At 36.2% G+C, this 144,179-nt stretch overlaps 2 protein-coding genes across 2 annotated transcripts; both read right to left on the bottom strand.

Annotated features, from left to right (window-relative positions):
• Nucleotides 1-5,033: 5,033 nt before the first annotated feature.
• On the bottom strand, nt 5,034-10,000 carry Start1 (Steroidogenic acute regulatory protein-like). Its single transcript, XM_090162757.1, has 13 exons — nt 9,814-10,000; nt 9,498-9,748; nt 9,350-9,430; nt 9,207-9,284; nt 9,091-9,144; nt 7,520-7,646; nt 7,059-7,151; nt 6,912-6,997; nt 6,699-6,848; nt 6,536-6,631; nt 6,394-6,473; nt 5,885-6,083; nt 5,034-5,418 (listed from the first exon to the last, which is right to left on the bottom strand). The coding sequence occupies exons 2-13, from the start codon at nt 9,741-9,743 to the stop codon at nt 5,314-5,316; spliced, it is 1,395 nt and encodes a 464-aa protein (XP_090018883.1). The 5' UTR covers nt 9,744-9,748; nt 9,814-10,000; the 3' UTR covers nt 5,034-5,313.
• A 31,107-nt stretch (nt 10,001-41,107) lies between these two features.
• On the bottom strand, nt 41,108-118,363 carry LOC149921410 (52 kDa repressor of the inhibitor of the protein kinase-like). The gene is made up of 4 exons (XM_090162171.1): nt 118,339-118,363; nt 118,121-118,261; nt 42,558-43,032; nt 41,108-41,552 (listed from the first exon to the last, which is right to left on the bottom strand). Exons 1-4 carry the CDS (start codon nt 118,361-118,363, stop codon nt 41,108-41,110), a joined length of 1,086 nt encoding a protein of 361 aa, XP_090018297.1.
• Nucleotides 118,364-144,179: the final 25,816 nt, after the last annotated feature.

Below are 144,179 nucleotides of genomic sequence, written 5' to 3'. Positions count from 1 at the left end.
TGATAGGAGAAGCGGGACAATTTTAACGCAAAAGCGCGAGAATTTGATGCTAAAGACCGTAACTTTGATAGGAGAAGCGGGACAATTTTAACGCAAAAGCGCGAGAATTTGATGCTAAAGACCGTAACTTTGATAGGAGAAGCGGGACAATTTTAACGCAAAAGCGCGAGAATTTGATGCTAAAGACCGTAACTTTGATAGGAGAAGCGAGACAATTTTAACGTAAAAGCGCGAGAACTTGATGCTAAAGACCGTAACTTTGATAGGAGAACCGCTTAATTTGAATGCTAAAGACCGTAACTTTGATAGGAGAAGCGGGACAATTTTAACGCAAAAGCGCGAGAATTTGATGCTAAAGACCGTAACTTTGATAGGAGAAGCGGGACAATTTTAACGCAAAAGCGCGAGAATTTGATGCTAAAGACCGTAACTTTGATAGGAGAACCGCTTAATTTGAATGCTAAAGACCGTAACTTTGATAGGAGAAGCGGGACAATTTTAACGTAAAAGCGCGAGAACTTGATGCTAAAGACCGTAACTTTGATAGGAGAACCGCTTAATTTGAATGCTAAAGACCGTAACTTTGATAGGAGAAGCGGGACAATTTTAACGCAAAAGCGCGAGAATTTGATGCTAAAGGCCGTAACTTTGATAGGAGAAGCGGGACAATTTTAACGCAAAAGCGCGAGAATTTGATGCTAAAGACCGTAACTTTGATAGGAGAAGCGGGACAATTTTAACGCAAAAGCGCGAGAATTTGATGCTAAAGACCGTAACTTTGATAGGAGAAGCGGGACAATTTTAACGCAAAAGCGCGAGAATTTGATGCTAGAGACCGTAACTTTGATAGGAGAAGCGGGACAATTTTAACGCAAAAGCGCGAGAATTTGATGCTAAAGGCCGTAACTTTGATAGGAGAAGCGGGACAATTTTAACGCAAAAGCGCGAGAATTTGATGCTAAAGACCGTAACTTTGATAGGAGAAGCGGGACAATTTTAACGCAAAAGCGCGAGAATTTGATGCTAAAGACCGTAACTTTGATAGGAGAAGCGGGACAATTTTAACGCAAAAGCGCGAGAATTTGATGCTAAAGACCGTAACTTTGATAGGAGAAGCGGGACAATTTTAACGCAAAAGCGCAAGAATTTGATGCTAAAGACCGTAACTTTGATAGGAGAAGCGGGACAATTTTAACGCAAAAGCGCGAGAATTTGATGCTAAAGACCGTAACTTTGATAGGAGAAGCGGGACAATTTTAACGCAAAAGCGCGAGAATTTGATGCTAAAGACCGTAACTTTGATAGGAGAAGCGGGACAATTTTAACGCAAAAGCGCGAGAATTTGAATGTTAAAGACCTTAACAAATTGCACGATTAACTTTGCAAAGTTAAATGGATATCCATTCAATTTTGAAAACATTTCAAGGTCAGTAAATTTGAACGACGATAGAGTATTCAAAATTTAATGTATATGCATCGTTAGTGAATTCGTATTTTCGCTTCCCCAGGAACATTCAGCCTCAGCACCTTGGCTTAAGGAAGAAGCAAAGACTTAGTTGACCAGCATGAAGGGTTGCCCCTCCACCAGTTACTACCTTCCACCACGTAGAGGTTCAAGGTTGCAGGTTATGAAAGTTAGTGTAAGGAGCTGTTGGCTCGAGTGGCATGAAGGGCTTGCCCAAGGACGTATATAAGGGAGGGGGGGTTTAGGGGGTTCAAACACCCCCCTTAGGACTCTATTCCTTTCTTACGAAACGAGCGCAATATTAAGAAATAAACAGTAAGACGTAAAAATGAATTGAAATATCCGCAACGCAGCACAGTAAAATATATTAATACATTAAATATATTAATAGGATCATTAACTAAATATGTTTTAGGACTAACTTGTACATGTTATAACTAAATAAAGAACAGAGAACCACTGTTGTACAATAAACTTTAAAACTTTATTAAAAAGCTATGCTACGGCCGTTTCGGCGCTAAAACTGGCGACGTCGTCAGGCAAAACTAATCTAGATACAATTTTTGGCCGAGAGTTATTGAGAGAAACAGAGTAAACACGGTTCGAGTGTAGGCACAAGAATAACAACAATACATTTTATACCAAAGCAATATTCCCCTGGTTAAGTAACTGTACATAGTGCATAGCAATCTCCTGGGCGGGGACATCAATGTTGTTAATAAGTCGATTAGCAATTTTTAATTTCACAATTTCTATAGACTCTCTAATGTTCAATTTTATTGGGTTGTTTTCTTTGGAGATTAGTTTTGCATTATTGGTGTCTATAGTGTGTGAAACCCCCCGAACATGTTCAACAATGGCTTTGTTCCTTTTTAGTCTAAGATCCGCATTGTGTTCCTTTAATCTGGCTGATAGGCAACGTTTCGTTTGGCCTACGTAGCCCATTGAGCAACTGCATGATAGTAAATAGATTCCACTCTGGTCAGCCTTATCTACTGTGTCTTTTCTAGTTGGCAAATAATTTCCAATCTTGTTAATGGGTTTGAAAATCGGTTTAACGTGATTATTTTTACACAGGTGGCCTATTTTTTCTGGGAGTTTGCTATAGGGTAATATTATGAAGTTGTCCTTCTTATCAAACGGTTTGAGCTTGGTGTGGTTCAAGGTTTCGGCTTTATTTTGTACAAAATAAATGATCTTATTGACGAAATTTAAATCAAAACCCCTATTGTCTGCTTTACATATTATAATTGACTTATCATTTTTCAGAGACTTGAGAGCTGGAAAAACACAGATCGAACCAAAATAGCCCAAACTTAACACCAGGTGAATTTGCAGCTCTCAAGTCTCTGATAAGTCAATTATAATCTGTAAAGCAGACAAAGGGGGGTGTACAGTCATTTTGGATAAAGGTGAATATGAAAAAGCGGTTGACGAAATTCTAAATGACGATACGTATAGCAAGCTAAAGAGCAACCCTATAAATAGTTTTCACAACAAAGTTAAGAGTACGGTGGAAAGTTGCCTACACCTAAACAATAAGGAACAGAAAGCGCTAATACCCTCCAAGTTTATAGCCCCCAGATTCTACCTATCGCCAAAAATACACAAAGAAATACTAAAGTTTAGACCGATTGTCCCGAACATCAACTCTTCATCGGAACGCATCGCAAAATGCATCGTCAAATGCTTCGGATATTTAGTAAATAAACATAAACATACTGTAAAAAATTCTAAAGAACTTATACAAGATCTAAAGAAATCGGGTTCTAGCTAAATGGAAACATAGTGTAAGCGATTTAAATATATTCCTCGACTACTTAAACCAACAAAACCTTAATATAAAATTCACAGTAGAAGTGGAGTTAGGGGGTAAAATTCCATTCTTAGATACCCTAATTCAGAAGAACGACACAAACATCGTTTACCACGACCGTCTTTAGAAAACCTTTTGCAATAGTAGCACCACCACACTACAAATCCACACATCCCTTCTCTCAGAAAAATCTGCGTTTCTCTCATACGTTGAAAGAGCGTTTAACATTTGTAGCGAAAAATTGGAATATAACCACGAAATTAATTTCATTAGAATGGTAGCACTTAATAGGGGTTTTGATTTAAATTTCGTCAATAAGATCATTTATTTTGTACAAAATAAAGCCGAAACCTTGAACCACACCAAGCTCAAACCGTTTGATAAGAAGGACAACTTCATAATATTACCCTATAGCAAACTCCCAGAAAAAATAGGCCACCTGTGTAAAAATAATCACGTTAAACCGATTTTCAAACCCATTAACAAGATTGGAAATTATTTGCCAACTAGAAAAGACACAGTAGATAAGGCTGACCAGAGTGGAATCTATTTACTATCATGCAGTTGCTCAATGGGCTACGTAGGCCAAACGAAACGTTGCCTATCAGCCAGATTAAAGGAACACAATGCGGATCTTAGACTAAAAAGGAACAAAGCCATTGTTGAACATGTTCGGGGGGTTTCACACACTATAGACACCAATAATGCAAAACTAATCTCCAAAGAAAACAACCCAATAAAATTGAACATTAGAGAGTCTATAGAAATTGTGAAATTAAAAATTGCTAATCGACTTATTAACAACATTGATGTCCCCGCCCAGGAGATTGCTATGCACTATGTACAGTTACTTAACCAGGGGAATATTGCTTTGGTATAAAATGTATTGTTGTTATTCTTGTGCCTACACTCGAACCGTGTTTACTCTGTTTCTCTCAATAACTCTCGGCCAAAAATTGTATCTAGATTAGTTTTGCCTGACAACGTCGCCAGTTTTAGCGCCGAAACGGCCGTAGCATAGCTTTTTAATGAAGTTTTAAAGTTTATTGTACAACAGTGGTTCTCTGTTCTTTATTTAGGATCATTAATATTATAATTTTCACGCAAATGTATTAAAAAACTTCGTTTGATACACATGCGGAAATGTCATTGTCACTCGTCCCAAGTCTAGCCAGTACTTTAAATATGCGTTATTGAACTTACTGCTAACGAAAAATTTCGCGCTCGCTACGCTCGCGATTTCATCTGCTTGTGTAATAACTCGTCCCCCCCTTTAGACTTTCTATATCTATGTGCTTGGGCTTGCCAACACCCTCCTACGCATTGTAACCCCGCCACCTGAATTAATGGCTTTGAAACAGTGAGTTGCTTGATGACTTAGGCCTAAGGTGGTGCCTTGGGTATTAGCCTAGCTGATTATTATTATTACAATTTATAATAATTTATTATAATTTTACTACTAAGCAATTTCCTTGAAGATGTTTTTTTGAAGACCTATTGCATATTCCCTGTGAAACAATGTTTCACTAAATATTTTGGAAGAATGTTGTAGAGGCTTTTAGGAGGCCAGTATATGATTGGTCGAATCTGCTACCACAATGAGGTACAGATAATAAATGAAGAGCTACTTGAATTTTTAAATGAATGAGATTAGAAAAACCAAATTATATTATTTGGGGTTAACCAAAATTTTTTTTTATTAAATGGCATAATTAAGCCAGAATTTGCAGATAAGTATTTACATCTAAATATCACACATTGTATCTATAAAAAACGTACAAATATGGTACAAAAAATTATTTTAAAATATAAAATAAAATTTAAAAAGCGAAGCATTGGGATATCATTATCAGTCAAAAATAGTCAAAATACCCATTTGCATACAAAGAAGTTAAGAGATAATTCAAAAATTAAATAATTTCAGAAATAGAAAGTAATGTCAACTGTGTGGTATAAAAATTTAAACAACTGAACATTGTTTAATTTTAAAAAACTTAGCTAAAATTTACAGGCTTAACAAAGTTATTAAGAATCACGTAATTTGCTCTAAATTTGAAGTATAACTTCTAAGGGCAGTTACGTAATCTAACATAACTTTAGAAATAGATTGATCAATAAGGTACTGAGGAATCCAACCCTGAAATTGAAAAATAAATATCAATTTTTCGGATAAAAATGCATTAGGTCATGTGTTTATTAGGTTATTTGCATAGAATAGAATTTATTCATATATTATTTATTATATTACTATATATCTCACATGAGGAAACTCTAAAGGATGTAAAAATGACACAAGCGCCATGCGTTGGCTTGAGGCAATTTTAATAGAGCATGATTTTCATGTTAATTGCGCATGTGTACACCAAATCATAGCAAAAAAATTACGGTGTGTATTACTTCCCCAATCAATGTACAATGTGCAAATTATGCTCAATTTTCTAGTGTCCTTTAAAATAAGAGGTTCCTAGCAAATTCAATGTGCACTTTAATCTTTATAATAAGCTATAGCTAGTGACAAAAAAATCTTAACACATAAGAAGTACTGTTTATGGAAAGCTCCATTCAGTATTTTAAACAGCTTCTTGTGATTAACAAATATTTACCTTTAGATTTGTATTTAGCAACCACTGCATTTGGCACTGGCTGGGGCTGTGGGATAACGGAGTGAGGACGTGTGCACTTGGACCCTGTTCACCTCGGACATATGGCTTTTGAGGCGGCATTGTATCATGGGTTGCACTGATCAACGCTAATATATGAGTGTCTTCCCTTTTCTGACAAAATCTCACATTCACAAAATCCCTGAATTGAAACAAAAATTGGTAAGGAACATTTTAACTGTTCTTTTCATTTACAGAACACACTAAAACAAAATGCTTGTTTGGATAGCACTCTTAACTTCAAAGATTTTCAATTAAGGTATTAATAATTACTTAATTGACCATCTGACATACACACATATCAACATCTATAGTTAAGAGTTAATTAAAATTGGTACATTAATTATTTAATGTATTATTATTTCTTCTGTAGCATTGTCCAATACACAATACACGCATTGGCATTGGGTTATGTTTTCAACAAAGTCAAAAATAAAAGAGACCATGAATACCTGCTCTTAACTATTCCACCACCACCTTCGGCAGCTATAATATACATAACATCTGTCATATCGTCAATTTGTTGAAGTAACTAAATTGAAAGCAAACTTATATTATTAAAATAATCAATAAGCAATAGAAATTATTACTTACTTTCATTTTCTTAACAGTGGGATTCCAGGAGCATATTGATTGATAATTCCTAAATAACTCTTCCATTAACATACAACACGATAAATTAATAATGCCCTACGTAAGAAGTAATTAATTACAAAGAGAGTTTTTAATTGAAATATTATAAAAAATAGATACGAACTACAAATTTGAAGACTTTACCATAGACTGGGATAACTTTACTTTGTACTATGTCATTACCATCAACCTTCTCAGTTCGCCAATTATCAGAGGCTAGTATTGTTAGAGCATTCTCCAAAGCCATTTCACCTTGAATTTTGTACTCCAATTCCTATAATTAATATAAAATATTTAATTTAACTTAGATTTGGAGCATTAAACATTTTAAACAAACCTCATTAGTTAAGGTAACAGGAGAATTTTCTCTAAGAGGATAATTGGGTGGTTTATAATCTTCATCATCACTATTGTTTTCAGAACCTAGAAAATTTCCAGATCAAATTTATTAAATTTATAGTGAAGGTTTAGAGAAATAACCAACCTTGTGGTGAGTAAAAGCATTCTTCTTCTGGTGGCTCTGGACTAGATACAGGTGCATTCGGTATATGCGCAGTCCCTTCATTAACTTGCCTGGCTAATCAGTCATATTTCACAAAATTTTATAAAGATTGTCAATAAAAAACTTAAATTTTGAAAAAATACCAATGAACTTTCTGAAGCTAAAAAGAACCTTGGACATTTTCTTTTAAAATAATTTAAGACTACTTAGAATTTACGTAGTTAAGTGTAGATTAAAAATATTATTTTACAATTCAGAATCTTTAATAATCTTTCAACTACTTTTACACTAAATTATAAGCCTGACTATTCCTATAAGATAACTGAAGGTCAGACTCAGACACCAATACCCTATCTTCAGATCCTCAAAACCCTTATCACTCATCCATCAGTAGGCAAGCCTTCAAACTTTATCAATTGTGTAATAAAAATTTTATTTCATACCTAAAAGTAATGAAGCTTTATCTTCATAAGGCACAACTCGGAAGTCAAGAAACCAGGCTTCTCCCCAAGATATTACAAAGGAACAGAGAAATAAGACAATCGAAACGTATTGATTCGCGTGCAACCACTGGGAAAAATATATTTTTATTTATTATTATAATAATATTATGATAAACTAGAATGTATTTTAGTCTTTCATATAACAATTGACGGATTTTGAAATGACGTTTTAGCGCGCGACACTACAGGTACATGTCTTGGGCACACAGCCTTCTTTGCGTGCTTTTTTGACCATAACATGTAGAGGTATTTTCACGCGCAAAATGAATTTTAAAAGTCGTCAATTGGGCGAAGCGAGTATGCTTAGGAAATATAGCGCCATCTGCCTTAATAATCGTCAACTAAATATGTTAAGAAATAGCAGACGACTTTTGAATTTCTAGGTTTTTCGGTTGAACTTTCAGTTGTTTCACAGAGAATTTTGAAGGAGGAGACATCTTCCATATTTTCAATTCAAAAATCAGTGGGTAGGCCGCAATACTTATGACCAAAATTTGAACTATGCACGAAGCCATAAGTAACATAATAATGATAAGTATGACAATTAACGAGATTTACAACCAAACTGATTTTCATAGTTATTGCCTAATCAAGATGTTTTCTTGGCACAGAGCCCTCTAGTGTTTAAAATATGCGAGACTTCCGCTAAGCCGAAATATTGGGTTTCCAATAGATAGGCGGATTATTAGGCTAAAATGATAAAAATTAAAAAAGTTTTTCTCCGCACCATGAACTCATGTTTTTATTTATCACACATGATTCGCATGCGGACTTCTAAACAAAGCCAAAGCCCCTCGCAACTTCAGAATGTGCTCTCAGATATTAGGCTTAAATTTTTATCAAATCGTAGTCATCCCAAACGTAAAGTCGAGAGTCCAAGTCTCAGCTTGAACAGAGTATCAGTGCCGAAGAAAGGTTCGGTTAGAAAATTAGCATTAAAGCAATAGGAAGTGGCATACTTATTGTTATTAGGTTACTTATGACGAAGCCTATAGACCAAAAATACATTTAGAGAGAAAGCATCAACTTTCAAAATCGCAAGTATACCATTTAGTTTAAAAAACTTTCATGACTTTATTGCCACCTGATTTAAATTATAAAAAAATCAATTCTTATTTAATTATTGCAATTTTTGGTATATTACAGTTATTTTGGTTTTATTATAAATATATCTCTTTAAAATAAATTTGAAATAATTCTAAAATTTGGAATCGGTTTCTTTTCATATAACTCATACATGTCTAAAAGCTTCAGATTTTATTCCATTTATTAATTTTTTTTAAATGATATACCATTATGAACCAAGATAATTGAAACCCCTTTAATTTTAAAAACTTAAGGAAAAAAACCACACTCCATACAGAAAACTGAGATTTATCCACTGATCTATAGTTAAAATTTGAAGCATCTCAAACAAATCTACCATTAGTTATTGTTTTCTCAAAATCTATTACATAAACAGATACACTCGCAGAAGTTTTGTAGTAAAACCAATAAAAAATAATACTCACATCAAACAAGAAAATTTTAGCGATTAAAAAAGCTCCACTACCAGCTGTTGTAAACTAAAATAATTTGACTGTCACAAAATTGAATTATTTCATTTTATAATAACAGTTCTACTTACAGCAACAACCCACCAATGAGCCAGCCGGAACAGAGCATAGGCAAGGATTATTAAAGTGAATCTGATAACAGATACCATCTGAATAAAAATATCAATCAAATAGAGGCTAAGTAGTTCAACGTATATTTAATCAATTTCATTACCACAACATCAAAAAGTGAGCTTCCAATAGAATACATCAACACTTCTTTTTTAAAGGCATCTCTAACTGAAGCACTAGCAAGCTATGGTGATAGATATAAATATAATACGTATATAACAGTTGAGGTCTGCTTATTAGCGATATATTACCATAGCAGCCATGAACCAGATGAGAAGAGTGAAACATAGATCAAAAGTTGTAAGAAGGCAGAAGAATCTTCTAACTGCTGACATTTTACCTCCTAATGAAGTTCCAACAACTAATGCTTCATACGAAGGCGCATCACCTTCATAGCGATCATGTCCACCTCCGTTAATTGAGCCATAGTTAAATGTAACGACAACAGGCTCATAACGGGGTTGACTGCTTGATACTTTAGTTTGAGAGACACCCATGGTAACTAAAACAGACAATCGAGTTTCTATGGTTACATAGAATCAGAAATGTATGTCAAACATTCAATACCCTTGCTCAAGTTCTGAACTTCATGACTTCACTTCACATATACTGACAATTCTTCACAGACTTATAGATAACCTCCTACAAATTGAAGTTGATAAAAAAATTATTTTCATAGATTCATTTAGCAGATAACTTATCACTATCAACTGTAGTCTATTTTAATACACTTAGCTTAGGCTTAATTTAACAATAGAAAACAGAGAAAAGTATCGTCTGCACAGTAAAAGATAAAACAAGCTTATGGTGTCCGCATAGGACCTTAGACACCAAACCAACAAATTAAAAGTAACAGCATGAATCAGTAGTATGAAATGAATCGAGGGGTCCGCCACTTAAGAAAAAAGCGTACAAGATTCGGAATCAAGGAATCGTGAGTTAATCGTTAATTCCAAAAAGTCTAACACCTAGTAGGGCTGTGCGAATAGTTTTTTTTTTAGGTATTTGGAGAATACCAAATACGTCGGTTTTTGCCATAGAAATCTCATAGGTAACTAGAATGCTGCCGTGTAACTGGCAAATGGACCCAACGCCGTGGCAGACGATAGCCAGATCTCAGCCAATCAGAGCTCAAAGAGTGGTTCTGCCCAGCCTTGGAAATAACGGTGGTCAGGTGGTCAAAGACCAATTAATTAATTGTTCAGACCAGTTTATTTATTCAAAATTTGGTGGGTCACTGGTCACCGTGTCCAGTTTATTAATTCGAAATAATATCAAAAAAAACAGAAGGTGACCAGTTTAATAATTCCAAATAATATTAGATTAATTAAAGGTTTATATCAATTTGGATTTCCCGAATCCTCTTACTACCGCCGGGGCCGCACGTCTAGGTTTTATGTAGAGTCCCTTCGCTCGCATCCCTTGAACGAGTCGAACTGTCTAACCCCCCTCTGGCCTCAAACCCTCAATCCTCTAGTCTCGCGTTCCCCCCCCCCCCCCGGGCCGGGGACTCTGGAGTTACGGGGCCTAGAGAAAGAGAGGTAATACGGTAAATTACGAGGGTCTTCTAGGCTCTGGTAGTAGTCTTAAGTGAGATAGTACTATATTGTACTATTCTGGTGGTACTCGTAAAATAAAGTTAACTATTTTGAATTCGTGCAAAGTTAATGTTACCAACATAATCTAACTTCTAAACATGTAGTATATGTTTTTTAAGGCATATAAATGACATTGGCACATTTTATATAAGACCAGTTTAATAATTCATAAGTTAGGGGGTCACTGGTCATAAGGACCAGTTTAATAGTTCATATGCTAGGGGGTCACTGGTCATAAGGACCAGTAAAAAAAAACCTTATTTCCAAGGCTGGTTCTGCCAAGAGTTTAATGGCACCAGAGAGAATGACGTCACCCATCTCCCACTATAGTAGCAGAATCAAGAAGGATTATTATCCTCCTTGGCGGAACCACTCTACGGCCTCTCATTGGCTGAAGGTTCAAAATGAACTGGCTTCAAGCTCGGCCGTAGGCGGCAGCATTCTAGTTACCTATGAGATTTCTATGGTTTTTGCGAACCATCTGTCGAATCCGAGGGGTCCGTCATTGCGAGGAATCGTGTACGAGATTCCGAATCAAGGAATCTGGAATCAAGATTCTTGATTCTGCTAAGATTCTAGATTCTAGCCAGATTCCATGATTCCTTAATATTCCGTGATTCCACCATGATTCCTTAATATTCCGTGATTCCACTCTTGATTCTTTGATTCTTATTTGATTCCGTGATTCTTGTTCGATTCCGTGATTCTTGTTCGGCTACACACTTGTACAAGGTTACTTGATTCATCTATTCGCAACCAAAACCAATCTAGCTGTTCGAATATTATAGAAAAGGCAGTGTGACTAGGCAAATGACCAGTTAAAAATTGTCTAGGTCAGTTTAAAAAATAAATCGAAGGTGGTCAGTTGAGGGGTCAGTGGTTCACTAGCCCACTTAATAAAAGGGTCCCACTGGTGTTTGAAAAATCCAGCCCGAAGATCGAGTAGCAGGTGACATTTCATTCCCTATGTCATAATTTCGCACCGGAAATTGTAACAATTCGAAGGCCAGTGTGGCCTTTAATTCAACTTGGTTTACGGATACATATTATGGATTAGCTAAGGTATTTCAGGGCACGGGGTCGAAGGCTAAGTCGATGGTCACTGCCACTCACTGGTTCACTTTAAAAAGTTCCTTATTTCCCACCCTGAAAAATGGCTCACTTTATTTTCCATCTGCTTGAGATTCAAACCTCACTTTTCAAAGTTCCAAATTCGAGCCAACGCCGGGAGTATAGTGGCTCACTCCTGTAATCCCAAGCGTCCGGGAGGCATAGTTTGTGGATGGCCGTGTGAGGCCGACCACCAATCCCCCAACGGGTGGTCGGCATACTTCCGCCACTGGTATCCCCACCCTTGTTTCCACGTATCCCCCGTTGGCGTGGCCGTTACACATATCTCGCCCTGTTTAATCAAAGACGTGAGGACTGAACTGTCCCACACGTTACAATCGAAAAAAAAATTCGAGCCAACCAAATGATAATCGATTGTAATACGCCCGAGAATATGACGAGCTAATACCGAGGCTAATACGCTCGGTAATACGAATACGATTCACCTATAGTCACGTTCACACATACGCGATACGTCTAAAAAGGTTTCAAAGCTCTTCAAATCGATTTCGGCCATAAGTGTGAACCTAGTTTCAAATCACTAAAAAACCGTTTTCGGGCCTTAAAGCAAGTGTCGGCTCGACATCAAGTGGCTCTTTTTTCAACAGATGTCGCTATCGTAGACACCAAAACCAGATAGTTAAAGGGGCTCCAAAGTTCAGTGGCAAAATGTGTGTAAAGTCAGTAAAGTGCGAAATTTACGGTTGACTCTGCCCGCCTCTGCCAAGGCCGAGTGAGGGATTTAGGGGAATGAAAAGCATGCTCAATTTTCTTTTTTTTTGCCACCGAACTTTGGAGCCCCTTTAAGTCACATTTTGACCCAAAAGGCGATAATTATAGGTACACCTTGCGTTAATTGGATCCAGGCCCGTCTATCCAGGCATGGGCTAAAAGGGCTACAGCCAGTTTTGGGGATAAGGGTTTAGTTGGTTAAATATTATTTATGCTCATTTAATATTATGTATCTTTTAGTTACGTCTAAAGTAATTTGACTCATAGCCACATCGTGTATCATACGGTAAGTACAATATCTAAAACCTAACAGCGAGTCACTGTCAGTAAAAATCTTATTTCCAGTAGGCCTATGTTATACTTTTAAATTAAAAGTTTTGGTTGGTTAGTGGATAGTTGAATTTAGACAACGTACATACAAAGGCTGACCGTTGGGGATCGCAAAGGTCTTAAGAAATAATTTAGCCCAGGGCCACAAAAGGTCTTAAGACGGGCCTGATTGGATCGTTTGTAAATTGGTGAATAACATAAATTACAGCAATTATAAACAATATTTTAACATGGGATATATAATTTAGGTTAATTATAATACTCGGTTCTCTGACGACAAGGTCTTAATCCGGCCCTGTTGAAGAGCCAGCTCAGGTTGTGGGCCTGTGCCAAACGCCAAGCCCTGAAGAGGAATGGTAAACGTCCCAACGGGAAGCTATGTTCCAAAGTCTCGAGAGGAGACAATCCTTCTCTCAAAAAGGAGTTGTAGTAAGCAGTGTGTCAGAATTTATAGCCCGGTGTACCTAGTAACAGAGTCCATCATCATAGTGCCTTACGCCAGCGTCCACCTAGCCCGGACAGATGACAAACCTAGCATGGGTAGTAGTACACTACTACTGATGGTCGCACATTTGACGCAAGCCACTCAAGCCGAAATCGCCCTCATAAGATTGAGACGCTCCAGAGAAGTCGAGATCTGGGGGATGCGATTCTGTAAAAATTCGAATGGGAATTCGATCTCGATACCCTATACCATGTCGAGATCGACTTCGACAATTTGCATTGATTTATGCTTATTCGAAATCTTTACCGAATACCATTCGTCGAGATCTTGAAGTTCGAAATGTAGTTTTCGATCGAAAATTGGATTTCGAATATTTACAGAATAGACCCGCAGCCCATGAGAGACTGTCGTCTATAGTAACCCCTAGATATCTGTATGACGTCACCCTTGACAGGATATTGCGTCCTAGCTGAAGTTGAAGAAAGTCTGGAATCTGTTTGATCTTGGATAGAACCATGTATTTGCATTTCAGCGGCTGGAAGTTTAGGCCCCATCTTACGCCATAGGAAGACCGTATATCCAGGCGGCGATATCATCTGTGTGTTCACCTTGGTTGACCGCCCTGGGACATAGCAAGGAAATCCCATTCAGCATGATTCTGAAGAGGAGGCCTGGAGGGGAATTACCGAGCTGCCCTGATGGACGCCCTGCTTAACCGTAAAAGGTGCCGATATTTTTCCGTGGACTCGCACTTGGGAGGTACGATCTGTTAAGAAGATTTCCACCCAGCTGAGAAGGTTGCCCTCGAGGCCGCAACGTTGGAGCTAATAGAGGAGCGCTTGGTGATGAACACCGCCGAAGGCGTCCTTTAGATCCAGGAACACCGCTAGACAAAATTGGTTGGTTGCTAGGGCGCACTTTGCCGCCGTAGTCAACCGGAAAGCATTATCCGTCACCCGCCGACCCTTCCGGAAACCCGATCGGTCTTGGGGAGAAAATGATTTTTCTCCTGGAACCAAACCAGATGGCCCAGTACCAGTTTCTCTTTCTCATTACGTTTTCCCAGGTTCAGGAGGAGAGAGATATCTCTGTATGAATCAGCAGAAGTGGGGGACTTGTCCGGCTTTAAGATCGGATGGAGGATGGCTTGCTTCCACCTCGAAGGCATGATGCGTGTGTGCATATAGCCTGTAGCAATAGGCATTACAACTAGCACGCTTCGTGTCACTAATCAGTCGTTTATAGACAGCCTTCTGCCTTATGTAAGCAACCTGGTCCAACAGGATGCCCGACCGCTGGGCCCTGCGACGGGTCTGGCGGACTTCCTTGGCCTTGTTAGAACAGCGTTCATCCCACCATGGAGGCTGACGAGGAGACGGGCCTCCCCCACCCTTTTTTTAGGAATCGCAGCCAGGGCTGTCTGGCGAAGAAGATTTTCTGCAGAGTATCCAGATAACGGAGCGTCCCCCAGTGTGTCATCCAAAAGGATTCTAAAACGTTTCCAGTCCACCGCTGGATAGTGCCAATGCATACCACTTGCCGTAGAACTTATAGTGTGTGCTGGGTCACCTATAAAAATAGGGAGATGATCATTTGTTCCTCGGTTAAAGACTGTCCAGGGGAGGGAGTGAGCCAATGTGGAGCTTACGAAAGTCAGATCTAGGGCAGCCTCTGGCCCCCGAGTTGTGCGGTGGGTGGCGTCTCCAGTGTTGAGGAGGACCAGACGGTCCTGGGCCAACTCTGGATGAAGCGGCCTTGCTGATCCGTATGAATACTACCCCAGAGTGTGTTGTGGGCACTGAAAGCGCCTAGGATAATAGCTGGTGTGTAAACTCCTAGGAGAAGATCGTCGAAAAATTGTCTGGAGGCTACGCCACCCGAGTCCTAGATGTTAAAAAGCGTAATCCAGCCAGTGGTAAAGCGGATCTTAAGAGCCAGCACTTCCATCCCGACACATCCTGGGGAAGGAAGCTGTACCGTTGGAAGAGACCTAGCAACCAGAATCGCAACGCCACCCCTGGCGCCTTTCGCCGGGGGTGGGAGAGAAACGCGGTCCGCGCGAACACATCATAAAATCCAAAGTGGACGTTAAAATTTAACTTCATTTTTCATTAATAGATGGCACCGCGCTCCACTCAAGTCGGTTTTTTTTAAAGAATAAGATAGATTTATGGCCATCTCTAATAACAAGGGCCTTTTCAAAATACAGGTGGTAATGATAGAGCCGACAGTTGCTGTAAGTGTGACCGAGGCTTATGACTGTGATTCCTTAAATCAATTTTAGATTCCGTGAGTAATCTTTGATTCCGTGATTCGCACGAGATTCCGTGATTCACACGAGATTCCGTGATTCACACGAGATTCCGTGATTCGTATGTGATTCATCGATTCGAGTAAGATTCCAAGATTCCGAAGATTCAAATATTCTAGAGATTCCTGATTAGATTCTTGAGATTCGGAATCACGGAATCAAGGTCCGTACGAGATTCCTCGAAGTGACGGACCCCTCGGTCGAATCGAATTTCGAAAATGACCAAATAGCGCGACGTTTAATTTGAACCAAATTATTTTTTTTATAAAATTATTATATCAGAAATACATGAACCTAAATTATCAGCTACCTATTCCTCTAACGCTAGACCCAATTCCAAATTCTCTGTTTTCCCCTTTTTAAACGCAGTATGTCATCCCAAGGACAGTAGATACTGTCAATGGTCATCCCGCCCTCCTCAACAAACGAGAATCTCCTTCTTCCGGGGCACGGCCAACTTTGATCTCTCGCGCTACAGCGGCCATCTCATTCGTTGACGTTTCTGTGTTAACCTATGAGCAAAAGATGTGTATGACGGATTATTATTTTTAGAATAGTTTTTACATTGAAGACAATATAAAAACCGAGCGTGGCGCTGAACTCCTACACGTTAAAGTACAGTTTATATGGGGAAAATCCTTGCTCGCGGAATTTTGACGAATGTGTTGGCCGCTGTAGTGCGAACAGCGCGTGATCACAGTTGGCCGTGTCCGGGGTTAGCGTTTGAATACGCCACCTGGTGTTGCCTACTGCCCAGGTAAACTTTTGTGTTAACACAAACTAAAAAATTGTTTCGCGTGCATAATATTTAGTCTGTGTAAAAAATTAAAACCACGATAATTTTTATTTTATAATTTAATACGGAAACCTTCAAAATGTCGAGTATAGAATATAGATGCTTTAACACAGTGCAATTTTTTTCTACAAAAGCAGCCGAAGTTAGGAGATAAATCGGTACTTTGCAATATAATTAAACGACTAGAAATGTCAACGGCATTGAGTATACTTCAGAAGCTCTAAGAGATATTTACATATAAATAAACGGATGCGTAAAGTTTCCCAAATAACGAATAATTTATCTACCTTTTTCATTATTATTAACTAACAGACGTTTAGCTAACATACACTAAGCCTCGGTTGACAGACGACGTTTCTCGGTTTTTTTTTCTAAGAAAAACGAAACATTTTACCTCACTAGATGGCAAACTAGTTACCCGTTATGCACTCGGATATTTTCCCTGCGGTCGGGCGGAACGAAATAAACGACGGTAAATTTTCCACCCTCCCCCTGGCGTAAAAAGAAAACGTTTCCCCCGAAAAAAAGCGCTTTCTGATAATTTCGGTTCATGTATTTCTGATTCTATCAAATACAAAATTTTAGTTTGAAAAAAGTTTTTAGTGTATTAAAGGATTTAATTATTACCGTTGCGTATGATTTAGTAGGTTTTACCAAGCTTAGAAAATACGTCGCTTCTGCCTTTCACTAATATCGCTAATGAGTAAAATGATTACAAAACAGCTTCCGAAAATAAGACTCGATTTTTCCCCACAAACAACCACACGCCAGTAGCAGCTTACCTAGTACTCTAGTATCTACCCATTACATGTACCTAGTAGTGCTGCTGTTTGACCTTTCTTGTCAAAATAGAACATTTACATCCATATATCCAGTAAAGAAAGAGGCTCACTTAGAGTTCCAACTACAGGTGTACAGGTTTTTATTGCCGTAGTTGAACTACACCGTCTACACTCTTTTGAACAGAGTGGCTCCTTGCGGAGCTCAGCGATATTAAAATACAGGAACAATAAAATTACATTTGAATAAAATAACTTTGAAAAAAATTAAAAAAATCACAGATGTATCAAGGTACTGACTAGCATTTCAAGTTTGTCTTTCGCCAAGCTATTTTTAGTTTGTTCCTGGAGCATAGTATGTGGGAGACTACACCATGGTCCCAAGGGTCCTCATTTAAACCAAGTAGAGATTCCAGGGGTTTTCCTTTATTAGTGGCCCTCCAGATACGAATATCTTCAATTCTTCATCTACTTCGGTCTGGGGACATTCTACTAACACGTGGCATATATTTTCTCTGTCTGCCCCACACAGTTTGCATTCCGGACTATATGGGCCAAGTTCAGTCTGCCTTACTCCAGTCAGCAGTGACCCTGTCCTAGCTTGGAAAAGCAGCCCACTGCTATATAGCTGTTAAATATTAAAAGATTTTAATCTATCCATGGAAATTGTTTAACTAAATTTTTTTACTATTAACAGAGAGACGCGCATGGATTTTTCAAAAATATTATTTAATCAATAATTGGGGTGTAAAGAGCCCACAATTTTACCGAAAACAACTGAGCTTTCGACCCGCGGGTCTAAGTCAGAGTGAAATTTAAATTTCAGTTTACAACTCTATATATATACAACCATAATTAAAAAAAATAAAAAAGTACTTTATACAAAACCAAATCCCGACAAACAATCAATAATTATTTTTTTAAATATTTTTTATCTATAACACCCCAATTTTTGGCTTGTTCATAACCATAATTTAAATTAATCAATTTATTTTTGTATTACTAATAAACAAAGCCTCGGCAAACCTACGTTTAAAAATATTACCTTCCCTATATAATACATCCGGTTCATCGAAATTAACTACACAGTCCTTATTTGACGACCAAATATGGACTGCCGGTCCATTTTCAATATCCCCTCTTTTTATACTGTCTTTATGTCCATAAAATATCTCGCGAAGAGGGCGTTTGGTTTCACCAATATAGTATACACCTCACTTGCAATTTACATTATAGACGGCAGCCCTAGTATTCAAAATATCTGATGTATACGTGTTTTATTAAAAATTCTTTTCAAATTTCGGCCCCCTTTATTTATTAAATTAACATCGACTTTTTCAGTAACCGATACACCTTTTCACTAGTATCCTTGAAGTACGGTAAGACCAACCCAGGTCTATTTTGATCTATTTTACTACTTTGGTTTCTAATTATATTTTCTTGAAAAACACCATCTACTACTTTTTGGGGGTACCCCGATTGCAATAGCTGTTCCCTTATATAGCTGTTGTTATAGCAGTTCTCTATACGGGGTTTGCTTTTAGTCATATACGTTTTTAAACTGGATTTAGTTTTGACGTGGCCCCTCCAAAATACCTCCGCTGCTTCTATCGTTTCAGTCTCAGTACACTATAACCACTCCCTATAGTTTGAGCATGTGCCCCTACTAGGGGACCATCACTATAAATCCTATCTAACTGAGCCACTCTTTTATATAGTCCATTCGGTGTCGTGACCCTTATTTATAAAAAAGTCATATACTTGTTTTACTAAAAGGTTTGGGTCCAACAACTTTAGACGTCCCAGGTATTTGACTTTACTTCTACACTCCCGGAAGGCCATGGACGACCAGCCCATTTCCCCATGTATAGCCGCATTGGTGGCGAAAGGGCCTATGGTGGTGCCTTGGGTATTAGCCTAGCTGATTATTATTATTATTATTATTTAACAGCGCCTTACCCACATCTTTCTGAGCCCTCTCTAGACATGCATTCGTACCCCCTGTATAGCAAAGTACCTCATTAGAATACGTGAGGGCAAGTACAGCCACAGCCTTCCTTAGCGCCCGACCCACCGAGTATCTATTGTAGGAAAACGAGGCAATATTGCTGACCGCCCATCGAAGCCTACTTCTCTTTCCCTTAGCTATTCTCCCCATTCCACTGAGAAAGTGCTCCCCTTCAGATGTTATAACAATTCCTAAATAAGGGTACTTATCAACAAAAGACATGACAGGTTAAAGGCAGTCAGAGGTAGTTGGGTTCCTGGTAAACTGGCACCTAGGTGTAGCTTTTCAATATCTCAAAAGGTATAGGGGACAGAGGGCAGCCTTGGCGAAGGCCAACTCTACTACGTGATAGTCCAACTATTAAAATAAACAGATTGTCCGCGATATGCCGATTGTCTGCGATATTTTGTAGCTTACTTGTAATAAGCGCTACAGCAGCGAAAAAATAGTTTCATTAGAGACTCATTGCAGTTCAGTTACAGAAAAATGAAGTAAAGAAACAGACTTGTATTAGTGATATTTCAGGGCAAATGCAGTCCCGTTACAGTTATTCTGTAGTCAAATTGCAGTCGCAATTCAGCACCACTACAGTTAAAATGTAGTAGAATTGCAGCTCTTGAATACAATAAATTTTTAGTACCATTACACTTAATTAAATTTTGACTATTGAATATTTCATCTCAATTTGATTATTATTTCATTTTAAAATAAGCTTTTATTGTCAATATTGTTTGAAAATGTGATTTTTAAGAAATAAAATCAAATGAAATATACACTATTTAATTTAATGCTGGCAGTTTTATAATCAGCGAATGCAGCTTCATTAAAGTCGTTTGTGAGCCATCAAAATCTTTTAATAATATTAAAGATAATAATAATTAATACCGCAGCTGCTCATACAAAGACTACATTTGTAGGCTATTTACAGTCCAGTTGCAGAATTCATCATAGCAATTTTTAACTTTTTTAAGCCAATTACAGTCATATTACAGACTTTTGGTCATTGCAGTCAAAAATCTGAAATTGTAGCTCGATTACAGTCTCAATATTTTTTGGAAATCTCAACTGTAATTCCAGACAATTCCATCTAATTTGCAGTTTACGTTTTGAACTGGAATTATATTGTACTCCATTGCAGTTCATTGCAGACCAACTGCAGCTAAATTTCAGACCAGCAGCCATTTAAAAGCCCAACTGCAGCAAATATACAGCCATACATTTTTGTAAGGGAGAAGTTCGACTTGACTTAGATTTATTGGAAGTAAAAGTTTGCGTATTGACGAGGATGGGAGCTCTCTGGGAGAAATTAACGGATGACCTTGAAGAGCTGATACCTTTAGCTGATTACCATCAACAAACCAGGGACAATCTGGAATTTTTATCTAAGATGGAAGATAGTAAAGCCGGAGCGACCAAACGGATCAAACAAGTGGACGGAGTTAGAAATGTCAACAATGGGCGTAGTAATCGAGAATCAGTGGTATAACGAGTCAATCTTCCAGTCATGAGAATTGAGAAATTCGACAGAAGTCCTGAACGATCGCAAGACTTTTGGGGGTCCTTCACGAAGCAGTGGTGTCCTAGATTAACAAGTTCAGTTACTTAAAGACGCTGCTTGAAGGGAAGGTGGCAAGAGCCATTTATATGGTCTAGGGCTCACAGAGGTAAATTACGATGCAGCTCTCAAAACCCTCAACGATAGATTTGGTTGCACGGAATCGATCATCAATGGGCATTATGAAAAGCTACTGGATCTACGACCAGTTTCGTCAATATCCGATCTGGTGGAACTGCGTAAACTTAACGACTTCGTTGAAATTCATGTAAGAAGTTTGGAGGCTTTGGGCTAGGATGCTCTTTCGTATGCCACCCTATTTTACCGAGTACTGATGAGAATTCTTCCGACGTCACTAGGAGAACGGGCTGCAAAATTCCTGATGTTAAAGACCTGTTGAAATATGTGGGAAAAGAGGTGGAAGGCCGTGAAAGGGCTCAGTCAATCTGCCCCCTGAAAGATTACGGAAATGATAGACCACATCGTCAATACCGAGACGCCCGATCAAGATTCGGCAGAGCGCCAAGATATATAGCATCAGCCGCGTCTTTGACGATATATGGTAAAGGAAAAGAAAATGCAGATTGTTGTTTTTGTGTCATCAAATCACAAACCAGAAGAATTTTATCGTTCAACGGTACCAGAAAGACGTCAACTACTGAGAATACGAGGCAGATGTTTTATCTGTTTGGAGAAGAGACATGTCGCACGCAATTGTGGGAAGAAGAAGGAATGTATACGATGTCAGCGCTATCGTCACCTCTCCGTATGCGAAGTAGAAGAAAAATACGATGTCAATCCTGGAACAGAAACTAAATAGGTGACTAATACCTCGGTCCATCTCTCTTGCGTTACCAACCAACTAGGAAGAGTCTATTTACAAACCGCCACGGCGAAGATTGCAGCAGATACTAAAGAACCTGTTTATCAAGTGCGATGTATTTTGGACAGTGGGAGCACCAGAACGTACATACGGGAAGATATCGCAGAGAGACTCAAGCTGGAAGTTGTTGGAACAGAAACCTTATCAGTCCATAAATTTGGGACAGAAGGTCAAGTACATACAGTTAAGAAGGTTCAATTTGTACTTGAGAATTTAAGATACCCCAAGCCTTAGTAGTACCGTCTATTTGTACAGCGTCGATCTCGCTGTGAACTGGTTCTCTACTGGAATTACAACATTCGTTATCTTACTGCTGGCCGTACGTCTTCAAGTAGCTCTGGTCAAGTGTCTTGTAGAAAGGTTAAGTACGACTCACTAGTTAGTTTTGGTGGTATAAAATAAAGTTAAATTAAATGGTCGCCAACAATTCCGCGCCAGACGTTGAGACTAAACTGCACTTAATGTAACGGTAGTCGCGTGCGGACTTTCTTGATGCCCCTCATGGCGATTATGTAAATTAAAGATTCCGTCACGGGAAAAATTAGTCTCGACAGAAAATAGGAGAGCACTTAACCAATTGACGTCGTTAGTCTGCTCCTGAGATCACTGACCAAATTCGACTCGTCTTGGATAATCGGCCTCACTTAAAGATTGAACCTATTGTAAATGGAATGGGTTTTACTGGTGTCCTCCAGGATACGCCAGACAAGTACATGAAGAGATCTACTTGGCCGTTAGTGAGATATGACGCGAAATTACGTAACAAAGATTAATCAATTTTCAAGACGATATTTCTCTAGAAATATAAGAGTTACCAGGCTAATTTATCTTTCAATCGAACGGTTTAATAGCGTAGAGTAGCATATATTTATATGGAAGAGATCTACTTGGCCGTTAGCGAGATATGACGCGAAATTACGTAACAAAGATTAGTCAATTTTCAAGACGATATTTCTCTAGAAATATAAGAGTTACCAGGCTAATTTATCTTTTAATCGAACGGTTTAATAGCGTAGAGTAGCATATATTAATATGGAAGAGATCTACTTGGCCGTTAGCGAGATATGACGCTAAATTACGTAACAAAGATTAGTCAATTTTCAAGACGATATTTCTCTAGAAATATAAGAGTTACCAGGCTAATTTATCTTTTAATCGAACGGTTTAATAGCGTAGAGTAGCATATATTAATATGGAAGAGATCTACTTGGCCGTTAGCGAGATATGACGCGAAATTACGTAACCAATTTGTATGAAAAACAAAGATAAGTCGTTTTTCTCCCCGATTTTCAGGACGAGAACTTGGGTGTAATTAATGTTAATTCGTTAATATTATCTTTTGATTATATTGTTCATTTCCCTTTTTTTGGTATTATTCAGTTTTTAATTTGATCAATTTCTGTCAGGTTTCGTGATATTTAAATATTTGTAAAGTTTGTTTATCATTATTTTGTTAATTTCATAGTTCTTTGCGTTATTCAGGCTTAGATTTAATATTTTTGTTTTATATGAAGCTAGTCTAGTTCTAATTGCTTTTGAATAGTGAAACTGGCGCCATCTATGAAAGTTATACGAGGTTTAGTATCGTCTAACATTCGAATAAATTTTCTTTTGACTTTCGTGAGTTCTACTGTATTCAAAAATATCTTTCCTGAAGCCTTTTTCGGCGAATTGACGGCGGTTTTTATTTAGCTGAATAATTTGAATACATATTCAATATTATTTTTATATAGCTGAATAATTTCAATATTCAATATTATTATTGAAATACTACAAGACGTGCCAGGTAAGAAATTGTAAAATGGTTAGCGTACTTTTAGAATCTAAAATCATACAATTTCCCCTACACGTTTGTTTAGAAGGGGGCGGGCAGTGGCGGCGCCAGGAATTTTCGCGAGGGTAGGCAAACCAAATAAATGGGCCCCCGACCCGGAACCCCCCTTTTATCAACGAAATCCTTCAATAAAATAAAGAAGTGATGTACATGACGAACAAAAAAGTTCTAACAACAGTAAAACGAGTCCAAATATAACAGAACTGGTTTTATTTACTAGGAGATACCTCAAAAATGTCTAAATACATTATCGACATTTGTTTCATTGTTATTTATAAATAATTTTATCTCTTGGGACAATTTTGAGACCCTTTCTAGATCAATTTGGGGCCCCTTATAGGGTGATTTTGGGGCCCTTTCGAAATTTTAAGGTAGGCAGTGGCCTACCTGGCCTACCCCCTAGCGCCGCCACTGGGGGCGGGGGTTAGCTTAAACTCTCTATTGTCTCAAAATTATTTTATTTGGGATGTGAAAGTTTTAGGATCAGGTTTCCAAACCGCAAAGAAAATTCTCTCGCGATGTCTAATTATTTCCTAGAGGTGCCAATTAAGTATTAGAGAGGTGTAGGTCCCAATTTCTCAAAGTGTCGGGATGATCGTTTGTAGTTTCTTATGGGAATTTGTGTTTTTTACAACTAAATTTCCCCTACACAAATCGGCATTTGATCGGCCCAGTCATTTTTCTCAAAAACTATACCTTCTAGAAATTTGAAATTTTCAGGATGTACTTGTACTCTCTCTGTGGAGACCGTTGATATTTGTGAATTTTAGAAATATCGTGAAATTTTTCACGGTTTTAGAATTTGTAGTTTTTGAACGCTAGGTTGTACACGAAAAGTTTCAAGGAGTAAGTTGTAGAGCATAATTGAAAACCTCTAATGGAGTTGGTATGGTCAAAATCGTACATTTTGTCACTGAAATAATAGGTCATGAAAATAACAAGTTGGTACTACCCAAATGTTTTTACGCCTCATGTTATTGCAATGATTGTCTGTGAAAAATGGACAGGTTTTGAGCAAAAATCAAAGTGCAATTTTATAAGGAATTACAGTAGGACGCCGCACACGTTTGTTTTCTATGGACAAAAAGGTGGTGTTTTTACCTCTCCGAGGGGACAAAGTCCCCTAGGAGGGGTTATACAACGACCGTGTCTGTCTGTGGGTCTGTGGGTGGGTCTGTGGGTGTGTCTGTCTGTCAGGACTGCGAACGCGTTCGCATTTTCGGTGCAAAGTGTAATCACTGCGTACGCAGTTTCTCAAAGGGTTGGCAAAACCACCGTGTGACGGTGAGCGTTAACGGATGCATTTGCGGTTTGGTTTGGATGGTGTTTGTTCGCTCACCGTCGTGACGGTTTGGTGTATTACGTTTTTGTAATGTGTATGCGTAGGTTGTGAGTGTTGAATTTGCTGTGTTTGTGTTCTGATGGTTGTGCATGTTGAGTCTGTTGTGTTTATATGGGCGTTTTCTCTCCAACTTCTTCTTAATGACTTTGGGACGGACCGAGTGCTGAGTGTAATGCTACCTCTCAACGTCCAATGGCAGGGTTTCCACCAGTTGTACACGGTATTCGTCTTAGTATCAATTTGCGATCGCATCGGGCGGGATTTGAACCCGAGACCTCCTGATTGACAGGCGGACGTTCTACCACAGAACCACCGACACTTGTTACGCCTTATTGAAAATTAGACCTTCAGCTTTATCGGAAGCGTATTTAATAGAGTACGAAATTTTGGTTTCATTGAAATAGAATTGAAATTGAAATTATTGCATCGAAGAAATTCTAATTTAGCGTTTCTCTATTGATTAAAAACAAATGCGCCACCCAGGTTTCGAACCCAGACCATTCGGCTTGGCAGTCGAGCGCTCTACCACAGAACCACCGATAGCGGCTTAGATTCACTGAAATTAAGACAGGCATCGTAAGCATAATAGGTAATAAAGTCTTTTTTTATTAATGAATTTATGAAGGCCTAATCTGGTATTTTTTAAAGGTTAAATCTTGTTTTAGCGCAGTCAGCCGAGATTAGAGGGTTAAAGGGTAGACCCTGTGGGTGGTCCACTTTCTTAACGACCTATATATAGTTCTGTTAATTCAAAGGAGATAATTTAACGTTAATTGCTTTAAGAGGTGGCGGTTAGTCAAGTGGCTCTCTGTGCTTTGTTGATGGTAAGGTTTTTGCTTCTTGTAAATACATTTGGTGTGGATATTTGGATATCTACGATTTCTAACGCAGTCAATGATTTCCTGGGTGTGCGAGTCATTATATGATATTGGAAATTGGACGGCATTGGTCTTTTTCATGTGGTATGCGTCACAACGTCAACAGGAAGTGAACGAGTCGTCCACTACCAGATATCTACGGTATCTTCATCAAGGGCGAGTGTTGAAATAAAATGAGCGTTAAAGATGCGGCAAGTATTTCGTAAGCGAGTAATTCCAAAAAGCCTCTGTAGATATTTCTTTCATTAAAATTTGCTTCGTATTATATTTAACTGATAAACTTGTTCTGTAAAAGGGTTTAATTCAATTGTGCATTGTTATAGTACGTCTAACTTACTGTTGTAACTACTTAACTTATGATATTCTGAATAAATTAAAATTGGTCGTTCGTCTCAATTATTTTAATTATAATTAAAATTTTATACCGGGCGGGATAGAAATGGGTTAATATTTTTAACAAATAACTCTAAATTGCGGAGATATATCTTTAAGGGTTATCTCGAGAAATTAATACCACTAGGGACAATTCTACCGAGGAGAGGTATATTTTGGCTTGCCAACTTGTTTATTAAACAAGAAAAAGTAGGCTTTAGGGTCTTCAAAATTTCTAATTTATGCCAACTGAATTTCCGAAAGCTTTTTTTTGCACTTCTGATTCGTTTAAAATGTGGATCCGTTTTAGTATTTAAAGTGCCACCGCTTTGTTTGAAAAACATTATCTCTACGTAGTCCGGTAAAAAAAGTATGCAGCGTTATACTCGTGAACAGCGGTCATCGAAACGCACGTTTAACAAGACGGTTGTTTCAAATGTTAAATCCTGACAGTCAATCAAATCACCACACTATTCTCCGAACTGTTGCTGACTTCGAAGGAGACGGCAATATGAATCCCAGATTCCGTGGACCTGGACGTCATAACGCTAATATGGAAGACACAGTCATCGCCTACTTTGCAGTGGCGGCGCCAGGAATTTTAGCGAGGGTAGGCAAACCAAATAAATGAGCCTCCGTTTGATCCTGGCGTTCGACGAGTGTTCCTTTGGAAGGGACTGCCCATTTAACCGCCAGAATAACCATATGTGGAGCGATGTAAATCCGCACTGGGGATTTCCACATCACAATCAAGTATAATTCCGCTTGAACGTCTGGGCAGGTCTACTAGGAGATCGCGTCATTGGGCCATTTTTTCTTCCGAATCGGCTTAATGGGGTGAGCTACTTGGCGTTTCTACGAAATGAAGTAGCAGAAGCATTGGAAGATATCACTTTAGTCAACCTGTGACGCCTTTGGTTCTTGCATGACGGTGCACCTCCTCACCAGGAACGACATGTCATGCAATACATCAACACCGAGTTGCCTGAGCGTTGGATTGGGAAGAATGGTCCAGTGCTATGGCCTCCTAGGTCCCCAGATTTGACACCGCTGGACTTTTACCTGTGGGGATTCGTCAAGGAGGAAGTATACAAGACGCCAGTCACTAGCGAAGACGACTTGCGCCAGAGAATCATTGCACGCCCGTACAAACGCAACAAACACAAACACAACAGACTCAACACCCACAACCGTTAAAACACAAACACCCACAACCGTCATAATACAAACTCAACAATCACACCCTACACATAAACATTACAATAACGAAATATTCAATCAAACTGAGTTAAATCTCTCGCGACGGTGAGCGTTAACGAAAAAACACCATCCAAACCAAACCCAACCGTAAATTAATCCGTTAACGCTCACCGTCATACGGTGGTTTTGCCAACCCTTCGACAGTCCTAGCAACTGTGAACGCAGAGATTTCGAGAAACTGCGTACGCAATGATTAACCTTTGCACGGAAAATGCGAACGCGTTCGCAGGACATACACACAGACACACAGACAGACAGACCGACACGATGATTGTATAACCCCTCCTAGGGGACTTTGTCCCCTCGGAGAGGTAAAACCAACGATATTCGATTTGTTATAGAAAATATGTATCACGTAAAATGAAAAGAAACATATTCGGATATGCTCTTGTAAACGTTTTTTCATGAAAAATTATAAAAAAAATGGTATGACAGTGTACTGAACCGTTTTTACAATGATTTTATCATATATACTACTGTTATGATAGATAACTATGTTAATATCGGCGATACCCATATCGGTGCATCCCTACTTAAAACATCTAGCTTTCGAACAGAGGTTCCTCTTTTCAGAGACCAGTTGGTGACCTTGAGTTCTATTATGATTCATAGCTCATATTTTACTGTAATTTAGTATAAAAATACCACTGTTCGTGACCAAAATGAATTTATGTAACGCGTTTAACTATAGCGTCATAATTAGACTTTGCAGTTTACATATGGCCGCTACGCCAACACGAGAAGTTAATAAACTGCTGGATTTCCTTTCTAGAACACTCGAAAATACAGTTTATGCGCTTTTCGCCTTTTCCATGATGTGGCTCTATGTAAAACGGAAACACTAATTGTTCTGTGTTACCGAAGAGGAAACACAAAACAGTGTAAAATTATTAAAAAATGCAAATATTAACCTTTATAACCTTCCATTTCATACATTATAACCCTCTATTTAATCTATTACGCGTAATTGCTTGCCTTAAAACGTTCTTAAGCCGGGTTTTCATGGAAGCTTTTAGCGTGTAAAAATTTGGCGTGAGCTAGAAATAGTTCCAAATACACGTTAGCCCTACTAGTTTTCAGTTTTCATCCACGCTTACATCTTGTGCTAGTTGGGTGTGCTTGCGAAACTAGATCGGGACTCGCTTTTAGCGTCGATCAAATCCTACTAGATATTTTCACGCACAATATAAAATAATAAGCCCACGCCAAATTAAATTACTAAATCTTTTTGTTTACACGTTTACACCATACTTGCTGCCAAACGCTAGTACGCCTACCATCCGCTAATACGCTAGCTATCTAGTTTTCGACGGAAAACAAAAGAGGGCGTAGCGATAGCTTTCAGCGGCGAAGTTCGAAAACGGAACAGATATTATAGGAAAAGCTCAGTTACGCAAAGAACAAACTGATATGTAGCCCAAGGTGCATCGACTTTCAAAACGACATCGAGTAGTGGTTCGTCGTAAAATCGTCCGATCAATTGTGCACGGTATTGTCGTCATCGTACCAGTCTTTAGACAAAACTAAGAATAGTGCTCGGAAATAATTAAATATGCGTACCATAATAATGTCAAAGGTTAATTGTAGCATAAATATTGAACTTGAATTGGCTAGCGCTAAAAGGTATTTGATGCGTAAAAGCTTAAAACGAAATTTAGCTTCCATCTCAATTCCTGTTAACAAGAATTTTATCAAAAATTGTACTCTACCAGGTTAAAAGTAGTTTTTCGCGCAGCTTAATTGTTTCTAATAACAACTAATCAAAATTATAATAATTTTATATTTTGTCATGATTAAAACCGTACTCAAATTCTTCCCATAACCGTCTAAAGATCGCGTTTCTATTGGTCATTCGAGTTACGTGTTCTGCAGCTCATTAAAAACATGTCAACCACAGTATTAAGTAGAATAGGTGGTTCCTCTTTCTCTCCTATTCACTTTAGCCAATAGCTATGTTCTTATTTCTTTATTGTTAACGTAAGGCCCCTTAAAAGAGTCGTCTGTTTTATAGCTTAAAGGGTTGTAATAGAGACAAAATACTAACAACTGCAATTTCAGTGTATCTAGGCCAACTGAGGCCAACTTCGTCGTTACCAGCCATAATTTTCCCAATTTTCTTTATTGAGTTCTTCTAAAAGCACTTATAGGGTACTCGAAAACTGTTACAAGCGGGTAATGGCATCACCCGTAAGGTCTTATTTCATTTTGCTTTCTCCAAGTTCTCGGTTCACTCGATAGAAGGCAGCACGCGAGGAAGAAACGGAAGAATTCCACTCAATATTTAACCGTCTAAAGCACAACAGTTAGGCTTAGTTCAAATTGGAAAATATAAAAATATGCGTCTCATAAAGGATTAAGGTCAATTAAGGGAAAAAACTTCCATGGTAAAATTTTGTACAAAACTATCTTGGCAAATTCAAAGGTTGAATAAAGTACTTAGTTGTTGAAGAAATGGAAAAATATGAATGCATCAATAACAAAAATTTACTCATTTTTTAATCTTTATTCCAATACTGCCATCTCGCGATGCAAATGACAAATATGTAATTTTTTTAACTTACCTCATTTTTACGAGAAGAAATTATTTAAAGCAGTATTTTCAATTAATTCCTTGACAGTAACAAAGTGAGGTACAAAACCTTCAGTTCAGAAAAACATCCCTAATGAAGTAGTTTTTTTATTCCTTCGGCTGTAAATCAATAACTAGGCAATTTTTTAGCCAAACTTTTCGGCGTTTCTTAAAAGCGTGCGCCCGGAAGAGGCTAGAGAACAAAGTCGCCTAGTCCAAGACCTTTCTTCTAAAAGGGTCATCGGCTGGTCAATTCTTTTCCTTTTGTATCCGGACGCGTCGAACCAAAGAGATAGCTTCTATTGTTTGGTTCCAACACCCCTCAATTCTTTATTTTTAACAAGCGTAGTTTCTATTTAGCGTCTCACCATCGCTAATGAAGGCCATCTGCCAGGGCCTTATTTTCGATTTTTATTTGTTCATTTTTTACACCGCTTTTTCTAAACCCTCAACTTGCACCACCGGCTTCAAAAAATAAAAAAATAAAAACTTTCGAGCGCGTCTATCCCCGGTGGCTTTAGAGACAATCTCTTTTGCCACACTGCGACGGCTTACCCTGAATAGAGGCGAATTTAATTAAGAGCCAAAGCGTTATAGTCGCCTGCCCAGAAAATTGATAAGTAAACCGTAAATCTCCCTTCTTGTTAATTAAAATGAGAAGTTCTCTCTCACTTCTCTCTCTCTCTCTCTCTCTCTCTCTCTCTCTCTCTCTCTCTCTCTCTCTCTCTCTCTCTCTCTCTCTCTCTCTCTCTCTCTCTCTCTCTCTCTCTCTCTCTCGCACCTTGACTAGTCTCGCGAACTTTTCGCGTTCGCACTTATTAAAGGCTACTGAATTTTCTATTCAATTCTTGTCTCATAAATTAAAGTAACTTGTATTGTCGGACTCTGAGAGTTCGAATTCGTTGTAGTAGTTTTGGGACCTTATTCCGTAAGCAATCGAATGGGATATCGATTTCGATATCCCGTATCGCCCAGTTCAACTTCGACATTTTGTTCTGATTTAGGCGCTCACTCTAAAATTGTTTTACGGAATTGCATTTACGGAGTTCTCGAATTTCGAAATAGAAGTCTCTAAGTTTTCTATCGAAAACTGGATATCGAATCTTGCTTACGGAATAGGGCCCGTGATCACTACCTACTTTAATGAAAATATTTTTTGAAATTTCAATGAAACACATTAAAATGTTTTGACGATTTTGTTTTACGATGACTTTCTGTCGATAATTTGAAACGATAATTTTCTGTCGATAATTTATAACGATAACTTTCAGTCGATAATTTGTAATGATAACTTTCTGTCGATAATTTATAACGATAACTTTCAGTCGATAATTTGTAATGATAACTTTCTGTCGATAATTTATAACGATAACTTTCAGTCGATAATTTGTAACGATAACTTTCAGTCGATAATTTGTAACGATAACTTTCTGTCGATAATTAGTAACTCTAACTTTCTGTCGATAATTAGTAACGAAAAAATGTTGGCTATATTTATTAGCCCTACTTAACTAGTGTTAATTCTTAAACTTAATTTTTTCACGTTAACTTTTAACGATAAATTTAATTCGTTATCTTTTAACGATAAATTTAATTCGTTATCTTGTAACGATAAATTTATTTTATTAACTTTTTATGAAAAGTTATTTTAGAAAAAAGCTAAATTTTATTTATGAAAAATTATTTTAGAAAAAAGCTAAATTTTTTATTATTATTTTACCGATAAATTAGCTCAATTCGTTTTATTGGAATCCATTATAAGTTGTTATCTAGGACTAATAGATCGCCTATAAATTGAAAAATTTGTCATATTGTTTTGTCAATTTCTGGTGAATTTGTACAGTTTTGTACGTGCGTAAATTAAGGTATCTTCCCATTGCGCCGAATCCCATTAGACCGAATTCCGCCAATGTTTTTGATGAAATTAGCCCAAAGGCGGGTTTTATATTTTTCTAATCGACCGAGGCAATATTCACAATTGAGCGACCGCAAAAAAAATTTCGTTCTACTCCTTTTGATTTTTTATGGAAGCGTTTTAATATATTTTAAAGTCTGTTAGGTTAGGTTAGGTTAGGTTAGGTGAGGTTAGGTTAGGTTACGTTAGGTAACACTGCATGCTGTTCTGACAGATGCTGAAACGGATAAAACCGAATCCTAAACCCGGAGAAGTGCGGGTTTTTCGGTCGAATGGGATTCGGCTCAATGGAACAGATTCTAAATTAATCGTAACTAGGGTCATCAAACTTGTAGAATCGAGATTCCATTCTCTGGGCAGATGGATAATGAACGAGAGTCCTACCGTGCATGTCCAAAATATGTGTACACAATTTCTTAGGCGACTCTCCCCAGTATCAGAGCTACCTTTAGCATTCCTAAGTATATAAATAAATTCCTGGTGAGATCAGCATGTAACTAACTAGTGAAAAGTACGCGTTTCCCAAATCCGTTGGGAACGCGCGACAAATTAACAGAAACGTGTTCGAGAGGAAGAAGTACGTAAGGCGAGAAAACGTGGCAGCTATGGAACTTGGAGCGAGACTCGGAAAACTTATTCGCTTGGGTAGGTTGGCTAGAGTCTTACGATGTATCCCCTCGGAAGCTGCCTTTTGGTATGCAGATTGAATTAAAGTTACTTTTGCAGGGGAAAAAGGGGGCACTAAAATCTTTTTGGCGCCTGTCTATTTCGGACGGGATTAAAGCTTCATTAGCCACTTAGCTGCCTTTTCAAGCTCGGACGAACAACGAATTTGCAACGCCTTCCGCGAAACGCGTTCGCACGGCTCTTTATTTAAATAGTCCTTGGCGAGTTTCGAAAGGATGACGCCAAGGTTGAAAATAATTTAGCAAAGGTACATCGTTCCTAAAAATTCCTGAAAAAAATAAACTAGTCTTAGCTTGTGGTTTTATATTGCAATTTTAACATTGGCCGTTGCTATTTGCACCCGATTTTCGGTGGTAAATAGCCTGTATCTATTTACCACCGAAAATCGGGGGTAAATAGTCTCGATCGCGCGGCGCTTGCTAAATGCCACCGAAATTCCCGAGCCACGACTTTCGGTGGCAAATAGCCGTGGCCGCGCGATCGAGACTATTTACCCCCGACTTTCGGTGGCAAATAGACATGGAGTTTAACATTTGAAGGAATGTTTTCGATGAACTTTACGATATTAACGCTAATATTTACTTAAATGTTAATAATTATTTCATAAATAAACCAAACATTCGATTATGAATTGTACCGTCATAACATATGCAGTGTCGGTGCCAGCTAGGAGCAACAAACACAAGGAGAACGCAGCTAACCTTAAAACACGCTAACGCAGTGTTGCGTACAAATTTCATTGGACGAGCCTTTACACTGAACGTTTTACGGAAAGGGGGAAGACAATTTCCGAATATTCCCCTTTTGACGGCAGGAGACGCTAAAGCGTCTAACCAATGAAAATTGTACACAAGAAAATATACGGCTTCGGATGGGTTGCGTTCTCCTTGTGTGGGATGCTCTGTTATTTGCTCCTAGCTGCCAGGATATTTTGGTTGAAATAATTTTTGGGTGGTTTTTATTAGTTCCTACTTAAAATTGGAATTTCTATGCTCCGTGTAATAAATTTCAGTAGAATTTTAATAAATTTTAACGTTTATTTTATTATAATTTTTTTAAATCGTGTATATTTGTTTCATTCTTTCATAGATGGCGCCAATTGTAAGTAGCCCCGATTTCAAGGGCCGGGCTTCGGCGACTCTTAAACCGCAGGTACAATGAATGAATCCAAGGTTGGTAAAACTAGTACTAGAATGAATTCTGGTACCAGAAAATTAATATTAAACTAATCTATATTTAAAACTAATATTTCAACAAACTCATTAAATTTCGAAAAATGTTTATATTAAAATTAATTTTCAATATGAATTTATATAAAGCTTGTATGAACTTCCATGTTTAGGGTAGATCAACGAAATTGACATTTCTGCGTTTAGTTAGTAAGTTATCTCCCTGCTTAGATGGGTTTTCACCCGAGTTATTCGGTTTCCCCTTCTATAAATACTTGTTGAGGTTAACGATAATAGTACGTGTAAGGACCGCCACCCTCTTACGCAATTTAACCCTGCCACCTGAATTTAAAGGCAATAAAAAGTCGCTTGATAACTTGGGCCTATGATGTTAAATTAGGTATTATATTAATAATAATAATAATAATAATAATTATTATTATTATTTAAAAGGTAAAAACAAATCGTAACGAGTGTAAGCAGACGATTTCTTATTAATTTCATACTCCCTTTAAAATTAAATATATTTCTGGTGAACATTATAGAACAATAATTTTTTTCACAAGCAACACTAAATTTAAATGGCTTCGAGGGAACTCTTGTTTCATTCGGAAAACTATGATTTTTAATATCGATTTGAAACTTTTACTTGTTAAAAATGTATCAAGCCATTACAGTCAATATTCCCAATTCGGAACGCACCGCGGGCAATATCCGAAAACTGACAAAGACGTTTTCTTTGGCGAAACAAGTGTCTCGTAGGAATATCAATTTTAAAAGAGACTTTCGCTTTTAAGCAATTCCATTTCCGATGGCCGGAAAAACATGTTGGCTTTGCCCGTAAAACGCTTTCCGTCCTTTCATTGAGCCAAAATTAATGACATTCGAAATTTCTATTCCTATAGGACCAAGAAAGTACCAAGAATATGGAAAGGCAACCGCACTCTGACATACTCTGTAGCGAAAGTTCGTCTAATTTCCATTTTACGTTTTGTTAATAAAAAGCAGACTAACTTACTCTACGAAATGTGCGAGGTCGTAGTAGAGGCTAATGCTAAACTCGTATATTCTTAGGTGCCTGAATGTATTGTTACTAGTTGAATATGCTATGTATCTATAAAGCGTTCTGATAACATTTATGAACGGTGAACGACTTGAAAGACCTGAAGGAGGAAATACACCAACGTTTTGAAGAGAAAAACGAGGAAAGAGACCCACATGGAAAAACACCTACGTGAAAAGACTCCTACGTGGGAAAAGGCACCAACGTAGGAAAAGGCACCATCGTGGGAAAAGAACAACATGGAAATTGACAACTTGCAAATACACCATTGTGGGAAGACACCAACGTTTAGAGACAAAAATGTGGAAAGACACCAACGTTTAGAGACAACAATGTGGGAAGACACCAACGTTCAGAGACAAAAATGTGGAAAGACACCAAAGTGGAAAAACACCAACGTTTAAAAACACCGAAGTCGAAAGACACCAATGTTTAAAGACATCCAAGTGGAAAGACAACAACGTTTAAAAACACCCAAGTGAAAAGACACCGACGTTTAAAGACACCAACGTTTAAAGACACCAATGTTTAGAGACACCAACGTGGAAAGACACCAACGCGGAAAAACACCAACGTGGAAAGATACCAATGTTTAAAGACAACAACGTGGAAATACACCAATGTTTAGAGACACCAACGTGGAAAGACACCAATGTTTAGAGACACCAACGCGGGAAAACACCATTGTGGAAAGATTCCAACGCGGAAAAACACCAACGTGGAAATATTCCAACGTGGAAAGACACCAACGTGGAAATATTCCAACGTGGAAAGACACCAACGTGGAAAAACCAACGTGGAAAAAACCAACGTGGAAAAAACCAACGTGGAAAAAACCAACGTGGAAATACACCAACGTTTAAAGACAACAAAGTGAACAAAAGTTTAAAAAGTTCAGCGCATAGGTCCGCAGACAACCTGAGTTTTATCCGGTTCAAAATAAAAAGCAGACGATTTTTTCCTACGATACGCCTTTCATAATCGGAAAGGGACATTTGTTCTGCACCCACCGCCTCTCGAGACCGTGGCGTCATCTACGGAGAGAAGCGAGAATAACACGTCGATTTTCATCGGATCCGAGCGGGACTGCACCTTCTTCCGCGAGCGATCCCGCCCCTATATTGCATCATTAAAGAAAAATGAAGTTGGCGGTTGGAAAACTCTGGGCTGAAGTCTCTTTTTAGAAACAACAGCTGTCCCGGGCGCCACCGACGAAATCGCGCGCTTCTTGCCAGTTTCAGGATTTTTGATGGCTCAACTGTATGAGGTAACCCCTTCCTTTCGACGATATAAGATCGGATTTTTGGCCGGGAGGCGCCGGTTTCCAGAAACGAACCATAGGTGGCGTTGCGGGCCGAAATATCATTAAGCTAATGGCGTCACCACCTGCCACACGCGTTTCCCGCCCCTCCTCACGATGCCTTCGAAATAGCGAGTGCCTACGACGAAAGGAGGTTAGAACAACATCCCATAAAAATAACGTCTAATGACTATTAATCGCGGTAAATCCCTCGGCACGCAACCGTGTTCGACGGATTAAAAGACGTCAGTGGCTCCCTCTTTTGCCGCGTTCGTCTACAGTGTTGCCTTATTAAAAACGGCAATTAATTTCCCTCCATCTATCGGCAGCGGAGGGAATGGAAATTTTCTCTAAATTCGACGGAAACGTTCCTACTTTTTTATGGATGTACTATACCTAATTGATTACCTTTGTAATTACAATGGTAAATTGATTACCGTTGTTATTACAATGGCGAATATGTTGCGCGGGGGAAAGTTTTAGTTCTTCAAGATCAATCACCGAGATAAATTTTCCGCGTTCCAAAATTCATTATACCGTTATTTGAATAGATACGACGATTTTTCCCATATTAAACCTATGAGGTAGAATAAATAGAGATCCAAACAAATCTGGGATTCGCGGGACACGTTTATTTGAGTCGGAGAATTAGGCTTAAATTTAAACTTTATCCAATCGTGTTGGCGCTATCTGTTTCTATAAGCAGACACTTTTGCAACATATATTAAGGTTTAGTTTTCCAATAACACGATAGATGGCGCCAAAACGATTTGATTTAGTTTATTTACTAGGCCTAACTCTCCAACTCAACAAATACTGTCCCGCGAAACGGTAGGTCCTGGAAGGCGGATTTGGATCTCTATTATTCTACCTCATTGTATTAAACCTTCACCCATAAGCTTAAAATATCGTTTCATATAAGTCAGCTATCATACGTTAAATTTTGACGGATAACATATTTTCAGTGGACAGTGGACTTCAGACAAGTTATTAGGCCTAATACGCGCTTATTCTTGCGGCTATAACGTAAATCAATACCGCCGGGTGGTTTTCGTTAAACACCGCCACCAACCCAAATGAAATCGGCGCTATGCTCTAAGCAATACCCTAATGTGGGGTAGCGCCATCTTCATCATAGTCGCTTTAAATATCTTCCTCGTTGGCCTATGTTGTTTTGGTCCGAATAATAAAGTATTTCATATTTTGCTCGAGATTTTGCTTGGAGTCAGTAGCGGCCTTAGCAAGTTTTTCAGATGGTTCGAGACCTCACTGTGGCGCTTATTCTTGCAACGCGAGGTCAGGTATTTCGGTCTTGTGGTTCCAAACTATGGTGCTGAAGGCCAAGAGGTCCAACTTTTAAAACACATAATTTTCGTATACCCGAAGACTGATTTATATATGGTCTCTGATAAATGAAATAGTTTAAATAGTAAATGTTTTGGACTACAAACCAATTATTATATGTTAAACCCGTGTGGTTGGCTTCAAAACTTACCAAATATTTTATTTATTAATAATTTTACCTAAAATAAGCCAATCATTGCTTTATAAGCATAGAAACAAGCGAGCAAAATTTTATTCGGATCCGTCTCACCTATGATGGCCTGACTAGGTGAATCCATATGGAATGACCCACGTAATAAATGGGTTCTCAGAAATGAATATTTATTCACTTATAGTTTTGGGCGCTTTTTGGTACATCCTTTAAAAAATAAAGGGTGGCATAACGGGAAAGACGGTCCAATCCACTATAGTAACTTGTGTTTGCACGCTCTATCATAAAGGTTTGACAGAGAAGAAACAAAAGCTGCAGTGACAATATGTCACCGTCTTTTGGATTGGCGGCAAAAGTAATGGCGCGCGCTAGCTCGCGGGCAGGAACGCCGCCGCCAGAGCTCGCCAGCGTCGCGTCACGTTCACTGGAACGAGAATTGGCCAACCACGTCGCCCCCCCCCCCCCTTCAACGTTTTTGACAACGAGAGACGCTCGCCGAGAGTCGAAAGCGAAAGAGCATAGCCCAAAAAAGCAAAGTCCAGATACGCTTTCTAAAACGCAAAAGTGAATAAATTGGTTCGACAAATAGACAGGTGCAAACCTATTCTCTTAGTAAATTATGTATTACTTCAAGACAAAATAAGAAACTGCGTTTGACTGTTTTTAGGCGGCTTTCAAAAGGCGATAGCATAAATTGTTTTCGTCTTAGCTAACTTGTTAAAATGTTCCCTGAAATTCGTCACACCACTGCCAACGTCTATAACGCGCTTCCGCGATCGGGGTTGGCCGTGGTCAAAACACAGGGGCTGCTTCACTAACGAGGAGACGACCCGAAGTGTAACACACCTATTTTATTTAAACTCGGGTGTTTGATTCATGTAACTTGAAAAAACCCAAAGGGAAATGTCTCCATAGGCAACCGTTTTACCATGGCAACCAAAAAGTTTTTGCAACACTAAATGGAATTTTTCCTATGGAAAATAACTTTGAACTAAGGGCCGCAGTAGCCTGACTGTGGTAAGGTAGCATAATCATTTAGTTTTAATCGATTGCCCTCTGAGGTTATTTATATTGCATTTACTTTCACTGGCATTAAATATTGGATTGTACTTAAGATTAAAATCTTATTCCAAGAATTTTTAAGACAAAGTTATTTAATATCTGTCCCTTCTTAGTCTACCCTTTGGTCTGTTTTATTAACTTTTAGGTTTTTTTAGTGTCTGTTATTAGTCTTAGACTATCCACCATTGAACAAGCAATTGGAGCTTTTGAAGGTATATTTTGCACTCAAGCTCAAGAAAGTAATTATTATTGCCAATTAAACATTTTCAGCAAAACATTAGGTATCGATCGGTTGCTAATTAATGAGAAAATTATTTTTCATTGCCCTCGACAACAGCAATTCCAACTATATACGTGGAAACGAGCAAATTCAACAATTAGATTTATAACCTTAACAAAGAACTAATTTCCGCAAAATAAAGCCGTCACTATTTGAAATAATTTATTTTTTCTTCGTTTCATAAGATAATTGCTGCGCATCACCCACGACAACAGTAAGATGAACTGCATACGTTACAGAGATCAGACTGTAATCGTTCGTGTCCCAACCTTAACGACGAACTCATTTGTTAAAACTATAAGCCGTCACTAATTAAAATAGTTCGATTTTTCTCAGGGATCCCCAATCTTATTAAAGAGCCCATTTCTTAAAAAGAAAACGCATTAAATAATTTAAATTTTTCAGGGTTCAAAAGAAAAATATTTTGAAAACATAAACATGAATTGCATACATTACGGGAATAAAATTTAAGAGTCGGCGTCCTAACCTATTTCAGCAACTTCCACTTCATTCGCTAAAACGAGACAATTCAGCGAGCTAACCTTATCAAAGAAACCGTTTCTTAGAAACCAAAGCCTCACTTCTGAAAGTTAGCAAAAAATTGTATTTAGTGCTGCAAAGAAGAGCCAATTTGTCCGTATATAGCTGATTTTTCGTTTCGCGGTTCAAATTCAAAGCAAAACTAAAATCATTTGCTTTTAGTTTTGGTTTGTCAAGGTCTACCGTCACGTGAATTACACCTAGTCGTTAGGCTTTTATTAGTCGGCAAAACTGTATAGGCGACAATTTCCCCACTTTCGTTTATTCAAGAGAAATAGGTTTCGTCACGGTTGTAGAGTGTTCACTTAATTGGATTTTCATTATCGATTCCTCAAAAAAGAAATCTCCCATATGGAAATACATGTATTTTACTGCTTGTGAATATAGATCCAAATTTGTGCAATGTAAATTGCGTGAAACAAGGAAAGAACGCAACAACATCAGGAATGCACAATCACGTAAAAAATAAACATGAAGTGGAGTTTCACCAGATGCAGACTTCATCCTCATCCTCTGGTCAAGATGGCCCACCATCTTCAGATCAAGATGGCCCAATATCCTCCAATAAAGGTGCGTCATCCATATTTCCAACACCAAGAAATGAAATCTTACTGCAAATGACAAAAATCAATGCAACGAGAAATTGAAAATGTGGGACATTTATGATGTAAGGGCCAGTGCGTACCACTATTTAGTCGGTGAAATGCAAGCGTTAGACAACGAGGCTATAAGGATGGTAATGAGTCCAGGTTTTGTTCGATTTATGAAAAAGGTTGTACCGTGTTTTAGAACACAAGTTGACCCTACTTCTTTACCATCGACAGAATAAAACATAAAGGCTATAACAATTACATCCACTGGCGGATACAGAAAAACTCCAGGGGGGGGGGGAGGGGTGCTAAAAGACATTTTCACAAATCATCAAGTCACATGCAAAGCTTAAGAAAATTTTATTCCAAGAAAAGAACACAATCAACCGAATAAAAACACACATACCAGATAAAAATAAAATTTTGTGTTCTCTTCTTTAAACGATGAATTCCATGCGCCTATTTTCATGGCAAATTGGTTAATTACATCGTCGATAGAGCAATCAATATCAAGGTGAGTGTTAATTAGAGCTAAGCCATTAAGTCGATCCTCTTTCATTGTCGACCTCAACCATGTCTTTGTACGCCGCAATGTTGAAAATCTTATCTCTACTGTAGCAATAGATACAGGTAGACAATCAAATATTTTGTACAGGATGTGCAAAGTAGGATAGCACTTCTGGGACAAACAGCCAACGCTTACAGAACAGAATCAATATCATTAAGGGCGTTTATGCTCGCTTGCTTGTATTGCAGAATCTCTCCCATTTGTCTATTTTTAATCACAAAGGGTGATTCTTCGAAGAACGAGATTTCATTTTATGTGCCAGATCATGTTATAATAGTTGTGAGGGCAAAAAAGTATGTTGAATTTCAAATGATAAATAATTTCTTCAGCAAAACGTTATCTCATGTCAGCGGTAACATGGTCCAGTGTTGGAATAAAAACAGATCTTTTTCAATATATGATAGCATCGTCATTATGATCGCGGTTTGCCCTGTGGCTTTGCCTGCCTGTAAGACGAGGAACACTCATCTCCACGTCTAACTCTTCCATAACTATCTTCCTTTCCTGAACAATACGGGCATAGTGGCTATCAGCATTAGCTCTCATATCGTCGTACACCTTGAGCGACAAAACTAATTTCACTTTTGCCATCGCGACGTCCAAGCTAGGGTCTTGTAAGATTTTGCTGACTGGATATGTTATACTCATAATCTCACTCAGTGAAAACCGCGTGATAATAAACTCGCAATTAGAGAAAATATTATCTTTGGCAGCCGTTGTTCTGTCCCTCCAATGATGTATTTCTTTAAGAACTTTACATTCTGTTCCGAGATCAGCTGCGAATTGAACAACAGCATCATGTCGCTCAACCCATCTCGTTTTTGCAGTGAGTCCCCTGTAGCACATGAAGTCGTTTTAGGGTCGGGGTACGGTCGAAAAGTCGCTTTATAGTCGACGACCAAATGCCGACCTAAAAACGTCCGAACGTTTTTCGACACTAATACCGTAAATCCCTTTTTGGGACTATTTATGGTCGGTATGTCGACCATTATCCGACTTAAAATAGACCTTGCATTTAATTATTACCCCTGTAGCACAAAGAGTCGATTTAAGGTCGCGCTTTGCCAATTAATCGCTCAAAACTGTGAAACTTTGGCGATTTAATAAAACAAATTGAAATATTTTAAAATAACTTCTTTTCTGTATTATATTTTTTTGAAAAAGATTATATATTCCATCTGAGAATGTTTCCTTATTAAAAATCTCTCAGCTCAAGTAAGTTACATTCGTATAGCTAAATATGTTAGGCTAAGATTTTATAAATGAAGATTTAATCGTTACTTTTACTAAGCCCCAAGAAACTCTAGAACTCTGTACTCTATATTCAAGAGCTTTCCGATTGACGGAAATAAACTCATTGTTTCACTCCCGTTCATGCTATTTATATAGCTATGTTTACGGTTTTATGTGGTCATTTTCATAAAATATCAAAAAGTAAGTCGTTTCGACGTAATGATACAGTACATTCTAAGTCGGGCCGACGTCGTTTCGGAATCGGTTCTTAGGTCTATTAAAAGGCGTTAAAGAGTCGACGTTTTGTAGTTGGCTGAGCCTTTTACCCCTAGGACATTTCGACCCTAAATCCAAAGGCCGGCCGACCGTCAGCCGACTTCAGTCTTTAGCACCTTTTGCCGACGTCGGCCCGACTCTAATTTGCTACAGGGAGTGTTTTAGGTGACTCTTCAATGTTGCAAACCGCTTGCTAGACGCTGTGAAGAACGCTACTACTTAGTTGTCCTCCAATAGTACCAAGTGCGTTTCTTGATGACTTCGACACGGTGCTACTTGCGCGTTGATAGCTTTCTTTTCTATTGTAGTTATAGCGCCTTTTAATTCTTACCTATTAACTGAGCAACCATCACAGCCTATACCCACACAGTTCTCCAGTGACAGAGAAAGGCTTTCCATTATCCTTAGAATCGTGGTACTCAATAGCTCACGAGTAATACAGCGCTCTTCAGGTTCATCGTCAATGTTGCTACTACAATCATTGTCTTTATGGATGTCAACGAAACTGAAAAACTTTTTGTGTAATTGGCCACCATCATCGACATATCTGGCAGCTAAACTCAGTTGGGCGAAATGCGCTATGTCCATAGTTTCATCGGAGATGATGCTGTAATAACGACATTCTTTAATTTCCTCCAGTATTCTTGATAACACCACTGCTTCACGGCATGTAATAAGTTCATTACACGTTGTTTTACTTGTGTAAGTGGCGTTCGCTTTAGTGGTCTCGAGGTGCTGTTTTAGTTGCAAGTCTCCAGCGTCGATTCTAAATCTTAGAAGGTCTCTAAAGTTTCCCTCGTTACTCACTATATTTTCACGATCATTTCGTTTTCTAATAGTCTCCCATCATCTCTTTGCCCCCGCAAAGGAATTTTTTTTGCTTTCCATGAAATATGATTGTTTTTATTATAGGTACATGTTGACATTTGCCTTGAGTTCAAATTCATGGTTGTCTCGTGTCGTTAAAAAAAATTAGCATCTGTTGAGGCTTCAACGTGGTACATGAGATGAGAATGGGTCTCGGGATCACCATCTTTTTCAGTAAGTTTGGCAATCTTTGTTAGTGGTTCAGTCACAAGTTTCTTGGCGATATTGGATTTCTCTCCTCCAATCATTTTATTATTCACAAAAATTGAACAGTTAATGCAAAAAAAATCCCCTTTTAAACCAGCCAAGGATACTGTTCAAAGTGGTTATCGCGCACCGGTCTGCGTTCAACCTTGTGGTGCTCGGAAGTAGGAAAGATATTAAATTTTTCGGGTTTCTTTGGAACTGTGAGAAGCATGTATATTATATTATGATTAAGTTTTCCCGACAGTAATATATCTATATAATTTCCAATATCCGTGGGGTTACAGGAATCAGTACAAATAATCGATGAACTCTGTGGCAGACGTTTTGACGAAGTGCTGGGTTCTGCCTGTACATCTGGGTCATCTGGTGGTGTTTTTGCGGCTAAAACGTGACCGGGATCCTCAGATATTTCCACTTTTCGTTTCCTTATTTTAAAACGGCCCATTTCAAGTTATCTCTAAAACTTTACTTTCATTATGTGTAGGCGGTGACTGCATGATATAATTATTTAAACTTAATTCTGAATAAAACGTTGTCAGAGTTTGCTTGTGAATTGTGGAACTGTCGACTCTATTACTTGGCACTATTATATTATTACTGAGAAATTAGTATGTCTTAATTAACACTATTGTACTTGAAATAAAATAAATAAATAAAATAACTTAATGAGGTTAACGGTAATAGTTAGTGTAGGGAGCTGTTGGCTCGCGTGGCATGAAGGGCTTGCCACCACCCTCCTACGCATTGTAACCCGGCCACCTGAATTACTGGCTTCAAAAGTCGCTTTATGACTTAGGTCTAAGGTGGTGCCTTGGGTATTAGCCTAGCTGATTATTAATATTATTATTAGAATGACGTACCGAAATCACTAGAAAGAATGTTCGCGACTTTTCTCGAATATGTGCCAGACAGAATGACGTATAAAATACAATGACGCGGGCTTACATGCTACCTAATAGGTATCATTTTATCCCACGTCATCATAGGCAGTATCTATGCAAGTACAACTACTCGACTGACGAATAAATTGCGTGTAGATGGATACGCGGGTGGGCGGTGCGGGCGCGCCCTGCCCTGGCCCGCGACCCCCATATGTATGCTCATTGGCTGACTGACCAGTTTGAATTAAAACACGTAGTTCTCAATATGAAGTATTTAATCGGACAACACACCAGCCAAAATATCACCTGAGCTGTTACGATGAAGTTGCAGGATAAACAGTTTCTTCGAGACGGAAACGCAGGAAATCAGAAGAACTTATTTTAAACTGAACTTGATAAATATATAAAATTGGCACGTATTTCAAGAAACACAAACCACTACTCACGGTGGGCAGTGAATAAAAATCAATTACCGCATTTAGCGAAGTTCGCTGAAATATAATTTTGCGCCCCCAGGAAGCGGATAACGTAAATGAAGAAAAGCAAAATCGATTATTACCATAGAATGCTGAAAAATTGGTTTTTCTTTATCACAATTGGCCGCTATTAAATTTTGATTAGTGTTTAAAAAGATATAAACTTATATATTTATGATGTTTATTTTACTTTCAATAAAGAAAGATTTTATCTTTAGATTCCTAACTTATGTTTATATCATTACACACGTTCGAACGGTTATTATAATAGGAAATTGTGTATAGATAGTTTTAGAAGTTACTCGGCCGAATAGTCAAAACATGGTCGAATAGTTGCCGGATATTCCTTGCAAGACTATATATATTGCATCACTCACGACATCAGCAACCTCAACTTCATTCGCTACAGCGTGAAAGTTCAACCACCAACGAGCAAACCTTAACAAAAGAACCCATTTGTTAGAAACAAAAGTCTCACTAATTGAAATAATTTAGCTTTTTTCTCAAAGTTGGCCAAAATACAATTTTTCATCACCGATGACAACAGCAACCTCAACTTCATTCGCTACAGCGTGAAAGTTCAACCATCAACGAGCCAACCTTAACAAAGAACCCATTTCTTAAAAATAAAAGGCAAAAATAAAGAAGGCAAAAGAAAATGGGGGTCTGAAAGGAAATAGCCAACACTATTCTCGAAGGGGTTTTCTGAGGAGTAAAGCGTCCGTTGTTGGAGCGCTTATTCGGTTGGCAGCTAAAATCGCGGGCGATATTCAAAAGAGGGGCGCAGCGTAACGCGTCGAATACAAATTCCGATTCGACCTTCTGGGAGCCATTTTGAGCGGGCCGGGAAATATCGAGAAAAAGAAAGAAATAGAGAAAGAAATCGTCGTGATAGAGCTACGGGGGCCCGATCAGGCCGCAGCGGGCCTGGACAAGAGGAGAGGCGTCAAATACGTGTCCTTCGGGGACAATGCCAGCCTTCGGAAACGACGTTCCAATTCCCCGATCGCGGTTTCGCTGACAATGTTCTTTTCGACGCCATCTCTTCGCCCTTTCTACTACACCCAGAAAAACATCGAGTGAGGAAAAGATAAAAACAAGATGAGAAAGATCGATTTCGCTTTTGAAATCGAAATTTGTTTCATAAATATTTATATGGTTTTTTAATTTAACCGGGGATTCTTCTTAATTATTAAGAGAAAATCAAGCATATTCAGCTAGGCTAATACCCAAGGCACCACCTTAGGCCTAAGTCATCAAGCGACTTTTAAAGCCGTTAATTCAGATATATTTATTTATAGTCGGCCATGAAGCGCACGGATCGTCTTGACAGTCATTTTCCGTAAATGTAAATAAATACTTTCTTGATAAAATAAGTATGACGGTCGTAACCTTCATGCAATTATGTTGTTGTCGATTTATAATAATAATCAGCTAGGCTAATACCCAAGACATTTTTAACCAGTTCTATTATTTTCGCATTCCGAATGATTTAAAACATTTAATTTTTTAAATACCTTTAGAAGTTTACTTAATAATAATCAGCTAGGCTAATACCTAAGGCACCACCTCAGGCCTAAGTCATCAAACGACTTTTTAAACCCATTATTTCAGGTGGCCGGGTTACAATGCGTAGGAGGGTGGTGGCCAGCCCTTCATGCCACGCTTACTAATACCGTTAACCTCAAAAAGATTTATGGAACGAGGAACTGAAGAATTTGGAGGAAAACCCCTAAACAAGTGGGGAGAGAACTTGTAAACTCAACGTCTTTGTGAGCTTTCACCCAGTGCCACAAACTGGTATCGAACCCGCTTCACTTGCTGCGAGGTGATAGTGCTAACCACACCACCACCCCACTGACCAGCTACTCTTTCCATAGTTGAAACTCAAAACAGCTAACTTGAAAAACCCGGAAAAAATGACTCACTTTAAGAATTGAAAATCAGATTTACGCACTGAATGCAGTCGGGTACCGAAGGATATGGAGAAATTTCATTAGTTTCTGGTTAAACTGTTTTATAACCACGAAACGTAAACAAAGATGGCGATCGTTTGTGTGAAAGAGTGTCACTAAAAATCTAAAGAAGATGAAACTTTCACTACAAAGTATGCGAGGGTGGGGTTTTAGAATCTATACAATCCCATTTTCCTTAAGGTACCTGAATTCATTCTAACAGATAGATTTCACACACTCATTAACGTGATCGTCTACTCGAATTGTGCTTAAATGGACGATCACGACCGTCAAATATTATATCTTTAAAATATATTTATATCTTATAATAAAAAATAATTACTACAGACAGCAGGAAATTGAACTTAAAAATGGTAAACCCTTACTTTCAAAATGGCCATCTTTTAATATGTAAATTTGGGGGTACAGTTGGTCTACGCCAAACTCGCGGATTTACCAGCAAGCCGAGATATATCAGACCAGTCCTTTGAAAACCAAAATTCAAATTTGGAATGAAAAAGGGGGAGCTATCCTTGGAGCTCTGTCTCTCCGTCTCCCGCTCGCAACCTTAACTTCTTCATCACGTTACGCCCTTTAAACAATCGCGCGTTGTTAAAGACGCCAACCGAAAGAAGAAAGAAAGAAACGAGCCGGAAATAAACCGATTTCTTTTTCCGGGACGGCCCCTACCGGCAGACTTCGGAACTTTTTTGCTTCGAACTAAATTACCGGTGAAGTATAAAAACGGAAACCTCGCATGTATAAAAACGAAGCTAAAGCAATTACTTCAAATGGCAGCATCGAGATGGTTTGGATGTGTACAGGGTGCTAAGTGCTAGCTCTGGGATCAGCCTGTAATTTGCACATAGCCTGTGCGTGTAATTCTATTAAAAACTCTCAAATTAGAAAAGTTGGCATTTTTAAAAAAAATTATGAAACACGAATTTTTTACAATTATTGATCAATTAAAAGTATGAAAAATTTGTAAATGAATTTTTATTTTCTAAATTCAGAGTGGAAAATTTTCAAAATGATCATAAACGAAAAATTAACAAATTATTAGACTCTAAAATTAACCAAATTATCAGACTCTAAAATTTAACAAAATATCGGACACTAAAATTTTACAAATTATCGGAATCTAAAATTTAACAAAATATGAGACTCTAAAATTAAAAAATTATCGGACTCTAAAATAACAAATTATCGGACTATAAAATTTAACAAAATATCGGACTCTAAAATTAAACAAATTATCAGACTCTAAAATTTAACAAAATATGAGACTCTAAAATTTAACAAAATATGATACTCTAAAATTTAACAAATTATCAGACACTAAAATTTAACAAAATATGAGACTCTAAAATTAAAAAAATTATCGGACTCTAAAATAACAAATTATCGGACTATAAAATTTAACAAAATATCGGACTTTAAAATTTAACAAAATATCGGACTCTAAAATTAAAAAAATTATCGGACTCTAAAATAACAAATTATCGGACTATAAAATTTAACAAAATATCGGACTCTAAAATTAAACAAATTATCAGATTCTAAAATTTAACAAAATATGAGACTCTAAAATTTAACAAAATATGATACTCTAAAATTTAACAAATTATCAGACACTAAAATTTAACAAATTATCAGACTCTTAACTTTAACAAATTATCAGACTCTAAACTTTAACAACTTTTGGGACTCTAAAATTTAACAAATTATCGGACTCCAAAATTTAACAACTTATGGGACTCTAAAATTTAACAAATTATCGGACCCCAAAATTTAACAAATTATCGGACTCTAAAATTAAACAAATTATTGTACTCTAAAATTTAAACAATTATCGGACTCTAAAATTTAACCAATTATCCGACTCTAAAATTTAACAAATTATCGGACTCTAAAATTTAACAAATTATCGGACTCTAAAATTTAACAAATTATCCGACTCTAAAATTTAACAAATTATCGGACTCTAAAATTTCCTGGATAGTGGCCATAGCTACTTAAAATATTTTTTAAGAGAAGAAATATTAAAATTGCTCTTTGACATCATAACAGATTCTCATCAAACATTTCGAAAACGTAAGTAGACATTAGAGTTCCGCGATTTTAATCAGAATAAGTAGAAGCCCACTTTCGTGGTGTACTGTTTCGAGAAAATCGACGATCGGTATATTTATAGACTGACTTGCCATTAGTAAGCGCTGAAAATAGTCCGAACAACAAGTTAGAAAGTGATATGGCTATTTCGCTAATTGTTTGAAGAACCAAATACCTAAAAGGAATATTAGGAATAATTAACATTAGTTCTTTTGGTAATGTAAGTGGTATTTAATAGTATAACTCATACAAAAATATTTTTGAGGGTTTAAAGTAAGATTCACTAGGTTTTGCCTTTTGCAGCCGAATACAACGCAATGAAAACAATACTTACAACAAATTTGTTTAAAGAAATCGATATTTGTGAGAAAATACGGTTTATCTTTTTCAAATTTAGAATAATGAAAATGGTAATATACTTGGAGCAAACCTTAATTATTACCTATTCAAATGCGAATTATTCGTTGTTTAGTTAGTTACCATCTTACGCGTAGAAAACCTTAACCGATGATAATTATATTTATTACATTTATTATATTCCCGAGATTTCATGTGAAAACTCGATAAATTAAAACTTTGAACTTCCAGGTGCAAAATGTATTTCTTAAATGATGCGAGTAATATAAACTAATGTCAAATCATATATAATTCCGTTACCCGCAATGTTACTATGTAAAGTGCATCTATCATTTTTTTATTTGAAATGCCCTGACACAATTGTAGAGCTCAGAGCTGTCATTCAAAGAAACCGTCAATATCGGAAATTGGCAGATCATTAGGCCTTTCTATAAAGATGTTGCTGCAGCGTCACGGGTGACGTATCGATGACGTTTTTCTACGAAATTGATTATTAACACAATATTGAGATATCGTTATTTCACTGTATGCAATGATTTGTTTTGTAAGCTTTAAGTTCAATCGCATCAGACAAAAATCGTCGAATATTTTTATTTAAGGTTTTTTTTATTTTGTATTGATTTGGAAATAAAAACGGGAGATTGCGTAAATGGTAGTTATTATGGAACCTACTAATGAAATAGGAAGAACCTAACCTAACACAACCCAACCCAATCCCACTTAACCCCACCCCATCCTACCTAACCTAACCTAACCCAAATTATAGCTCTTTCATTCGCTCTTAGCAAAAAATATTTTCATAATAATAAAAATAATAAAAATTGAAACACTACATCTACAATATGAAATTCCCAACGAACCGCAACCCGCCAAATAGGTTACGTTTGAAAATAGTTTCGGTGGAAAAGGATTTGGGTCGAACGAGATTTCGGTCGAAAGGGAATATACCGTTTTGCAAAGGTAAACAGATAAATGACTAGGGTTCGTAACCACATAATTAAAATCTATCGAAAACACACTAGCAGATACATGTAGGATGGCAATAGGAACATGTGCAGAATTTTTAGCACCTACAAACACACTATTAGGTGATTTAAAATGGCTAGCATACTGAGCGGAAATGCAGACAGTTTCAAAAGTAACGTATCTCGACTTACAAGGAGACGACCCGAGGTGATAATCACCGATTTTGTTCAAACTCGGGTATAGTGTACACCTCCATGTACTTTAAAAAAAAGCAGGGGAAAGGTTGCGACGGGCTTTCATTTTGCCATGGCAACCGAAAACGTTTTTGACAACATGATTTGGGATTTTTCCATTGAAAATAATATGGGAATCTTAAAAAATGAAACGTTTTGAAAATTCCAAAAAGTTAAAAAAAAATTAAAATTGTTTTTAAAAATTTAATTTAATCAAGTTTAAATGCAATTTGGTCAATTGGGGGACCCTTAAAATACTTCAGATTCCCATGTTATTTTCAATCAAAGAATATTGATCCCAGGAATATAAAGAAAAACCGTTAATGTCTCGGCTCTCGAGTTGACTGGTGAGCTTCCGGCTAGGCGAATCAATAGAACCGGAAATAAGCCCGTCAACCTAGGTTTGCCTTTGGAGGCTAGAGACAAGCAAATTATACTAGATAGAGCTGCAGTTTCCATTCCTGGGGTCTAAATTCTTTGTTTTCAATGGAAATAATTGTAAATCATGTTGTCAAAAACGTTTTCGGTTGCCATGGCAAAACAAAAGCCCGTCCCAACTTTTCCCTTGCAGGTTTTTCAAGTTACATGGAGGTGTACATTATACCCGACTTTGAACAAAATCGGTGATTATCACCTCGTGTCGTCACCTTGTTAGTTCACTTTTGCTTTCATGTAGCAAATTAATTAAACCTTTCTTATTATAATCCCATATTTACAACCAAAATATATTGATGTCTATCATGAATCTATTTAACCCATGAATATTCAACTGGAATACCCTAGGTCACCTCTGGCGACGCGTGGGGCGGAGCCAATTTATAGTGACGGAGTCGAAGTAGAACTCAGCTGTGTCAGCTGTTATTTATAAGCAGTCGAAGCGTTAGTTCCTAAAATGACGCGTTATGGTTATGTTTCCTTTTTGCAGTACTTATCATTAATCTATTTAAATAAATAGATCTATTTCATATTATTATTAGAATAGATTTTATTAGAATAAAATGATAACAGAGCATTTATTATTTAATAATAATATGGCAAAAATTGACTCAGGTTTTCTTCCAAAGTTTCACCGAGGCTTAGCTTTTGAGAGATAGTTTGTATGTTTAAATTGTTATAAATCTCACAGACACTCGTTAGCGTAAGATTGCTTTCAAAATATCGGAGTAACATTCCTTTTTAATTTATATTTTTATACTAGAAAGAATTATAACTGTAAAGCTTATTTTGAACAAAATAACGTGAACCGTACCTGAGAAGTCATTTCGCGGCTATTCTGCTCTCCGAGCTCTCGTAAACTATCTGGCGCTAAAATGACATCATTTCCGAATTCGTTCTTATTGGCTTAAAGAGTAAATCACTCGTATGGCGCGAAAATAGGCTCCGCCCCACGTTCCCTCAGAGTATACCGTGGCTAATGATAGAGTTGGATATTTTTCTAGTTCGTTTATTTATCTTAGTTATTTAACAAATGAAATGTAAGTTTCTACAGGTATCACTTAATTAAATAGAGATTTTTCAAATTTCCATGTTAGTTAAGTTCTGAAGGAGAGTGTTGAAATTATTTAAAAAAAAGAAATATAAAATTCCCTTTTTTTTACTTTCATGTTTTTCTGGAGCTGTCATTAGATTTTCGTTTTAAATCACTTTTTAATACTTTGTTGTTCTACTTTGTTTCCTACTATTGTTGGTTTGTTTTGGCTCTTAAGTTTTTTAACTTTTCAATGTTTTTTGTGTCTAAGCCTTTTATCTCATCTTTTAGAGTAGGGTAAAGAAAACTTATTGCTTCCTGCAAAGGTTTGGTTGGTTCAAAACTTCAATGCGAGAAAATTGAACATTTCGATAATTTGACAATCAGCCCTACGTCGTTAATTTTGAAAAAATTATTGCTTTTGTATCAAATTACTTCGGAATTTATTAAACTCTAAATCATTCCATATCATTGCCAAATGTTATATAATTTATACCGATTAACCAATTATTTAATGTGTATCGACTAACTGATACTGTAACAGGTGTTGTTTCTTTGCACAATAAACAGACTTCATTTCATTTCATTTTAATTTTAATTATCATATAAAAATCACCCAAAAAGGAAAAATTTTCAAACGATTTAAAATGTATTTTTGCGTAATTGAAAATTTTCAAACGATTTAAAATGTATTTTTGCGTAATTGAGTTTGCGTAAAAATGACAGGATCCCTTTAAAAAAACGACCAATTTAACACAGCGTTTTTTTGGTGTTATGAGACGTCCTGAAAACCTATTTAAACTTTCGTAGCCATTCATTTCAGTCCGGGCCCTGAGCCTAAGTATAGCGAGGGTCAAAAAGTCGAATGGCGGCACGATGTCTCTGGGTTATATATAGAGAGATATCTTTTAGATTTGGGTTATTTACATTTATTGGAGTGCGCGTGATCGATGTCGTCCTGCTCCGTCGCTTTAAAGGGAATCCCGATTGAGGAAACCGGGTGCGGCGGGACTGGCGACGGAATGGAAACGAAGGCAGGCGTGGCTTGACCATTAAGGGCTAATTGAGTCATCCAGTTCCTACACGTCCCATTAACCGCATTGATGAGGAGAGAAAGGAGGTCTCTTCCCTCGTGCGACCGCACCGACGGCGAGATGTATGGCGTTCAGGTGATTTATCTTCGATCGATTGCTGGGCTTCTGGCCTATCGCTATCTCTTCATCATGTGACAAAACGTCGATGATGGGGCCCTTTGTACGCCAATTCGATACCGGCTCCGTAACCTATTTCCTTATTTTGCCAACGTCGAAATAACTAGCGTGGTTTGCGCTTGAAGTCCGGAACTTCATCACTGGCGACGGTCGCGCGAGCCTTAAATTAATGAGTTCGGCGCCTTATCGGAATTGCCTAATGCGAGGAACGCTAATTTTCGAAGGCAACTGCCTCTATGATGACTTATATATTTATATAGCGCGATTTTTTGGTTAACGATAAATCAGAAAGTTATAGTTTGATTCTTCTCGAACGGTTGGCTTGAAAAAAAGCGACTAAACGTAGCAGCCGTTCCGATCATCGGATTCGTCATCCTATTTCTTCTTTGGGTTTTAGGCCTAGTTTCATCGTTGAACTGGGTTGGACTAGAACTAAGGTCTTTTGCTTTAAAAATTACTTTCGGTCGCAAGAGGGCTACGGACCAATGAAAATTGGGAACCGTTTATTTACACGGTGTTGAAATGCCACCTAGTGTACGAATTTGACTTTCCACATGGCATATATTTTTTAAGTACGTCAATACAATTTGAAGCGATCTGGATTAAAAATATTATTTAAAGATGTCACTAGTTTCTTCATCTCATTTCCATAAGTGCAATAATTAATTTCAAGATATTTTTAAAGTCCATAGATGATGTGGTTAATAATAAATTTTAAAAAGATACTAATAACTATTCAAATTAAACGAAATGCTTTATTTCTTGCGCATACCAACAGTACAGATATACCTACGATGATATACACAGCAGTGGTTTAATATTTACAAATGGTTTAGTTACTAGGTTATAGAAACATATTCCGATTAATAGTATAGTTTTTTTTTTCAGTTTTAAAATTTCTAAATATCTACATGAGAAAAGTGAAAGGTATTTTTTGAAGCTATTAAATGGTGTGGTTAAAAGATATAAAACAAATTATTTCCAAAAAAATTTCAAAAGTTATTAAATGGTAGTACTTTAAAGTCGATCAATGATGGGTTTAAAGTAATAGATAAATGATAAAAAATTACGAATTTGAACTTTAAATATTTATATGGCAATTAGGGCCACACTCATAGAGTAACCCACTCACATAGAGTGGAAGGCCCTATGGAAGCGCATGAAACATTAATCCTAACGGGCCATCTTGTTTTCGAGACGTGAATTAATATAGACCGAAGAGCGATGGTGTTGTTTTTACATTTTTTTTAGTATAAATTTACTTTTTATCCAGATATTGTACATTACCTTTAGGTCAACTTGTTAATTTCACGCATCGAAAACAAGATGTTGCGTATAAAAATTGTTAATAAGTTTCGCTGATAGCCTTCCACTCTATGTGAGTGGTTTACTTTATGATCACACTCTTGACACGGAAAAGTTAGTTATTTAGTTCTCAAAGTTCAATTTTGGCTTAACCAGCTTGTTTTCCGTTGAATATGTATTGGTAAACTTAAACGACTTAGCCTACTAGATTAGTGTGCAATCATTTAAAAAATAAAAAGCAATGTCAGTGAAGATAGGACACACGACACGGTTCCAAAACCCACTATCATCAGGACAAATCGACCCACACCTATACATCGTTATAATCTAAATACACACCATTAAGATATGTAAATTTAAAAAAATCTCCAACACATTATGGCGCTTTTGCGGTGTAAAAAATGTGATAGCTATTGTTATCGGAGTAGTGTCGACCGTTTTTCTTTAAAAAACAAAATTACGAAATAGGATTTTATAAAAATCGAATGACAACTCGACTATTGGTTTCATTTATTTGGGCCGAAAAAGCGTTTCTCATTAAAAAGAGAAATTAAGATAACTTTTACCCCTCCCCCTCAAAAAAATATTTGACGAGAAAAGACATGTTATTTTTCATTTCTCAAGGAAATTGGAATTTTCCCAGACGTCTTCTAGCGGAGAGTACCCGACAACTTCAAACTGAATTAAAGAAAGGGAAAACTTGAACGCTTAAAAAGATCTAAAAATTTTGTACCACTACGCGAGGCCTAGTTGAGAAATAAAACAAGCTGGAAGAGATATATTCTAAATACAGTCAGAATTATAGTGGAATTATTGGCATTTTTAACCTTCGTAACGCCTACTGACTTAAAGGCTATATTCTAGTTTTATTAAATTATCGGTTAACTTGATCGAAATAGTCTTTGTGAAAGGTGTGGCCGGTTTTGTTCGGATTTTATAGAATCGTTCCTGGAAAATAAGTTTAGGAAACGAAACTTTTCGAATTTATCATAAATACACGTTTTCTTAAAGGGATTATGAATTGACATGTTTCTGGGGGATCAACGAATTTAAAATTTCCGCCACCAGGTCTAACCAACGCTAAGAATGATTGACGCTAGTTACGTTAAAGACAAGTCGTAACACGTATTAGCAAATAATTATTTTTATTCATTCTTCTTTTTTTAAGAAACCCAAAGCATCTTATTCACCATTTTCTAGACCACTTTCGCAAATCGCACTAGCACTATTTCTAGTAACAAACTACTTAAAGGAAAAATATAGTATGGCGCTTACATAAAATAAGTAAATTATTTGAATGAAAATGAACCTTGAAAATCATGAATTGAATTTTCGACATTTCAAGAATTATTCTTGGTTAACCGGTTGTGGCCCTCAAGGGGTCGGAGTGTGCAATAACTGGTGGCTTTACCGGGGAGTCGGGGTCCGGCTCTTGTAACCCGTAAGGGCGGTGGCGCACTGGGAGATGTTAGCTCCGTCCAAAGGGTCCTATCTCCGACCTCCGACTTCGGTCAGGTGTGGGCTGGATACTGGGCTTCGGCCCAGGCTAATGGAGAGGGGCCGGGCAAACTGGCCGCCTCGGCGGATTGAGTAGCCTGCTGTGGGGCTGCGGGCCTCCGTATGAGGGCACGGCGGACCCATCTCCCGGCCTTTTGGGCTCCCACCGGGATCTCCGGTGCCAGCTGTGCCGGGTTATGCGGGCTGCTGTGTGCCCGCCGTTCCCCTTTAGGAGCTCTCTCCAAAGGGCTTGGCTCCCTGCCTTTGTAGGTGGGGTGTCGGCCGGAGTTGCTAGAGCATCCGTTCTCTATCCCACTGCTGTGTGCGAAGTGGCGGGCTGGTCGTCCCATTGTTGCACCTTCTGCTGGGTTGAGCGGCTTGCGTCGAGGGTGCGACCATCAGTAGTGGGGTTCTGCTACCCATGCTGGTTTTGTCACCTGTCCGGGCTTGTGGACGCTGGCGTAGGGCATTCTGATGATAGGCCTCCGGTGGTGTGGTTCTCTTTACCGGTACACCGGGCTATAAATTCTGACAACATGGTTAACCGGTGTAATTTTTAGAGGAATTGAGAAGTTTTTTTAGATGATTGTTGGTTAACCGGTGTAATTTTTAGAGGAGTTGAGAAGTTTTTTAGATGATTGTTGGTTATCCGGTGTAATTTTTAGAGGAGTTGAGAAGTTTTTTAGATGATTGTTGGTTAACCGGTGTAAATTATAGAGGAGTTGAGAAGTTTTTCAAGAATGATGGTTGGTTAACCGGTGTAGATTTTAGAGGAGTTGAGAAGTTTTTTCAAGAATGATGGTTGGTTAACCGGTGTAATTTTTAGAGGAGTTGAGAAGTTTTTTCAAGAATGATGGTTGGTTAACCGGTGTAAATTTTAGAGGAGTTGAGAAGTTTTTTCAAGAATGATGGTTGGTTAACCGGTGTAAATTTTAGAGGAGTTGATAAGTTTTTTCTAGAATGATGGTTGGTTAACCGGTGTAATTTTTAGAGGAGTTGAGAAGTTTTTTCAAGAATGATTGTTGGTTAACCGGTTTAATTTTTAGAGGAGTTGAGAAGTTTTTTCAAGAATGATTGTTGGTTAACCGGTGGAATTGTTAGAGGAGTTGAGAAGTTTTTTCAAGAATGATTGTTGTTTAACCGGTGTAATGTTTAGAGGAGTTGAGTAGTTTTTTTAAGATTTTATTTTAATGGTGCTCAAAGAGCTCAAAATGTTTTGAACAACCAAAATCAGCAATTTCTTAAATTTAAGATTTAAGATGGATTTTTGTTCACATAGTAATTTTTGTTTTTCTATGCAGTTACTAATTATTTTTATTATTATGTCTAAAAGATAAGTATGAAACCCTCAAAAAGTGCTTCTTCGGTTCTCGTATTATGTGGGATTTCAAAATTAAAAATTTAAAAAAATTCCGTTTATGGACAAATATTTAACATTCATTCATCACATTTACAAATTGAAGTTTTAATATTTATAAAAATAAACAAAAAGTCACAATCATACCCTACCTAGTATGTTCCTTACAAGAAGCCAGAAATGATGTTGATACAACGTACGATTTCCTTACACATTCCAGAAAATCGTTCATCCTTGTAGCGTTCCACTTTCTCGCCAACTCTTTCATTTTCGTCCACTGGGAACAAGATTTTGTACTCTTCACAATGGTTTCAGTTTAAACGAAATTTCTCCCTTTATCAGTGCATAAATCCGGCATGCACTGATAAATGGCGCTGCGTCACACTTAAATTTCTTAAACGGTGTCGTTGTTTAAGGGAATATATATATATATATATATATATATATATAAGTCTTAAAGTTGTCCTATTATTTATTTATTGATTTATTTATTTATTTGTATGTCATGTTCCTAAAACCTCGTGAACGGTTATCTCTAGAGTTTGAAAATTTAACTCAATGTGCAGGGCCTGATTTCCAACTAAACGCGCCTAATTCCAAATTAATCTAATTCAATTTTATTTTAGTCGATTTTGGACTTTCACCTCTTTGCTTCCCATATCTATTTTTCCGGCTGGTCTCGGCTTTCAATTTTTTTCTAGACTTAAACCCCTTTGCTTCCGTTATCTCCTCTCTTGAGTTCCTTGCGCCCGTCCCGACCTTTACACATTTTTAACGGGTTAGTGTGAAATTCGTAGAAGGGGAGTTACTGTGAAAGAAAGGGACTTCGTAGAAGGGGAGGTTTAGTTGGGATTTTCAAGTAGTTCAGGACTTTTTGCTACGCGTGTTACGTGTGTTACGTTTTTGGTACCGTTTTTGTTACCGTTTTTGTTACCGTTTTTGTTAAGCGTGTTGCGTTTTTGCTACAGTGTTTTTCTTTCTTACGTACAAATCAGATCTAATTCATTAAAACTAAGACCCCGGACGAAGCCGGGTATTAAAGCTAGTATATATATATATTCAGGTAACTGAAACTGAATCTGTGTAGATGAATTATAACAGCTCAGTTCAGATCGGTTTACTGGGTGAGGGCAATATTAAACACAAATTTCATCTGATTAACTGATTTGTTTAGATGAATGAGAATTACGACCTGAATAATCTGATCAGCTGGTCGTTGGTAGCACTATTCTGTTGAGCCCACTATAAATATGTAACTTTATCCTTCCTTTAAGGAAAAAATGGTTGCGAAAGTTAGCAATTTGTAGCTACGCACCAAGAGTTAAAGCGATTCAGAGAGCGGAGTAAAAAAACCACGCTTACAAACGGATGAAAAGGATGGGAACTATATTTGACAAAGTATGCAAAACTTGTTTTGATGCGCCGCCGAAAACTTCAAAAATAAAAATGAAGAAAAAGGGACGAAATTTTTGCCAAGAAAGCATCTTTGGCCCTGAAGGGTCGATTATACCCGCGCCCGCTTTCAATTGCAAACGCTTTCAGAAGCATTCGGAAGATGGCGCTATGGCGTTTACGCCTTTCTCCGATCCTATCATTCCCTCGTTTAAAAGGGGGGGGGGGCGAAAGGGGAAACGAAAAACAGATCCTCAAAATCAGCCGTCGAAAGAGCGACAGGGAAAAAAAGTGAGTGCCTTCCGAATAAAGCGGGACTCGCGACGGAACCCTTAAAATATTTTCCCTGAGCAGAATAGCGTGGAATTATGCCGAGGCCTCACCCGCTGTTGTTACTTTATTCCGGCGTGGTTTCTGTACAACGCGCCACAAGGTCCCCCGCGCGAACCGGAGATTTTCTAACCAACGTCGGAGGTCGACCATAGTTTTGCATGACAGATTACAAAATCAATAAAATGTAAACCGCTATCCTTGTCACTTTGTCTTCGTAGGGCTAAGCTTTCCTGGCGTTGTAGTCTCTCCTCCACTCCGTTTCCCATCGTGTTCAGCTAAAGCTTTACACTCCCACTGCCCATTTTTGCATACATTACCAGCGCGGCTACTGAAGTAGGGTGGTCTAGTTCTTGCCTGACAGCTATGGGGTTAAGTTTTTGGGAATAAACAGTTTACAGAAAGTGGCTCTAATCGAGGATGAATGAAGGTCTGAGCGATACTTAGTTTTGGATATGTCAAGAATAACAGTACGTGATGATGTGATTAGTTCTATCGTTGTCTAGCTAGGTTATTATAAACCCCCGTGATTACGAAATTTCTTCCATTTATTTCTGCCGTATTAATTCGCCAATTCTAACCACTAGGTTATATGGAATCTGCACCATATTGCGAAAGTACCGCTAAGGTTTCAATAGTCCAGGCCCACAAACAATATGGCGTTGCAAACAAATTTGCGATGCAATTTACCACATTTTTAGCTTATTTAAAAAAGGTTTCAACGCCCGAATTTAAGAAATTAATAAAAGAACTTTTCGAATAAGTTGAAAGCGATCTTCATGAAAACCTTTTTATTAGGTCCAGATCCAAAAGCCACCTCTCGTGAATCAGAAGCCAAAAACAAAACACCGCGTGGTTAAAATGTACCTCTCTTATCAGGAGGTGTGCAGGGGTCTTTATAATGACGTAAGCATTGGTACAATTCAGTTATTTTGTTACAATCCTAGGTAAGGCACATTCTCAGTTTCCGATTGAATTAAGAAAATGGAAGAATATGTTAGTTTTATCGCACTGAACTGAGAAGTGAGATATCAATTATTGTATCATTTTATTGGCATTATCAAATCCACTTTGAAGAAGCGGAAGACTTTATATATCAGTTTCTTATAAATACCAAACGCCCCTAATGAACCCATGTTATCCTTAATTCACAGTGCAGTGTAAGTAGAATTTTTTTATATCGGATAATTAAAACAATAACCAAAAGTATATTCGATTAATTTTCTATTCATGAGACCATGATACCCACGTAAAGGGTAGCAATTAACTATTAACGTAACGAGTATAAGATACCGTCGAACGTGCGAAACACTAAAAGCTATTGCTATAAAAATTTCTCAAAAATTACTTTGCGTTTTAAGACTAAAATTCAGTTCCTTCCTGTAAATGTAAGCGAAACTAAACAATTAACAATTGGTCAATTTTGACGTTCACAACAGATTGTATTAGTCGAAAAAGAATAAAAATGATGGGACAAACAATGGGTAGATTTAGAAATAACGAGGTACCCTGCTTCGACACGGGGTCGCGATTCACTTTTACGATTTCGGGATACAGTAGAGCCCGTGGACCACTAGAAGCTATCACTATCTAAGTTTCTCAAAAAAGTATAATTGATGTAGGTTTTAAGACTTGAAAAGTTATTTTTTTCATGTTGATAATAAGCATCATTTAGTTTTAAAGTTTACAAAAGACTGTATAAGATCAAAAATGGTTTAAATTCCCGGAATAAACCAATAATATCCGAATAATGAAGAAATGGTACTCGGCTTCAGGGACGCGATTAAATATCATTGAAATGATCGACAGATACAGTAGAACACACGAATCGCTAAAAGCTATTGCTATCTAAGTTTATCCAAAAGCGACTAATACTGTTGGTTTGAGGATTGAGAATTCAAGATCAAATAAATGTGAACAAACCGTCTGAAAGTCATTAGTCCCATAGGTAATTAAAAATTGATCAATTTTAAACGTTTACAATAAATTGTATTAGTCCAAAAAAAGGTGAAAAGTCTTTCGGGAAAAGATTTCGAACGCGTCTAAGCCCGTTTATCTCTCTACGAACGTCAGAAAAGCCGAAAAAATATGCTTCCGAAAAGAAAAATTCGAGCCAATTAAGGGGTAGAAAATTATCGAACGAGGTAGGTGCGAGAGAAAAGTATTAAAATTGAGACGAAGGGAACGCCACCTCCCGCTCGAAATCGGCGAATGGGTTTAAGATAAAGAAAGCTCATTACCCGTATGGATCTAAATGACAAAGAACTCAATACAGGGTGAACGAAGAGCGAAATCGTCGGGGGGGGGGGGGGAGCCTTAAAAAGTAGCGAGCGGGAAGGAAAGTCATCGAGGCGATCAACTTCTTGAATATCTGTTGCGTGAGTGCAGCGGGACTCGAGAGGGGAGCGCCAATTACTAATGGACAGAAATGGCGTGTTTCTGACAAGGAGCCAGTCGACTCAAAAACGACATCAATTAGAGGGAAATCGGAGACTCGTTATTTTCCACCCGGACAAGAAAAAGAAGACGGAGCGGATCACTGGCTGAGAGATGGAGAGCAGACTCAACTCCCCCTCGCAAGTTGGGCTGGCCAAATGGATACTACGAACCTTAAAGGGCTGCTGAAATGCTTCACGGAAACCATTTTTACTTGGATAATGAGAGCCATAAATATACTCTATTTTATCGGATGAAATTCAATTATTTAATGTGGCGCCATCAACGGCAGACTTTCGAAAGAAATTTGGTCAGATAGTAACCTCGTGTCCAAAATCGTCAACACCGGATTTTGTTAGGCATAGTTTTTCACCCGTAAACAGCTTACTTACTCTTACTTGTGCTCGCGGGTACAGGAATATGAAATACGCGTTTGTTGTGTCGTTTCATTTTAATTTCCGGATTTGTTCTGCGAATTAACTTCCGAATTGGTTAGCCAATTAATATCCGGATCTGTTCTGCGCATTAATTTCGGGATTTGTTCTGACAATTTAATAACGGATTTGTTCTGCGAATTAATTTCCGAATTGTTTTTGCCAATTAATATCCGGATTTGTTTAGAAAATCAACTTACGGATTTGTTCTGTCAATTAATCATCTCCGGATTTGTTCTGCAAATTAATATAAGGATTTGTTCGGCCAATTAAATCCCGTAGTTGTTCTGCATATTAATATAAGGATTTGTTCTGTAAATTAAATTGCGGATTTGTTCTACGAATTAATTTCCGAATTGTTTTTGCCAATTAATATCCGGATTTGTTTAGAAAATCAACTTACGGATTTGTTTTGTCAATTATTCTCCGGATTTGTTCTGGCAATCAATATCCGGATTTGTTTGGCAAAGTATAACTTACGGACTTGTTCTGCCAATTAACTCACGGATTTGATCCGCCAATTGATGCCCAGATTTGTTTTGCAAATTAATTTCCGGATTAGTTTTTGAAATTTATTCCCAGTTTGGTTTTGCGAATTAATCACCAGATATTTTCTGCAGATAAATGTCAGTATTTGTTCGATAAGAAGGGAATCGGCTATAAGGCTGTTTAATAAATATTAACGCTCCTTTATTTTATTTATTGACCTGAGAATATATTCGAACCGACGTAGGTCACCTGGAATGGGCCCAAGTAAAACAATAATACCGGTCCTCGAGAGAGCCATTGGCCCTGGAGTTAACTATAGGGTTCCGGGAGGAAAATCAGGAGACGGGTTTCTTATTTATTAATTGCCTTAGTTGTTTTTGTTGTCCTAAAATATTTGTCGAAGCTGTAAAATTATATCAGTAACAAATTAAAATTTCATACATACTATAAGACAGGAAAAAGTATATACAAACTAAAGTAATGGATCAGTCTAATGTATATACAGTAGACGATGGTTATTTACAATTTCTTTCAAGATTCACGTATCTCGAGTTGCGTTACTTTTGCTTTCTAGTTACTTAATTAGTTGTCGTAAGTTTATTCTTATATGAGTGGTGTGGGAAAGTAGTTATAACTCTTGACTTGCAGTAAAAGGAAGCAGGGTTCAATGTTAGAATAAAATTATGCTGAATTTCAGTAAAAATCATTATACAGCCGTGGTCCAGCCTCGGTACTTCTCTTAGTACACTAGAGTGCTGCGGAAGGAACACTTCTACAGGCGCTGGTAGGCCAAAAATAGACCAATGGGAGAAATAGATGCCTCAGCCGTGGTCCAGCCTCGGAACTTTTCCTAGTATAAAAATATACCAATGGAAGAATTAGAAGTGCATCTTCCAAATGCTTTTTCGGGTGATTGGATAAAGATGCGCTTCTAATTCTCCCATTGGTGTATGTTTGGCCTACCAGCGCCTGTAGAAGTGTTCGACCCGCAGCACTCTGGTGTACTAGGAGAAGTACCGAGGCTGGACCACGGCTGAAGCTTCCACCCTGTATATTTAAAGAAAGCTTTTTTTTCAATTTTAAGCTAAAACACATTTTAAGAAAAAACATCGTAGTGTGCGAAGTAATCCTGAGCGCTAAGTGGGATTGTATAGCTCCGTCCACTCAGCCGCCAGAGATCAAGGGACGAAGTGAAAGCAGCCGCGGACGTCGGCGAGATGAACCGAGAGAAAGTTAATAAAAGGGATCTAGCGACGTCACGCTCGGTTGCTTTTAGAAAGAGGAGAGTCGTCGGCGCCAGAGAGCGCTTTTGTCCCAGAGGTGAACATTGTAGTAGTTGGACTATGGCGCCTCACAAAGACCAAGGATGAATAGAATAACATCTTCAAAACGAACTTCTTTCTCTTTCCTCCAGGACTGCTTTCTTGCCCGTGTCTTCACCCGGATTTTCAACGTTTATTCGTATACGAGCCAACACCCCGCGTTTATCCCCGCGATTATATTTTCCTAGCCATTCTCGGCCTCTTTTCAATTATTCCTCTCATCGGTTGGCATTTACTTGTTAGTGAAAGAGCACGTAATGACAAAAAGAATAGTTATATATACAGTGTAATGAAATGTCTCTCGAGCTTTATTTCGTAGCAGAGACGACGTATGTCGAGTTAACGGGTTATCTCTTCTCATTTTTCCCGAAGTTGTGAATAACAGAAAGGAGAGCTATAATGCCCTCACCATTACAAAAATATTCTGTAAAAATTCTATAGAAATTAATTCGAATTTCTACCGAAATATTTCACACATTTCTTTACAAATTCTGTAGAAATATATTCGGAATTAAATAGAAAAAATACTGAAATTTTAATCTAAATTCCATAGAAAAGAATTCGGCTTTCTTTAGAAAATTTGGGAAATGTTCATTGTAATTCTATAGAAAAGAATTCGGCTTTCTTTCGAATTTTTTTAATGAAATTCTAATAGAATTTTTATAGACAAATGACTTCACTTTTCATGGAAATTCTATAGAAATCTATTCGGGTTTCTTTAGAAAATAGACTCAAGTTTCGAAATAAATTCTACAAAAATCTCTTGGGTATTCTATAGAAACATTACTCCAATATCTAAATTAGAAATTAAAGAAGTAATTTTTCTATAGAAAAATCATAGTGTACTCTGCAGGGTATCGAAAACTTTATACTTTCTATATATTTATATAAGATTTTATAGAAATATTTGTTAACTTGTTTCAATTACTATTTAGCGGTAGATTTATTGTTGTTTTCTATAGACTTTCTAAACTTTCATAAAAATTTAGAAAATCTAAGGTTTTCTACGTCATATAGAGTGTTTTATAAATATTTTTATAGAAAATACTTTTGAGATTTGTTTCAATACCTTTAGCAAAATTAACCCAATTTCTATAGGCAGGTTCTATTGAAATTACAGTTATTTAATTTACGATTCTGAATACATTTCTATAAAATTTCAGTGGAATATTTTAGTAAAGACAGACGACGTGCAACGAGGCAGGTAATAATTTTAATGTTATTCATGGGTCAATGACATATAGCGTTATGATTCGATTTACCGCCGAATTCTCTAAAAGCCTCGGATGAAAATGCAATAATTCTGAATATTAAATTAAGGTTTTAGAACATAAGCATGGTTTTACGTGGTTGTATACTATTGGATCGAATCCCATTGAACCGAAAGGTATTTTCGTTTATAGCCCAACATGGCGGGATTCAGTTGAATGGGAAATTTAAATCGAGTTCGTTTTCACTTCGGGTAGGTTAGTTCAGGTTGGGTTAGGTAAGGTTAGGTTAGTTCAGGTTGGGTTAGATTAGGTTAGGTTAGGTTGGGTTGGGTTAGGTTAGGTTAGGTTAGTTCACGTTGGGTTGGGTTGGGTTGGGTTAGGTTAGGTTAGGTTAGGTTAGGTTAGGTTAGGTTGGGTTAGGTTAGATATGGTAGGCAACTATTTCACGTCGGGTCTTATCAAGGTTATTTTCCAAAATTAAACTCGGAAAATATCAAATTTCAAGGGAAAAAGGTCTAAAAATACACGAAATAATAAATATTTCAGACATAGTTTAGTCCAAATCAGATATACTATCGTCACGTAACCTACGATATATAAATATGTATCACTAACGGTATATTGAATGAAAACTGCGCAAAACGCGGTTTTCGGTTGATTGGAATTCGGTTGAATGGTACATTCGGACGAATGGGATTTCGGTCCAATGGTCTACAATCGTTTTACGTCGGTCTCATTCGAAAGCGAGCTACGTCTTAAGAAAGCGCAGTAGCACGCTGAGAGTGTAGACAACAATATGTGAATGACAAAACCGTCGAAGAGAATTCAGTGAGGTGCCAACAAAGGAAGTCAACGCGGGATGGTGTCTGAGTAATTTGGACTCGAGCAATTTGGTTGGGAAGCGTCGATGACAAGGGAGCTGCGAAAATAAGGCGGTCAATTTATACAAGCTGCTCTTTCGCTCTAATTAAGTGTGGTTGCCGGGGTGAGAAGACACATCGCGAGTCCCGCCGCACTCCTTTAAACTACAAACGGAGGCAATTCTGCCCTCAGCCCCTATTACGTCGCCTCCAACCGGCGCCGATGCTGCGGGCTAAATAGAATTTCAATCCCAAAGCTCATTTTGTCGTCTTAGGCGGGGATCGCTTTCCCCGGTAAAGTGGGACCGGCGAAGGAAGCTCCAAACAAACAGAGACGCTTTACCTCGCTTGTTTGGCTCGAAGGCCGGGTGCGGGGACAGGTTTTGACAGGAGTGCCGAGCGCTTTCCCAAATTCGTCTGCTGGGAAAAAGAACACGGTACCCAACTACCGCTTAAGCCGTTAATTTTCAGTGGAAAGATAATTACCGACAAACGCTTGTTTTTCTAAGTCTTAACGATCTAGTAACTTATACGCGCTCAAATAGCGGTCGACCCGAGACAAAAAGCAAAACCTTTAATACGGCTGGTTCAGTTCCAAAAGCGATTGTTCCTTTTATTTTTCTTACCAAAGCAAGAATATAGTTATTTGAACTTGGTGAGAATGACTATTTCCAGACGAGTTTTAGCGTTGTTCTCAATCCCCTCACGCCCCGAGTGTAATGACCTTCCTAACATTATAATTTCTTTTTAAAGGGAATTCTATAGATAATATATTCTTATGATTATAATTTATCAACAGAAAATAAAAAGCAAATATGACCCGTGATGAAGGTAGTCTATGAGTTGTTAATATTCCGGAAAAATAAAATGCGGAAAAATTTAAAGAAACCTTTCGGAAAAATAAAACATTTAAACATAAATTACTCTTTAAGGGTTTTTAATGTTTTTAAATTTTTATCGATAAAAAGTGTCTAATACCAGTAAACATACTACAAAACATTAATAGTGTTACATTGTTAATAAGTTTAAAGCTAGTCTAGAGGTTTTATTTAGTTTTACTTTTAAATTCGAAAAAATCAAGCGAAAATTCCGCTTTATTTAAATTTGCAAACAATATTAGACCAAACATGGAATTAAAACATTTTTTATTTTTTTCGGAAAAATACGGAAAATATTCCGGAATAAAGGCCTCGGTCATTTTCAGGAAAATTTTCCGACTTACAACACTTAATCAAGTGTTACTCATAGAGCTTGCCTATGAAAACCATTATAGGTATTTTTTCCTCAATAAATATTTTGTTTTAGAAAGAAGAAATGTTTTCATTCATCCTAAATTTATCTGGATTAAAAAAGCCATTGAAATGCGAAGCTTTCGGTTATATTTCTCAAATTTAATTTACCGGAAACAAGATAGTTTATCACCAAAACAAACAAATTTATAAAAACGCATTCTTTGAATTTCATAAAGTTATTAAATAATGCATAACCCATTATTTATTGATAAATAGTCTCGATGAAAAAGGTTCCTTTTTAAAATAATTATCCGAATACATTTTTTTCGGAGTATCCATCTTATATACGAAACGGTGCCCAAGAGGTCAAAATCTATCAAATATTCTAAAAGGTGTTAATCTTGACACAGGCTTTGGACGGTGGTGCGAGAAGGGGGGGGGGGAGGCTATCGACCTTTGGCGCAAGCTCTCGAATCCTTCGAGCTGTCAAAATTTTTTCTGTCGAAGATAAATACCAGCGAAACTAAAAGTCGTTTGTTTCGGCGAGACAGAGAGCGAAGCATCGAACGTTGGTTCTTGCATAATACTCGAAATCTCTATTGGGTTTTTGTAGCGGCCTAAACAAAGAGCATCCTTTTTTGCTAGTGCCGACCCCCCTGTCAATCGATACCACGTATGTCATATAGACGGTTGTATCGATTAGACCAGCGCCCCCTTTTGAATAGCAGAGGTCAGAAATGACAGAAATAGACGAAATATCTCCCAAGTAGCCCATTGTAACAAATAATCGAAAATAGGACGTATAAAAACGCATTAAAGCTCACTGATATGATAAATTGAGGGATAAGTTACCACCATCGATAAAGAAGAATTATTTTGCCACTATCGATAAAGAAGAATTACTTTGCCACTATCGATAATAAGGAATAGCTTTGCAATTACCGATAAAGAGGAAAAATTTACCACTAGCGATAAATGAGGGCATAAGTTACCACTCGACAAATGAAGGGATAAATTACCACTTGACAACTGAAGGGATAAGTTAAAACTCGACAAATGAAGGGATAAGTTACCACTCGACAAATTAAGGGATAAGTTACCTCTCGACAAATGAAGGGATAAGTTAAAACTCGACAAATGAAGGGATAAGTGACCACTCGGCAACTGAAGGGATAAGTTACCACTCGACAACTGAAGGGATAAGTGACCACTCGGCAACTGAAGGGATAAGTTAAAACTCGACAAATGAAGGGATAAGTTATCACTCGACAACTGAAGGGATAAGTTACCACTCAACAAATGAAGGGATAAGTTACCACTCGACAAATGAAGGGATAAGTGACCACTCGGCAACTGAAGGGATAAGTTACCACTCGACAACTGAAGGGATAAGTTAAAACTCGACAAATGAAGGGATAAGTTACCACTCAACAAATGAAGGGATAAGTTAAAACTCGACAAATGAAGGGATAAGTTACCACTCGACAAATGAAGGGATAAGTTAAAACTCGACAAATGAAGGGATAAGTGACCACTCGGCAACTGAAGGGATAAGTTACCACTCGACAACTGAAGGGATAAGTGACCACTCGGCAACTGAAGGGATAAGTTACCACTCGACAACTGAAGGGATAAGTTAAAACTCGACAAATGAAGGGATAAGTTACCACTCAACAAATGAAGGGATAAGTTAAAACTCGACAAATGAAGGGATAAGTTACCACTCAACAAATGAAGGAATAAGTTAAAACTCGACAAATGAAGGGATAAGTTACCACTCAACAAATGAAGGGATAAGTTAAAACTCGACAAATGAATGGATAACCTACAATTTTCGATAAATAAAGGGATAAGTTCCAATTTTCAAATAGGTTAAGGGATAAGTTACAATTTTCGTTAAATTAAGTTAAAAGTTATAAATTTTGATAAATTAAGTTATAAGTTACAATTTTCGATAACTTAAGGGATAAGTTACAATTTTCGATAAATTAAGGGATCAGTTACAATTTAAATTAAGCAACCACTATCGAAATTTTATAAACGGTGGCATTTTATTACGTGATCTTTCGATGTTAAATTACTGGCTTAAGCGTGGAACACACATACGTAAAAATTTCGCGGAAACGTAAACGTAATCTTTTTACGTAAACTACATCGGAATCACAACGGAAAAGCGAACCGAAAGGTTTTAACTTTTTCCGCCGTAAATTATTTTACGCTATCAATCAGCCAATAGGTGTTCGCGTTTTTTAAATCTCACGTGGCGCGCTGGTTTTCAAATCGTTAGTGACACCTAGGAGCGACAAACTAAATATTTACTTAAGATCAAAAGTGTGTAATATTGTTACATACTCTTTTTTGTGTGTTCGGAGCTAGGAGCAACAAACACAAGGAGAAACCAGCAAGCCTTTTAAACACGCTAACGCAGTGTTGTGTACAAATTTCATTGGACGAGCCTTTACGCCGAGCGTTTTACGGAAAGGGGAAGATAATTTCCGAATTTTTCCCTTCCGACGGCAGCAGGCGCTAAAGCGTCTAACCAATGAAAAATGTACACAAGAAAATGCACGACTTTTGACGGGTTGCGTTCTCCTTGTGTAAGGTGCTGTGTTTGTTGCTCCTAGGTGACACGTATTTTAGCATTAAATGATGGCTATTAAAAAGTAATTAACGTTTCATAACATGAAACGGAAACGGATACTGAACATAATTTTATTTTACGTTTTCGTTTTCAATTTATGTATCCGTGACATTTGATGTAAGTGTGTTCCACTCTAAAGTGACCTCTATTAGCACGGTCTTTATAAATATAAATTATCGAGTTACTTACCACTATCTATAAATTATCGAGTTCCTTTCCACTATCTATAAATTATCGAGTTCCTTTCCACTATCTATAAATTATCGAGTTACTTTCCACTATCTATGAATTATCGAGTTACTTAATACTATCTAAAAATTATCGAGTTACTTACCACTATTTATAAATTATCGAGTTACTTACCACTATCTATAAATTATCGAGTTACTTACCACTATCTATAAATTATCGAGTTACTTACCACTATCTATAAATTATCGAGTTACTTACCACTATCTATAAATTATCGAGTTACTTACCACTATCTATAAATTATCAACTAAGTTAAAACTTTAGAATAATTTTCAAGCAAGCTACAACTGATAACCTAAATTACAAATTATTGTGAGTGACAAAAAATGATGCTTAATTTAAAAATTAAGTCAATGACGTTTGTTTTGTTTCATTTAATACCAATTTTTCGGGTACCACTTTCTGTGTCCGCTCGTAAATTGTACAGCTTTCAAAAACATAATTGCCTAAATGTACTCTTATATTTTCAAAATGTTTGTTATCATTAGGGAAATTTCCAGATAATAACGTTTTCCTATTTCATATGGTTTTAATCTTAAATGATTAACGTTCTAAAGTATCTAAAGGCTTAGTCCCATTAGATCGAATACTCTTTTAAACGAAATACTATTCTATACACTCTTTTACGAAGTCGGCCTTTTCATTACAGGCCTAATTTAAAATAGTACAGGCAAGGACGCCTGCACGTGCTCATCAGCTCGAGACGTCGCGTGCACTTGACCGCGTGAAGCGGCCTTGCATGCACTATTTGAAATCAGACCTGTAATAAAATGGCAGCTGTCATAAATAAGGATATAAAAGAGTGTATAGAAACCATGTGCTTGTTCAGAAACACTTTATTGTAAACAATAATAGTAATCAGCTATGCTAATACCCAAGGCGCCACCCTATGCTCCAGTCATCTAGCGACTTTTATTGCCTTTAATCCAGGTGACCGAGTGAAATCCTAACACACACTTTAGGGTGTCCTAAAAATAACTTTCTATATTGATTAAATCCTTTAAATCACGATCTAATCCGATAAATTGTTATTTTATACTTTAAATCGCGATTTAATGTTTCAAATTGTGATTTAAGCCTTCAAATTTAATAATTATATCCTTATTTAATAAATTAAATTACTTAATAAAGTTTTATTCATGATTTAGACATTTCAATCACGCGTTAATTATTTCAATCACGATTTAATTATTTAAATCACGATTTAATTATTTCAATCACGATTTAATAATTTCAATCCCGATTTAATTATTTCAATCACGATTTAATTATTTCAATCAAGATTTAATTATTTCAATCACGATTTAATCATTTCAATCACGATTTAATCATTTCAATCATGATTTAAACATTTCAATTACGATTTAATTATTTCAATCGCGATTTAATCATTTCAATAACGATTTAATCATTTCAATAACGATTTAATCATTTCAATCACGATTAAATCATTTCAATCACGATTTAATCATTTCAATCACGATTTAATCATTTCAATCATGATTTAATCATTTCAATTACGATTTAATTATTTCAATTACGATTTAATCATTTCAACCGCGATTTAATTATTTCAATCGTGATTTAATTATTTCAATTACGATTTAATCATTTCAATCTCGATTAAATCATTTCAATTACGATTTAATCATTTCAATTACGATTTAATAATTTCAATTACGATTTAATAATTTCAATTACGATTTAATAATTTCAATTACGATTTAATCATTTCAATTACGATTAAATCATTTCAATTACGATTTAATCATTTCAATCACGATTTAATCATTTCAATCACGATTTAATCATTTCAATCACGATTTAATTATTTCAATCACGATTTAATCATTTCAATTACGATTTAATCATTTCAATCACGATTTAATTATTTCAATCACGATTTAATCATTTCAATTACGATTTAATCATTTCAATTACGATTTAATCATTTCAATTACGATTTAATCATTTCAATCACGATTTAATCATTTCAATTACGATTTAATCATTTCACTCACGATCTTTGGGTAATATTTCTGCAAATAGAAATTGGAAAATGTCTCTACATTTTGGGGAATGTGCAGGTACCCTTACTAATTTTGACAGAATATGGTCTCTAGTGAAACTTTATCTAAGAACTTTAATTGTCTTTATCTGAAATTGTTCGGAAATTAATTTGGGTTAATAAATATAGCTAATACGCAACTAATTTAGTAAGTTTCTTTCCCTGATACGAATTTAATCAACGGTCTCTCGTTTGATTGTTTGATGCTCTTCATCTACGCCCCAGTAAGTCGCGATATAATCTAAAATTTAATTATTTCATTATATATGTTGAATTATAAAATTAATGACGTTACATTGTAAATTTCAATCTTGATATTTATTTACGTTGAAAAAATTCCCAATTGCATTAAATTTAAAATACAATCAACACAAATTCAACTGAATGGGATTTCGGTCGAATGGTATTCGGTTATATAAATAGATTTATAAACTATCCAACAAAAATTCATTGCATGGGAAATTAGGTTGAATCGCGTTCGAATCAATGAGTTATAAAGGAATGTTTCAACAAGAATTCATTGGATGGGAATTTGGACGAATGGGACTCGCCTCAACGGATAGTTTAAGAAATAAAAAAATTCATTTGAAATTATCTTCGGTCGAAAGTGATTTATTCAACATAAAAGCGATTGAATCTTTTAAAAAAAAATTATTAAATGGGAATTCGGTCAAATGAGGTTTAATTCAAATTAAAAATCTTTCTATAAAACGTCGATTAAATGGGATTTGGACCGAATAAGATTTGGTTCAATGGGTAGATTTAGACATTTTCAACTCAAAATTCAGAACATGTGAAATCGGTCAAATAGGATTGGATTCAATCTAGAAAATATTTTGATAAAACTTAGATTAAATGGGAATAGGACCGAGTAACATTTGGTTCAATGGGTATGTTTAGAAATATTTTAACAAATATTAATTGCCTGGGAATTCGGTCGAATGAGATTCGCTTCAATGGTTAGTTTTGTACAATCTTTTAACAAAAATTCAATTGAATGTGAATTCAACCTAATAAGATTTGGTTCAATGGGTAGATTTAGAAATTTTCCAACCAAAATTCATTGCATGAGAAATTAGGTCGAATAGCGTTCGGATCAATGAGTGATAAAGGAATTTTTCAACAAGAACTCATTGGATGGGAACATGGTCGAATGGGATTCGCCTCAACGGACAGTTTTTTTAAATATTTCCCCAAAAGAAATTCATATGAAATTATCCTCGGTCGAAAGGGATTTGTTCAATACGTAGATTTAGAAAAACTTTCAACATAAAAGCGATTGAATATTTTAATAAAATTCATTAAATGGGAATTCGGTCAAATGAGGTTTAGTTCAATTTAGAAAATCTTCCTATAAAACGTCGATTAAATGGGAATAGGACCGAATAACATTTCGTTCCAAGAGTATATTTAGAAATATTCTAACAAATATTAATTTCGTGGGAATTCGGTCGAATGAGATTCGTTTCAATGGATAGTTTTGGATAATCTTTTAACAAAAATTCAATTGAATGTGAATTCAACCAAATAAGATTTGGTTCAATGGGAAGATTTAGAAATTTTCCAACAAAACTTTATGCGTGGGAATTCGTTCGATTGAGATTCACTTCAATGGATATTTTTGAACAACCTTTCAACAAAATTTCAATTGAATGTGAATTCAACCAAATAAGATTTGGTTCAATCGGTAGATTTAGAAATTTTCCAAACAAAAAGTAATTTCGTGGGAATTTGGTCGAATGGATTCACTTCAACGGATAGCTTTGGATAATCTTTTAACAAAAATTCAATTGAATGTGAATTCGATCGAATAGGATTTGGTTCCATGGAAAGATTTAAAAATTTTCCTACAAAAATTCATTGCGTGAGAATGCGGTCGAATAGATTCGCTTCAATGGAAATTTTTGGATAATCTTTTAACAAAAATTCAATTGAATGTGAATTCGACCGAATAAGATTTGGTTCAATGGGCAAATTTAGAAAAATTGTAAAGTAAATTTTGACTCGGTTCAGAGAATGGATTCCTTTTATTAGAAGCTTTTTAAAAATTTTAATTAACGTAAATATTTCAGCTAGTAACTTGAAAGAGCGAGACGGGATTTTCTGAGCGAAAGAAGTTCGCTTTAGCGGAACGTTCAAAGTCTTCGAGGCCGAGGTACTTTTACGACAAAAGCAAATATCTAAGAATTCCGCGACCCTTCCTTTAGGCTTAAGAAACAAATTAGCTTAAAACATTTTCAAGTATATGGAGTGCACGTTGGAAAAGTTTCAAAGTTTCTAAATTTTATGATACCATTCTGGAAAGTCTGTTTCAAACATTTTTATTATGCAAATAAAAATATGGCAGTATGGTTTTAACTCCTAATCCTAAAAAAGAAGAATTAATTATTGTAAATATGTAAAACGTAGTATTGTTTCTTTTTATATTTTTCATTTTGAATATTAAAAGAAATTACCGTGTTGCAGTGATTTTCATTTCTCGCTGTTAAAGGGAGTATAACCCTGACAGGGAAAGTTCAGATTCCGTCATTAGTCACTCGTGGCTTGACCTTCCATTCTGGTTATATTCCCTTTAAAGGGAGTATAACCTTTATCGGAATTTAGGGGATACAGTTTTCCAATGCTACCAGGCGCATAAGATAAAAAATCATAGGAGTTGTTTTTGGGATAATAAATTAGAATTTTTTTACCACGAATTTTCTTACTGAATGCGGATCAAGTCGATATTTAATAGATAGTTAGGGAAAACTAAAAGAAGAAAATATATTTTAAAATATAGCACGTTTATGACTTAACTATTTACGTAATCATTGAGATATAGTTAATTCACTACTTACGATGCTTTTGTTTAAAAATATAACGGGGAAATCAGTAGGGTTATGACCTTAAACCCAAATATACAAGTAGATTCCTAGTATAAAGTATAGGTCATTATCAGCGTGCTATAGAGGTTTTATCTGGAAATCATCCTACTATTTCACCGTAGCGCCTCGTGTGGATTTTTGAGTAAGCTTAGTGCACCCTACCAAACACGTAGGGTTATATTCTCTTTAAAGAATATTTGTAGATCGGTTTACTTAATCTTATAGTATCAGATATTATTTGTTGGCCTTATCTAAATATGTTAACTGATCTGCTTTTTAATTTAAAAGTCCGTTAATCAAATAGCTATCTGCTTCATATTTTTTTACTATATTCGGTTGACCAATTACTAAATATTACATTATTTAGATAATTATTTCTTCTATGTTAGGCTGAAGCTTCTTTTTAAATATCATTACTCTAATCAAATTTCTCGCATAAAAAGCAAAATGTAAACTGAGATAAAGAAAACGGATGAATTTTTATTTTTATATTTTTACTTAGATTTATGTGAAGCAGTGAACTGCTATGAGCAGGTGCTTCAAAATCGCTTTATCTGCTTTTGATACAGTTGAAAATAACTAGGTGTTATCAGAAAGAAAAAAATATATACACGTCGCTTTACAATCAGATCTTTTCTCCGTTACTTTGTAGATGATGAATAAATAATTGAACCTCTTTCCTTAATGAATATCGGCCTACCAGAGTGTTTAGCACAGATTGTTGTTCTGTAAAGTTAATTTTTCAATCTGCGTAAAGAAAATACAAATAGCTCAAGAAAGTGGATAAGTTTTTCAAGATGAACACTGGCTCGGTAAATGGATGGCGCCATCGAGCCCTTAATTAAAGGTCTACCACTGACTTTCCCCGTTTAAATCATCCCTAGCACAATCCACGATTTCTTATGATATTTTAGATTTACTTTTCTAAAAAATAGACGTCGTTTTTCAATAGCAGTAACGGTGTTAGACATTTTTTAAAGGTAGGCTACAAATTCTGAACTCTTATAACCTCATTTGTCTTTCATATTTAATTTTGAAATTAACTTAAAATGTAATTTTTTTGCAGCAATGTATATTTCAAAAAATATGGCCCCTTTCCAGCAAATTTGTGGTCCTTTGGGACATTGCAGGTAGATTGCAGCCTACCTCAGCTTACCATTATCGCCACTACGTCAAAGAACTGCTCTTTGTATAATTGAAACGGGGCTTAAAGGCTTTAAAAATTAAACAAAGAAAAACTAAAATGTTTAGGATTGAAACGATAGAATATAAAGTAATAGATTTTTCACTATAGAACGAGACACAGATCTTAAAATTTGGGGGTAATATCATGTATAGCTATCAATGATGGTTCAACCGGCGGGTCCTAAGCCTGTACCCTCTTACGAAATGGTGGATCAAATTTGATTTCAAAATCTTATCTAAAATAAGACAGATTCAAATTCGACTTCGAACGAAATTTACAATCCAAAATGTTTTATATTTGAATAAATTACAATGTATGAGATTAGACTTCATTTCAACTCGATCAAAGAGAATTGAAATGAAATGGATTTATCTTGATTTCTGTTGGATTCAATTTTGGAAATTGGATATAGTCATTTTCGTAAGGCCCTTTTCAGATGATGTTTACAAATGAAATTTAAACTCGGTGTTATAAGCCTAATTTAAAGTTTTATATTGAAATATTTATGATAACTTAAAACTGAAGTTTATTAAACCCGCTTTTCTAGTCATCCAGTGACTAAAAAAATCCCTTGCGGAAATGACTTGATCCTATGTCGAAAATCCCTTGCGGAAATGACTTGATCCTATGTCGAAAACCCCTTGCGGAAATGACTTGATCCTATGTCGAAAATCCCTTGCGGAAATGACTTGATCCTATGTCGAAAATCCCTTGCGGAAATGACTTGATCCTATGTCGAAAATCCCTTGCGGAAATGACTTAATCCTATGTCTAAAATCCCTTGTGGAAATGACTTGATCCTATGTCGAAAACCCCTTGCGGAAATGACTTGATCCTATGTCGAAAACCCCTTGCGGAAATGACTTGATCCTATGTCGAAAATCCCTTGTGGAAATGACTTGATCCTATGTCGAAAACCCCTTGCGGAAATGACTTGATCCTATGTCGAAAATCCCTTGCGGAAATAACTTGATCCTATGTCGAAAATCCCTTGCGGAAATGACTTGATCCTATGTCGAAAACCCCTTGCGGAAATGACTTGATCCTATGTCGAAAACCCCTTGCGGAAATGACTTGATCCTATGTCGAAAACCCCTTGCGGAAATGACTTGATCCTATGTCGAAAATCCCTTGCGGAAATGACTTGATCCTATGTCTAAAATCCCTTGCGGAAATGACTTGATCCTATGTCGAAAATCCCTTGCGGAAATGACTTGATCCTATGTCGAAAACCCCTTGCGGAAATGACTTGATCCTATGTCGAAAACCCCTTGCGGAAATGACTTGATCCTATGTCGAAAATCCCTTGTGGAAATGACTTGATCCTATGTCGAAAATCCCTTGCGGAAATTACTTGATCCTATGTCGAAAATCCCTTGCGGAAATGACTTGATCCTATGTCGAAAATCTCTTGCGGAAATGACTTAATCCTATGTCGAAAATCCCTTGCGGAAATGACTTGATCCTATGTCGAAAACCCCTTGCGGAAATGACTTGATCCTATGTCGAAAATTCCTTGCGGAAATGACTTGATCCTATATCGAAAATCCCTTGCGGAAATGACTTAATCCTATGTCGAAAATCCCTAGCGGAAATGACTTGATCCTATGTCGAAAACCCCTTGCGGAAATGACTTGATCCTATGTCGAAAATCCCTTTCGGAAATGACTTGATCCTATGTCGAAAATCCCTTGCGGAAATGACTTAATCCTATGTCGAAAATCCCTTGTGGAAATGACTTGATCCTATGTCGAAAATCCCTTGTGGAAATGACTTGATCCTATGTCGAAAACCCCTTGCGGAAATGACTTGATCCTATGTCGAAAACCCCTTGCGGAAATGACTTGATCCTATGTCGAAAACCCCTTGCGGAAATGACTTGATCCTATGTCAAAAAAATCCTATGTCGAAAAAAGAACGCAACTGGAATTAATTCTGTTGGCTCAAAAAGTTTGATAAAATCAGATAAAAGTGGAATTTGAAACCTGGTAATTGGATAAAATAATTTTCATACAATCGGAATAAAGTTGAATTTAATAGATTTTAATTAGATCAAATAATTTTGGTCAAACCGTAGTAAATATAAAATCCAAACATTGTATTCAGATTGGATAATTTGGACCAAATAGGACTAAACTTAAATATCCAACATTGTAATCGCATCGAATAATTTTTATAAAATCGGAATAAAGTTGAATTTAATTCATTTTAATTGGATCAAATAATTTGGATCAAATCGCAGTAAAGTTAAATTCCAACCATTGTATTCAGATTGGATAATTTTTATCAAATAGGACTAAACTTAAATATCCAACATTGTAATCGCATCGAATAATTTTTATAAAATCGTTATAAAGTTGAATTTAATAGATTTTAATTAGATCAAATAATTTTGGTCAAACCGTAGTAAATATAAAATCCAAACATTGTATTCAGATTGGATAATTTGGACCAAATAGGACTAAACTTAAATATCCAACATTGTAATCGCATCGAATAATTTTTATAAAATCAGAATAAAGTTGAATTTAATACATTTTAACTGGATAAAATAATGTTGAACAAATCGCAGTAAATTTAATTTCCATACATTGTAATCAGATTGAATAATTTTGATCAAATAGGACTAAACTTAAATATCCAACATTGTAATCGCATCGAATAATTTTCATAAAATCGGAATAAAGTTGAATTTGATACATTTTAACTGGATCAAATAATGTTGAACAAATCGCAGTAAATTTAATTTCCATACATTGTAATCAGATTGGATAATTTTGATCAAATAGGACTAAACTTAAATATCCAACATTGTAATCGCATCGATTAATTTTCATAAAATCGGAATAAAGTTGAATTTGATACATTTTAACTGGATCAAATAATTTTGATCAAATCGCAGTAAAGTTAAATTCCAAACATTGTATTCAGATTGGATAATTTTGATCAAATAGGACTAAACTTAAATATCCAACATTGTAATCGCATCGATTAATTTTCATAAAATCGGAATAAAGTTGAATTTGATACATTTTAACTGGATCAAATAATGTTGAACAAATCGCAGTTAATTTAAATTCCAAACATTGTAATCAGATTTTATAATTTTGATCAAATAGGAATAAAGTCGAATTTTATACGTAGTAATTGGATTGTCATTTTTGATCAAAGTCGTATTTCGATCTGCCCAATTTGGGAGATAATTTTGAAATCAAATTTGATCCACCATTTCCGTAAAGGATAAGAAAAGGTCTTGACACAACCAACTGCGACTCTGTCAACTCGAATACTGAATATTTATACTTGTTTATAAATAAGAGTCATTCTAATACCAGGTCTCGAATATCATCCATCGCGCGACAATTTATGGCAGACAAGAATCATTCTTAAGTCTCTCCTAATAGGTTTTCAGTTGGCAATTCCTCAGTTATGAGCGATTACGATTGGCATTCCAACGCCGAGAGACACAGCCAAATTCCCTCAAATCCATCTTAGCGGGTTCACCACCCTTCTCGATTTATCGAGGAATGAGAACCCTTCCCTTATTCCTAAATGCGCTCCCAATTCCCTCGGCGCGCCTTTATTAGAAAAGTGAACATTTCGCTACTATATTTGTTACATCTTAATAGCCATTTCTCAGCTTTGGCAAGGCTTATTTTTCATTTAAGTTCGAGAGAACTTCGAGAAAGGGTTAGAATGCGTTGTGTAAACCAGAATATATTTGGGTTAAGGGATAATATGTTGCTTCAACTGTAGCCTCTGTTTCATGATTCCTTAAAGATATTCGCCTCCTACACCGAGAGAGAGAGAGAGAGAGAGAGAGAGAGAGAGAGAGAGAGAGAGAGAGCTAACGATCATACCAGAGTGCCCCCCCCCCTTAGCGGGAGGTATTACACGAGGAAAGGAAAAAGGGGCGTGGTTTTTCTCGCGGGAATCAAAAGTCGAACATGATTCTGACTGCGTATTCTCCGTTAGCCTAAATAAATTCTTAGTGTATATTCTTAGTTGAACGTGATTACCATATATTCACAACTTTCCCCCCGGAATTTATCGATACTATGTGTTGTTAAATTTATGGGAATCCTACCTGTAATGATGTATGAACGCGGATATTAAAGAAAATAGTTCACTATTTAAAGCCATTCAAGATCCAAATATCACGCTGTGTGCATTTTTGTTATTAAGCCATTTTGTTGTGATTTTGTATATTAAAATTTTTTCTGAATAAAAGTTGTTGATTCTATCAAGAAAATATTTATTTATATTTAGAGAGAATGGCTAGGCTCCGACAATCCCCGGTACGAGTGATATGAATACGTCACCAATCGCGTTGGAAGACATACGTTTCAGGTAACCAATGAGGTGCAGTGGTGTAGTCCTAAAAACAAAAGAACCGTGGCGCTACCTGGGTACTAAGCGAATTTACCACTAAAATTAACCGCTTAGGCATATTTTATTATTTTTAATATTTTTCCACGCACTATTAATCTTCAGAAACGTATTTGGAAAAAATAAAGTGAAAATACGAAGGTACACGTTTCAAACGAATAAAATAGGAAGCCTTATACTTCTCTCGTAAGAAAAATATTATTGACTTATGCCTCTTTTAAAAAAAATTAAGAAAACCACTATTGCACATTTAAAATTAAAGTTTTAATTGTACAAATGATTTTCTTAAATTTTTTCAAATGAATAAATGTACAAGATGGTCCCCGCATCAACTGTTGTTCCGCTTCTACTTATCGAATTGAAAAATTAATTAGGCAACCCCAAGAAACACAATCCGCAGATTAGTTTACAAAAACGTACAGAAATTTTCCTAATTAAATCTCATCAAACATGGAAAACGCTGATATCTAAACAAATAGAACGTGTTTTTTTAACCCAGTTCGAATTGGATGGAAAACACGAAACTGGAATCTTGGAGAAGAAGGCCAGGTGAAAAGCAGATAATTTTCCATTTATGAGTATATGTACAAATATTACCGGTAGCTCGAGAAAAACCTTTATAGATTAGAATTTGGCTTCGTTCTTATAAAGAAGGGCAAATACCATTTACAAGGGGGTGAAATTATCTCCACATTTTGGAGGAAATAGATAATAAGAACCCCTTTAAAAGCCGCGGATGGCAAATGGAAAAAAATCTTGTAGCAGCCAAAGAAGATCATCTTTTTGAAGGATTCGGATTTTTTCCCTCTCTCCCGTCATTTTTTTCATCGTTTTAAATGATTTTTTCTCTTCAAATTTATCCTCTTTTCAGACTATCTTACAAGAGGAATGAACAAGATTCTAGAGTTATAAAAACTAACGTGTGGCGGCTGAAAAATCTATATAATATATATTTAGTTTTAGACATATTATATAGGTTTAGTTTTAGAAAGATTATATAGATTTAGTTTTAGAAATATTATATAGATTTACTTTTAGATAGATTATATAGATTTAGTTTCAGAAAAATTTATATAGATTTAGTTTTAGACAGATTATATAGATTAAGTTTTAGAAAGATTATATAGATTTAGTTTTAGAAAAATTATATAGATTTAGTTTTAGAAAGAATATATAGATTTAGTTTTAGATAGATTTTGATGACGTATTTTCCGATCCCCATTCGTTTCCCTTTCTTACTTTGCGAGAAACTCTCATTAACTACTATACCGTTCTGACACACTTTTGGGTCTTATGCTACTTTTGGTCATATCAATTGTAACTTTCGGGGGCCAGGTTCGAAATTGCTGTGAAAGTTAAATGAAAAATCCACGCTTTATAATAAAATGACAAGTAAACCGTATTGCAGCTAATTGATAATTAAAAATAAACAGTGTCTTTTAAATTTTACCCTTTTTGATTTGCTAATTAAATAAAGAAAATATTTTACAATTCGATCTCGCATTGGCATATCCGGGTTCGATAGACTCCGTTAAAACCTACTCGTCAGGGCTGGATTAAACACTTACAAACATTTGTGTCTTCGTATATATCTTTCCCTGGCTTAGCTACACCATTGGCCGTTTTGCACAAATTGGTCCATAGTTAATCTAACAATGGAAAATGTCTGTGGCCAACCTTATCTTTTTACCATAAGGGCGCTTTCTTGGCTTAATGGTTAATTCAGCTCTGCTCCAAACTAGACACATTTTCAAGAAATCATAATGCCTTTCAGCGCAAGATGGCGCTACACGTAAAAAACCCAGTCGGGTTAGCCGAGAGCGCCACCTATATTTCCTTATTAGAAATTCTCCTCTTCGGCACTCTCCAGCCTTTCCGTTTCCGCTACTTTTAAGGAAGCAAAAAAAATTAATAATTTTTTTTAATATTTCTATCCGAGGGCAGACGCTAAAATTTAAGCCGACAGAGAAGAGAGCGAAATTGTAATCCTCCCTTTTTACGAAGTAGAAAGCACCTCGATTTGCAAAGTCGCTTTGATTTAAATCTCGCTTCTTAGTGGAAGTTATTAGCTCGCTGTGTTGCTCCGAGATTCTATCTACTACTTTGAAGTCGGTTTTGATTTTTACGCGTTAGATCAAACAGGATTTGTTGGTTTGAGAGCGAGAGGTTTCGAATATCCGCCGATAGCAATAGAACTAATATATATCCAGGGTGCCCTATTTGTGAGCAGCCCATATCAATTTCTTTAAATTCTTCACCAATTATTGCATGGTGGTCACTATACAGCAGACATGTCACTATAAATTGCAATGAACTGCTCACATATAGGGCACCTTCGATGTATATTTGCTAACAAGTACACTGTTAAAAATAATGGTTTACAAATGGTTTATAAATGGTTTAGAGTAGTAGAGTTCAAACCTTATATGGTGTAAACAAAGATATTTTATGGTTTAAAAAGGGTTTACAAATATAATAGACCATTAATGGTTTCTTTTCATTTTTCAAGGAAACCATTTATGTTCTTAAAACACCATTTTCGTAAACCATTGTTTAAGTGGTTTTATCTTAAACGTTAAAGGGAATTATTTTTTGATGCATCGATGCCAATATGCCAAATTTATATAAAAGAACGAGAACGAAGAAAACAATTGATTCGTAGATATTATTTTAATTTTATTGATATAGTCATTTTCATATATGCCATAGACAATTACACTTATTATTAAGTTTCTTAATATTTTATAGCCATTAACATATATTAATTAATTATTTATATTGTATTTATTCTATTGCTCTACCATTTTTTAACCTGTAATATTTTATTTTAATTAAGCCAGAATAATTATATAAATAATTGTTTTATAAAATTTAATAAAATCATTACCTTTTACTGTATCATTAATATACTTCAGCGGAGCTTAATTAACTGGTCAATAGATGGCGTTATTCGACTTCCGTTAAATCTCATAGTAATTTTAAAAATAAATTTTATCTATTAATATATTAATTGGTTATATTGTTTTTGTATTACGATTGAACTATACCATTTTTTAAACCTGCATTATTTATATAACTATTTTTGTTTAATTAAAATAATTAATTCAGTCTTATAACATTTGTTTTGATGAAAAGCATATATACTCGAAATCAATGTTACCTGAGCTTCATTAACCCATGATTAACCTATCAGTAGATGGCGTTAGTTGTTTATTTAAAATATTTCAGTTTTATAAAATTTGTTTTGATGAAAAACAAATATACTCGAATTCAGTGTTATCTGAGATACTAATATCATAACATCACCTGAGCTTCACTAACCCATGATTAACCTATCAGTAGATGGCGTTAGTTTCTATAACTATTTTTGTTTAATTAAAATAATTCAGTTTTATAAAATTGTTTTCGATGAAAAACAAATACACTCGAATTCAATCTGAGATACTATATCATAACATCACCTGAGCTTCACTAACCCATGATTAACCTATCAGTAGATGGCGTTAGTTTCTATAACTATTTTTGTTTAATTAAAATAATTCAGTTTTATAAAATTGTTTTCGATGAAAAACAAATACACTCGAATTCAATTTGAGATACTATATCATAACATCACCTGAGCTTCATTAACTGATCAGTAGATGGCGTTACCCGTTTTTAATTTTTAATTTACATAAACTAATTAAGTTTTCTTCACACTTTTAAATTTCTACACCGTATTAGTGTCCGACAGTTTAATTTACCCAAATATGCCTAATATAAGCGGTCTATATTTGCTGCGGAGAACGAAACATTTGCTACAGTTATGGTCACAGGTACCATGACTTCAAGAATAATTTTAAAATATTTTTTAGACCGGCGCTATATTGAGAATTGCTTTTTTTGGGTCAGTAGATGAAGTCTAATAAAAAATGTATTTAAAATAAAAAGTTATGTTGATTGGGCATTGACGTAGTCGACTATGTAAAATACCTGAGGGGCGAGTTATAGGAGCTGAAAATTTAGTACGGCCAAAGCTACGCCTTAGGGCTTAATATCCCTCTGTGTTAGGGCCAAAATGGATGTTTGAGTTTCGTAGAACTATCCGGTCTTCCCCAAATAACCAAACCAAAATATTTGGTTGTGTTGAACGGCACAACACGATCTCGGTTACGCTTTTGTTTTATTGCACTATCGTTGCTACGCGATGCGACACTTCCGGGGGTGGCGAAATTCTAAGTAGAAACATTTCACCTCCAAGCTCTAATAAGCTTATTTTAGTTTGATATTTCCATAAGTAACATATAATAAACATAAGTATGACACTGAACGAGTTCGTTTAATGGTAGTTTGTCGTGGAGCGATTGCGTAATCGGAAGTTTTCGAACAGGAAATACGATATCGTTGTCAAAATAGCTGCCAGTTTCAGATGTTTATCAATACGAGCGAAAACACGTTTTTGTTTCAAATTTGAAAACAACAACCTTCAGAAATTAAGCGAATGTTGGTAATAGTAATTTTTATCTTCCGAGTCAATAATTCATCCTTATTTTCTCAAAGTAAGCGTTATACCTTTTGTGGGAATTTCAATTTCCAATAAGCCTTGGCTGCATTAGGCGGCGACTTACCAGATATCATTACCTGGCAGTTTCCAAAGACTAAGCGGAAACTTGGTAGTCCTTAGCTATATAATGCTTTATGTTGTCATTGACGAAACAAACTATCATTAAAGAATTGGCATTGAGGGAATAGGAAGTGTCATACTTATGTTTATTATGTTACTTATGGTTTTCTTAGAATGTTTTAGTTTTGGGACAGGGCGGGGGGGGGGCGGGGGTTGTACGCCATTAAGAATAGAGCGATTTTAAAAACTTTCCGTGGCCGGTCGTTTCAAACCTTCATGCACGTTAAGAGGGAGACCACGTGCAGAGAGGAATAGCAGGTGCATGTAAGAGAGAAAAGGCGCGTTTCTCTAACAAAAAAATATATTTATTACAATGGCAGTCTAGTATATGTTTCGTCGGTAGTATTGACCACAAGTGTTTATGCCATTGATAGTCTTTCTAAGCAAAAAATATTTATTTAATTAATTTAATTAATTATTAATTTGATTGTTAGTCTTGACAGCGACTATTCTGATTTCGAACTGTACATTACTCAAGTAACCGATTTGAACAGTTATCTAACTTCTATCAAAAGTCAAAATTTAAGCCAGAGATTCGAACAGTAGACGGTTTCGCCGTTTTGGGATGATAAAATTAGCGAATAAGTAGATTAATCCATTAAGAAAAGGGATCAAAAAGCTAAACTCTAAACAAATTTGAAGACAATTAAATACTTACAAAAGCTCGTACCGATAGGTCTTCGAGCAAACAAAAAGACGCGAAACTCGGACCAAATAGATCTTCGAGTGATAAACTAAATTAAATGAAATAAAATAGCCAGAATTTCCAACGGTAGACCGGTTTCGTCATATTTGGGACTGGTCACTACTGTGTAGGAACTCTGGGTTTCCTCTGAAATCTACCGATATCAGTAAATATACAACGAGGGTGCCCTATTTGCAATTTATAGTGAAATTCTTCACCAATTAATGGATGGCCGTCGCTATATACAGCAGACATCTTTTACCGCTCTACTGTTGGAATATCCGACTAATATTTGGACTTTTGATATAATTATCTGAACGTGGGATTTCAACGGACGATCGAGCGTAAAAGATGTCTGCTGTAAAGCGACGGCCATGCAACAATTGGTGAAGAATTTCACCATAAATTAATACGAGCTGCTTACAAACATATGGATTTATATTTGCTAACAAGTATTTATTACAATGGCAGTCTAAAAAATAAGTATTTTTTCCATCGGTAGTATTGTTTATGCCATTGATAGTCTTAACAACAAATATTTATTTTATTGGTAGTGGACAACAAGTATTAATTATATTGGTAGTTTTGACAGCGACTATTTATTATATTGGTAGTTTTGACAGCGACTATTTATTTGATTGGTAGTCTTGACAAATGGTATTAATTATATTGGTAGTTTTGACAGCGACTATTTATTTGACAAAAAGTATTCCAGACGACGTGTTTTTAAAACGAATTTAAGAATTTCACTATAAATTGCAATGGACTGCTCAAATATTGAACACCCGGGATGTATATTATCTAACTTATACTTTTAGTATGTATATAATATTGTGGAAAAGAGCTTAAAATGTTACTTTAATTTAAATTTTGAAAGGAAATAATTCTGGGGATAAGTTTCGGGCTTACTATCAAGTTTTCATTTTGACCAATATTAACTGATCTGATAACATCTGAGTATAAATTAAAATTAAATTATTTTAATTGTTTCCTCAGTTCAAATAACGCTAATGTAGTCTGAGTATCGGTTGGTACCACTGGAGGGGCTAACCACTGTCAGATGGCCTGTACAAAGTACAGTCAAAGGTACGGGCTGTACACCGATTACGGGGAATTAATAGTCCCTCGGTGCCAGCTAGGAGCAACAAACACAAGGAGAACGTAGCTAGCCTTTAAACACACTAACGCAGTGTTGTATACAAATTTCATTGGACGAGCCTTTACGCTGAATGTTTTACGGGCGGGGGAAAGACAATTTAGGAATTTTCCCCTTCCGACGGCCGCAATGAAAAATGTACACAAGAAAATGCACGACTTTTGACGGGCTGCGTTCTCCTTGCGTGTGGTGCTGTGTTTGTTGCTCCTAGGTGTCACTACTATATACAATGTAAAATTGAAAAATGCCTTCGTAGGCTCGATGCATACCTCATTGGATTCTATTTTCACACAATTGGTGGACATTTTAAAAATAATCGATTCTCAACTCACAAGCCGCTCATAATAATCTAAAATGTTAATCTCACACTCTTTTTAAGAGCGGTTAAGATAATGTTTATCTCATATCCACTCAGAAAAACTATTTAGTTAAATCTCATCTGTTCTCTCGCTTAAGCTGAAAAAGTGCCTCTCAAAATCGAATTTCTCAGCTAAAGCTCTCTAGCGCTACTATTAATAAAAGTAATATTTTAGTTCGTGACATTAAAAGGCTCGCGGAACATAGAAAACCAATTACAGTTCGTTAAAAATACTGAAAATTAATTTTATTAAATTACTTATTTCAACGACAAAAAATCAATGGAAAATTATAGCCCAGAAAAACAGATTTGGCTAGTCTAATTTTGTCGTAACTTTAAGAGTGAAAAAAATAGATTCCATCGTCAAATATTCTGTTCATTTCACAGCAACAGGCCGGGGTAGGCCTGGGCCTACTTGAAATTTTCGTAGGGGCCTCCAAAGGTCGTCTTAAGGGGCCACCAAAATTTAATATATGGGCCTCCAAATTATTTAATATCAGAAAATTATGTAATTTGTTTGAGAAATAATTTATTTATTTATTTATTTATTAATTTTTCAATATTCAATGCGAGTGATTCGCTTAATGACCGTAGTTTATTTTTTAGTTGTAATTGTTTCGTCACGTACCCATTTTACCCAAAAATTGCACAACTTGCTTAAAAAAAATTAAATAATCCACGTGGAAGTTTCCGGAAGATAATTCGAAAAATCAATGATAGCCAACGAAGGTACAAATTAGCACGAGAAGGAGATGGCTACTACTCTCCTATGAGTTGTTTACTTCTGATTTCATATTCGGTTGGTTTTCCGCGGGGTGGCGGGAAGGTAAGTGGGTAAAATTTACACACGTTTAAAGTGTAAAATTTCAAATCTCCACGTTTGTGTTAAAAAAATCCGTCGCGAATCCCTGGTGGCGCGGAGGATTTACAGAACGGAACATCCCGCGGATAAAGTTACAATTATTTACATAAGAGCGGCATCCATCAAACAGACGTTCGGGGAATAAAAACACACAAAGCCCTTCCGACAAGCCCCGACCGCTCGTAGCGGATAGACAGTTGATACGCCATCATAGCCGGCCTTAGTCCGGAGCATTACGCATTCGCGAACGTCGAGAAGAGTACCTTTTTCTATTCGGGATGGGGAAAAACCGTCGTGTCTTCTTCGCGCCCAATGAGCATTACCAGGAGGGGACGGTGGGGAATATAATAACATTACGCGTGGAGACGTCGACGGTGATCGCCAAGTGTCTTCTTACCCGCGGAACGATCAGTCGGTGGCTGAGACCTGTCTCCCAAACATTTACCCCTCTCCCGGGCGTTGAGACACTTCAAGGTGCCATTCTATTCTTATTTCCCAACCTCCCCCCTCATAACGTAGGCAAAAGTGTCAGTTTATCGACAGATTAGGATGCGAAATGTTTTCGAATAAATAGACCAATGTGAACGACTCCAAATGCGAAATATCGAAATTTTGATTAATAAAATAAATAAAGGTAATTTGTAAAATATCTAGTGTTGTAAGTCGGATAATTTTACGGAAAATGACCAAGGCCTTTTTTTCGGAAAATTTTCCCTATTTTTCCGAAAAAAATAACAAAAAAGTTTTCAGTCCATGATTAGTCTAAAATATTGTTTACAAATTTAAATAAAGCGGCCTTTTCACCTCGATTCTAAAAGTAAAACTAAACCTCTAGACTAGTTTCAACTGATTAACAATTGTAATACTATTAATGTTTTGTAGTATGTTTACTGATATTAGACATTTTATATCGATAAGAAGTTACATTAAAAACCCTTTAAATGTAATTTATGTTTCAATTTTCTATTTTTCCGATTTGCGGAAAATTTTCTGAAAATTTTCCGCATTTTATTTTTTCGGAAAATTAACAACACTAAAAATAGCACACTGAGAGTTTTTATGGGGCAGTAAAGCCTATTTTTATTTGGCATATATTCGGCCTGTTATGGAAATAAACCGATGCCGTAACGATATCATTATCAAAATTAGAGATTTTCTGATATTCTGTTAAGAATGGAAATGAACGCATATTAACCGTTATTTTAACGGTATAGTTATCAGTACCCCTGTAGCGCATGAAGTCGTTTCAGGGTCGGGATACGGTCGAAAAGTCGCTTTATAGTCGACGAACATATGCCGACCTAAAAACGTCCGAACGTTTTTCGACACTAAAACCGTAAATCCTTTTTTGGGACTATTTATTGTCGGTATGCCGACCATTATCCGACATTTAATAATTACCCCTGTGGCACAAAGGGTCGATTTAAGATCGCGCTTTGCCAATTAATCGCTCAAAACTGTGAAACTTTGGCGATTTAATAAAACAAATTTAAATATTTTTAAAATAACTTCCTTTCTGTATTATATTTTTTCGAAAAAGATTATATATTCAATCTGAGAATGTTTCCTTATTAAAAATATCTCAGCTCAAGTAGGTTACATTCGTAAAGCTAAATATGTTGTGCTAAGATATTATTAATGAAGATTTACTCGTTACTTTTACTAAGCCCCAAGAAACTCTAGAACTCTGTACTCTATATTCAAGAGTTTTCCGATTGACGGAAATAAATTCATTGTTTCACTCCCGTTCATGGAACTTGACCAACTACATACATGTATATAGTTATTTATATAGCTATATTTACGATTTTATTTGGTCATTTTCAGTTCTTAGGTCTATTAAAAGGCGGTAAAGAGTCGACGTTTTGTAGGCGGCCAACGGTCGGCCGACCCTTTTACCCCTAGGACATTTCGACCCTAAATCCCAAGGTCGGCCAACCGTTGGCCGACTTTAGTGTTTAGTACCTTTTGCCGACGTCGGCCCGACTCTAATTTGCTACAGGGGATATAGTTATCGGTATTTGATCCGTTCTGATAATCGGTTTAGAATGGAAATAACCCGATATTAACTGATATCGAAACGGTATCGTTATCATAATTAGAGATTTTCTGATATTTGGTTTCGAATAGAAATGAACACATATTAAACAATATTTTATCGGTATTTAATCCTTTCTGATTATCGTTTTCGATTGGAAATAAACCGATATTAACCGATATCGTAACGGTATCATTATCAGAATTAGTCATTTTCTGATAATCGGTTTAGAATAGAAATGCACGCATATTAACCGTTATTTTAGAGGTATAGTTATATTAGTATAGTTATCGGTATTTGAACATTCCTGATAATCGGTTTTGAATGAAAAAAAAACCCAATATTAACTGATATCGTAACGGTACCATTATCAGAATATGAGATTTTCTGATATTCGCTTTAGAATGGAAATTAACACACATTAACCGGTATAGTTATCAGTATAGATATCGGTATTTCATCCTCTAGTGCTCGGAATTGTTTATTCATTATACACAAATTTTCCGATTGATTTAAAAAACGTTGGTAAAAAGAATATCATTTTAACTTATTTAATTATGTTTTTTACGCATCCAAGCATTTATTTGAATAAAAGTGGTATTTATTTAAATAATTGTTTGTTTTATTTAAATAATAGGCTTATTCACTTTCGATTTTTTAAACATTTTATAATTTTTATTCAACTATTGATTATTTAAATAAATATTATTTAAATATCGCCGAGCTTATTTTATTCATGGATAAAAATTAATCGAATGCCGAGCACTAGCCAACTCCGATCTTCGCCTCGCGTATGAGCCTGAACTCCACTGACCTACCGACCGAGCTCAGGGTAATATTTTCCACAACGACAGTTCGGAATTGTCATCCTGTCTTCTCTTGCTCGGGTCCCTGGGGAGAGATATCGGAGGACTCACGACGACTCATCCCTTTCCATTCTTTTCTTTCTCTCTGGCTGAAGCGCCAACTCGTTTTGCATAAATATAAATGGAACCCGTATCGCCTTTGATTAACAGAAACGGCTTTTCAAAAGGGAAACTGACGCCGTATCAAATCGCGCGACCCATTCGAACCGGTACTGATTAGGTTTTCCAATTTTTGCATTCATTGAGGTAGCAGTGTCGTTAAGCTTGAATTGAGCAATTTATCAGAAGTTTTAATTAGAAATTTTTAATTAAAAATTAATATAAAATTCGAATTGAAATTCGTAGTTTGCCAAATTGCGGATAAATTAATTTTTTAAAAGATTTAAGAAAATGTAAAATTTTTGTGGTAAAGGAGGGTACACGACGAGGAAAAACGAAATACTATAAGGTATTCAGAAATTCATCGGTAGTATTATCCAAACGCTAATTACAACATCGTGTGTCCCGATGTACTCGACATACTACCTGTTAAAATAATTAAAGTCGTGGAAATTCGGTCTATTTTAAACCTACTGACGCCTGTAGAAGTATTTCACACGCAATACACCGGTGTCCTGGGAAAAGCCAACGACACTCGTTTCAAAATAATTAAAACGACATCAAAAAGTTAAAACAAAAATAAATAATAAATTCAAATAGCATCTTTAAATACGCATCAACAAAACTTCTGACGTGAAATCGATTTGTAAAAAAAAAACAATAAAAACCGAAAATAAAGTATTCGAAAAGTCATTAAAACCAACCGAAAAAATACCAAATTGTTAAAAAATACAACCCGAAATAATAAAAAAGAGGGTAAATTAATTTATCATTCGTAGATTTATTCGGAGTAAGAGTTTGAACCATCTAAATTTATAATAAGGGCAAAAAAGAGTCAGGATGGAAAAGCAGGGGGGGACGAAAAATTCAGAATAATTTGAAGGTTTTTATCTCGGAAAACGTCAAAGGAAATCTAGGGGCGTCTTCTTTTTTATTATATTATATTCTTAGCAGCCCCCTTCCCAACAAAAAAGGACAAACGGCGCTAGGATCCGACTAGAGTGTGAATAACAAGTCGGGTAAGCTAAATTACACTTTACAATTTCAAATGAATGTCAATTTCACGCTAATACATTTTATAAATATAAATTACATTCAATTGTTGATTGTTACTGCTATAAAGCCTTCTATTTTTATAACGAATTTTAAATCTAAGTACTTAGAAGGGTAACAGAAGTGCTGATAATTTTAAACCTTAGAAAAAGTACAATCAATAATGAATTTTTGATTTGCAGGGAGAATAGTTCTGTGGAGACGATCCAAGGGCATCCATAGTCAAGGTTTCCCCGTCACAAGAGGGGAAGGAAAAAAGTTACCAGCGTGTTTTTCAATCGCGTCAGAAGACGTCAGTTTTAGGGAACCAATGAACATACCGGGACAATTTGATCGATTTTAAGGGGACGAGAATCTAGGCAGAACGTGAGGTGGTTTGGGAAAAATATTCTCTTCACTGTTATTCTCTATTTTGTAGATGAAGTGTGTAAGTATCTAATATTTTCCGTATTCATGAAAACAATTTTTGTTTAGCTGTAATAAGTTCAATTGGGCTTATGACAAGCTTATATATGTGTCTTAACGATCATCGTAAATTTGGGAAATATATTTAATTGTTATTTTCCTTAGTTAATAATTGTCCTTGAGACATAATAATAAAAATGATACTGTCAAGCCTGTTATAATTTGAAGTTGCTTAATAAAATGTAAAGGCAGTTTTTATATAATATTTGGTCGTGTTCCTTAACAATTACAAGATATATAAAATATACAAAGGACAACAATTACAACAAAATAACAATATGTAAGACACTTGCTATTGTATTAATGCTAATTAACCTTTTTTCTACCCTGAAACTCTCACACAGCTAAGACCAGTGGCGTAGCTAGCATGGGTGACACCCGGGGCGGATATCGTGGTGTGCTACTTACTAGTCTCTAGTTTCTGTAAGTTTTTATTTTTTTAACGGTCGGGTTTCACCCCCCAATCACGCCCAAACGGGTTGCACCCGGGTAAGAGCGCTCCCGCCACCCCTAAGACTGAACTGATCATTATATTATCATCCTTGCTAGTAGTATATTTCGGTTTGGACGTATTTAGATTCTAGGGGGCTCGGTGCTGAACAAACCTGTGACTGCGTAAAAGCTCTGAAATTCAGTTCAGTGATAATTCTTGTCATACTCAGGGCTGGCATTAGGGGCGGGTAAGTGGGGCCAAAGTACCCCGGGCCTAACTAAAATGGTCTGATTATTAAAAAAAATTGGAGTAAAACATTTGGGGGGGGGGCAGGGGCCTGAGAACACTTACCTGGGGCCCTAAAATCCTAGCGCCGGCCCTGGTCATACTTACTGGTATAATGCTACTTATAAATATTCTATGACTTAACTGACTATGGCTAAAACGTTGATCGGTGAAAATCAGCCGCCCGACCGTCCAGCCAGGAACCATCCAATGTTAACTTTGTATACCACATTTCGCATTTGAAAGTAAAAACGTCGATTTCTTTTGCCACCTTCCAGGCACACCCTCGTTCCTCCGCAAAAGGCATTTTCGGTAAACTGATTCAAACTGTATAGAGAAAGGGGGGGGCAAGAGGAGAGTTCGGTCGCCGCGCCCCCGCTTTAAATGGACAATCCATATGGATGAAGAGGAATCAATTGTGTTCCAAAATCATTCGTTTCCTTTGCTGGAGAGGAAAGAATGTAAGATGAGCTTCCAAAACCAAGAAGAGATAGAGAAGATGAGCGCGAGAATGGAGGGGCAGGAGGGGAGAGGTCTGCTTGAAGGATACCAGAAAGATGCGGATAGAGAAACAAGACGGCCAGCCACGCAGATAATACATATTCACTTCGAATGTTTTCCCTTATGGAAATGGTAGATCAAATTAGATGTCATAATTATATCCAAAATTTAACAATTCCAAATTCTATTTCAATAAAAATTTATAACGTAATTTGGATACTAAATTCCATGAATAAGATTCAACTTTATAACCGTTAATATTTATAAATTACAAGCATACGTTATAGTGAAGAAATTTAACTAAATCTAAGGAAGATCTAAGAAGAAATTTTAATTAAAAGTAGAGGTCCTTTAAGCAGATGGCGACTAAGTATCTAATTGCTAAAAAAGGACCAAAGGTCAAAATTTCAGCCAGAGAATCCATCAGTAGACCGGTTTCGCCTTTTTGGGGATCATCAGTACGGTTTATAAACTCTGGCTTTACTCGGAAATCCGCCGATAGCAATAAAACTAATATATATCCAGGGTGCCCTATTTGTGAGCAGCCCATCTCAATTTCTTGAAATTATTCACCAATTATTGCATGGCGGTCACTATACAGCTGACATGTCACTATAAATTGCAACGAATTGTTCATATATAGGCCACCCTGGATGTATATTTGCTAAAAAGTATTTATTACAATGGCAGTCTAGTATATGTTTCGTCGGTAGTATTGACCACAAGTGTTTATGCCATTGATAGTCTTTCTAAGCAACAAATATTTATTTTATGGGTAGGTTTGCCAACAAGTAATAATTTGATTGTTAGTCTTGACAGCGACTATTTATTTGATTGGTAGTCTTAACCAAAAGTATTCATCCCATTAGTAGTCTTGACAAAAAGTATTCATCCCATTAGTAGTCTTGACAAAAAGTATTCACCCCATTAGAAGTCTTGACCAAAAGTATTCATCCCATTAGTAGTCTTGACAAAAAGTATTCATCCCATTAGTAGTTGAGACAAAATGTATTCATCCCATTAGTTGTCTTGACAAAAAGTATTCATCCCATTAGTAGTCTTGACAAAAAGTATTCATCCCATTAGTAGTCTTGACAGTTATTATTCATCCCATTAGTAGTCTTGACAGTTAGTATTCATCCCATTAGTAGTCTTGACAGTTAGTATTCATCCCATTAGTAGTCTTGACAAAAAGTATTCATCCCATTATAGTAGTCTTGACAAAAAGTATTCATCCCATTATAGTAGTCTTGACAAAAAGTATTCATCCCATTATAGTAGTCTTGACAAAAAGTATTCATCCTATTATAGTAGTCTTGACAGTTAGTATTCAAGACGACGTGTTTTTAAAACGAAAAACACGCCTCGTCCGCTTGGTCATGCCACTAGCGGCGAATATTTTGTCTTCAATCTGCTTTAATGTAATTTAAATATTACGAAGCTGCCTATGGAAAAATTTAAGTCAAAATGTTTGCGTAGACCGTATTATTAATAATATTCAAATCGAAGTACTTCCGCAAGATACGCGTTCATGGCGGTACGAGACATAACTTTCAAATTTAAGATATAAAATTGATTAAAGCACGAGCGAGTGGTTGCGTTTATAACAACCCGCCCACATTTTTATAAATTTTAAATGTAACATTTTTAAGTGAAATCGTGAACCGCCATGAACTTTGCCAAACTACTGCTATTTAAGTTATATTAAAAACAGTAAAATTATTGATTCCATTTTCATTATTATTAAAAGTGGATTATTATAATAATAATAATCATCAGCTAGGCTAATACCCAAGGCACCACCTTAGGCCTAAGTCATCAAGCGACTTTTGAAGCCTTTAATTCAGGTGGCCGGGTTACAATGCGTAGGAAGGTGGTGGAAAGCCCTGCAAGTCACGCGAGCCAACAGCTCTCTACACTCACTATAACCGTTAACCTCAACAAGTTTTAATGGAAGGGGAAACCGAAGAGCTCGAGGGAAAACCCCTTAAACCAGTGGGGAAAGAACTTGCAAACTCATAGCAGAAGGAGTTGTTCCGAGTTTTCACCCAGTGCCACAAGCTGGGATCGAACCCGGCTCCTCTTGCTGCTAGGCGAAACGAATAGTCAGGTTATTTCATTGGCTGCTTAAAATTTACGTCACCTAACGCGATGGAAATCAAACGCCGGTGACGTTTTGACTTTCGCCCCCGCGCGAGACGGGGGAAAGGCGTTCAACGTGCCCGGAGATTGTCGCAACATAATCATTCTTCCTAAATATAAATAAATAAATACATTCTTGGTATTAATTATTCTTAGTATTAATTAATATTATTATATATATTTAATGTGAAATATCAGAAACATAAAGTTTGACTGACTAAAAATATCATTTTAAATGTGGCAATTTTCATACAAATAAAATCTAGGATAATAAAACGAGTTATAAATTTAAATGTGGCAATTTCAATAAAAATAAAATCTAGGATATTAACGAGTTATAACAAGTTATAAATTTAAATGTGGCAATTTTCATAAAAATAAAATCTAGGATATTAACGAGTTATAACGAGTTATAAATTTAAATGTGGCAATTTTCATAAAAATAAAATCTAGGATATTAACGAGTTATAACGAGTTATAAATTTAAATGTGGCAATTTCAATAAAAATAAAATCTAGGATATTAACGAGTTATAACGAGTTATAAATTTAAATGTGGCAATTTTCATAAAAATAAAATCTAGGATAATAAAACGAGTTATAAATGCCATTAGGACGGCAACATCGCGAATTCCAAAAGTTTCATAACACTCCCAAACGTGGGCCAGTGAAACTAAAAAAATGTATAAAATCGAAAGAGAAAACGGTTGGCGGGAGGGGGTTAGAGAACTGAGAGGAGATTTTCGATGGTGTAACAGGGAATGGCGCTTGTACGCGGCGCAAAAAAATAAAGAACCCAGATACTTCTTTACTGAAAACGGAAATCTTGTTTACTTCTTATGGTCCTCTTCTCCCAGTCGCCCCCTCCGCCGGGGCTGGGCATAAAAGAGGGAAGACCTTCTTCGAAAACCGTATAAACTTGATTTAAAGCCAGTTCACATTCAAGCCAGCCAGCCTAGCGATTGAAGCTATATCTTTCTATTTTTATTTAGAACATTCACCGGTTCCGCGATACCCGTATCTCGTTGCTTCTTCTTTTTGTAGACAACTTTAGCGACTTTTTCGTTAAGGGGGCCTTGTCGAATTTTCCGTATACCATTAAACACTCTTTTATGCCGCGGAACACTTTAAAGGTTTCATCAACATTTTTCAAAGTTTTAAAACCCTGGAATATTTAAAGGCAATAAGGTAAGGCTTTAAAATAGCCGGTATATCGGGGACAGTTGAGAAATTATACTAATGTACTTTGGTAATTCAATACGACTCTTATTATAGAACTACGCAATTTCGAGTATGATTATCGGAGTTGTTGTTGAACCCAACTAATATTTGTTTCGGTGAAAACGAACAAACGACGATGAAATACATATTTAGACAGTACTAAATCAGAGGTTATTCTTTTCGCTACACTAATGATTTAATTATGATTCTTTCGTTGTTTCACAATCATCGAGAGCTAATTAAAGATCAGAAGAATAAAATGAAAACCAAAAATTTATTTACGCAAAAAATTATTTAAAACATAATAAAATGTCTAGTAACGACTAGTTTCGCCATCTTCAGGTCTGAGTTCTCGAGACTCGAGAGGTTAACAACCTATTAATTTCGGCTTCGTCACGTGATCGTCGGTGGTGTACGTCACAAAACTTTATTCAACCAAAGAAATAATAGTTCCCTGGCCGTCGTAAATCAAAAAACTTTAGGCATTAAAAGAGATGACGCGAGAATCTAGTAGACATTTTTACCTTCTAATGAAAAATGTGTCAAGGCCAATTGCACGGATTTTCTCATCGCTTAAATCCACTCATTAAATTACACTGTATCTCAAAAACTAGAGCTAACCAACATTTTATATTGTCATATTCCCTTGGCTGTGTTTTCGCTTTATCTTTACTTTCAAAATTTTCATCGGCAAATCTTTCCTTCTGTTAAACACCCCCGGTATGTATTAAATTACGGCACGGGAGTATACAAATAAAGATAACGAATATCATATTCGTGTTCAGCAGACCAAAATACATTTAAACCAGCTAATTTTGAGCCCGAAACATTTTCTTTAATGTTCAGTGAATTGATTTTATTAATTTAATTAAGATTGTTAAAAGAAAGCGAAATAAGTGATTTCGGTTAAGAACTAAGGAACCCTTTATAGGCAGTCGAATGCTCTACTACTGACCTATTTCCCCTTGCGTGCGGCTGCTTCGTTTCATACCGATTATCATTTTACTTCGAAACATTAGAAACAGCCCATCATATATTAATGTCTATGAATTATGTATTAATGTCTATGTATTATGTATTAATGTCTATGTATTATGTATCTGGGAAACGGTAGTTAATAAAAAAAATCATTGTCAGAAATAGTTCAATTGGGTGAGGAAACATTCCCAAACATTTTGTTGGTTGTTCAGTAAAGAGGGAGCCACGAATTCGAAATCGGTGTTTTAAACGGTACTACTTAAGTACTCGTCGTGTACCGTGCTTCACGAAAATGAAACAAACGCGCAGTCTATTTTTTACACGTATGACGTACCAGCTATAGTGAACTTTTTAATTTAAGAAACTTTTCATATTCGGCTTAAGAGTATGAATGGTTTTACTAAAAATCACCCTCCATTTACGTAGCTCTAAACATTAGACCTTGAACCAAATTTCGCGTAACATTTCGAACAACTTAATCAAAATCATCAGCAATCAGAGTGAGCTGTGTTATCCACTTTAACCACATAGAGAGGCGCGTCGTATGTGGCGAAACGCTAACTATATTCAAGCGCCAGTCATCTCAATTTTCATCACATTGACGCGTCTGGCCGCTAGAGGACGCGCATCAGCAAGCTGTTTCTATTAAGGATCTTCCGCCTCAGACGAGGAAGATAGGGGTACGAGACCGACACGCGATAGATGGCGCTTTTGACAATTGGCGGTGAGTCAGTGTCGGACCGCATTTCAGCCTATTACCATTCCCAAACCATAATCGGGGCACGCGGTCCATCTCATCACTATAGATGGCGCCATCACACTCCTCCTCGAATATGAATCTCAAGATGACGTATAACGTTTAACGCTAATGGAGAGTGAGAGACGGGGGAGGCAGCTGGGGGAAGAAAATGAAACCGAAGCGACGGCGGGCTTGTCTAAACGGGTCCGAATAGACGCCGAAAAAATCGGAGAAGGGAGGCGACACGGTGGCATTGTGGCAAACCAAATAATCCAGAGTGAAATGTCCCTTGAATGGGGGCTAGGAAACGAGCGATAACGACAAAAACAGAGTGCCTCAAATTGAACTAGAGAAAATGTCGCGTTGGGAATAAGCAGAGATATTCGGCGTGGAGGACGGTTTCAGTAAGTGAGGCAACCGAAGAGGAGCGAGCTATATACTGGTAAACAGGAAGTTGCTTAGGTTTTACTACAAGTGATAGTGGAATATGACGCTAGATGGCGACGTATTCCGTTCCCGCACAATTTCGAGTTGTAGTTGTCAGATAGCGTTATTGGAAGGATTACAACTTTATCTAACGACGTGCCGGCTTTAACACTGTCAATTGATGTAACTATAGTTACGTATTGCGCATGCTTCTACTCTTAAATCTGGAAAAAAAATGAAGCATGCTTGCCTGCCGAGAAGTTAAACGAGACTAAATGTAAATTTTCGAATGTTGGTTTCAAACATTACAGAAATAATATAATAATAATAATAATAATAATAATAATAAAAATAATAATAAAAAAATATGAAAGGCAATAAATTCACTACTATAATTGAAGTAGTATTGGATGAATTCACAGATTCGTATACTAAGAATGCCGCAAAATACGTTTCTGTTTTGACCCCTTTTTTAGTTCTTATGTAATAATGGAGTCAATGCAATCTTCAGTATTTTTAGTGGACAAGAAAATAAATGTTTTAACTATAATGTTGATGTTTCTATCTTCGTGTACCATCCCATACGGTTGCAATGAAGAAGTGGGGTGGCACTTTCGCATCGCAGTAATAAGAAACATGTTCGATTTCCCTTCGATAAAAACTTCTTGAGGTTAACGGTAATAGTTAGGGTATACGGGAGCTGTTGGCTCGCGTGGCATGCAGGGCTTGCCACCACCCTCCTACGCATTGTAACCCGGCCTCCTGAATTAATGGCTTTAAAAAGTCGCTTAATGACTTAGGCCTAAGGTGGTGGTGCCTTGGGTATTACCCTAGCTGATAATTATTAAGTAAACTTCTAAAGGTATTTAAAAAATTAAATGTGTTAAATCATTCGGAATGCGAAAATGAATGATGTAATAGAATTGGTTAAAAAATGAAAGGTCAACGAAAATTAAAAGTGCTCAAAAAGTTTATTTTAAACCTGACTAGTTTCGATTGAACCATCATCGGAGGTAAGAGCCGATTACAAGTGTGTCGTTGATTTATAACCTAGTTTTAAAGTTTTCTTTTAAAGTGTTTTAGGATAACAATTTTTTCCAATTATCAAGTTTGTCAATTCCTGGGTCATAATCGCGGTTTAAACCTCTGTTTTGGTCAATAGGTTTGTAAAAAATATACGATTCCGAAATATCTAATTCTATTGAAATTTTACAAAGCTTTTTAAGCTTAACCGATTCAAATTAGATTACATGATTTGTTTGTATTACGTGGGTAATTAAAGCAGATTTTTCAAATCTTTTGTGTTTTACATCAGCTTAGTGTTTTTAATGCGTTTTTTAAACTACGTTCAATCTGACCTACGTATTCTTTGATACATTCACATTGTCTTCAGTTTTTATCAGATCTGTAATGATTTTAAACGATTAACTAATTTATTAATTGGCTTAAGGCCAATATTGCAATCTAAAGAACTTTTTATGTTATTCGCAATTTTTGATGATAACTTAGGTTAATACGGAATACAAATGGTTTTAAGGTAGTTTAGCTACATCCTTAGAATTAAAAAATTTGTTAACTGCTAAATCAATGATTGAAGGAGAGCACGTAAGAAGAAATAGAAGTGTAATTTTTTGAACTGATTTTAAATCTAAATACTTAAAATATTAGCCAAAAAAGTAATAAATAATTTGCTTTTATTTTTTCGCGACTATATGAGAAAAGGTGCATTTTTAACTCATCTGTCAGTACTTAACGGTATTAGGATTTTACTCCATGTGTGAAAAGGCTAAAGAATTCGACAGGCAAATTGCTCTGACACCTGATCAGTGGGGTAAAGACGGGAACGTGATGGAGAGTGACCAAAACTCGGACAATACTAAACATCCGTTTTTAAATATATTATCGCGGTATCAGCGTAAAGGTGTATATTTTGAAACTTCGTTAAACTTTTTAATGAAATTTTATCTGGACGCATTCAATGGCAGAAACGGCCCGTAGGGAGGGAGGGGGGAATATATTTTCCCGTCTCGAAATCGTCTTAAACATTCCCGCAAAATTAGTCGCGCGCTCGCTAGGGGGCAGGTCCGTTTCGTCCAATTCCGGAGCGTCGGACGGATCAACACCACGGGCGTCAGGAAATGGTCAGAAGGGGAAGCAATTTAATTAAGAAAAGCAAAGAAAGAGAGAATCCGCTATTTACGCCCCGTCGATACGACAGGGGGAGCCACCGGAGGACCCGACAGAGCGCTCGCTCTCTCTCTCCGAGTTGCCGAATATAAAACTTTTAACGTTTATAATTCGGAGAGACCGCGCCCCGAGAACTTCTAATTAACCCCTTTGATCGCGATGACGCCGGGAGGCGACATCAAACCGTAGCAGACACCTACGGAGAAAGCGACACCTATTTACGAAACGTGTCGTACACCGGTCTAGCTAATTAGCCTAATTCAGCCGGAAGAGTTACGAATCTTGATTTCGGCGCTTTAAAGGGCAGATCCAGAACGGCGAACGAAACAAGGTCGTGATCTATTTTCAGGCCAAGGCTTAAAGTTTATTGCTTTTTGCGTCCCTCTCCCGATAGGTGGGCTTTTGTTCCGTCTTTCGCCGGGAATAAATGCACCGCGGGGAATAAAGCTCCCGTGTTTACGCGCCATTTTGTTGTGCGGACAAAAGTAAGTCGTTTTAATTAAGGCTATTTTAATCTGGCAACCAAAAAGAAAGAAAAAATAAAGCTAAAAGAGCCTGTCGGGCGCGGAACCAATTAACTGTTCATTAACCTACCGTCAAGCGTTCTACTTTTCTACGCTCATCAGCTTGACGGAATGTGCCGCATAAGTAAGCTACAATAAATGCCAACGATAGTTTTCGTGACATCAAAGTAAATTTTATATTATATTTCCTCTGCTAACAAAGACTATTAATGGAACTAGCCAACTAACCTTAAATACTATATGCTTTTTGCTAACAAATACATTAAATTACATGTATGGAACTAGCGTACTAACCTCAAATGCTATATGCTAACGAATACATTAAGGCTATGAATGAAACTACCGTAATATCATTAAATACTTCTTGCGTGTGGCTAACATAAACCGCAAAACGCTATATGTGTGTGGCTTAGCAAAACCATATTTGCTACGGAACAAATAAACGTTAAAAACAATACGCTATGATAAACCAAACATGTTATATGAGTGGGGTTAACAATTCTCTTAAAGACCCTATGGAACTAAGAAACTATCCCTAAAGGCTATGGAATAAAAAACTATCCCTAAAGGCTATGGAATAAAAAACTATCCCTAAAGGCTATGGAATAAAAAAATATCCCTAAAGGCTATGGAACTAAGAAACTATCCCTAAAGGCTATGCAAATAAGAAACTAGCCCTAAAGGCGATAAAACTAAGAAACTAAACCTAAAGGGTATGGAACTAAGAAACTAACCCTAAAGGCTATGAAACTAAGAAACTAGCCCTAAAGGCTATAGAACTAAGAAACTAGCCCTAAAGGCTATTGAACTAGGAAACTAAACCTTAAGGGTATGGATCTAACTTTAAATACTATGTGTGTATGGCTAATAAAAACATAAAGGCTATGTAAGGAACTAACCTTACAAAACTCTTATAGACTAAAAATATAAATAACAAAGAGTAATTTAAAAGCTATACACTGTTTATGTGTGGCCTTAAACGTTATGTGGAAAGTAACAAAGAATCTTTAAACGCTAGTTGTGGATAACACATTTTCTGAAGAGGTTCCTTCACGGGTCTATTTGCTTGACTAATAAAAGCAAACGCTACGCTAACAAAAACCTACAACGCAACGTACCATTCTTAATTTCTTGTTAGTCTACCAGCCGTACAATAAGTATTTTGTGTGGAAAAAACCCTTTTCAACTGCAATCTAGAAGGAATTCGGAACAATTGCTTTTCGCGTCGGGTACAAAACAATGACATTCTTCGTTATACGGGACTGATTACGTGTTTACCGTGAGAAAAAACACAAGGGGAAGGGGTTGTATTAGTTACTCTAATCAAAGGGGAGGTATTTCTACACTTTAGGATTGCGCAGGTATAATATTACACGCACCCGGAACGTCGCAATTATACGCGGCCCGAATTCTTGGACCACCTTGTATCGCGCGGGTACCGTCCACTTTAGGGAAAGGACCTCGTCTTTTCCCGGTAATAACTCCATAATTAGAAGAGATATTTGGACAATCTCGGCCGCCCTCGCGACCTAGTTTCGAGGGCCTCTTCCGACGGGGCCAGGGGTGGAATTTATGAAAGGGTTTTAAGGAACAACGCGGATGATGTACCTTGGGGAAATTCGTCCGTCTCTCCTCGGTTGAAAACGGGAAACAATACGCTGACGTTTTCTATTTCGAAAAGTCCGCATTTTTCGCAATTAATGTTAAAACTTAATAGAGTTCATTTTTTAAAAACGGTGTTGAAAACTCGAATTTTAAAGACGACGCTTTCTAGGAAATTCCGTACCATACACTCCGAGGAAAAAGGAATTTACGCAACATTCTTTAGAATCGAAAACTTTTCATCGCGTCCTCTCCACGCCGTTTCGCAGCGGCGCGTTTTACATTTTCGATAAAGAGTGGAAGCGTATATCCTCGCGGTTCTCTAACTAAAAGCGATTCTCCGAACGGAAATGTAAAAAGCTCCTTGCTGCATTGATAAATTTGGCATACATAGAGAATGGAGGGTCTGTATTTCTAACGTATAGCTGCCATAATTGGGTTTCCGGACAGGGAGTTTCCTTTAGAAACATGATTGCGGAAGCGCATCCGAGCCAAACGACTCGATTCGAATGCTAATTTTCCGGGCGGGAAGCTAAGTACGTCGCTACCCAGCTTTGACGTTTCCTAAATTATTCTCACTCTAAAATTCCCCGAGTTTAACTTCGCTCGCGATATCGGGAAGAAGTTGGCGTTTTGAATTAATTTTCATAATTAGGTCGTTGGCAATCGGGGAATTATTCCAAATTCGCTCTACTAACAACGCGATCTCGGGCATCGCGCGGACAACGTACGATATTTTGTTTACCTTTTGGCCCAGATTGTTAGCGAGGCTGCACTCGCGACGGGATGGTTTCCCCGAGGTTTCTACGCCTACTAATCAAGTCGAACAATGATTCGTAGCCTAGAATTGATCATCTAGTCTAAATATCAACAGGGTGGCGACGTCTCTCACCAGCGCTTATAACTTCCTTCCCGACGTTTGGGAAGTTCGCCTTCCCCGGATAGACGTATAAATGTCTTATAACAATACGAGGCGGGATGTTGAGGCCTTTGTTTGAACTTTTGGAATAATAGCGGTCGCATTAATAATGTGGTCTCGCTAAATCAAGATTTCGACAAAGCTGGAAGAGATTACGAAGAGAGGATTTGACATGGCCTACGCGCGGTTTCATTATTTTTTGGTTTGCACTAATATTACGATTAATATTAGTAATAAAGTTTTCAATTTTATTTAGTTTGATAATTAATTCATTGGACGTAAGATAATTAACCAAGTTTAATACCTGAATAACAGTGAATGTACGCTACGAAGTTTTTCTAATGCTTTAAACTTTTTCTACTAAATGTCACATTTGATAAAGTAAATAGTTCAGATAAAACTTATTGGTTTTCCAAATAAAATAGATCAAAAGTCAGTTGTTGAAAATTTCATTTCCTCATCATGTGAAGACTCACTTCCCCTACGTCATAAACGTCGTCTTCCCTCCCACTGCGCTAATTGTAATAGAGACGACATTATGACGTACAGGAAGTGAGTCTTCGAAAGATACAGGGAATCGAAACAACAAATAAAATCTAATTAAAAATGTAATTCTGATTCAAATTTTTTAATTAAGAGTTACTTTATGTTTGCGAAGTATTAAGTAAATTACTTTTCCCATTTTCGTTTAGTTCGTTCATTCATTCATTTAGCACAGGTTGATTAGTCAAGTTTAATATCTGTGTATCCTTTATTAAACACATTACATTCTTAGAGTCAACTGTTGGCAAATAATTTATAATGAATTTGTTTGCGTTTGATAAGAGAAATAGTTGAACTTGTTATGAAATATGATTCGTCGAACGCTTTCCATACAAAAAATGGTTTTTAACCAATAGAGTAAAGCTGTAGTTGATAATTTTTAATTTAGGATCAAATATTAGTTTAATCTTTAAACCATTTTTGTTGAAAATTATTGATAAGCAAAACTATTTTGTAGCTTATTTAACAAGGAAATATTGAATCTTTACCCCAAAAAATTCAACACAAAGTTGTTTCGCGGGAAAAAACTGCCACCTTAGAGCCACCCTAAATGCGCTAATAGAATAAGCCAAGCTATTACTTAGAAAGAAAAGAGGTCGGTTCAGCGTATTCCGACCATTTCCGACTACGCTACAACAAGACTTTATATGTTTGAGTGAACAAACCGATTGCGTTGAAAACCAATCCCGACGCAAACACGCGAGGCGCCCCCTAGCTGTAGCTGTAGGTACGATTTGGCGCGAGATTTCGTTAGTGTTTGGGATCTTTATTTCTAAGAAAGAATAAAAAAGGGTGATAGGGGACGACACAAACGTATCGAAAGTGTTCGGACGGGGGTCGCAATAACGTCGCTCGTATCAAAAAAGGTGTAACGACCCCTGGCGGAGGTTGCGTGGACTATGGCGTGGCGATTACGGTGTTCCGGCCAATTGAGGTTAGTGTTTCCCTCGAGGCGAAGCTGTCAATGGGTCCCGACAGAATTCTTCAAATTGAGTTTCTATATGCCTCCCTTTTAGCCCTCCATGATATTGGTTTTTCGCGCGCGCCGGCTATCCCGGACGGACCTCCAAAATCTCTTATATTTTCCCCAGTTCGTCGATGCGAGTTGTCCGGAACCCCGTTTTTTTAACTCTCTATCTTATCAATTGCGCGAAAAAGAAAGTGTATTTCTCGAAGCCGAGAAAGAGAACCCCGCGGATATATTGCGCTGGTAATTCTTCGGGACAGCGGAGACCCCTGCTGGTAAGAAGGGTGTTGTATTACGCCTCTTTCAATACTTGGACATTTCGTACCGCTCAGTTGTAAAGCAGTTGTACAACCTAATTCGAAATAAACCGCGAGAGGAAAAACAAAAAGAATGGTAATGGGAATTCGTACTGATTATAAGATTAATAATCATTAAAACGGAAACTCGTACTGATTTCTGAGAATGATTATAATATTAATGGGAATTCGTACTAAATTCTGATAATGATAATCTTTTTAACGGGATTTCGTACTAAATTCTGATAATGATAATCTTTTTAACGGGATTTCGTACTGACTTCTGATAATGTTTATCATTTTATCGGGAATTCGTACTGACTTCTGAGAATGTTTATCATTTTAACGGGAATTCATACTTACTTCTAAGAATGTTTATCATTTTAACGGGAATTCGTACTCACTTCTAAGAATGTTTATCATTTTAACGTAAATTCGTACTGACTTCTAAGAATGTTTATCATTTTATCGGGAATTCATACTTACTTCTAAGAATGTTTATCATTTTAACGGGAATTCGTACTCACTTCTAAGAATGTTTATCATTTTAACGTAAATTCGTACTGACTTCTAAGAATGTTTATCATTTTAACGGGAATTCGTACTGACTTCTAAGAATGTTTATCATTTTAACGGGAATTTGTACTGACTTCTAAGAATGTTTATAATTTTAACGGAAATTTGTACTGACTTCTAAAAATGTTTATCATTTTAACGGTAATTCGTACTGACATCTGAGAATATTTATAATTTTACGGGAATTTTAACAATGATGATTAATGGCACTGCTTTGCTAAATTTTCTTTGAGATTTTCGACATCAAACCTTTTTTTCTAAGAATCTGACACTTATTTCATGATTTTAGATTTTTAAATGTATGATTATCATATAGATATTTTAGCTGAACTCCAGATATATTATCAATTTTGCTGAATTTCAGATATATTACCAATTTTGCTGAATTTCAGATATATTATCAATTTTGTTGTATTTCAGATATATCATCAATTTTGCTGAATTTCAGATATATTATCAATTTTTCTGAATTTCAGATATATTATCAATTTTTCTGAATTTCAGATACATCACCAAAAATGGGTTGCTTTACTCACATTAATTTCTATTGGTAAGGAAATGGTTGCGTGTGAAGTTAGTTCAATGTAATGGTTTCTCATGTACGTATAAGGGGTGTGGGCTAAATATACCGAACCTAAGTCGCATTCTAGAGCCGGGTACATAAAACAAACTCAAACAGCCTTCATAAACTTCAGTCCCTACCTCCGAATAGAGGGGGGAAAGAAGGCGAGGGGGAGAGCATAGTTTGCTTCGCTTCTTGACGTTTGGTGGCGCGCAACACCGGATTTGTAGCTTTTATACGGCGAGACAATTTAAGATTTTTCCCGCTCCTTTAAACATTTCGCTTCTTTTTGGTTCGGTTCATCTTAGTTGGCGCCGGAATTATACTCTGAAAAATTCATTAATTTCGTGTTGGTTGATAGCATTGACGGAGGTAGGGGGTCCTTTGGAAAATGGCTCTGACGCTTTGGTTTATTGTCGGTACTGGGAATTTAGAGCCCTTGATCTCGTAGGCCTAATGGTTAAATAAAAAGCGTAATTTTAGAATTAAATTAACTTGATATTATATTAATATTTAAGAATAAACTTAATATTATATTAATATTTAACAATAAACTTAATATTATATTAATATTTAACAATAAACTTAATATTATATTAATATTTAACAATAAACTTAATATTTTACTAATATTTAACAATAAACTTAATATTATATTAATATTTAACAATAAACTTAATATTATATTAATATTTAACAATAAACTTAATATTATATTAATATTTAACAATAACCTTAATATTATATTAATATTAAAGAATAAACTTAATTATATTAATATTTAACAATAAGCTTAATATTATATTAATATTAAAGAATAAACTTAATTGTATTTATATTTAAGAATAAACTTAATATTATATTAAAAATTAAGGATTAACTAAATATTATATTAAAATTCAGATTTATCGTAATAAATTTAAATGATTTAAATTAATATTAAATAAAAATTAATAATTAAATTAATAATAAATCAAAATGAAGAAATAAATAAATATTAAATCTAAATGAAGGATTAAATTAATATTAAAATATTGTAACTGTGTCTTCTTAGATATTAATTTCACAAATTTAGCTGACGACTTAAGCGCCGTACTATATTTCGTCTTTTTTCAATTTGTTTCACTCTCACCGAAGTATTTTTTGTTTGTGCTTTGTGTATCCCAACCAGGCGACGCGAGACACAACACACGCTTTTCCAAACAAACCCGAGACGAAGGTAAAAAAAAGTACTAAAAATCAAACACAGGGGGAGCCAAAAAGGTTTATTCTACGCCGTTAAGGTATTCTTGATTGGGTAGTCACGGTTATAGCTTGAAGTTATTTTCCGCTTCGTGATTTATAGAAGATATTTTTATTGATAAATTTAGTGACAGTTTAAATTTTAAATAGACACGATTTAAAATTTTTCTTTAATACAATATTTTGAGACTTTGTTTAGCATAATTTATAGGGAATTAGAAGGTCCACGATATTTTACATAGACTTATAATAATTCAAGAATTTTGAGTAAAACACTCCATCTATTGTCGTAAAACATAACTACCAAAAATACTATTATCCTGTATAATATGTACATATTTTAATATATTTATCTAATATTCTATCCATCTATGAGTTAGTATAGAGTTATAAAAATAAGTAATCGTAATTTGTGATGGTAGAAAGTCAAACAAAAAATAATTTATTTATACTTAGGGATAATATGTTGAAACAATATTAAGCGTTGTTCCTAACTCATCTCGCGGTCTAACAGTAAGCTCCTCCCCCTTAAAAATCCACTCAGCCTTCAGACTTTGCGATTGAAGCTTACGCCGGTGGCTGCGGATCATCTTCTCCACTCCGTTATGGTAGGATATTTGTTTTCCTCGAGTTGTAAGTCTATAGGTTAGCAAGACTTTTGTCCTCCAGCCTCCGCTGGAAGGTCTGGCCTACGGCCTCCAGTCCTTTAGTCTCCACTGTAAGGTCTGGCCTCTGGTCTCCATTCCTTTAGTCTCCACTGTATGGTCTGGCCTCTGGTCTCCATTCCTTTAGTCTCCACTGTATGGTCAGGCTTCCGGTCTTCAGTCTTTTAGTCTCCACTTTATGGTCTGGCTTCCGGTCTTCAGTCCTTTAGTCTCCGCTGTAAGGTCTGAGTATTTCGTAATCCAAATTAATTTTTCTGATTTAACCTTCGATTCCGTGTATTCCTTCAACAAACCGTCGATTCTGCTTGATTTCAAGATTCTGCTAAGATTCCAATTAATCACCATTTTTCGTAAATTTCGTATTTCCTAATTGATTCCTCGTACTCTTAGTTGATTCTGATTACGGTTATTTCTTTGTTTATATTTAAACGGAACAGGAAATGCAATATTTTGAATTTCAAGGGATCCCCAACCTACATTGCAGCATTTGAAATTATCAGTCTGATGATGATGTTTTGTATCCCTCCACCTGCATAAGCGTTTACTACGTATCCACACTACATCCAACTTTTGCAATATTAACCAATTTCCTGGTTCCTTGCTGCCTTACGCCTTTCCACCACCCTCCTACGCAATATTAACTAGCCACCTGGTTCCTTGTTGCCTTAGGCCTTTCCACCACCCTCCTACGCAATATTAACCAGCCACCTGGTTGCGTGCTGTCTTACGCCTTTCCAGCACCCTCCTACGCAATATTAACCAATTACCTGGTTCCTTGCTGCCTTACGCCTTTCCACCACCCTCCTACGCAATATTAACCAGCCAGCTGGTTCCTTGTTGCCTTAGGCCTTTCCACCACCCTCCTACGCAATATTAACCAGCCACCTGGTTCCTTGTTGCCTTAGGCCTTTCCCCCACCCCCCTACACAATATTAACCAGCCACCTGGTTCCTTGTTGCCTTAGGCCTTTCCACCACCCTCCTACACAATATTAACCAGCCACCTGGTTCCTTGTGCGCTTAAGCCTTTCCACCACCCTCCTACGCAATATTAACCAATAACCTGGGTCCTTGCTGCCTTACGCCTTTCTACCACCCTCCTACGCAATATTAACCATACACCTGGTTCCTTGTTGCCTTAGGCCTTTCCACCACCCTCCTATACAATATTAACCAGCCACCTGGTTGCGTGCTGTTTCAGGCCTTAAGTCCTAGATGATTGTTATTTTGTGGCACAATATTTTCAAAATCAAATTCCCTAACTATATTCAGAAATTTGTTTAATTTTAGTAAAAGGATTACTCTCCAAAAAACATTATCTATTATTATTATTTCTCTGACAATGATCTGTTTTCCCTGAACAGTGACAGCCCTATTGAATTTTAATTGCATAAAATATTTTAAAAGCTACGAGAAAATTTTACAATTCTTCTTTACATAAATATCAAGAATGTATTTATTTATAGTCAGCGATAATGATTATGTCTTATTATAGCACGGAAAAGGGGGAAGGAAAAAAATGACCGGCGTGTGCTTTTGATTTGATTTTTGTGTAATTATATAGCTTATTGCTAGAGAGAGTGAAGTGGATTGGGAGCGAGGCTAAAAGTCGTCTTAACATAGTCGTTCACCCGAAGTATAAATAAGACCATTCTAGCAAATATACAAACCCCAATTAATAAAGTAATGCCATTAGCATTAGAAAAACATAATTATTTCCTCACACTCTAAACCCTCGGCGAGCTAGGCTGCTAACAAAGAACTTGCCCTTTGTAAGTTTCCAATTTGTTCGTAGGAAATCCGAATAACAACATACTCCTCTTTCTCCCACCAAAAGCGAGAGAAAATTCATAATCCTCTTACGAGCTAAAGGAAACCTTCGAGGATAAAGCCGCACCGCCGACGCGCTTATAATCCTAGCGAAAGTGACCAAACATGACTTGACATATAACGCGTTAAAAACTAGCAGCTAGCAAAGACGGAACGAAGGGAGTAAACTATAAGATGCCCAGGAGATTGTCTTAGAGAGGACTAGCTTCGAACATAATCAATATAGAGTTTCTTGTTTTTACGTTGTTGCTTTGAAATCAAAACCTCGTTTTCAAACGTGATAGTTTGATATGGTCCATCAAAACAGATGGGCGGCTATATCGAACTTGTTAACTTTGGAGTTAAATTTGGGGAATTATTATTTGGGACAGTAATAATATTTCAAATACTTTTGCATACTTATTTTAGCTTGCGAAGCTACAGTTTGGAAGTAGTCTATACTGTGTTTGTCCATTGCAAAGGAGTGCAACTGAAAATAACTTCCAGGATAACAATTATATAATTTCATCATAATTGCTCGAAAAGTCATTATTTGTTAAATTTAACGTCAGAGTTTTGTCTTTAAGAAAATATGTGATTCTTAAAAAACCTATTGGCCATATTATTAATTAATTATAAATATTATAGGCAAGATCACGACATTTTACTTTGAAACGAAATGGAATTTATAGATCTACACTATATGTAAAAATATGGACCCTATGTATTATTTTGAATTTTAGCTTAAAAAAAAGACATAAGCACTGTGGCCAGGGATGTCAAAGTTAAATGTAGAGTTTGTGCTACCGAGACTGGGCATGCAACAGGTATTTCGTTCTTTCACGCTGTTGTCAAAGTTCTGTCAGCATTGTTTGGGCCTGAGGGCTAGGAATTTAGAGAAAAGAGTATTAAAAGAAAAAATTGTCGTGGTTAATTACGATATAACTCGCCAAAACGAATTATCTCCAAAATTTACGACCACCTTCTGTACACTCTTAAATAGGGTATGCCGTCATAAACGTACTCATGTTTTGAGAGATTCGAATTTCAAAAGCCAGTTGTGTATCGGCCAGCTTGTTTCCCTATCCGGCTCCTTTCATATCCCCACCTCCCCACTCCCAGCCCGAAAAACCCATCGTTTTATTTTTTTTTTGGCGTTCGTTTCTCGTCGAAGGAGATCAACCGTGAAGAAGTAGGCACGTGTAATCCTTCTGCCCATCCAGCAGCCCAAGACCCACAAAAAACTATGAAGGGAAAGACGCCTAAAAATAAGCGAGTTCGTTCTGGGGGGAACGAAACTTTTTTGTTTTTATTTGTGCAGGAATTTGGTGGCATCGGAAAAGGGGATTCTGCCCAATAGCCACGCCACCATTCGTTCATCTTCAAAACTGTGAAGTCACGCGAGATGAAATGTGTTTCCCTGGTACGATAGAAAAAATTTGTCGCCATTTTCTTTCTCTCTCTCTCTCTCTCTCTCTCTCTCTCTCTCTCTCTCTCTCTCTCTCTCTCTCTCTCTCTCTCTCTCTCTCTCTCTCTCTCTCTCTCTCTCTCTCTCTCTCTCTCTCGCTCTCGCTCTCTCTCTCGCTCTCTCTCTCTCTCGCTCTCTCTCTCGCTCTCTCTCTCTCTCTCTCTCTCTCTCTCTCTCTCTCTCTCTCTCTCTCTCTCTCTCTCTCTCTCTCTCTCTCGCTCTCTCTCTCGCTCTCTCTCTCTCTCTCTCTCTCTCTCTCTCTCTCTCTCTCTCTCTCTCTCTCTCTCTCTCTCTCTCTCGCTCTCTCTCTCTCTCTCTCTCTCTCTCTCTCTCTTCTATGTGTTTTTTGCTTGTTTTCAGTTCTTAGTTGTTTTCGGTCAAGTTTTGTACGAAGACATTATGTGGGTGGTAAATAACGTATACTTACGACGGAAATAGTTACTTATTTCTAATTTAAAATTAGTTGTGCACATCCCCATACTCTTACATCCCAGCCAATACTTTAGTGGCTGAAAATGCCCTATCTTGTTCTGGCAGTGACCATTGTACTAACATCGCAACCAAGTTTTTTTTAGACTTCATTTTTATTTTACTCTACTAATATTCTTTCGTCTGACTTTGAGATGGCGCTGATGTAGAATTTCAAATGGCAGAAATCGTTTACGTTTTAAAGTGGGTGTCAAAACATGAAACGTCAAGAAAAACGTAAAATATTTTTTTTTTGCGTTTGAGGTTTCTGAATCCGTTTCCGTGACCTTTTGACGTATCTGTGTTCCCCTAGTAAAAACCAGCCTTTTTTGTGTTGCGGGGTTTTTCCCTAGTGAAAACCAAACTCTAGGTCTAATAATTAGTTGCGTCCGTAGGCTTTATAGAATTTATTTGGCGTTGCGGCATAAAGGTAAGGGAAATTTAACCCGCTGACTTTCGGTATCGACCTATTCAAACACGCGTATATTTGAAAACGATACAGCAGTACAGCCTTCACGATCCCAAAATTTTGTGGAAAGGCACAGGTTAAAGCCTCGGTGGCGGAAGTATGACAACCACCCGTTGAGGAAAAAGTGGTTGTCCACTATTGAAAACCTGCCGTAAGTTCTAAAAAAATTATTCTCGCACCATTTTCCCCCGAATTAGAATCATGGCCTTAGACTTTATAGATTTTTTTGGTCTTGGTGTATTTACCTAGTTAAAACAGCTTATTTGTCGCGACGTTTTTCCCTATTAAAAACCAGTCTTGAGAAATAATAGATTTTTGTGTCGCAACGTTTTTTCCTAGTGAAAACTAGCCTTTAGAACTGATAGATTTTTGTTCGCGGCGTTTTTGCCGAGTGAAAATCCGCCTTTAGAACTGATAGATTTTGCTCGTGGCGTTTTTGCCTAGTTAAAACCAACTTTTAGAACTGATAGATTTTTGTTCGCGGCGTTTTTGCCGAGTGAAAACCAGCCTTTAGAACTGATAGATTTTGCTCGTGGCGTTTTTGCCTAGTTAAAACCAACTTTTAGAACTGATAGATTATTGGTAACGGCGTTTTTCCCTAGTGAAAACCAGCCTTTAGAACTGATAGATTTTTGTTAGTGGCGTGTTTGTCTAGTGAAAACTAACTTTTAGAACTGATAGATTTTTGTTCGCGGCGTTTTTGCCGAGTGAAAATCCGCCTTTAGAACTGATAGATTTTGTTCGTGGCGTTTTTGCCTAGTTAAAACCAACTTTTAGAACTGATAGATTTTTGGTAACGGCGTTTTTCCCTAGTGAAAACCAGCCTTTAGAACTGATAGATTTTTGGTAGTGGCGTGTTTGTCTAGTGAAAACTAACTTTTAGAACTGATAGATTTTTGTTAGTGGCGTTTTTCCCTAGTGAAAACCGGCCTTAAAAACTAGTAGATTTTTGTTCGCGGCGTTTTTCCCCAGTGAAAACCAGTCTTTATGACTGATAGATTTTTGGTCGCATAATTTTTGCCTAGTGAAAACCAGCTTTTAGAACTGATAGATTTTGGTAGCGGCGTGTTTGCCTAGTGAAAACCAACTTTTAGAACTGATAGATTTTTGTTAGTGGCGTTTTTGCCAAGTGAAAACCAGTTTTTAGAACGGATAGATTTTTTGTAGCGGCGTTTTTGCCTAGTAAAAACCAGCCTTAGATTTTTTGTGTCGTGGCGTTTTACCTAGTGTTAATCAAACTCTAGGTCTAATAATCATTTTGCATCTGTAGGGTTTATAGAATTTCTTTTAAGTGCAAAACAACTGAATACAGTTTTGCTGGCGCTGACGATCGCCCTCGCGTTACGTTTAGTATCAGAAATGAATCATAACTCGTTGCACAGTTTTACAATGACCATATTCGCAGTAAAATAAATCTATGTAATAACAATAACTAAAGCAGAGTTTCAAGTGGAAAATATTGGCAATGTCGCTTTTAAGGCGGAAGTGACGAGGGAGAGAATAGTTCCTGATCATTCGATTGTTAACGGAATTGATAATTTTTCATTTCCGCGATGTAGATGTAGAAGGAGATGGGGTCTGCTTTGGTCATATTTGAGGAAAGGAATCGCCCTAGATGAGGGATTGGGAAATAGCCTCGCAGCTCCGACTAATTTGCTTTTAATGAGAGTTGCTTCTTAACTTTTCCTTCTCCTAGTTTTGGACTTTTCTCTCGGGTCTTTTATCGGTTTTTGATTGCTTAACCAATGTCCGTCACCAAAAATTGACCGTTTATTAGATATTCGTGGTCTAAAACGCGAAGTTCCGCGTAAGGGTTCCGTAGGAATCTATAACTATTACGGACTAAACCGGGTCGGATAGGACGTTCGCAGTCGGTTAAGTGGCTTAAATAAATTTTGAGTTGTTACACTGACTTTTGATTTTTCCAAGAGACTAAGTTTATGACAGGTAAGAGTCGGCTAAAATTAATTTTGAGGGGCTTTACTGGCTGTTGATTTTTTTCAAAATTTACGAAAGCCGGCTTTAATTTCGCAAACTGGTTTTTCAGGCTTCCGAAAATCAGGATTGAATCGAATACATAGGTACGATAAGGCGGTAAACTAGAATTTTACTAGCCGAAATGTTACAATTGGTCAGTTGTGTTGGGGTTTGTAATCAAGCATTTTCGCGAACCTTAAACCAGCCAGTAAACTGAACCATTTATAACATTATATGAAACAATCGGTTTTCTAAGTCAGCTTACTGCCATTTTATGAGTCGAAATGTTTCAGTTGGTCAACTATAACTTTTGGGGTTAGATCGTAGGCTTTTTGTTCTTTGATAACCGACTCACGACCAACTGTTTTTGATTTTCAAAAAGCAGAAATAATCTTTATTAATAATAATAATAATAATAATAAAAAAATAATAATAATAATCAGCTAGGCTAATACCCAAGGCAAGCAACTTTTAAAGCCATTAATTCAGGTGGCAGGGTTACAACGCGTAGGAGGGTGGTGGCAAGTCCTGCATGCTTATCGTTAACAGCAACAAGTTTTTATGGTAGGGGAAACAGAATAGCCCGTGGGAAAACCCTTTAAACCAGTGGGGAGAGAACTTGCAAACTCATAGCAGAAGGAGTTGTTCCGAGTTTTCACCCAGTGCCACAATCTGGGATCGAACCCGGCTCCTCTTGCTGCTAGGCGAATTTTAATAGATAATTATGAAATATTTCATGGAAAACTGAATTTTTGAGCTCCATTCCTTAAAAGGAATACAAAAAATTATAATAAATGAACTTTATTTAAAAATTAAAACGGCACAATTTGAAACAAACCGCGACCCGGGCTGCATATTTAATTGTAGTGACCCACCATTTTATAGGTCTATCTTACAAAACATGAATTGAAAGCCTTCTTGCGCTTTTAAAATACCTTAAGGCAGCCATTGTCTGAAAAAAAAAGAGTCGTTTTCTGAACACGAGACAGCGGGGATCCATGCAAGGCAAGCGACAATGGAACGTCGTAGAAACGGAACAAGCCACTAAAAAACAGAGTCGATAAAATTATCCACTTTGTTTCGAAGGAGCGCCACCAGGAAGAAAATAAAACAGCGACGGGGCAGAAGGGGGCGTAGTTGTTCTTATTTATCACGAGATGCGCTCGAAGAATAAAAGGTTGGCGGAGGGGGGTGACGTCAGCCTTAAATGGCGACTCGTGCACGATCTCTATCCATCATCATCTGTTAGCGCTAAAGACCATCACGCGTTATGGAGCCCGCTTCTTCTAATTGCGTACCCTCCGGAATCTTGATTGATTGGACCTTACACTCACCCGTTTTAGGGCCTTTTTACTCCTACGCAGAAGCCCCGCAAGACGTAAAGGCCATAGAGGCAACGTGCCGGAATTTACCGAAGATTTCCCGCCTAACTTGGTTGGTAAGACAGCCCAAATGGACGACCAAATGAAGCTACCAGTGTACTGTTACTGATAAATTTACAATTTAGAGTCCGATTGCCATAAAACTTAAGGCTGGTTTTGACAAGGGCTTTTGTCCATTAGGCCTATTACATTTTTTGCGTCAATGTTCACCGACGTGTTGTTCATGTCCTAGTGAAACCAGAATTTGTTTGCTTCTTGTACATTTCCATCAGTTAGGTCATCCGTAACCCGCAAAAAAGTCTGCAATTTCTGGACAGAAGTACCAGATCCTCCACTCTGAACAGAATTTAAAGTTAAACAATTTCGGAAAGACGTTTCTCCATAAGCCTTACGTATTTAATTAAATTAAATTATTTTATATTATAAATAAATAAATTTATCAAAATTAGATTTATAACTACTGAAGTAACGAATAACGTGTAATTTTTAAACGAATTTGATTGTACAGTATTTCTCGAATATAAAGAACAGCATCTGACTTCATCTTTCTTGGTACACCGTCGCGTCGATTCCATAATCATCCGGAAACCCGCCAAACTAGGCTAGAAAACTACCGATTTGGCAACTCTGTTTTGGTCACCGTCCGTCGGACAACGGACGAAACGGGTAAGCGCCGCGGTATGTAGGAATGGAAGCGACCCTGGCTGCCTTAATCGGATATATTATACGGCAATCGACGGCATACAGACAGAGAGAAAAGAGAGAAGAAAAAGACCTTTCGTAATTATACTCTATTTCCTGGCCTGCCCCCTCGCGGCCGACCTTAATATAGAAGTACAACGGAACGGGGCATCGCTGCCCCTTAACAACCGGGGCAACACTCTTCATCGGAATGATGTAAGGGGTATCGAGAGGGGGCCGGGACCCCGCGCCATCACCTCCGTCTCGATAGCAGCTTCTCTCTCTCTCCTGCTACGAATCGCGGAGATAAGGGCTCTGCAGGAAACACCGGCGATAACTAATAGCCGCGTGGGGGAAACCTTGAGGGGGACAAACCGTAGAAGGCTGGAGGGTTTTGCCCCGATATATCTACACTTACGCCTCCTTTCGGTCGGTTTCGGCAACGATAACCAGGTTACCGAACGAATTTCCACGGTCTATCTCACGGTCCTTGAAAGCGTCCTCAATGTCCATTTTTTACGTATTTTCCTGCGGGATTAGACTGGCAGTAGTCTCTAGAGAATTACGCGGGAAATGTTTTAGCTTGTTTACCATCAACAATTGATACCACCGCAGATGGGACCACCGGTGATACGGTTTGAGAGACACGTGTCTTGCTATGAATCAATCCATAACTAAGAAGAAAGATATCATCTAACGGCGTTGACATTGTCGAGAGTTCAGGTTTAGACCCTTAATAGAGTTAATAGTTAGAATACCAAAAGCAACGGCATATTTAATCTTGAATAGGGTTCAATCTTTATACATACTTCTCCTTTGAAACTTAACATCCATGTTAGTTTCACGAATTATGGGGGTTCAATCCCCCAAAAACCCCTAAATGTCTGAAATTGTGTTTCCTGATATAGTCCGATAAAGATTTGACGGGAAATAACAATTTCTCGAAGTTATTTTGGTTTTTACGAGAAATTAGCCTACACCTCTTAATAGATAGATACTGACCTCCACAGAGAGAGATAAATAATTGTTTAATGTCCCAAAATTGCGCCATCTTGAAACTTACACTAACATTAGCATTATCACATGGAACTAGATTATTTAAATCACTTAAGGCTGTACATGTTTTAATTTCTAATTAGATATCACATCTAGTTTACTGCGCAGTGTGCCATCAACACACTTACTGGCAACTTTACCATCGCCCAAAAACAATTCCTGGGTGAGTTACGCAAATTGCAAATACCACTTACGTTGACATAAGAAATAATGTTTAATCAAAATAAAAAACTGAAACGTCGCAAATTTAATATTTTATTTACGAACCATATTTCAAAAAGGTCAAAAATGCAAAATACGTATTTCTCGAGGCATTTGCTAACACTAGAAACTGCTTGAAATCACTGCTTGTGTTAAGTTGATGAAAAATATGTTTGAAAAGTATTTTCCTTGCTCAACCTCTCTCTAATTAGTTGCGAACAAATTAAAATATTAAATTAAAATGATCAATGTCTTTCATCAAAAAAATTCTTCTTCGGGAGCAAACTCAATCTTGATCCTAAAGACACCATAGTTATTGTCCCCAACTGGGTGACATTCCAACTCTGCTTTCGTTACGACTATCGCAATCGGAACTTGGTCGCTGAAGTCATAAAATGGCTCTTGTTGGACGCCAATGACATCGACTTTGACGCAATTGGAGCCAAACAGTATTTCTCTCTCGACGGTTGCGGTGTCGGCGTCCGGTTGGGTAACTTCCGCGTTCACGGCGTGGGCGCAGTTGGGCTTTCCAGTGAGATACTCTATCTTTTCCATAGTTAAACTTCGCAATCGCACAAAAAAACCTACCTCCCGTTTGACGACCAGAGAGGTCAAATTGACAAGGCTGCGATTGGCGCACTGGTTCTGTGTGGTGACTGTTCGAAGCGCCAATTTGTATTCCAGATGGACCATGAATTCGACAAGGCGCTTGAAGGTTTTATTGATAGCGAAGTTTCGGTCTGTGACGTATGAAAGTACTCTGATGGTTCGTTGCGTAGACGCATTCTGAGCACTTGCGCATCTTCACTTCTCAGCGGCTCATTTTGCCAATTCATATTTGGTACGACTTGTCCAAACCAAAGGCCAGCACAAAGTGTGTTCCTTAGTCTTGCTCATATAGTGGTAATTCGTTGATAGTAAACTGTAATGGCCAAATGGCATATTTTGAAGATTTAAAAACGGGGAGGCCGTCTGTGTTCCATGTTATTGTTAAGTCGTTGTCCATTAAACTAAGTTTGCGGTCATGTACGTCAAAATAGTTCCAAAAGGTTTTTCATTTGAGACTCAATATCAAATATTACAAAGTAACTACCGTTTTTTAAAGAATCTTGGACGTTACATTTCGCATGGCAAATATCATACACTAATTCCGCGTCTTCTATCTCTGGCCTCAAATAATTGGTTTTACAATCACTGTTTCAACTATAGAAGTAGGGCTTAACCAATGGTTGTGCACAAAGAAAATATTTATAAAATAAATATTTTGTCGTTGGAAAAGATGTTGACAATTGAATGTCTTTTGTGCCATTAAAAGGAGCATACTTTCTCATTTTGTGCCATTAAAAGGAGCATACTTTCTCATTTTTTGTCAAATGTGAACCTCCATATAGCAGCTCCTCGTATAGATTTTTTATCTGTCCCTAAATATTCACGGTATCTCTTATTTAAACTCATAATTTTAAAATAACAAAATTAAATTAAGCGTTTTTACACTTGGCGTAGGTAGTATGAAAAGGTAGGCAGGCCATATAAAAAAAGAAGTGATTCTTTAGTTTCAAATCTGGTAGTGAAACGTTCAAGGTATTTTATTTTATAATTATATTTATTTTCCAAAAATGACTTTGGAATGTTAAGCCTTGGTATAATTATAACATAATTAATCCAAATTATTGTGGGATTATGATTATGAACTTTCTTGGGAAGGGAAGGGAAGGCAGATTTCTTGGGAAGGGAAGGGAAGGCAGATTTCTTGAGAAGGAAAGAGAACTTTCTTGGGAAGGAAAGGGAGCGTTCTTGGGAAGGGAAGGGGGCTTTCTTGAGAAGGAAACGGAACTTTCTTGGGAAGGGAAGGGAGCTTCCTTGGGAAGGAAAGGGGGCTTTCTTGAGAAGGAAACGGAACTTTCTTGGGAAGGGAAGGGAGCTTCCTTGGGAAGGAAAGGGAACTTTCTTGGGAAGGGAAGGGAGCGTTCTTGGGAAGGGAAGGGGGCTTTCTTGAGAAGGAAACGGAACTTTCTTGGGAAGGGAAGGGAGCTTCCTTGGGAAGGAAAGGGAACTTTCTTGGGAAGGGAAGGGAGCTTCCTTGGGAAGGAAAGGGAACTTTCTTGGGAAGGAAAGGGAGCGTTCTTGGGAAGGGAAGGGGGCTTTCTTGAGAAGGAAACGGAACTTTCTTGGGAAGGGAAGGGAGCTTCCTTGGGAAGGAAAGGGAACTTTCTTGGGAAGGGAAGGGAGCGTTCTTGGGAAGGGAAGGGAAGGGAGATTTCTTGAGAAGGAAAGAGAACTTTCTTGGGAAGGAAAGGGAGCGTTCTTGGGAAGGGAAGGGGGCTTTCTTGAGAAGGAAACGGAACTTTCTTGGGAAGGGAAGGGAGCTTCCTTGGGAAGGAAAGGGAACTTTCTTGGGAAGGGAAGGGAGCGTTCTTGGGAAGGGAAGGGGGCTTTCTTGAGAAGGAAACGGAACTTTCTTGGGAAGGGAAGGGAGCTTCCTTGGGAAGGAAAGGGAACTTTCTTGGGAAGGGAAGGGAGCTTCCTTGGGAAGGAAAGGGAACTTTCTTGGGAAGGAAAGGGAGCGTTCTTGGGAAGGGAAGGGGGCTTTCTTGAGAAGGAAACGGAACTTTCTTGGGAAGGGAAGGGAGCTTCCTTGGGAAGGAAAGGGAACTTTCTTGGGAAGGGAAGGGAGCGTTCTTGGGAAGGGAAGGGGACTTTCTTGAGAAGGAAACGGAACTTTCTTGGGAAGGGAAGGGAGCTTCCTTGGGAAGGAAAGGGAACTTTCTTGGGAAGGGAAGGGAGCTTCCTTGGGAAGGAAAGGGAACTTTCTTGGGAAGGAAAGGGAGCGTTCTTGGGAAGGGAAGGGGGCTTTCTTGAGAAGGAAACGGAACTTTCTTGGGAAGGGAAGGGAGCTTCCTTGGGAAGGAAAGGGAACTTTCTTGGGAAGGGAAGGGAGCGTTCTTGGGAAGGGAAGGGGGCTTTCTTGAGAAGGAAACGGAACTTTCTTGGGAAGGGAAGGGAGCTTCCTTGGGAAGGAAAGGGAGCGCTCTTGGGAAAGGAAGGGGGCTTTCTTGAGAAAGAAACGGAACTTTCTTGGGAAGGGAAGGGAGCTTCCTTGGGAAGGAAAGGGAACTTTCTTGGGAAGGGAAGGGAGCTTCCTTGGGAAGGAAAGGGAGCGCTCTTGGGAAAGGAAGGGGGCTTTCTTGAGAAAGAAACGGAACTTTCTTGGGAAGGGAAGGGAGCTTCCTTGGGAAGGAAAGGGAACTTTCTTGGGAAGGGAAGGGAGCTTTCTTGGGAAGGAAAGGGAACTTTCTTTGGGAAGGGAAGGACGATTTTATTTTATTTGAAAAATGTAGTCGAGATTGCGACTATTAAAAGTACTACGAAACAGAATACTGATTAGAGTCGGAAAATTAACGATTATTTAATTTTTAGAAAGATTCCGAAATTAAGTCGGCAAAACCGACTGTTTCAAATTGTTCAAGAAATGCAGTCGGCCTTGAGTCGGTTACGTAGTTTATGACGTCCGTTTTTTTATATAGTAGAACTTCCAATATACTAGTGATTCGACTATCCATTTTTTAGCCGGCAAAAATACCCATTTAAAATTTCGCGGGAGGCCCGGAAATCATGCAGAGTCATCTAAATAAAATATTTTGAACGATAGTCTTAAATGCATTTAACTTCATATGAAACTTAAAAAATGTGTAAAGTATTTATGATAATAATAATTTCTTTTTATTTAAACCGTTTAAATTAAAAAAAATGCGACAACCATGCCACATACAGTGACGCTAAGGCATGATCTTTATCGTAACCAAAAACAGAAGTGCATGTTCGGATCGGCAGATGGGATTCATTTTGGTTAGTGTTTGATAATTTATTGTGGTTTGTGGTATATAAAGTAGAATTCTTAAAGTTTCCGCGATTTTATTTGTCATAAACCGCTACCTAGCCGGAAGGAAACTTGAAAGGAACAAAAAGAAGGGTAATTTTTATTAAAATTATAAAATTTAAGCAGTTCTACGTTAGCTAAGGCTTAGTTATGGCGGGAAAGCGAAAGGCTTACAAGGCTATAGAATGACCTTTCCTCTAGACAAAAAAGAAGAAAAACAAATGAGGTTATCAATAATGCTTTGCAGGATAATATTGCGGTTGGAACGAATGCTAATGAGTGTCAAGCTGGCCCTAGCCAGTTCCATGACAGTGATAGACAAAATGGACCGAGACGGATGAAGAGCGGAGATACTTTAAAAAAACTGTTTAATATATTTGTTTGATACTCACTAGTCATACTATTAAAAAAAACCTTAAGATTTTTTCAATGTATATCTGATAAATTAATCAGAAATAATCTTTCAACATATTTTTATAATAAGTTGTAAACACAATCATACATTGTGTAATTGTGATAATGTTTTGGTTAATTGTTAAAATGGGTATAAAAATGGGAAACAAGTTATAATTTATATTCGATTTGTCACCCAAAAATATTGACTTAGATATATCAATAATTTACCAAAGGTATATATTTCTACAATTGAAAATAAATCAAAGTGAACTATTTCTTCTCAGCTTACCCTATGTTAGGGCTTAAACCAGGTAGTCTGAAAAAAAAACTGTCAACTTTGGAAAATTGCAGAAATGTTTGGTAACTGTTTCCAGACTTCACTACCTGAAGTTTCAGATAAATAAATACTTCAAATAGAGTATAATTAAATTTTTGTCAAAACATTTTATTAGAAAAATAAACAACTTTTTAGTATAAAAATTCTGTATCATTCTTGAATTGGTATTGGAGAAGAGGGGGGAATAATGACCGACTCTGAATAGGCCAACAAAAAGGTGTCGGTTAATAGGACTATTTTTAGGAAATTAACTAGACATTTCGACTGTTTTTCCAGGAGACTCCCGACCTTGAATCGGAGTTGACAGCTCGACACTTAACCGACTATGCGACTCTGCCTAGTCGACGTCGGCCCGACTGTTTTGTGCTACAGGGAGAGCTTTCTTGGGAAGGGAAGGGAGTTTTCTTAAGATGAGAAGAGAGCTTTCTTGGGAAGGGAAGGGAACCTTCTTGGGAAAGAAAGGGAACTTTCTTGGGAAGCGAAGGGAGCTTTCCTGGGAAGGAAAGGGAACTTTCCTGGGAAGGGAAAGGAGCTTTCTTGGGAAGGAAAGGTAACTTTCTTGGGAAGGGAAGGGAACTTTCTTTTGAAGGGAAGGGGGCTTTCTTGGAAAGGAAGGGAGTTTTCTTAAGAAGAGAAGAGAGCTTTCTTGGGAAGGGAAGGGAACATTCTTGGGAAAGAAAGGGAACTTTCTTGGGAAGGGAAGGGAGCTTTCCTGGGAAGGAAAGGGAACTTTCCTGGGAAGGGAAAGGAGCTTTCTTGGGAAGGAAAGGTAACTTTCTTGGGAAGGGAAGGGAACTTTCTTTTGAAGGGAAGGGGGCTTTCTTGGAAAGGAAGGGAGTTTTCTTAAGAAGAGAAGAGAGCTTTCTTGGGGAGGAAAGGGCTTTAACTTAAATTATATATCCCATCTAAAAATATTGTTTATAATTGCTGAAATTTATGTTATTATCTTTGAAAATGGAGTCTGTTTCTAATAAGTTTGCCTATATCTATTCTTGGAATGGTGGAAGGATTTACTTCTAGGAAACAATTTTAGTAACGAACAGTGAAGTAAGGTTTAAATCAGGTTATTTTAAACACTACTTTATTTTACTTTTAATCTATTTTTCGCTTTTGTTTAACCGTGCATACATATTATAAATCAACAAAAAATTAATATCGGTATTATTACACGTCTCACGTGACCAGAACAAAGTTTTAGTTTTAGTTTCATTTTTGATTTTGTATAAATTGCAGGGTGACCAGGAAAATGCCTCGAAAATTTTACAAAAAAAATACTAAATTTTCAAGCGAATTAAAGGAAAATATAAAAAAAAACAAAAGCCCAAGTAAGAATTCTTATCCAAAAACTGGAGATAAAATGAAGTGAAAAAGAGGATGAAGAAGGTTACACGATGATGGAATGTTTTCGGATTATATACTACATGAGAAAACTTAAGGGGATAATAGGAAGCTATTGAAAATATAGGAAATGTGGTCACCTTGTAAATGTTTTAGATCTGTAATAATTTCGGTTAGAAAATGTACAAACATTTTGCAAAAATTTTAAGATAATTAATAAAAACAAATTATTAAAAAGTCACTTGGTTTTAACCATGATTTAAAGCATGGTTTAAACTACTCTGGTTTAAACCAGCCAACCATGTGTTAAGGTCCCCGAAATTAAGGCCGATCGAAATTTTAATCCCATGAGATAAACTATAACGGGATCTTACGTAAGATTTGATCCCACTATACACCAAGATTTAATCACATCGAATATCCAGATTTGATCTCACGGAACGCTATATAGAAATATCTAACAGCACTGGATATCAATATTAGATGCCACGGAATACCACATACAAAAGATTTACCAAGTTTTAATCCCACGGAATAAAATTCACGAAGAGTAAATCACTCAGGATATTAATATTTTATCCCACGGGATGCCAATATATAATCCCACTCATTAAAAATTATCCAGATGAAATACAATGGAATAAAAGATATATAGATTAAATACAACGGAATAAAAGATATCAAGATTAAATACAATGGACTAAAAGATATCAAGGTTAAATACAACGGACTATAAGATATCCAGATTAAAAACAAAGGGATTAAAGATATCCAGATTAAATACAACGGAATAAAATATATCCAGATTAAATACAACAGTATAAAAGATCTCCAGATGTTATTGGATGGAATAAAAGATATCCATATTTAATCGCACGGAATAAAAGATATCAAGATATAATACTACGGAATTAATTTTATTAAGGTTAGTCTCTATACAAATAGTCAAGATTTAATAATACGGTATACCATATACCAAGATTTAATTCCATTTGATTTCAAGATTTTTCACAGGGAATACCAAGATTTAACCGTTGAATAAAATTTTGATACCTCCAATTTTGGTTAGAAATGGGAATAACATTTACGTTAAGGGGATCGACTCTAAACTAAACAAACTCTAGCATAAAATTACCTCTAGGCAAACGTACAACCTATTAAACCCGCGAATGGCATCGAGCGGCCATGGGACAAATAGCAGCGTAGAGGCTTATAATGGTGAAACGCTCAAAAGTTAAACAAAATCCGCTGTCAACGGGGTTGGGGTATTAATCACGGGGTTAATTCTTCGTCATGGCGAAAGGGGGCGCCCTCATTCGAGATAGATATTGGCCTTATCGTCCCCGAATGAATATTGAGGCATTTCCCGCGAGAGGGCGCAAACGAGGGATGCGCCACGCGACTTAAGTACCGTGACACAAAAGAAGAAAGGGAAAAATAGAGGGAGTCACGCTCCCGCTGCTAATATCGTGACTCACGGACAGAGGACGCCCCGGTCAATCCGCTCTTTTTATATTGAAGTTTCCCCCATTTGATCCAAACTAAGATTCATTTCGACGGGAGGGCCTCCCTCTATTTATATAGTTAACCCTCGCCGCTAGATGGCACCTAGTCTAACGAGGGGTCACCCTCCCCCCGGTTCTCTTTTATCCCATCCGCTAAGTCATCACGGCTGCTACCCCGGACCCCTTCAGAACTGTATTCAGACACCGGAAACGCTGAGAGAGGGAGAGTCTTTGCGTTATTGAGGACTGGTAGAGTTGAAATGGGGAAACGTATAAAGCGGAAGTTAAATTAGCTAGAAAGCCTTTTTAAAGGTTCCGTGTGATAGTTTTATTCGCATACTACACGTTTTTAACTCAATATTATTTCAAATTAACATTCATTTAACGGTATATTTAACATGTGGTCAGAATTTATCCACTGGATGCTCCAAGTTCAAAGCAACCTACTACACCGGTGGTCTTTAACATTGGGTCAGAAATTTATATACCGGTGCTCCAAGCGAATCAAAAGCCTACTACACCGGTGGTTTCATCAGTTAAACATACCCGTTATCAACTATTTATTCAAAAACGCTGAGATAGCTGGTGAATGCCAATTACCAAACATTAATTTTAAATTATACCAAGTAATCAAAGAGTAATTTTGAACTACTGCTAAGCTACTCAACAGTAATATTAAATTATGCCAAGTAACAAAAGAGTAATTTGAAATACTGCTAAGCTACACAACAGTAATATTAATTTATGCCAATTAACAAAAGAGTTATTTTCAGCTATTGCTAAGTTACTCAACAGTTATTTTAAATTATGAAAAGTGGCCAAAGAGTATAATATTAAACTATGCCAAGTAACCAAATAACAATTTGAAACTATCCTAAGTAACGAAAGAGTCATAATCAGCTAATTATAATAATCAGCTAGGCTAATAACCAAATAACAAGAGAGTGTTTTTCTTAGGATTGGTAAATAACAATAACATTGATTAAGTAAATTGTTCCCGAGTTTTAAATAGATATAATATTACAGTGAAATTCGTAAGTTTTCACAGACTATTTATAATAATCCTTTAGTTATTAGATAGTATTTTGCGACAAATTTACGACAACATGGAATTTATATATTTTTCCTTAATTTTTTGAAATTTTAATGTTACCTCCTGTATAGCTAGAAACTTCACCCAAAATATTGCCGTATATTATCTCTTAACACGAAGACATTCTAGATTATAGGTACTATGGCCACAACAAAACCTAGCGTTAGTGAATAAAGTTGAAAATTAGTAGAAGACACAACGTCAGGTCACAAATCAAGGCTACAACACTTTCAATTAAGAAAAATCTAGTAAAAGTTGCGTTAAAGTTTAAAATACGTATACGCCAGAGGACCAAGACTCCCACCCGCAACCTGGAGGATGGCCACCCTTTTTACGAGCAACGTCCAATGAGTTTACGGGGGCCCTAAAAGATAAAACAAAGTCCTTTCGCTTTCGAAACTCGTCCTGTCGGCTAACTTATTACGTCGCGCACCAGCCAAGGCGATAAAACGTTGCCGAAGTACGCCGTAAAAACAGTCCGAATTTTGCGTATATCCGAACAAAACTCCGCTACCAAAAATTCCCTCCCCCCCCCCCTCATTTTATATTTAATGGAGCGAAGCGAGGTCCCACGTCGGGGAGGGGAGAGTGATCTTGAGCCAACACTGGGCTTCGATCAGCGTATACTGGCTTTCAAAAAACGGAGAAGGCTGGAACCGTGAATGTTTATCTTGGCGTTATCTCTTTCGTGCTATAGTTCTCCGTACTTTCGTCTCTAGACAAATCCACTCTAAATTTGTTTCACTCGTTTACAAGAAAGATGAAAGGAAAATTCACAAAACTAGGGAAATTGGGTAGACTTAATATTAAAGAGACTATATTCTTAATCGAAATGCTTTCCTCTAAATCGTGCTAACACTAGAATGTTACGCCAACTAATAACAGTTAAGCCTCGGCCACACGACGGACTAAATCGCTTCAATACTGAGTTTAAAAATAGCTATTGAAAACTGTTTAGATGCTAATTTATTCGAAGAAGTTCACACGGGCCTTACATAGCAACTAGTATTAGTCTTTATTGCGTGCTTGTATTTCTTAAATAAGGCAGGATACACGACGACCAAGTATTTAACCAATGCGCCTTTTACCATGTAGTATCGTCCAATCACTTCATATACCCTGGTTTATCGCAAAATATAGCAACAAAATGCTTTATCCTTCACAAATACGCGCCGAACCATCTTCGGGTAGCTTCCGAAACCAGCGCAGACGAACCGAGATCGCTACTCGATTTTATCAGACGATGACTCCATTCGGTATTTAACTAGTTAGATAGTGGGTTTTAGTTGTAGAGTGACCATGGCTTTAGTTGTAGTTCCAGGGGCGGAACTATAGTCTATATGTCTGACGCGATAAATTGGTGTTGGTCCATTTGATCGAAAAATATGTGATCGACAGTCGATCATTATACGTTGCAATTGATCGAAATTTCATTTGATCGAATCCCATTTGTCATTTGTTTCATAAGATCGAACCTTCCCATAAAAACTTGCTGAGGTTAACGGTAATAGTTAGTGTAGGGAGCTGTTGGCTCGCGTGGCATGAAGGGCTTGCCACCACCCTCCTACGCATTGTAACCCGGCCACCTGTTACTTGATCACGCACAAGCAACATTGCTTATGTGGTCGAAGGTGGTGCCTTGGGTATTAGCTCTATTTAAAAAAAAAATTGAAAAGTATTTATAGTACCAGTTGTTTTTATTTTACCGAATGTCAATATGAAGTGCTGAAGGAATAATGATGGAATAATTCATTGCTTTAACTATATTAAGCCACAAAGATGAAGAGATTTTTACTTTATACACTATATGATGGAATTTTTTATGACATCGACCATAACGACCCGTTGTTTTTGATATATATAAATAGGGTCAGGTTAGGTTAGGTTAGGCGCGTATTCACCGTTGCCTTTTCAATTTACTCCCAAAAACTAGTAGTTTTACCCTACAGTAGCTTTCGATCAAATTTCGTTCGATCAAATGCCATTCGATCAAATGGGACCCGTTCGATCATTTGGGAATCGATCAAATAGACTCAAACCGATAAATTCATAAGCGGCTGAACAGAAGAAAAAAGGGTACATCAAAAGATAAAGCACATGATTTTTATATTTAATATTCTTCCGTTTAAATTAATGTAATGGCGATTTAACACTACCTCGATTGTTTAATCTTCGTCGATTCAAACGATTGTCAGGTATAAACAACCAAAATTATTTCTAAGACCTTTTTCTATATGAAAGGATAAAAAAGAATACAATAATAGAGTATAATTAATAATAATAATTGTAATTATTCCAATATTTATTTAAAACTGGTCTTCCAATGAGACGAAAAGTTCAGTTTTATTCGTAGGTGGTAAGGTAATTTATATCAACTCGCCAATAGAGCTTTGTAAATGTGAAGTATAATTTGATACGAAACTAATGTTTATTCAAAAATAAAGACTAGAGCGTGGATTATCAAATTACCGGTAATGTTCTTTTTAAGATAATTAGGTTAAATATCGCTTTATTATGATTTTATTTATTTTAAAACAATAATGCATTCACGTTATCTAAGAATATTTGTGCCACAGCATGTTTACCCATGATTTACGAAAGAAAAACCGAAGCCTCTTATTTTTCCCAGCTAAAGGGGGTAGACAACTAAGGGGGAAGACACTACTCGGATCGTAGTCGCAGGCTCTCTCTCTCTTGCTGTAGGCAGGAACTATCATCCGTAACTCAAGAAAGCAAAGTGTTTAGTTTCGTTTGTTAATTCTAAGTTAAAGACAGGGGCGTAGGAACCGGGAGGGGCAGGGGGGCAATGCCCATCCCTAGAATTTTGCTGGGAGGGGCAACTAATGTTATTGCCCCCTCCAACATTTTGGTCAGTTGAAATTTTCAAAAGACTCAAATTATCATTTTAAAAGGATATACAGTTTATAGAACCTCAACAGTGTTTAAATTTCAGTCTTTTCCCGCCGATTTACATAGTAGTAAACCGTACACATGCATTCGGAGAAGCTACACACCATTAAAAATTCAAAACCATTCTCCCGACCCCTTTTCGTTTCCCTTTGCCCCCTCCAACTTCTAGAATGTTCCTACCTGGTTAAAGATAATTGATTCTTGCTGTAAATCATCAATAATTGAGTAAAGTTTAAGAATAATTTGATACCAAACCTATATTAAATGCAAATCATCAAATAACCAGAGCTTTTCAGTTCCTTCGAGGAGGTAATTTGACTTCATTAAACATTTAAGGACTTTAATTACAATTGAATGATATTTTAATGTGTACATCAACAGAAATAATTTAAAGAATAAACACAAGTTTTACAAATTTAAAAATTAATATACACTACAATATGACACTAGTAATAATATGAAAAATAATAATGATCAGCTAAGCTAATACCCAAAAATCCGCGCTCTTTAGTTTTGAATAAACATGGGTTTTGTATCAAATTATACTTCAAATTTACTAAGCTCTATTGGCGAGTTGAAGGTATAAAGAAAGTTTAAATTACCACCTACGAATAAAACTGAACTTTTCGTCTAATTGGAGGACCAATTTTGAATAAATATTGGATTTGTATCACCAAAATATTTGTTTTTTTTTGTTTTGTTTTTTCTCTTTTCTTGTAATAAAATAATTATCACCACCAAAGGCCTACAAGTCATCCATGACTTGGACTAGACATTGTAATAATACTTCAAACTAGTTATTTTTTTAAGAAATCTTTTTATTATTTATTTTTTATTTATTTATTTTTAGCCTTCAATCCATCTAACAATATGTCGTTTTGTTATCTTTTCATATAGGAAATAGGTTTTGGAATAATTTTGGGTTTTTTATACCTGACAATCGTTTAAATCGACGAAGATTATACAATTGTGGTATTGTAAAATCTACGTTCCATTAATTGAAACGGAAGAATATGAAATATGAAAATCGTGTGCTTTACCTTTTGATGCGCCTTTCAATCTTGTGTTGATGAAAAAATCAATTTATTTGATTTAAAACGGATTTTTATTGTTTTTTTAGGTTTTATGTAGGTTTTTCTTGACAAATTGATAAATTATAATTATTTAATTATTAATTAATAATAAAAATATATTGCATTTTCCCTGAATTGAAATTTCTAAAGAACCTTTTTTCGTACATTTTCATAAAAACATTGAAGTGCATTCCGTGATTTACATCAGACAACCCTGCCGCGATGACATGGACCCAAAATGTCTCTAAACGGCTCTTTATTTGGGAAGGCCTCCATATGGTTGCTACGCCTCTGATCAAATCCGCAAAGAAAGATACATATACTTTATATACTGCATAATTTCGGTTATTGAAAAGCTGAGGTGGTGCCCAAAGAAAAGCGTACCTGGCGTTGATAACGACATTCTTGGGAATAGGCCACTTTTACAGGCTCGAAATGAAAACACAGAAAAGCATATAGCTGGAATTCGGATATTGAAATTTGCAACTATATTCAGCCAAGTCGCGCGAAACAACTGCCAACGCAATAATCAAATTCTTGCCACAAAAAAACCTACTACAATTTTTTAATACGTTTTTTGACTTCTCTCGTATAAACCGGAGGTATTATATTCGAAAACAAGGTCACTAACACCTAGAAATTACCGTTCGATGTTACAGGAAAAACTTTGGATTTAGTTGAATACGCGATTTAACTTTCGAAGCTAGCTAGTAACTATCTATGCGGACGTGAAATGTTTACCAGAGGATGCGAAAATATACTACACTTTGATCGTAGCCGAATTACGAACCCGCTAGTTTTAAATTAAGAAAAATGTATTTTATATGATGTCAACTATTTGGCTTCTGCGAAAAGATACTACACTTTGAGCTTAGCCGCGTGACGAAGGCGCCAATTTTAAATATTATAAAAATATTTCCTAACATATGTCGTCTATTTGCTGATGTGAAAGATACTACACTTTGATCTTAGCCAATCGATGAAGAATCTCATTTTTAAATTAAAAAGAAGTATACGATACCATCTATTTGGTTTATGTGAAAAAATACTTAACTATGATCTTCGAGAAATTACGAAAATAATCCTTTATAAAATGAAAAAGTCATTTGATACGAAGTCTTATTTGTTTATTTTTCAAAAGTTTACCTTCATAATTACACCAAACGTTTTACAGAAAAGAAAGTTATATCAATTCAATATATTTTGAAAATTTCTTTGATAAATATAGTGTTTTTTACAGTGTTAGTAGTAAAACAAACACAAAAAGATTTATATCATGAACCAAGAAGTATTTTGAAGAACTCACGGAGAGCATTTAATAAGGTAGGTGTTATCGCCTTTCCCTAACAAATACGAGCTTTCTGAAGGAAAGCAGCGACTCCTTCTTAGGATGTCTTAGTCCACGTTATTAACACAAACGACTCCATTAAAGGGAGCTAGAACCAATCACATTTCAAACTTTCGTTAGTCCACCATTAATACGGAATTTCATATTCCTTTTCAACGCATAGTCAAACATTTTCTTACACATAATCGCAATCTATAATGCAATATTCCACATAATGGCGCCACACGTAAAAAGGCGACAAAAATTTCGCAATTTCGCGTACTCTATATATTGCCCCGTTTTCATAAACCTAAAACTGTAAAACGATATTTTAATTTTAAAACTTCCCTCAATCTAGCTGGTACCATTACGCGATAAAATCTCTCCCTAGCCTTGTAGATTTCTTAATTTTTGTTCCCCAGGTGTCGCGAGCCGTTCTGTTCGGTCCCCAATAAATCCAAGCGGCTGGAACCTAAAGTGGGCTTAGCGGGAAAGCGTGCGGGACCAGATGGAAATTGCTCGAATGGCGGAATCGTTAAGTTCATTAGAAGAGAGCCCTTGAGGAAATGGAACGCCGGGTTCAATTCGTGTTATTTCGTTTCCGAACTTATTTGAAAAGAACCATAAAACGTTCCAACTACATTACGTGCTGTAAAACCGTGCACTACGTGCTGACCGGTCCTGTGGCCATAAAAAAAAACTAAAAGAAAAAGACCGGGTGTAGAGACAAATTCATGACCAGTATATACTTTGTCCCACTTCCTTATCATCTGCAACGACTCAAAAGCCACGGTCACACGACTGGCTAAATCGGTTCAATATTGCATTTGAGATTAGTTATTGAAAACGGTTTCAATGCTAGTTTATATAAAATAGATCACACGAGCCATCAACTGCCAAGAATCGAAAGCCACGGTCACATGGTTTCCATTCCTGTTCATTGAACGCAATTAATATTATTCAGTATGGTTGGCTTATATATTTTAGTAGAGTGGGATACACGACAACGAAGCTGTAAGCATGCATTGCGATTTTATCGGTTTTTTACCAATGTTGTAGTACCATCCAACTAATTTTGATTTTCCTCGCGTACACTGTTTTATCGCAACATTATCAAGACAATGTTTTATCTATCAAAAATATCCGATGAACCGCCTTTTGTTGCTTACCAAATCCGATTATAAATAACCCAAATTGGTAAATAAATGTTAGCTATTAGAGGGGCTAAGCAGATAACTCTAGAAGTTTGAACTACAACGTCGGGAGTCACCTGAACATTTTAGACCTTTTACTTCCCGTTTGTACTTTGAAGTTCAGAGTCGAATATTTAACAACTTCAAGCATAGCTGAACGGGCTCGTCTCACACTAAGAGCCCGAGCTCGATTTGAGACTGAGCCCAAACTTTATTATGAGAATGATACGAGCCCGAGAAGAGACTAAAACATTGTGGTCATATAATTTGAGCCCGAGTTGAGACCTTCATAATATTGCGTATTTTTGTGTGCTCGAGATGAGACCTTTAAAATATGGTACATTGCTGTGAGCCTGAGCTGAGTTCAATATAATATAGTGTATTACTACGAGTCCGAGCCGAGACCATATTTTTGTAACGAGCACGATATGAGAGCATTTAATTTTGAAGACACAGTGATGTGTCCGTTTTTGCACGAATATGTTTCCCTTGGCACTGGGGAGCGCTGCCGTAACCGTAACGCTTTCTTTCTCGCCAACTTCGATAACGTGCTGTTTGCGCTATAGCTAAGGCGCGAACAGAGCCTGATCGAAGTTGGCCATGTCTCCCTAAGAGGGCTCTGGCCTACTGGATTATTACGAAATTTACGTAATTGACTTTTTCGGATAACTTGATTTAACTTAGTTGTTTTCTGATCGGTCCAAAGTAAACTACCTTCTAGAATTTTCGAAGATTGTTGTAGTGAAGAGAGTACAAGGCCTAGTCGCCCGGCTGTTTAGTTTGACTTATGATTTATATATCGATATGTAAATATATTAAGACTTAAAAGATATATTAAAAGACTGGAATGAACCTCGCGAGTTATGCCAATTCTTATGAGACTGAGACCGGCCCTTGTTAGTAACAGAAATAATTATGAGCCCGAGACAAGCTCAAATGTTTAGGAAGTGGAATTGTGAGCCCGAATCAAGCTCTCGTATTTAGTAAAAAAAAAACTTATGAGCCCGAGACGAGCTCTCGTATTTAGGAAAAAAAACTTATGAGCCCGAGACGAGCTCTCGTGTTTTTGGGGAAATTATTGTGAGACCGAGACGAGGACTAAGGCCTGACAAAACGTTGGCTGAGACTGAGCCCGAGACCAAGTCTTGGTGTGCAGCTATGACTTGAAGACGACGCTATATTTCTATCAAGCTTATGCGAAACTTCTTGATATATTTATAGTGTTTTAAATAAAAATACTGATAATTATAATTTTCCAACTTAACAAATCGAGAGAGAGTTTTGACAACTTATTATTTATCTAGCAGCAATGCAGCATATTTGCTAAAAAGCGTGAATACTTGTTTGAATTGAAATACGCCTAGGTCTTGTACAATTGAGACGAATTTGGCGAAATAAGTACGAGTATACAAAGAGAGATAATTGCCGCTTTGCGGTAAGCCCGGGCACACGACGAAACGAATAATTGTATTTCGACAACACTCATAACATACATAACGCCTGTTTTTGTATTGAGCAAACGACATTTTCTAATTCGTCGTGTACCCTGGGTTAGCGTAAGGTGTGCAATTTATGAAAATTGGATTTCAAACGTACTTAATTGCTTTAGCCGGTGAACTGAAAGCGCACTTAACCGATTTTAAAGAATATTTCTTCTCGGACGTCGAGGTACTCCCGACGATGTTGCTAAAACTTCTAGAGCACTTTGCTTAACCTCTCTAATTGGTTTGATCTGTCATGTGACCGTGCCTATAAGGCACAACTGCAAAGGCCCTGGGGTTTGACGCTTGCATGCAGAAGCGGCAAATTGTTTAATTAATTGCTAGTTACGTAATCTTGTTTCTTTTCTGGGGTCCATGAAAATTCACAATTGATGACTAGGACTAGTTTTTTGTGCGGTTTTCATTAATTTCTGTTAGGTTTATTTTAAAATTAGGTTTAGGTTATGGGGGCTAGTTTAAGTTTGGTTTAAAATAAGGTTTAGGTCAAGGGAGGCTAGGTTCGGTTTGGTTAATAATTAGGTTGAGGTTAGGGGAGGCTAGGTTAGTTTTAGTTTAAGGCTAGGATAGGGTTAGCTGAAAGTCAGGTAAATTTAAGTTACTATTTGGTAAAAAAATTACTTTGGGTTGCCAGAAGACTAACCGTTGCTACGTTTAGCATATAGGCTAGAGCTAGGGTCACACTATAACTAACTATCTATTGTTCGTGTGATCAACGAAGAGGGTTATCTTGGTAGTTAGGACGGATAAAACATATTTATCTTTTTTTTGTGGTAAACCATGGTATAAGATAGAGACGAGTCGGGCCCACTTTTTTTTCGGCCCGACCCGACCCGACCCGAAAAACGTAATAATCAATTTTGCCCGATCCTACCCGACCCGAAATAAGTAAAATAAAATTTTGCCCGACCCGACCCGACCCGTAAAAAATGAAAATAATTTTTGCCCGACCCGACCCGACCCGATAAATTAAAAAATCGATTTTGCCCGGCCCGGTCCGGAAACCCGACCCGACCCGACCAGAGAACCCCACCGACCAGGAAACCCGATAAGACCCGAAACCCGACCCGATCCGACCCGACCCGACCAGAGAACCCCACCCGACCAGGAAACCCGATAAGACCCAAAACCCGACTCGACCCGACCAGAGAACCCCACCCAACCAGGAAACCCGATAAGACCCGAAACCCGACCCGACCCGACCAGAGAACCCCACCCGACCAGGAAACCCGATAAGACCCGAAACCCGACCCGACCCGACCAGAGAACCCCACCCGACCAGGAAACCCGATAAGACCCGAAACCCGACCCGACCCGACCAGAGAACCCCACCCGACCAGGAAACCCGATAAGACCCGAAACCCGATCCGACCCGACCAGAGAACCCCACCCAACCAGGAAACCCGATAAGACCCGAAACCCGACCCGACCCGACCAGAGAACCCCACCCGACCAGGAAACCCGATAAGACCCGAAACCCGACCCGACCCGACCAGAGAACCCCACCCGACCAGGAAACCCGATAAGACCCGAAACCCGATCCGACCCGACCAGAGAACCCCACCCAACCAGGAAACCCGATAAGACCCGAAACCCGACCCGACCCGACCAGAGAACCCCACCCGACCAGGAAACCCGATAAGACCCGAAACCCGACCCGACCCGACCAGAGAACCCCACCCGACCAGGAAACCCGATAAGACCCGAAACCCGATCCGACCCGACCAGAGAACCCCACCCAACCAGGAAACCCGATAAGACCCGAAACCCGACCCGACCCGACCAGAGAACCCCACCCGACCAGGAAACCCGATAAGACCCGAAACCCGACCCGACCCGACCAGAGAACCCCACCCGACCAGGAAACCCGATAAGACCCGAAACCCGACCCGACCCGACCAGAGAACCCCACCCGACCAGGAAACCCGATAAGACCCGAAACCCGACCCGACCCGACCAGAGAACCCCACCCGACCAGGAAACCCGATAAGACCCGAAGAACCGCCGCAACCCATAGCATGAAGCTTTTTTTTATTTTATTATATAGTGTAGATGTAGATATGCAATACAAAATATAACAAGAGGCATTTATTTATTTAAGCCATTTTTGTAAAGAACAGTTAGTTGCGAAAGAGTTGAACATTTTAAATTCGTTCTTCGAGGACCAAGTATCCGTCCCGTGCTGGAAAATACACGTTCGTCACTCGTTTGTGACGTGGGAATATCTAGAATTCATTTAGCTATATTTTTTCAAAGTACGCCGAGGCACAATTTAACTCCGTGAAATCGAAAGTAAAACCAAAACGAAGCGTAAGAGAAGTTTAGGCGAATCGGACGACTGAGACGACCTTGAAATAGACGCTAGTCGCGCTGCTCGCAGAACTCATTACGTCTATCTCTCTTCGTTCAACACCCGAAGGGCCGAAACATTTCACACGACCTACGCGGGTAAGGGTCAGGTCGGGTCGGGCCTTTTTTAAAAGCCCGGCCATTTTGAAAATTGGCCCGGCCAGTGCCGTATTTCGGCCTAGTCCAACCTAGGCCGTGGCCTAGGGGCCCATCCTTGGAAGGGGCCCTCCAGTGACCGTAATTACTGTATTCGAAGGCATAAATCGATAATATCAATCGTAATTTATATTGGAGAATTTCCTAGGTAGAAGATTTTGTTTTAAAATTACCAAAATTTCTACTTGGCAGTTTACGGACGCAGCCTTAAATCGCAATGTTCAATAGTTATCGCATATTTAGTCGACGATTGTTAAGAGCTTTTATTTAGTAACATAACCGTAGAGCTCAGACTTCTACGCTGAATCAGGGATATTCAGGCACAGCCTAGTTCCATGGATAAAAGTAAATGCAGCTCGTGAAATGGGGGCCCAGACTCCTTATCTGCCTATGGGCCCAGGATCTCTAAGTCCGGCACTGGGCCCGGCGCGACCCGGTCCATTTAATTTTAAAATATAAAAAACCCGGCCCGACCCGGACCCGATTGAAAATTAGCCCGACCCGGCCCGACCCGAAATTTTCAAAAATTAAATTTGCCCGACCCGACCCGACCCGTAAAAATTAAAATTTATTTAATGTTTTTAACTTTTTATCGATATAAAATGTCTAATATCAGTAAACATACTACAAAACATTAATAGCGTTACATTGTTAATCAGTTTAAACTAGTCTAGAGGTTTAGTTTTACTTTCAGATTCGAAAAAATGAGGCGAAAATTCCGCTTTATTTAAATTTACAAACAATATATTAGACTAATCATGGAATGAAAACTTTTTTTATTTTTTTCGGAAAAATACGGAAAATTTTCTGGAAAAAGGCCTCGGTCATTTTCCGGAAAATTTTCCGAGCGGGAAATTTTCCGACTTACAACACTAGATTTTTTTAAATATATTAAATGGATTTTATATAAAATATATTAAATGGATTTTATATAAAATATATTAAATAGTTTTATATAAAATATATTAAATAGTGTTATATAAAATATATTAAATGGTTGTATATAAAATATATTAAATGAATTTTATATAAAATATATTAAATAGTTTTAGAAAAAATATATTAAATAGTTTTATATAAAATATATTAAATGGATTTTATATAAAATATATTAAATAGTTTTATATAAAATATATTAAATAGTTTTATATAAAATATATTAAATGGTTGTATATAAAATATATTAAATGAATTTTATATAAAATATATTAAATAGTTTTAGAAAAAATATATTAAATAGTTTTATATAAAATATATTAAATGGATTTTATATAAAATATATTAAATAGTTTTATATAAAATATATTAAATAGTGTTATATAAAATATATTAAATGGTTGTATATAAAATATATTAAATGAATTTTATATAAAATATATTAAATAGTTTTAGAAAAAATATATTAAATAGTTTTATATAAAATATATTAAATGGATTTTATATAAAATATATTAAATAGTTTTATATAAAATATATTAAATAGTGTTATATAAAATATATTAAATGGTTGTATATAAAATATATTAAATGAATTTTATATAAAATATATTAAATAGTTTTAGAAAAAATATATTAAATAGTTTTATATAAAATATATTAAATGGATTTTATATAAAATATATTAAATAGTTTTATATAAAATATATTAAATAGTGTTATATAAAATATATTAAATGGTTGTATATAAAATATATTAAATGAATTTTATATAAAATATATTAAATAGTTTTAGAAAAAATATATTAAATGGTTTTATATAAAATATATTAAATGGTTGTATATAAAATATATTAAATGAATTTTATATAAAATATATTAAATAGTTTTAGAAAAAATATATTAAATAGTTTTATATAAAATATATTAAATGGATTTTATATAAAATATATTAAATAGTTTTATATAAAATATATTAAATAGTGTTATATAAAATATATTAAATGGTTGTATATAAAATATATTAAATGAATTTTATATAAAATATATTAAATAGTTTTAGAAAAAATATATTAAATAGTTTTATATAAAATATATTAAATGGATTTTATATAAAATATATTAAATAGTTTTATATAAAATATATTAAATGGTTGTATATAAAATATATTAAATGAATTTTATATAAAATATATTAAATAGTTTTAGAAAAAATATATTAAATAGTTTTATATAAAATATATTAAATGGATTTTATATAAAATATATTAAATGGATTTTATATAAAATATATTAAATAGTTTTTATATAAAATATATTAAATGGATTTTATATAAAATATATTAAATGGATTTTATATAAAATATATTAAATAGTTTTATATAAAATATATTAAATAGTGTTATATAAAATATATTAAATGGTTGTATATAAAATATATTAAATGAATTTTATATAAAATATATTAAATAGTTTTAGAAAAAATATATTAAATAGTTTTATATAAAATATATTAAATGGATTTTATATAAAATATATTAAATAGTTTTATATAAAATATATTAAATAGTTTTATATAAAATATATTAAATGGTTGTATATAAAATATATTAAATGAATTTTATATAAAATATATTAAATAGTTTTAGAAAAAATATATTAAATAGTTTTATATAAAATATATTAAATGGATTTTATATAAAATATATTAAATAGTTTTATATAAAATATATTAAATAGTGTTATATAAAATATATTAAATGGTTGTATATAAAATATATTAAATGAATTTTATATAAAATATATTAAATAGTTTTAGAAAAAATATATTAAATAGTTTTATATAAAATATATTAAATGGATTTTATATAAAATATATTAAATAGTTTTATATAAAATATATTAAATAGTGTTATATAAAATATATTAAATGGTTGTATATAAAATATATTAAATGAATTTTATATAAAATATATTAAATAGTTTTAGAAAAAATATATTAAATAGTTTTATATAAAATATATTAAATGGATTTTATATAAAATATATTAAATAGTTTTATATAAAATATATTAAATAGTGTTATATAAAATATATTAAATGGTTGTATATAAAATATATTAAATGAATTTTATATAAAATATATTAAATAGTTTTAGAAAAAATATATTAAATGGTTTTATATAAAATATATTAAATGGTTGTATATAAAATATATTAAATGAATTTTATATAAAATATATTAAATAGTTTTAGAAAAAATATATTAAATAGTTTTATATAAAATATATTAAATGGATTTTATATAAAATATATTAAATAGTTTTATATAAAATATATTAAATAGTGTTATATAAAATATATTAAATGGTTGTATATAAAATATATTAAATGAATTTTATATAAAATATATTAAATAGTTTTAGAAAAAATATATTAAATAGTTTTATATAAAATATATTAAATGGATTTTATATAAAATATATTAAATAGTTTTATATAAAATATATTAAATAGTTTTATATAAAATATATTAAATGGTTGTATATAAAATATATTAAATGAATTTTATATAAAATATATTAAATAGTTTTAGAAAAAATATATTAAATAGTTTTATATAAAATATATTAAATGGATTTTATATAAAATATATTAAATAGTTTTATATAAAATATATTAAATAGTGTTATATAAAATATATTAAATGGTTGTATATAAAATATATTAAATGAATTTTATATAAAATATATTAAATAGTTTTAGAAAAAATATATTAAATAGTTTTATATAAAATATATTAAATGGATTTTATATAAAATATATTAAATAGTTTTATATAAAATATATTAAATAGTGTTATATAAAATATATTAAATGGTTGTATATAAAATATATTAAATGAATTTTATATAAAATATATTAAATAGTTTTAGAAAAAATATATTAAATAGTTTTATATAAAATATATTAAATGGATTTTATATAAAATATATTAAATAGTTTTATATAAAATATATTAAATAGTGTTATATAAAATATATTAAATGGTTGTATATAAAATATATTAAATGAATTTTATATAAAATATATTAAATAGTTTTAGAAAAAATATATTAAATGGTTTTATATAAAATATATTAAATGGTTGTATATAAAATATATTAAATGAATTTTATATAAAATATATTAAATAGTTTTAGAAAAAATATATTAAATAGTTTTATATAAAATATATTAAATGGATTTTATATAAAATATATTAAATAGTTTTATATAAAATATATTAAATAGTGTTATATAAAATATATTAAATGGTTGTATATAAAATATATTAAATGGATTTTATATAAAATATATTAAATAGTTTTAGAAAAAATATATTAAATGGTTTTATATAAAATATATTAAATGAATTTTATATAAAATATATTAAATAGTTTTAGAAAAAATATATTAAATGGTTTTATATAAAATATATTAAATGGTTGTATATAAAATATATTAAATGAATTTTATATAAAATATATTAAATAGTTTTAGAAAAAATATATTAAATAGTTTTATATCAAATATATTAAATGGTTTTATATAAAATATATTAAATGGTTTTATATAAAATATATTAAATGGGTTATATTTTTATTTTAATGAACTATTTGAAATTCACGAAGTGAGTGAGCGTTCCTAACATCTAGTTTTCAAGATGAAAGCGATGATCTTCCCGTACACTGGGAATACGTAACAGAAGCCCTTATTTTCGCCCAACCAACCGTCAAGATAAGCAAGGAAACTTGCAAAGGACGGCCATAAAAGGAAACCAGCGGAAAAGATGCTGACTTCAGTCTTTCGGCAATAAAAAAGAGCCACTTCGCGAAGCCCGGGATTAAAAGGAAACGCGCGTGAATCACGTCCTTCACGTGCGACATTATATATAAACACATATATATAAATATATAAAGATCAGAGAAGATACGCCTTACATTCTACCATTCTACGGCGAATATTCTTTGTTCAAATCAGAAGACAAGACAAGCTTCATATATATCGATATATATATATATATATATATATATATATATATATATATATATATATATATATATATCATAAGTAACATAACAAATAAGTGTGTCACATTCGTTAAGTAACATAACTTCAAACATAATAGAATAGATTATTATGCAATAAACGAGTTTACAGGAAACCAAAAAGTTATTTCACAGCAGTTGTCATTATCTCGCTACAAAACATTAAATTAAATTGAAAAAATTTGCGAATAAGAAGATTAGTCCATTATGAAAAGGGATACTAAAGCTAAACCCTAAACAAATTTGAAGAAATATAAAAACTTACAAATAGCTCGTACCGATAGGTCTATTTAATTTAATTTTTCACTCGAAGATCTATTCGGTCCGAGTTTCGCGTCTTTTTGTTTGCTCGAAGACCTATCGGTACGAGCTATTTGTAAGTTTTTAAATTTCTTCAAATTTGTTTAGGGTTTAGCTTTAGTATCCCTTTTCACAATGGACTAATCTACGTATTCGCTAATTTTATCATCCTTTACAATGCAGTCCATAGCTGTTTTAACTTAACAATAAATTAAATTAACTTCCATTATTATGTTTTGTAGGGTTAATAATAATCAACTTGGCTAGTACCCAAGGCAACACCTTCGGTCCAAGTTATCTAAAGGCTGGGTTACAATTCCCAGGAGGTTGGTGGCTTGCGGGGTTGGACATGAGGATATTTATTTTAGTAGTCACTGACTGGTGAGGGTATAAAAACAAGAACGACAGCCAATATTTTGCTTTACCGGTAAAAATTAAAATAGGAATTTTTATCACTCGAGTTACGTGACTTTGGCCGATCACAATTATGTTTTAATAAAATGAGATTGATGAATGATGAATTTATGATACGCCATATTTGCCATTATTTATTAATATTTATGTAAACTTTTCACTAGTCGGATTGACTTAGTGCCTTATGTCCAACCCTGGTGGCTAGCCCCTCTTGCTACGCGAGCCAACAGCTCCCTACACTAACTATTACCGTTGACCTCAACAAGCTTTAATAGAATAAGGAAATCGAAGAACTCGGGGTGAAACCCCTTTAACCAGTAGGGAAAAAACTCGCAAACTCAGCGGAGACGGATTAGTTCCGAATTTTCAATCAGTGCCACAAGCTGGACTCGAACCCGGCTCCTTTTTGCTAACGCGTGCTATTGACCCAACGCTAATAGTTCGAATGCTCGATAAATTGTCGAAGGAAAAATAACTAAATCAAAACTTGACTAAGGACTGACAACCCTCGACGAGTTGTTACTAGTCTTTGGAACTGACTTCGTTTATTGGAAAATCGAAACGCTTCGAAAAGTAAATATAACCAATATTTGGCAAAA

The sequence above is a fragment of the Leiobunum rupestre genome, chromosome 11 (genome assembly GCF_980474605.1).
Source record: "Leiobunum rupestre chromosome 11, qqLeiRupe1.1.hap1, whole genome shotgun sequence".
Lineage (NCBI taxonomy): Eukaryota > Metazoa > Arthropoda > Arachnida > Opiliones > Sclerosomatidae > Leiobunum > Leiobunum rupestre.
Note: the sequence above shows the minus strand (reverse complement) of the source record. Positions and strands in the feature narration are given on the sequence as shown.

What these genes read in the sequence shown, in the direction of transcription:
- Start1 (XM_090162757.1), bottom strand. Translation starts at nt 9,743, where the DNA reads ATGGGTGTCTCTCAAACTAAAGTATCAAGCAGTCAACCCCGTTATGAG. An exon ending in GCTCACTTTTTGATGTTGTG is followed by an intron (nt 9,285 to 9,349) that starts GTAATGAAATTG and finishes ATTTTTATTCAG; the next exon opens with ATGGTATCTGTTATCAGATT. An exon ending in GTAAAGTCTTCAAATTTGTA is followed by an intron (nt 6,632 to 6,698) that starts GTTCGTATCTAT and finishes CTTCTTACGTAG; the next exon opens with GGCATTATTAATTTATCGTG.
- LOC149921410 (XM_090162171.1), bottom strand. Translation starts at nt 118,363, where the DNA reads ATGGATGTTAAGTTTCAAAGGAGAA. An exon ending in TGTTAAGTTTCAAAGGAGAA is followed by an intron (nt 118,262 to 118,338) that starts GTATGTATAAAG and finishes AACTCTATTAAG; the next exon opens with GGTCTAAACCTGAACTCTCG. An exon ending in GATGGTTGCTCAGTTAATAG is followed by an intron (nt 41,553 to 42,557) that starts GTAAGAATTAAA and finishes CATGTGCTACAG; the next exon opens with GGGACTCACTGCAAAAACGA.